General features: G+C 41.5%; 9 protein-coding genes across 13 annotated transcripts in view; 5 read left to right on the forward strand and 4 right to left on the reverse strand.

Moving 5' to 3' along the window:
• Positions 1-33,086: 33,086 nt before the first annotated feature.
• Positions 33,087-61,202, reverse strand: LOC128424680 (NAD(P) transhydrogenase, mitochondrial). 2 transcript variants are annotated; one of them, XM_053411012.1, is made up of 22 exons: positions 61,106-61,202; positions 58,756-58,956; positions 55,641-55,870; positions 55,341-55,558; positions 55,110-55,197; positions 54,906-54,994; positions 54,352-54,539; positions 53,735-53,868; positions 53,415-53,606; positions 52,114-52,267; positions 50,715-50,876; positions 47,982-48,092; positions 45,401-45,546; positions 44,992-45,187; positions 44,141-44,374; positions 43,084-43,244; positions 41,865-42,044; positions 41,348-41,507; positions 38,667-38,748; positions 37,296-37,414; positions 36,603-36,718; positions 33,087-35,633 (listed from the first exon to the last, which is right to left on the reverse strand). In XM_053411012.1, exons 2-22 carry the CDS (start codon positions 58,907-58,909, stop codon positions 35,484-35,486), a joined length of 3,264 nt encoding a protein of 1,087 aa, XP_053266987.1. In that variant the 5' UTR covers positions 58,910-58,956; positions 61,106-61,202; the 3' UTR covers positions 33,087-35,483. The 2 variants fall into 2 exon arrangements, with proteins under 2 accessions (XP_053266987.1, XP_053266986.1); XM_053411011.1 differs by lacking the exon at positions 61,106-61,202 and adding an exon at positions 60,824-60,991.
• A 2,440-nt stretch (positions 61,203-63,642) lies between these two features.
• Positions 63,643-69,197, forward strand: ccdc80l2 (coiled-coil domain containing 80 like 2). The gene is given in 13 exon segments (XM_053411119.1): positions 63,643-63,979; positions 64,064-64,430; positions 64,501-64,589; positions 64,672-64,845; positions 64,936-65,087; positions 65,425-65,751; positions 65,944-66,184; positions 66,285-66,438; positions 67,537-67,673; positions 67,767-67,915; positions 68,127-68,230; positions 68,462-68,542; positions 68,863-69,197. Coding segments are annotated over 12 exon segments (2,223 nt in total). The 5' UTR covers positions 63,643-63,979; positions 64,064-64,150.
• A 1,392-nt stretch (positions 69,198-70,589) lies between these two features.
• On the forward strand, positions 70,590-82,289 carry fybb (FYN binding protein b). Of its 3 annotated transcripts, XM_053411116.1 has the most exons (19): positions 70,591-70,790; positions 72,957-73,932; positions 76,624-76,750; positions 76,847-76,926; positions 77,080-77,102; positions 77,531-77,583; positions 78,046-78,166; positions 78,388-78,547; positions 78,749-78,869; positions 79,177-79,196; positions 79,295-79,367; positions 79,538-79,624; positions 80,019-80,059; positions 80,737-80,803; positions 80,932-81,031; positions 81,227-81,389; positions 81,497-81,530; positions 81,610-81,641; positions 81,726-82,289. In XM_053411116.1, exons 1-19 carry the CDS (start codon positions 70,788-70,790, stop codon positions 81,746-81,748), a joined length of 2,304 nt encoding a protein of 767 aa, XP_053267091.1. In that variant the 5' UTR covers positions 70,591-70,787; the 3' UTR covers positions 81,749-82,289. The 3 variants fall into 3 exon arrangements, 2 of the variants coding, with proteins under 2 accessions (XP_053267091.1, XP_053267093.1); XM_053411118.1 differs by lacking the exon at positions 79,538-79,624 and having other exon boundaries at positions 70,592-70,790; XR_008333051.1 differs by lacking the exons at positions 80,932-81,031; positions 81,227-81,389; positions 81,497-81,530; positions 81,610-81,641; positions 81,726-82,289 and having other exon boundaries at positions 70,590-70,790; positions 79,538-79,641; positions 80,737-80,793.
• Positions 82,290-82,879: 590 nt separating this feature from the next.
• Positions 82,880-84,415, forward strand: LOC128424860 (ATP synthase subunit e, mitochondrial). Its single transcript, XM_053411284.1, has 4 exons — positions 82,880-82,958; positions 83,513-83,567; positions 84,099-84,197; positions 84,321-84,415. The coding sequence occupies exons 1-4, from the start codon at positions 82,923-82,925 to the stop codon at positions 84,344-84,346; spliced, it is 216 nt and encodes a 71-aa protein (XP_053267259.1). The 5' UTR covers positions 82,880-82,922; the 3' UTR covers positions 84,347-84,415.
• A 1,294-nt stretch (positions 84,416-85,709) lies between these two features.
• On the reverse strand, positions 85,710-94,665 carry pde6b (phosphodiesterase 6B, cGMP-specific, rod, beta). Of its 2 annotated transcripts, XM_053411122.1 has the most exons (24): positions 94,565-94,665; positions 94,163-94,464; positions 93,423-93,734; positions 92,110-92,262; positions 91,086-91,175; positions 90,854-90,994; positions 90,679-90,753; positions 90,523-90,587; positions 90,197-90,263; positions 90,034-90,081; positions 89,748-89,897; positions 89,472-89,615; positions 89,239-89,304; positions 88,983-89,132; positions 88,759-88,866; positions 88,477-88,586; positions 88,182-88,269; positions 87,969-88,069; positions 87,766-87,873; positions 87,623-87,686; positions 87,438-87,512; positions 87,242-87,325; positions 86,722-86,866; positions 85,710-86,543 (listed from the first exon to the last, which is right to left on the reverse strand). In XM_053411122.1, exons 2-24 carry the CDS (start codon positions 94,319-94,321, stop codon positions 86,491-86,493), a joined length of 2,556 nt encoding a protein of 851 aa, XP_053267097.1. In that variant the 5' UTR covers positions 94,322-94,464; positions 94,565-94,665; the 3' UTR covers positions 85,710-86,490. The 2 variants fall into 2 exon arrangements, with proteins under 2 accessions (XP_053267097.1, XP_053267096.1); XM_053411121.1 differs by having other exon boundaries at positions 94,163-94,655.
• A 3,660-nt stretch (positions 94,666-98,325) lies between these two features.
• Positions 98,326-100,491, forward strand: rbp4l (retinol binding protein 4, like). The gene is made up of 5 exons (XM_053411383.1): positions 98,326-98,622; positions 98,954-99,071; positions 99,171-99,307; positions 99,662-99,774; positions 99,867-100,491. Exons 2-5 carry the CDS (start codon positions 98,955-98,957, stop codon positions 100,088-100,090), a joined length of 591 nt encoding a protein of 196 aa, XP_053267358.1. The 5' UTR covers positions 98,326-98,622; position 98,954; the 3' UTR covers positions 100,091-100,491.
• Positions 100,492-103,504: 3,013 nt separating this feature from the next.
• Positions 103,505-111,298, reverse strand: si:ch211-243g18.2 (uncharacterized protein LOC559906 homolog). The gene is made up of 10 exons (XM_053411112.1): positions 111,282-111,298; positions 109,512-109,772; positions 109,234-109,359; positions 108,733-108,815; positions 108,295-108,451; positions 106,935-107,099; positions 106,693-106,818; positions 105,393-105,610; positions 105,154-105,179; positions 103,505-104,133 (listed from the first exon to the last, which is right to left on the reverse strand). The coding sequence occupies exons 2-10, from the start codon at positions 109,761-109,763 to the stop codon at positions 104,018-104,020; spliced, it is 1,269 nt and encodes a 422-aa protein (XP_053267087.1). The 5' UTR covers positions 109,764-109,772; positions 111,282-111,298; the 3' UTR covers positions 103,505-104,017.
• Positions 111,299-136,486: 25,188 nt separating this feature from the next.
• On the reverse strand, positions 136,487-141,569 carry ndufa8 (NADH:ubiquinone oxidoreductase subunit A8). Its single transcript, XM_053411843.1, has 4 exons — positions 141,381-141,569; positions 139,682-139,845; positions 137,602-137,767; positions 136,487-136,961 (listed from the first exon to the last, which is right to left on the reverse strand). Exons 1-4 carry the CDS (start codon positions 141,429-141,431, stop codon positions 136,824-136,826), a joined length of 519 nt encoding a protein of 172 aa, XP_053267818.1. The 5' UTR covers positions 141,432-141,569; the 3' UTR covers positions 136,487-136,823.
• Positions 141,569-143,603, forward strand: part of morn5 (MORN repeat containing 5) — a 12,456-nt gene continuing 10,421 nt past the window's right edge. Inside the window, exons 1-3 of the mRNA XM_053411842.1 lie at positions 141,569-141,771; positions 142,800-142,904; positions 143,337-143,484. Coding sequence (XP_053267817.1) covers positions 142,858-142,904; positions 143,337-143,484 — 195 coding nt within the window. The 5' untranslated portion in view covers positions 141,569-141,771; positions 142,800-142,857. The remainder of the gene's footprint in view (positions 141,772-142,799; positions 142,905-143,336; positions 143,485-143,603) is intronic.

Raw genomic sequence — 143,603 nt, forward strand, 5'->3', positions numbered from 1 at the left:
GTGCACCTCATGATTCACACTTTTTTTCCACAGACTGAACTTATCATCACTGAAGGTTGTTTTCAGAAGATGTATTAGTTTGCAGCATTTTTCAAAAAGTTACTAAACAAACTTAAATGATACTTTGTTGAACATCAAGTAATCAGACAATTTTTTTGATGAGGATGGTGCCAGTGTGTGATCATTTAGGTTTTATTCAAAACCCCAGAGCTATAATTGGGCCAGGATGTTTCAACATGTGCATAGTCACTCATATTTAACAATTATCACCTCTCACACTTTTGTGTTCCCCAAAAATACATTTCACCGCATACTTTGATGCAGATAAATAAAATAAAAAAATTGCTCTTAAGTACATGGCTTGTTTGTTTTTTTCCTCACACACATGAAGTACGGAAATTATAACAACCGATGCAATTTATCTGGTCAGTGCATTGGAAATTTAAGGAGTAATAGTTGTGTTACGTGTGGTGAGCGCAAGTTAGGTAGGAAGAGAGTAAATGTGCTCAACATGAGGTGGCAGAAGGAGTGAGTGAGTGGGTTTTCTGTGGTATCCTGGTGAGTCTAAAACACTCTCGCACATAAATTAAGTATGTATTAAAAAGGTTAGAACTATGTTCATTTTAAACACAAACCTGCTTGCAAAAGTTCAGACATTCAGTTTTTCCCCCTTTTCCTGTTGAGTTTTACATTTGTCAGAATCACAAAGAAAAGCTTCTGCTGTATTGGAGACCTCTTAAAATGAAAAAATTACCTTACAATTCCAAAAGTTTACGCTAATAAAGTAAATTTTTATAGATCCATTTCATTTCCGTGGATTATCTGTTAACTCATTAATACTGATCAGCTATGACTGCAGCAGCTGTCAATGCAACAGTAAATAAAGTAGCTGGCTGAAGAAGGCAGAGGTGTTGGCAGAAAGCTCTGCATCTTCATTATCTCTAAGAGTGATGGTACTGTTTCTGTCAACAGGAATAATGACCACATGGAGTAGATTTAACCACAGTGATGTCTCTGGGTCTTGTTGAACGTAATATTTTGATTTCCCTACTTACCAATACTCCTGAGCGGGAGTTATTAAAGTGACTTCTTTCTGACCCAAGCTCACCTCCTACTGACTGTTGCTACAACTGAGCTTATTCTTTGAGACTCTTGGACTCCTTCATGACACACAAGCCAAGACTATCAACAAATCTAAAAATGGAGCATCTCAGGGACCACAAATCAAAAAACTTGTCATATGGTACATGATCATTTACACAGACTGTCGGGCCTGACAGTCGGTATTGAATCAATGTAAAAATAGCCTGGTATGATTTCTTGGTAATAAAAAATGAGTTCTCTTGCGTTGAGAAGGTCTGGGAGTGGTTTTGATGGCATAGTGCAGCCGACAGCTCCGAACCTCAGCTTCAGGACTGGGTTACATCACATAGCTATGAACACCAGAGGAGGGTTTCATGACTCAGGTTTAACACGATTTTACGTCTCATGGCACTGCCAAACAGCAGATGGATATTTAGGCAATTATTCCTCTTCATGAGAGTAGACAGGCAGGCCGCTGGCCTCTTACCCTGATAGTGTTTGGCTGTAAGCGTCTGGGTCTCTTTCCTCTGCAGCTCTCACTCCTTTGTTTGGCGTTTTTAACATGGCTCCTGATTGCCTTCACCTGTGAGGGACAATCAGAGCCACCTGGGAGGGGAGGAGTTCCCTATGATGATCCTGTGGAGTAGTACCGCCCATCCAACACCACACCCCTTGATCTCTCTTGTCTGGCTGTCCTCAGCCATGTGGGGCACTGCTCACCGGCTGGGCCCTCACACTTTGCGTACGATTATTCCACACAGTCAACATCTTGACATTGGTGCTTGACCGGTATAAGACATTTGCAGGAGAAAACACAACCTGTGCAAGCTACGGTCTTAAACTATATGTATCTCAAAATGTACCCTTTCCTAGCCTTATAGTTTGAAGGTAGTTTAATACCGTCAAATAGTAACTTCTTGAGCGGGATTTGTTTCAATTTAAACAGACAAAGAAAGGCCAAAATCGATTGGAATACAATCAGTGTATGAAGATGTCCTCAGGCCTTTGCATTTTCCCTTATAATAAACCCAAGCAGAGGTAATCATGAAGAAGACGCGTCCTGTGAGGGTTTGTTTTTGTCGTCTATCTGAGCGCACACATGCATGACTATGCTTGTGATCCCATCTGCATGGAGCCCACAGAAACACTGATGAGGATTTCAGTGATGCACTTTGGCTTTCAGCATTGCAGAAGAATCCCCCTGATGTCATACTCGGCAAGTGCTTCATGCCAGTGTATCATTACCGGACTGCAGCTTCAACTGATCTGTTATAATAGAGGTTCAAGATGCTTCAAGGAACAGCGCCACTCATGTCCGAAGCAGTAATTCATGAGGAAAGAATGTTTTGGAGATCATGAACTAGATTTATTTGTGTAAACTGAAATAATAGTAAATCCTAATCAAAAGCAGCCAGTTACTAATCAAAACTGTGTAATCCATTTATGTTGTAGCAGTACAGTTAATTTGACTGGCTTTTGTTTTCATCTATTAGTTGTAGTTTTAACAAATGATAACGGCGAGGCAATGTGATGATGATGTCTCAATGGTAAGAGCACCCAAAGTGTAGATATTACAGTGACAAAAATAAATAAGCCCCCCCTCCTGGCAAATGTGAAACACATGTTGACTCCATATGAAAGCAATAAACAGCTTCTGGCCCCATGTCTTCAATTCCAGCCATCAAACAAGGAAAGCATAGATAATAGCAATGATGACTGCCCAAAACACATTTATTGCACACTTATTTAGTATGTGGCACTTTCTAGCCCCTAAGGTAAGAGACAGTTGTTTGCCATTAATCAGACAGTTTGAAATCCTAATCAGTCATGTGCGACACTTCAGTGTAATGAGTCAATCTCAGAAGTTGTTTGTCATACTGTTGAGAAACGGAAATGCAAGATTATAAATTCATTTGACATTTGTAATAGCAAATTACATTGGGTTCCATAATGTAGTTTATATTTTAACAGTGCAAACGTTAAAAAGAGACACTTGTACAAGAGAATATCAATTATTCATCATTTTCTTCCATGTATGTGTCAACTAGTGTTAGCATGCTTGCTGCTACAGTAGCTATATCGTGACCTTAGCTAACACTTGCTAGCTAGTAGCCCCTCGGGTGTCCCCACAGCCTGGCACCCCAGTTCACACATGGACACACAAATCACTGCTACAGCTTTAACAAATAAAACAAGACAAACCGTTCAACAATACATTCTTGCTCATATTTTTCTAGACAACGTGGACAATAGCACCAGACATTAAAACTTCAAAACTAAATAGCACAACGAGAGAAAACAAAAGGAAAAGACCTTCCTGAAAAGATCGGGCTTTATTAGACTGTCAGAAATGATGGCCGGCTAATAGGAACCGCGGGTCGCTGGAGAGTTGTGGCCCGAGTATAATAGAGTTCGCTTCACAATAGTTTTTTTTTTCTTACTGCAGAGGCAACAGTGGTTATGGCAGAACAAGAGTAGGATCGGCAACCACAATGTCACTCAAAGCACTGTGTCCAGACTCTGTTTGGGTGCATGTGTGTGTGCAAAAAGGCATTTTTATTTGTTGTAAAAGCGCCTGAGATTCATGTCCTTCTGCGAGCATCAACAGTGTGTGTGCCTGTGTGTGTTTTGTCTCTAATCCGTCAACTAACCACCCCTCTGTTTGATCACTACAGAATCGGGACTGCGTGAGGACAGCGGTGGTTTAGACTGGTATTCTGCGTCTACCCCCTCAGGTCACCTACAGATCCAGATGTGAGATAGCTTGTAACCTACGGTGACTCTGGTGGCGTCTGGTGGAGACCTCCAGCAGTTCAAAGTGATTTGAGTTTGCAGCTGCCGAATTTGGCGGGAAGTGTTATTTTGCTGGAACTGGTTAACGTCTGTTGTACTTGCGTGTCAAAGTCAGGGTTTTAAACTTGGGAATGCTCGTGTGTGTGTGTGTGTGTCCCATAAAGTATGTCAGACTATTTCATAAAGGGCTCCTAAACGCTGCGCAGCCGGCGGCTGTTTGTTTAGAGAGAAAACAAGCCGAAAGAGACAGAGGAAAGACTTCAATTTCCTTATCTCTGAATATCCCTGGTAAGTGTCCAATATCCTTAGTGTATGTATGTGTGTGTGTGTGTGTGTGGGAGTGCATTTGTCTTCTCTAGCAGAGTCCAGTCTGTGTGACCTGCATTCACTAGCAGCCTCTTTTGCTTTGCTTTCCATAGTAACAACCTCCATATGGAAAGTGTTATGATGTTGTGCTTTATCCTGTATGAAATGGATCAGATAGAGCTGATGACGGCCTGAGCGTTTCCACTCTACACAGCCCTTTACGTCATACACAGAGTTATTGATAGGCTGTATAGTGCTGGTATAGACACTATACTGAGTATATGCACACACACATTTACATGAAAACAGCTTAAGACTCACTAACATTTTTCCGCTGCCGACCAAGACAGCAACAAAAAAAATGTGCACACAAAATACAAAATCAGTCCAACAGCCACAACAAGGAAAACACCCCACAACATACTGGCTAAAATCAGTAAAAAAGAAAAGAAAAGAAACAATGATTAAGATTGTTTGATTTACTCAATATTTAATCCATTAGCCAGTCACAGTAAATCATAAAAAGCACTGTATGCAACTATTGCTCCATAGGTTTTTGTATATTCTTTCCACCTGGACGTATTTTGGTTGGAGAACAGGCAGCTGTAGCTACAGCATGGTATGAACATTTTTTAAACATACTTTCCCGTTTAAACTTCAATCCCTCATCCTGTTCTTTACATCAAGCTCATGTCTGTACCAATCTCCCTGCTTTAGTGTCCTGCTCATCGTGCTCGCCCTTCAGCTGCCCTCACCCTGACATCGCACTGGTCTCTCTCTCTCTCTCTCTCTCTCGTTGTTTTATTAGCAGAGCTCTCCCAGCCAGATGTACTCTACAGTCCAGAGTTTATCTTACCTTGGCTTTAAATACTCAGGTCCTCCACATGATTACAAAGTCAGGGATAGAACAGACTTCAAACAAGGAAGGAGAGAAGAAGAGATTCACTGAAGAGGACACTGCATTTATTTTCATGTGTGTACACCCTGAGGTTATTCCACAAGTGAAGAACCCTAAAGATCAAATGACGATCACCACTTTGGAAACAGTGTAGATGCGTGAGGAGAAAAAAATATAGTGAACTGCTTTGCAGTCCTTCATGTGGTGACACTATCACGTAGGAGGCCCAGATAAACTCTGAGGTTCCCACGACGGGAACAGGACTACATTGCCAAAACTATATGAATTCAAAATAGTATGTGACATGCTAGCCTGCACACATTAGACATGTTTGTTTGATTAAGATAATAAGACAGTTAAGGCATGTTGGCCATCAAAAGTGGTGCAGTCTCACTGCCCACTGCAAAAAAAATCTGCTGTATCATTCTGCTCCACAGTCACTCCACAAACTGGACACAACACTGACCGTTAGTATAGTTTGTACAAGTATTTCCCACCCCCCAGAGGTGGTGGAGTGTTTCAACAAATAACTCTACAAAACTATTTATGGTTCAATGCAGTGATCCATAAATCAATGCACAAAGACATCCAGAGAAAAATTTTAGGATCACGTGATTTACGATGCGGGAGGTACCCTCCAGGGGGTTTCGCTCTTTGGATTGTTACATGTTTGTGGCCAGAAACCTTGAGGTGTCTTTGACCTGTAATTAAACAAAGCTGGCTGAATGAAAGGTCCGAGCGCTGTTGCCACACTGAAACTCCCCACAGGGTTGTGATGTGGTCGTGCTCCCAATTCCTGTTCAAACACAAGCTAAAAGTTGTTCTGGCTGAATGGAGGCAAAGCTGAACATGGGAGTAATAGATGAATCCCACAGTGACTGTTGCAGCTGTGTCTTTGTACTTATGAATGGAATATACACAATGCCGTGAGAAACATGCAGTGTGTAGAAAAAAACAAACCCATAGAAGATACAGCGAATCATTGACAGGCCACAAATACCACGTTAAATCTGTAGATATCCAACATGCAGCTGCAACTACAGTATAAAACTATAGCTTTTACCCCACATGTGAATAATCAGGGCCAGCAGGCTGATTGAGCATCAGAGATGGGATGATTGACCTCATGCATCAGTTTGTGTCCCAAGTAAACATGTTTGCGTTTAAATGACGCAAATTAAACCGTATAAATATTTGAGATGGTAAAAATAATGCAACATTTTGGCAGTGCCATTTTACAAGTTACATAAATACATATTATTACAAAAGAAAACCAATTATAGACAAAGTGTAAACCATTATATCTAATTAGAATTATATCCAGATGCATAATTATATATTGTCTGCTTTCATTCAGTTTGTAACAGACCCAGATTGAAAAAATAAAAGGGGATTTTCTGTGATGTTTGGTTCATACAAAAGCCTGAAACTTTACATTTCAACATAGTACTTTAATTTGTGTGGAATGTGTCAATGCGTCACACTGTATCTGTTCATCCTCAATTATGGAGACGCTGAAAAGGCAGGCGTGTTGGTAATTAAACTTTATCCCCAAAAGCCCAAACTTGATTATGAAGAGTGTGGAAATTCTTTAAACAGAGACCTAATAAAATGGAGCTCTGGAACTGTGGGGCTCTTCAACACAGAACCCGTCTGGAGGCAGCGTTTTATGGGTTACAACGCTCTCCCTCTCAATAACTGTCCATTTGCTTAGAATTAAGGGCAAAGTTATATTAACAATCATGAAAAAAGAAAAAGCAAGTAGAGTGAGAAACCAACATGTTCTCTGTGATGATCCTGGGCTCTGTTTCAGTATCAGTGGGGAACCTACACACAACCAATGACTCCATTGTTGAACAAGCGTGTGCCCATTTGTGGATGTCTGTGTTTCAAGTGCTGGGTACATGCAGGATGTGTAGATGGAAAACTGTATATCAATTAATATGAATGCGTCAAATAATGACTTAGTTAATGTAACTTCTGTTTAATAGGCAAAAGTTCAAGTTTTAAATGCTGCTATATTCAGAGGAAAAATTAAAATTAAAAACCCATAGATTAATAAAACAAATATTGTTGGACTAATCGACACATCGAAAACAGAATCACAGCACTCCATCTCCAACTATAACCTTTTTTACAGGGAGAGTCTATAAATGAGACATAAAAGTAGAGTTGATCGCTCAAAACAAACCTGTGAAATATTAGAGAAACACGAAGACATGACATACAAGCTGCTGTTGCAACCTACACCTGCAAATACATTTCCTCCGAATTCTTCAGTTGAGAAAATGAATAACTAATATTACTAATGATGCATATGTTATTTGTCAATTGTTTGTTTGTTTTTATGTTGCTCATATCGTACAGATCCAACAACCACAAAAATAACTGGCATTTCAACAACTAATGAAATCTCAGTTACAAATGAATCACTGATTTAACAGACCCCTTCATGTATTCTTTAGTGTCGACTGAGAGGCAATAGAGAGGCCAGAGAAGTGATGACAGGTGTCAAATCTCACACAACAACATGGGCATGCCTCCATACAGTTGTGTTCCCTCGAATTGACTGCAGTCAACGTCGTGACACATGCGAGACGGAAGCAATGCGTGGAAAACTACAAACACCAGCGTATCATCCAAGTGTGAAGCATCCTACAGTTCTCCGCCCAGAGCCTTGGACCAACCTGCTCATCAAAGACAGACCGGGAATTACCCTGGCCTGGTGAACACACACACATACACAAAGACACACACACACACACACACAGACAGGTCTAATGAGTCCCAGCTGTAAATGGTTGCGTGATCCAGCAAGACAACAACTAATGTGGAGAGGAGGCAGGACATGTTGACCTACTAAAGAGAGAGAGAGAGAGAGCGAGTCGGAGAGAATGAGAGGGAGATGGAAAGATGGAGGGAAGGTGAGAGGGATGAGAAAGGGTTAGGATGTAGAAAGTGCAAAAGATGAACACAGTTAAAGAGATTTACTACGGAAGTGCTCACAGATCAAATGAAAATACTTCACTCCACAATATTTTCTCAATAATGACAATGAAATATCAATAAATAAAAAAAACACATGCATATAGTCTCATCCCTCAGCAGCGGTTGGAGGGAAGTGCATCCATGTCAGTTTAACTGCTCCTGACAAGCATCGTACTGCGGAGAAAAACCACTTCACATTTCCATGTGAAGATCCTACATGACTCAGTTAATCATTGTGAACAGGAATTTGTCTCTCGCTGAGCTTTAAACCAGAGAAATTAAGACAGAAATAGAGGTTGACTGTTTGCGTTTGAACTTTACATCCTTTATTTCATTGTGGTGTTGGCATCTCTGCACCAGAGAATGTGCCCATATCCCCATAAAACTTCCCGCAGTACTTCCATTGCCTGTAAAGTCAGTTTTTCATTATCTGTCAAAGGAGCAACTGTATAGTTCGTTAGTTAAAGTCTGCAAATCTTGACTCAACTTTAAAAGAATTCAGGTTTGTCGGGAATTGGATTTTAGTGCGTTTAACCTCTGTCTTCCATGTCCTTGCAGATGCAAGTTACTTCCTGCCATCTTCATGAATCATGATCATTTGCCATTGTACCATTAGTGGAAGCCTCTTATTACATCCGACTCTGGGCTTCAAAATCTTTCAAAAGACTTTCTCTGTAGTGTTTGACATGAGTCTTCTCTACCTTCTGTTGTGGGGACCAGTATTAGCATTAGTTTAAAAGTATGGTTTTCTGGTCCGTGTCAGACTTGTCATACCAGACCACAATTTAGAGAAGCAGCCCCTGTTTTATTTATGAGCTCCTTGTTCATCTGTGTGGAAGAACTCCAAGTGTCATCTGGAAAATATCACTGCTAAGAGTGTGATAACACGAAATAGACAATAGAGCTTAATATGGAAGAAGTTGTTCTATAATCCCATGATATACATCGTCGTATTGCACAGCCATAATCTCAACCAGGATTCTTCGCAATTAGTTGTTCATATTACATCTGTGCATGCAAGGAACAGAGAGTTTGAAAAGTAATTCTAGACATCAGACAATGAAATCTGTTTAGAAAGCCTGGGGAAAGCAATATGTAACATTTTGTTACTGTGAACATCAAGTAAGAGGGACAATGGTTGATATGAAGTGTATAAGAACGTAGGTTCAAACTATAAAAGCCTGATAAGTGAATTCCATGCATCTGCAATTCATAATAAATCAAAAACCAGAACGTAATTTTACGATAATGTAGAACGTGTTATCTCAAATATCTCTTGTAATAGTCTTACTTGTTCACGAGGACCCCTATCAACAAGGAATATCATTTCAGGTGAGATCATGATGACCACATGACAATTTAATCCCTCAAAACCCACAGCTCTATTCATCTCTCTCCTTATCGCTGCATGTATCCGCATACAAGTTATATAAGAACAGTTCTTACTCGCAAACTGGCCTGTGAAGAATAAAAGTGAATCCACTTCGACTGCGATAAAACAGAAATGTATCAACGCATACATGTTATTCTCAGCGAGTAGACTGGACGTCGACTTCTCAGCCAGCAGAGCTGATGATGTTTAACTGGCAAACTGCTCAAGAAGGAAACCTGAGAATATGGAGCTCACACTAAAATAATGACTGTTCAGCACTTTATTTGACTTTGGGTGTATACACATTTGAAAGTTATCAGATGATTAATCCTCCATTGACCTAGATGACTCATGTATATCAAACATGTAGGTCACATGTATGAAACTTGTAAGTTGTAAGTTTAAATCTACTTTTCCAAGAGTGAAGGAGTTGTTTGAAAAGACCTGGTGATATTATTATGAGATACTGGTACTAAGTGACTTACATAAACTTACTGATGCTATCTGGCTATACACCATTTAAAAGTCATTCAAATGTTAGTGCACCTGTAAAACCTCTGGTTTTCCTATAAACACCAAAAAAAAAGATATAACTCAGAGTTTCATTATCTTCTGATTATCTTCCGCAAATAAATTCTGAGTTGCATCCATGATATTCCAAACGATGTAAATTCAAACTTAATCAAGTCTTTTGATTGATGCAACACCTATCCTGAGTTACTGAGGCCTACAGGAAAGAAAACCCTCTCTGATGATGCCAATGATATTCACACCGTTGGCCCTTTTGCAGGGTCATGTAAATGAGACTTCATGACATTGCATTGGTGCCGCCAGCTAGGGCATTTAGGTGACACAAAAATATGGCACAGAAACCTGGTAGATATAAGATCTGATGCCACATTGGCAAAGTTTTCTCAGTTTTCTTGCCATATATTCCGACGATTCCATTACCAAACCATTCTTTGTGGTGAAAAAAACTGCAAAAGCACGAGTAATAGTGGTAAATAACTTGCAGACCTGCGTTGCACCTGTCAGCAGGTGAAAACAGCTGGCTGACATAAATACGTGTTTGCACTGTAGACTCTGTAAAACAAGAAACAAATAATGCAACAATCACCTCCCCGCTAACATTTTAAGAGGTGAATTCAACCACACCACAGCAACTGGTCAAAAGCGGTCTAAAACATACACTCGCACACAAACAGGTATGCATATAAATATATAAACTCCCTGTAACAGTTGTGCATGTGCGCACACACGATTAGCAGACAGTCACGCTTTCAGATTTGGCCACCCAACACTCATCTAGCTAATAAAGCGTTTGGGTCGAAGCCCAGACAGGGCCTGGGTTTGAGGGGCTGTTCAGAGTAAACAGAGCTTTAAAAAACAATAACAAGTCACTTGTGAAAGATTCTGAGTTTGCCGCTCTGTGGACTAATAAACTTTGTATTAGCAGGCAACTTTATTGGGACCTTAAGGGAAATGTGTGGAGGAGTTTGCTTGAGGAATGCAGCCAGGATCAGACGGCCTGGTGTCAAACATGTCCACAGACGTGTAATCCCTAACATATAAACCACATTTCTAAAAAGCTAAAGATCAGAGTTAAACAAAATTTCACTTAAAGGTCATGTGCAGAAGTACTGATGTAGCTAAACATTTACCACACAATTTGTAGTCATTGTGTTTGGTTTAGTTTGTAATATCAACAGCTTGACTCTGGTGTTTATCTAGTATTAGTCAGTCTTTTCTAATTCTCTAAAGATCTACATGGAAAGCTGCTGAAAGAAGCGCCAACATAACTCGGTCACTTATTTTCTTTAGTTGTGGTGCCTGTGCGCCACAACTAAAGTCTTCAGATTTGTTGGAATTTGTTTCCACCATTTTAGTTTTCACCCGTGTCTATTTGTCAGGTTGCCTGTTAGTTGCTTTATTTGTTTGCTGGACTATACAAAAATTACAATTCTGAATTAGGGGAGGGTCCAGTTTTTTTTTTAAAATCACTTTTTTTTATATACATTTCAACTTTAAGACCTAAGATATCATGTGTAGAACTGTAAGGCCTTGGCAGAGTACACAGGTATGTTTTCAATGCAGTTTGTTTTTCTGTTAGCAGGATTTTGCAAAAATGTCTTTGAACTAGGAATGACAGAGTTTGGCTCAAGGAAGCATCCCATAAAAAAAGAGATAAAATTTGATTTATTTCAAATGGAAGTTAAAATTCTGAACAACATGCAAGAAGCCCAGTAAACACAGACCCACTTACAAACACAAGCACGCACAGCAATGTTATCTCCTTTGGGTCACCCCTCCTCACCACAGTCTCCACAAACCAGGGAAGAAATTAAATGAAATAATGTTCACACTGACAAAGAATAAACACATTCTCCATCCAAAGAATGAGCTGGCAAAACAGGGAAGAGGTGCAGCTAGTGAGCACAGAGATCTGCACTAAGAGCCAGGCAAGCTGGAGGCTGGAAGATGTAGCCACAAAATCCTGGCCACACAAAAAACAAGCATATGGGTAGAAACAAATCTGCCTCGATTAGTTTCAATGCAAAGCTGTAAAATTAGAATGTCTGCCTAGAAACATCTGCTGTGTTTTTCCTAATCCGAGGCAGCAATGCCAATATTAATGCACCACTTAGAACACAAAGGCAATGTTATTTCAACTGGATATTGAGTATCTGTATGTGTGTTTGCCTGTGTGGTTGAAATTATATCTAGAATTCCAAAACGACCCAGAAAGGCCAAGTTAAAAACCACAAACACACAATGGAATCCGCACTATGTTGGTTTTGTTTTGTTTAATACCAGATCCCCAGTATGATGGCTGACAGGACAGTGAAACAGGAGCTGAACAAGAGCCAGACAGAACCAGGAATGAGACCAAAAAGTTCTCACTCACACCTTCCTAAGGCTCCGCCGAGGTGCACTTCATCTGTCATATTTACAGCGATCTTGAAACCATCTCTCAACAGAGGAGAGGAACTGGGTGTACACTAAAAGGAGGTCGTCTTAGAGTCTACTCGCAGTACCTTGTACCATAGAAGAACATCTACACAGGGGATAACGTTTGAGGATCTATTAATCAGCAAGTAAACGTTACCACAGACACTACTGTATTTGGACTACTGATTAAAACAATGTGTTTCTGTAAAAACTGAAGATCACCACCAGAGCTTGAGCGATTAATCTCTAGTTTAATTATAAACAGGCCGAAAGGAACTTTGTTTCCTGACACGTGAATATGAAGACTTTTATTTTATGGCATAAACGATGATGCCTATATGAGACAATACTGCTAAATATAGACAAAAGAGGGCTTTGCAATATTATGTTCAGTGACTCATTACAGCCCAAGTTTATCACTGAATATGTCTTGTATTTTGATTTCAGTTCTTATAGCTCTGTGTTCGACTAGGTCTCCGTTATGGAAAACTGCCTCATGCAAACAACTTTGATATCATTTCAGGAAGTGACCCTAGGAAATGACCTTCTGTAAAGGGCTATACAAACAATGCTGATTTTGATTTTATGTGAATGGCATGAACCGTAGTCACTGATGGGAGAGCAGAAATTATCTGTGCCTCTCCACATCCAAACAGACAGGCAGGTAATTTTAGATGCCGGGAGAACAAATTGGCCTGTTCACCCACACAAGTCAATCAAGGGGATTGAGGGGGAGGGGAGAAAGAGTCAGTAACTAAGAGAGAAAGAAGACAAAATGAGGGATAGCAAAAATGATTTAGTTAAAAAATGGCTGATCATGGGTGATCATAGACAAACTGAAAAAACAAGAAAGGAAAACATTTGAAATCTGTTTCTCCATCCTCCCACTGGTGGTCCATGTTCCCACTGTCCCCTCTCTTGATTTAATTACCTGGGTAGGAGTGAGATCAGAGCGGCAGTTCAGCACTAAGCTTCTATCAGACCTGAGAAACAATAACAAATAAGAAATTAAAGAGTTGAGAGAGGAAGGAAAAAAACTTGAAGAACAAGAACGAGGAGGAAGACGGAGAGAGAGAGAGAGAGAGAGGAAAAGCAGAAACTAGGAGAGCCGGTGGTCCATTTTCCCTGGTTCCAGATATATTTAATTACCCAAGTAGGAGTAAGTTCAGTAGATCAGCAGTAGGAGTAGCAGGCCTTCATCAAAGCAGCAGTCACTGCTTATTAGAATATTATTACAGAACAGCAGCAGCCAGCCAGTGGGCTGATTACTGACTGGGCCCAATGGGAGGCCTCATTTGACTGGAATGTATGGAGGCTGAAATGGAGAACAGGGATAAACACAGAAATACCATTTATAGACCAGACGTTTTGATATGCTCTTATAAAGCGTCAGGAGGAGTGGGAGTTAAACAGCGGGTGTGCTTTTCAATTACGCAATGACTTCTCAATGGTTTTTTATTGATATCTCAACGGTAGATTCTCTTTAACTGTTTTTGTGCGTAACTTCAAAATTAACCAGATACACAACTTATATTTTGAAGATGATTCAAAAATATTACTGTTTGCAAAAAATGGCTGATTTCATGATGATTTTCACAACTTTATTAAAAGCAGATTTACAATCGCTATAAACACTTGATTGATAAAGTGACTCAGATTCAAAAATACAATTAGCGAACTCTAATCAAATATAAGAATTAGGTAAATGTAACAAGAGAGTGCAGTGTGGTACAGTATCCATCTTTCTGATTCATTTCCTTTCATTTCTGGAGCATGACCTGGGCCAAAATGTAATGCATGGCTTAGATAATTGGATGGAAAACTGTTAACAAGTAGATCCTTGAAAAATGTCCGTTTTTTGCTCAAATCGTACTGCTTTGTTAGTTAAATGGTCAAAGTCATGGACAAAGTAAATATGTTCAACTTCAATTAGACATTGAGCCTAAACTCTGAAAAGGTGAACAACAGAACTGATCTATGAATACCAATTCTAGGATTAAACACAAGTAGAACAGCATGCTTGGTAATTAGCATAACCTTCAGGAATTCAGATTACATCCCCTCCACCAATCAGCACAGAGACTGCAGGTTGATTGGTTGGGTGAAATTAGGCAAAGCGATGCCAGATATTTATCCTCAGATTTGATATGGCTAGTTGATATGGTCCTCCACTGCAACACACACACACACACACACACACACACACACACACACACACACACACACACACACACACACACACACACACACACACACACACACACACACACACACACACACACACACACACACACACACACACACACACACACACACACACACACACACACACGTAAGCATGCAAGCCGACACATAACATCCCTCCAAACTCACGCACATGCAGAAAACATAACACACCTAGTGTGGTCCAACCGACGACCACCGTGACTGAAGGAGACACAAACACACCAACCACAAGCAGTCAGGCTTCCTGACTGGGACAGGGTCAGATAAGAGTTTGATTTGGTAAAACGCAAAAAGTGAGCGATCAAGAAATTAACACATGGAGCAGAACGGCAGTAAATTCACCTTCATTTCTGAAGTCCTATGATTAGACTAAAATAAATAGAACAAGGAAGCACAGATGAAACTTCCAATGAACTGAATCCAATGTCTCCTCACTCCGTTCCTTTATCTCTCCCTTTAATCTGCCCCATGCAAACAGCACCAACATGAGCACATACCAAATATGAGGCACATCATGTGTGTAAAGCCTAGGCATGGAGCGAGTCAAGGTTGGCCTAATTGGAGGTTGTTTGTATGTCTGGGAGAACGTGTAAATGATGGAGGTAAGAAGAAAATGAAGAAAAGGGAGGGAGCAGGTGGCCTCCTTCATCTGGACCACAGCTGTACGCAGCATGACTCACACACTCCTACCTTGACCAAAAGACACACACATACACACACACTTGGATGTACAACACACGGAGGCACATGCACGATCCAACAAATTTGTAGGAACACAACACTAAAGAACCTGGAGACATCTTGAACCAGTCTACAAGGATCTCCATGTCACCCGCTGACGCATGCTTTGATGTGGAAGACAACACATTAAATGAAACATTCAATTACACAAACATATATTCACATGTAGTGTTTTTGCTGCATCACTGCTCATTACTCAACAGGAAATGTCTAACTACCCTAAACATTTTAACCATGTTTACTACTAAAGCTCCAGAGCATTAAGAGGAGGTAGTCGACCTTTAATTTATCCAACATTATCACTTAAACTATAAACCATAGACATCTCCACTCTGCACCATCATGGAGAACTTGTGATGAGGAAATTTAGATCTCAATTTAAATACCTAAAAATTATTCATCTCATCACTGGCTGAGAAAATTGTTTAAAACATATCAAAGTACAGAATGTAAAATAGTCATATATCTGCTCTGTTGTCTTTCTGGGGTTCAACTTTGGGCAACAGGTTATTTTGATGTGTGTGCGTACATGTGGGGGAGAGATGGGAAGGCTCGCCCTCCAGGTTGTAGTTAACGTCCTTTGGAGCTCTAACCTTTTTTCCCCCCTCTCATTTCACTCTGATTCCTGGAACACTTAACGTAGCACACGCATGAGCACGCACATACACACACACACACACACACGTACGCTTACCTAGACCACAGAGCTTACGGACAACAAGTTGGGCAACAGCTCAAAATGCTGTATCCAATTGAACCTGCAAATGACATTGACTCACCCCTGTCTCTCTCGCTCTGAATCACTACAAACCATGTGAATGTGCTTTGATTTTAATCAAATTTGGAGCAGTAGGAAATCAAAAAGGCAAATAGAGCTAATGATAATTCCAATACTGTGTTTGTGAAACTGAAGATGCAACTGTATTTTTTTCCCATTTAAAATGAGCCAATGGAAGATTTTTGTTCTCTCAAGGATCCCTTTATAATAAAATAAATCATAGCACCTCTGATCAAAATGTCAGTGACTGTTAACAGGTAATCGGATTGGAATGTATTAGCTAAGGGCAGTTTCATTTTCTAATTTAATGGTCTGCCTCCTTAAGAATTTAACTTGGTGTATAATTCAAAGTGTGTGTTAATATGGGAGCTGGAGTTGAACCACACACTCGATGGCAAGGGCAGGCAATGTGGGTGCAGGTGTGTCGTCTCTGTCCACCCTGCAAGAGTCTCCACCCTAGAAGTAAGAGTCACACCAGTTAGCCAAAAGGGAATGGAATATAAATATGAGATGTTTCTTCAGGACAAACTGCAGCAGGGTCGTCAGAAGAGAGTCACAGATGGAAGGTCCGGTAAATCTAAGACCAAACCTAAGGCATTTCGACTACTTAAACTTTCATGCCACTGTGAAAGCTTCTCGATGGGTTATACGGTTCACCACAGATACATGAGGGTTCATTCTGGTGTTCTGAAAATCAACTTAAAGTTAATTACTGTCTTTGGCCTGCTGAATTTTAATAACCAAACATTTCTGCATTTTACATATTCACAAAAAAATGCACAGTTGTCTCAGTTTTGTCTCAGGGGGGCCTCAGTGCCAGACGCTGAAACCACTGGGTCAGGGCAGTGGTTGGGGCAAACTTTAGTTTTCCCTGATGAATTAATTTCCTCAGAACTTTGCTAAACCAACATGTGTGTTGAATCTTCAGTGTAAACTGGGGCAAAGTGCCTTTTAGACCTCCACTGAAGATTCCTTTCGTTCTTTTTGTCTATGTTTTTACACTCATTTTTCCACATTCTTCATGGCTTGTTGAGATTCCATGTCTTACATTGTGGTTTTCCCTTTTTCGTGATTGTTAATTGACTGAAACATGGCATTGCTCACATTCTGAATTCTTAACATGCCCCTTTTATGCTTGGATAACGGAAGAGTTGTATTTTCCATTGTAAAAGGAAGCCAATGCATGTTTGTTTTGAACTTAGTTTGGCACTAAATCTAATCAGTTTGAACACATTTTTTTTATTATGGGCATCTCTATGATCTCATTTAAACAATATTGGGGTTGGTGATTGAATTTATTGTAAATTAAGCCGCATTTGTTATTTTATTGATTAATCTACTAGTTGTCCATCTGTCAGGATGTGGCTTTAGTATTTGGAGAACAAATTTCAGCTTCATGTTTGGAATGTGTGTTGCAGAGGGCCCAAGGAAGTGCAGTCAGGTGGAATTTGAACAGGCAATCAGTTCAATATTGTTAACATTTGACTAAATAGCCAACTAGCATTGGCAGGTCACTTTGATAGTTTCAGAAAAAAAGCTGCCAGCAGCTCCACAGGCCAGACAAACAACCCATTCTAAACAGGCATGTTCAAAACAGGCACTGCACTGATATGACACAAAAGTTTAAAAAAAAAAAAGTTTGAGTGCTGCTCTACTGGTCTAACACGGATTAAACTTAAGAAGCTGAATCTTGTAATTGATTGGGTAAAAACATTAGAAAGATGACATGTTTACATGTTGAGCAACACAAACAAGACAATTAAAACGGATACAAAGCAGATTCATTGAAGAGCACACATGTGTGGTGGCAGGAGAAAGCTGCATGGCAACATACTTGAAGAAAGTAGTAACAGTGTTATATTGTCTCCACAGCCAAATACTCTACGCAGGCCTGGATACAGTCAAGTTATAGACAGCGACATTAAGGAACACAAACAGGCCAGAAGAGAAACAGCCCCATAAAGAAGAAAGATGCAGAACAGAGAGCCACCATCCTCCAAATGTCACAGATATTAGTCCAAGATTAAAGAGTATGCTGCTTTGCATAGAATGTTCTCCTCCTTTTAAGGGAAAGAGTTCTACTCTTACTGCTTACTGTGCCCATTTCAAACTACATAATGACGCTAGTTTGCTGTTTTGTCTTGGAGAAGCTTGTGGCCAATAATTGTAGTGCGGGGATGGGTGGATGGAGTCCAACATTGAGTGTGTGGATAACAGCAGAGACAGATAATCAGGCTGGCAGATGTGCTTTTTAAGAATCCCCTCTGAAACCTGACTCCAGTACTAATATCTAAACATTTCTCAGAAGCTGGTTCGAGAACAAATATTGCTGAAACAAAATTTGTGAGTCAAAAAAAACAAACAAAGTGATCTCAAGGCCAAATTCTGCTCAGACCTCTCTTGTTAATAGAAGTGCTTTTAATCACTGAAAAGCAGAAACATTGCTACATCTCTGTAATCAAAACGTATGGGACTCTATTGTTATCCAGGAGAGACTTTCCTACAGGCTTGGTATTAAATTGTTTATTAGATAGCAGCAGTCACCTCCTCCCTGTTGTTCATTTCTCAGAAAAGTAAAGGTAATCTGCCTGTAATCAGTGTTACAGACAGTTTTATCAATATTGATATAATCTTAAACTAAACACCAGTGCTGGAATGGAAAGTTTTCCCCTTGCTGCCTCCTATCCCTTCACTTCTTCCTTTCCGCTCATCAAATGAAACTGCAGCGTACGCTCACAAATCAGGACATGGGAAAATGAGACCGTAACGACTGAACAAGTGACTGAACAAGTAACGACTGAACAATTTTTCAATGAAGGATTTATTTGAATGAGTGAATTTCAGCTCGTGTGATTGCGGCTTTCATTTTGGTTTTGCTCAGTTTTTGGATTAAGAAAAGGCCCCACTGAGAGCTAAACTGTCCTCTTCAGTTCATGAGTTTCCACATGGGTTTCTCCCACCTGCCTTCACCTCTCACCCACCACACAATCTGTCCCCCCCAACTCTCCCCTCTGTTACATCACTCCTCCCTCCTTTACACCTCCCACTCCCCTCTCGATGTCTCTACTCTTCGTCTTTTATCACGTTTCCATCCTCTCCTCCACCACCCTTCCAATAGCCCCCCCATCCTTTTCTTAATCACTCCCACAGTCCCATCGGGGCTTTCTTGAGTCCAGGCTTGCATATCCATTAGTCAGTGTTATCTTCATGTCAACAGTTCCTCTCAAATATTTACAATAGTCCCTGGTGGGGAGACATCTAGCCAGAGGTGGGATGATTCACCCTTTTTGTTAACAGTCACTCCAAAGTAGCTCTGTGCCACTCACAAACATACATACGAGTAATGGGCCCAAAGTGTCCCAAAACATGTTCGGTACACTGGAGCATTTGACCTTTGAGAAATGTTTTATAATGTTATTTAAAGACGGGAAAGAACAAATGACTCATCTACGTTTGAACGGTAGCAGAAAAAAAAATCATGAACCCACAGTCGGACATATTCCTCCTTATCGTAACGAAATCCTATTATGGTAGAAAATGGAGTCTGTACATTTAAAGACCACAACACAAAGTAATATACGGGCCTAGACCAATTAATGCACTGTCGTCAGGAGTCAATTTATTAGGACCACCTAGCTAAAGCTAATGCCCACAGTATCCAATAAATCCTCCTTTATGAAGGTTATAAAGTGCAGTTCCTGGGAAAACACTGATTATTTAACTGCATAAAATGTTATTTATAATTAATCATACACAATTCAACGAAACAACTCTCAAAACTTGAATAGTAATCAGTATAGTGCACTACTTTAAAAAAAAATCCTGGATCTGCCCCCTGATTCGGATAAGCACTCAAGTTTAATGGGTTCTTCCCTGACTCATACTGCATTCTTCCACCGAGATTCATGGTAATCCATCAAGTAGTTTCTGCGTAACCCTGCTTACAAACAAGCAACCAACAAATGGCCTGGGGAGAAAACATAACCTCCTTGGTGTTGGTAATGACTCTTGAATCAACACCTTTTAAACACTTTCAAGAACTTAATTCTAGCCCTTATGAATCTAGGATGTATTTTACCGGACTGATGTATTAATTGGCTGAACCGAGTTAAACACTGGAAAATTTTAGAACCACTGTTATCAACGAAAGCTCAGGTCCCTTTTTTTCCTTCAGTAAATGCATCAGTGTTGTTTTTGTATGATTCTGCAAAATAACAGTCATTATAAATTGATGTCAACATAAAGTCATATAAAAGTCTGAGAAAACCTGACAATCACAAATTCAGGAAGGAATCCTTCATCCAAGTCTTACATCACTGCTCTCTTCAGGCCAAGGGAATACGCACAAAGCATCGGTGACACACTATTTCTAACCACATGTCGGGCAGTAGCAGTAGCTGAAGCAAAAGACAAAACAAAACTAAAACATACAGTTTGAAGTATAGACCGGCAGAAGCAGATAGGCCAACCCATGTTTACCACAGTTTTGTTGCAAATGTACACATGTAACACGTCCATTCTGGGACACCCACTGCAAAACGTACACAGAAGACATGAAAATAACAATATTTAAAATGTATATTAGATCATCAGTTGACTGGTGTTTCTTGTATATGAATTTAAACATAACAAACAAACATATGATCAGATGTTTGGAAATATAAAATTTAGATATGTTTTAATAACTATAATAATCCTTTGTTATTCACATCTAGCAAGGATATATATTGTGAATGTTAGTTTGTCTGCTGGCAGGATTGAGCAAAAACTAGTGAACAGATTTTAATGAAACTTTGTGGATGAATGAGACATCGGTGATAAAAGGACCCATGAAATGTGGACGCAGATCCTGACAAAGGGGCAGATCCAGGGCTTTCTCTACCATGTTTATGTTTAAAAAAAACTTTCCAGAGAATAATTCATGGATCTCGATGAAAAGAAAATTAGGCCTATTTAGGGGACTGATCTGATTGAACTGAAGGGGTCTGTTGTGCCATCATTCCTCAAATGTTCAGAAACAACCCCTTGGTAAGCCGAACATCTGAGGAAAAGAAAAATAAAAGTTAAAACTATTACCAAACTGTTCATTGGAGGCACAACAAAACTGTTTGTCCATCTCCTGGCAAAGCTCCAATCAGACCATAGAGTTTCAAAGCATGTGCTCATGGGGTTGTATAAATAGATGGGTTTGTTTTTTATATAATCACAACCAGAATTTGGAAGAGAATGCAGAAACAGATGAAGACGACGGAAGGTACAAAGTCAGTCTTTTTGTATTACGGTCATTATGAAGCCATCAGCTCAGTTTTGATGATGATGATGATGATGCACCTTCCAGGGTAGTCTTTCAGTAAATGCTGCACTGGTAGTTAACCTTATACCTTCATAGACTAGAGTAATCAAGGAACACCCACATATCAACGTGCACACACACACAGACAGACCCATAATGCACTCGCTCTCCAGGCCTGGTGATGAGCTGGCATGTGGAGCGATCCATGTGCATGCTGGGGTGTGAGGGGTAAAGTTTCAAAACACATGGCCAACTCTGATATGACACACACACACACACACACACACACACCTGCGTGGAAAATATGGGAAAGTTGGAATGAATATCCAGAAGTGATGTGAGCAGATGACGGAATAAATCATCTGGCAGCAAATAAAAGAGCTTAGCTTCGACTATTGCTTATTCAACTTTATTGATAGTCCTAATATTTACCAACAGCTGAACGCATTTTGTATACAAGAGCACTTTTGGAATTAATAAATCTTGCATGTGAGCAAGATTATAGTATGAAGGGGAACCATCTCCTGTTTCACTCTAAATTCCGGTTAAAACTCCTGGCTCAAAGACTTGGAGTTTGTACCTTCTCCATTTTTGGCTCATTCTGCCTTCATACTGTTCATCAATTCTCTGACCACATACGGGGCAATGTCGTATTCCTGTTTATTAACAATTTAAAACCATTCTCTTGAAAATTGTGCCAGCAAAATCATGCCTATATTGTTTCTAGACTGCATCACTAAGACGTGTAGACTGAACTGTCCAACATCATCGCAATACCAGATTCTATTTGGATTTTCCATTTAGAGAGTTACAACATTTAGCTTGAACCATCTCCAATTGATTACACAAATGTGATCAAATATGCTGCAGTAGCAATACTTAAAACTCATATACTCAATACTAATCATCCATATCGTGGTATTACTTTCCATTTGCATTTTGGATGGGTTGCACGCAAACTGTTGAATGCTAGCTTGGCCAATGTGTAAGTGTAACTGTAGCTTTGGTCTCAAGAACCAACATAATGGATTTTGGTCTCTGGGATCAATCTATTACTCGAAAAGACGAGCGTTTCATGATTAGGTGCATATTTTAAAATCAGGCACAGAACCAAACACGTATTATGCTGAACAATACATTACACTCTCTGGAAACATTAATTAAATGAGTTTTCAAGATCCTAAGCTGCAGATTCAGATGCTTGATATACCAGGTTTTGGCAGAAATGGAGCAAAAACAGAAGACAAAGTATTAGACTTCATCCTCTGTGGACAATCAAAGCGTCTGCGAATAAAGTAAAATTAAAGAAACTCTGCACAAACATTGCACATAGCTCTTCTGCTCTATGACCATGATGGTTCGACTGAAAGAACTACGTAAAATGTCATACTGATGCTGGAACACACGTCTGAGAATGGCCACTTAATATTTCCTATTCTGCAGCAGTCTCTTGGCAGACGGAGTTGCAGCAGTGTGTGGCCCCTGCTGCATAGGACACACCAGAAATTCACAAACGCCCTGCAAATTAAAATGTATGACCACTCCATATAGTGAGTCATCAAATAAGGGCTCCCCAACTCTATTCAATTTTTCTCTTGCTGTTTTTGTTTCTGTATTCTAGTGATGGCTTATGTAAATGTTTACATAGCAAATACTAATATAAAGCTAAATACTGGACTGGTATACCAAATTGTACCACTGGGTGTCACACCCAGATGTTCCCTAAAGGGTTGGGTGATAAGCATTTTCTGACACCATTATAGCTTCCCCAAAGGTTGACTATGATATAACCAATGTTACAACAAATTGTAGGGCTTTAAGAGAGTTGCCAATAGCTGCTATACTGTTGCTCAGCAGCAGTGCACTTAACCTGCTGATTTCGTCTAATTTGAATTAACATCAATATGTTTTTGTTCATTTTGTGCAAAGCACTTATGATTGCAATCTCTGTGTTGTGAAACATTTTGAGACACAACTCTGGTCAGCTACTTTGCTACTATATTTCCTCAAATAGTGACCAGAGCATTTATTTACCTTGGCTACAGAAGTTAACAGAACTTTGATTTAATGTTTGTGTTCCCTTGACTCATTTCTGTCCATGCTGCTGTCCATTTCCATGTAGCATTCATCTGCATTCTCCATCTTCATTGTATCCATACAAGATGTCCTACCTCCCTTTGCATTTTCTATAAAAAAAACTTTTCAAGGAGTGATGCTTTAAATAGGCCATTATGCCAAAATAACATCAGAGTCTGTACGAAGCAGAGCTCAGTGACATTTGCCATCAGCACTTTCTATAATATCAGTTATCATAATACATCCAAGATGCTGTTTATAAGTTCTCAGGGGGAAACTCTTTTCTTCATATAATGATGTGTATTTTGTTTGATGTCTTGTGAATCTGTCAGTGATTGGATGGATTGCTGAAATTCCCATATTCACAACAAACAATAGAAACCTTTAACATAAACAAAGTGGACTTAATTAAATTGAAGTACTTAACAATATGCTGATCAATGCTTTGTTAAAAACTATTATGCAATTACCAAATAAACAAATCAGTCCAACATGTGCGTGACAATTAAGCAAGACGTCCTTGTACCATCTCCTCTTGTTCTGTCTTTGCACCCGTCTGCTGGCACGGAATATCTATTGTCCATCCCTCACACAAGGACATGAACAACCCACATCATGATGATGTGGGTATCAAAAGTTTCCACCCACACCATGATCAACCATTCAACCAACTGCATCTTACTGTCATTCCTTTACTGATACATGTGCTGCCCAAATTCAAATCTTTGTATACACGGTGTCTAGTCACTTAATATACATGGTTAAAACTGAAGTGCTGGGCTTGGTCAATCTAAACGTTACAGCCGGTGCATGTATAAACAGTTAAAATGAAAACAGCAAGTATTTTGTCAAACCCAAATTGCTGTATTTAACTTATGCATCTCAGCACATATACAGAGTAATTCAGTAATGATAGATTTATCTTTGTACTATATTCATGTGGTGCAAAGCTGCAGTCATATTATTTGTTGGTACAGTTCGGTAGAAAAAGGAAACGCTTGTTTTAATGCAATAAATTCCATACGGATGCAAATTAGGCAGAGTCGCTGCAATAATTAGATTGTTGGTGGTGTGAATAAAGATTGTGATTAAAAAAAACAATCATGCCTCCCATTAATGTTGTTAAATGATTACTCAATAAGCATTAAGTCCAACTGACTGAGATACTGTCTTCACATTTCAGTGGTTGGCTTATATCCAATGTGAGGAAAAAAAACAAAATATCAGCATCAGTGTCTCCCTGGCAAACAAACAGGTTCCATCAGATACCCATTGAGACGGTGTGATCAAACACTTCATGCACGCCACTGATCACTGAATGGGCCACCATACAGCTGGGGAGCGTTCAAAGACTCTCAGGTAGGTAAGTCAGTGAGGTATGCTGGCTCCTACCGTTTCCCCTCATTCAAACACCCAAACAAACACGCACATTCAGCTGCACACACACGCACACACATTAGTGGCACATTCCTTCTATGACATTAGCGGTGCCGAAATAAGGTGCTCAGGTGTTTTCCCTTTGTAGTTTTACAAACACTAAGAAAGAGACAGAAAGTGAGTGAGGCAGAAAAAGAAAGGGATCTGATGTTTTCCTTTTTCGGCCGTGAAACCTCATCCCCCTTTCATTCCCTTCTTCATTGTGTCAGTCGCTCTTTTGTGTGTGTTTCTATGAGGACCCCCTCGACACAGAAGAGGTCATCCAGTTGATACCTGAATCCCATTGAAGAAACTTTTCACCAAAACACACACACACTATCCTCTGTCTCTCATTTTCTCCCATTCTGCTTTGTTCTATTAGTCACCTCTGTGCCACCCTAACACAGATACACAGGTCACACTACAAAAAGATACCACAGAAAACGTGTCAGAAAACACTTACATCACCATTGAGAGGGCGAGGGAGGAAAGAAGAGTGGGAGTGAGAGAACAGACATCAATCTGCATCTTTTCCCCCCTTGTTCCTGACTCTTGTTTGCATTAGCAGTAATAATAGTACAGCTGTTAGTCATAGTGGCAGTGGTAGAAAATATATTCATTAAGAAGCAGCAGAGCAGTTATAGTTGTTAAGAGCAAAAATAATTGTGGTTATGAAAGAAGTGTTCGTAGTCCCAGTAATCAAGGTTTGTCTGACTTCCCAAATGTTCCAACAGGTTAAGAAAACTTTAAAAACAGATCCTCAAGAACCTTTTTAGTTTAGGGTGCACTGTCCTAGAATGCCCTGCTGCAAATGTAAAAGCAATCTGTTGCCAAGTCTATACACTAAACATGGAGGATTAGACTTAATCCACAGCCAGCTAAAGATGGCCATAAAAAGGCTTGAATGTAAACATTAAGGGCCCCATTTTACACCAGGCGCAAAGCTGTCTTTATAGTTTCAGACACAGTTCATTTTCCCATGCACTGTCCACTTTGTTTAAATAGCAAATGCACTTGCACCCATGGGCAAGTTGGTCTCTTAAAAATTGAGGTGTGGTCAGGCAATTCGTTGATGCATTGCGTTCTTGAGGCAGCAGAAAGTGACGAAACCTGGTCTGAAGTCAGTAGCAGATCATTTATTATATCGTCATCGGTGGGTACACAGCATGTTTACATTGTTCTCGCTACGCAGCGAGTTTTCACTTTGATCTGTTTGCTCTGCAGAGACCCAGACAAATCCATCATTATAAAATTAATTTGCCAAGGTGAAAGAATACCTGACTTTTAAAAGGCAATGGATTCTGGTTTGTTGAAAAATATGCCCTGAACGCACCAATGATTACGAGACTTATGAAAAATGACTCTGGTGCAGAGACCTTTGCTCCACTGTTAAACCAGCAAAAGGGGATTATGGACAGACATGTTTGCTTAAGAACATGTGCTTATATTGTTAAAATAGAGTCCCATGTGTATATCTGAGCTGAAAATAAAGTATCTTACAACACAGAGTACAGCCGATGTTGTTAGAACGAAGGCAGACACTGGACCATCGATGAGAATATGCGAGTCTGTGTAAACCGGTATAAAACCACAAGTACGCGACAGTGCGATACTTTTGCGTCACATCATCGAGGATCAATAAACATTCAAACAGACCAATGAGACGGGGTTTTTTTTAAATAACAAAAAAAAAAGGTACGAGACCATGGCAGCTTTTACTTAACCACCATTTCTACACAAAGTTTAAACACACAAACACACAACCCCCTTGCTGAGACAGAGCTATTCAAACTACCAGCCTATACATGATGCATTTTACAACCTGACAGGCCCAATTACACACAGTAGGGGGGCAAAGTTAGTGAAGGTTTGACCCCAACCTCAGACTAAGCTGTGGCTGTCTGTGTTGCTTTGTGGGTAAATCTAAAACCTTTATGCAATCAATATAAAAATGAAATATGTTTTTTCACGATAAACATTAAACAAAAGGAAACTGACCATTACGACCACATTCAACATGAAACACTGGCAAGTCAAATTGGCCTCGTGACTGTTTTACTTAGTCAGCAGACAGGACACCTTTACCTTAACCTAATATAACGGATGCTAGTTTGCAACGTTAGCCGTTTTCTTTCCCACTATAGGCTATCTTTACGTTGCTCAAGTGAATGACTTCATGTGCAGCACCATGATGGACAGCCACTGTTGAGTGGTGGCGTGACCACATAGGAGCTGTTCATCAGTTGTTGTCTAGGGATAAAAAAAAAAAACACTGAAGTGCAATACATTTAACTTACAAATGTCTCTCATACTGGAGGACATCCGTGTTTGAGCACAACAGCAACAGTTATTGACTTCAAAAGCGTGCTGTGCAATTCCCCCCTTAATTTGCACACATTTTCTTTCCGAACATTTCAGCGTAAATACGTTTTGCATTTCTTTTTTGCCCCAACAACTCTCGCCTGGCCACCAGACCATAACAAACTGATGTGAAGTGGTCTGGGAAGATGTTTCAATGAGCTTTGTGATGCCTCTGCTTAAATGACACATATGCCCACTCACTCACACACATAAAAACCACTCTAAATGATTCCCTTCCTCACTTCAGAGAAATTCTGATCCCCTCACTTCTTACCGATACATTAACCACCCCCTCACCTCTTTTCCACATTTTCTCTCATTCATCCCTCCTAACTTCAACAATTTACATCCAGAGTTTGGGAAGCAGCTGGACAATAAAAGCAGCTTAAAAGGACACACTCCCACCATGTTTATGTTAGCCAGCCCTAAGCAGCAATGAAATGGTAAAGAGACCAGTTGTGTTGCTCGCTGGTCAGGTTAGTGGGTCTACATTTATCTCTGGCTGTCACAGTCAAAACAATTTCAGGACCAGACATTGTGTGTGTGTCCTCAGGACGATGTATCCAAGACGCCTGGATCTGGGGGTTTAAAGGCTTCTCCAAACAAGCTGTTAAGACGATCAGATTAGACATTAAGGAAGGGAACTTACCCGAGATCAAGGATGGAACATTCCTCTTGTTTAGAGGTCCAAAGTTTTTAACCACAGACTGATGGCACACCATCTCTCCACCTGTAGATATAACAAGACCAGTGCTGTAGTGATTGATTAGAATGGTGGATATAACCTACTATTTCATCCTTAGAACCTGTACAAAACAGATAATGGTTGATTAAAGAAAGGGACATATGTTTTTACATATATTCTGTGAGGAATACACAGTATAATATCTCAACGTTGGATTTTCATATTAAACATGGCTTAGTGGCAGGGATACGTTTTAATAAACAAGATATGTTAAAAGTAATTCTTGCAAGACTAAACTCCGGGCGTCTGACTGTTGTGAATACTATCCACTCCATGCACCACCCATTATCCCTACAGGCACTCAATATACTCCAGCATACAAATGAACCATACAAGTTTTACATACAGTCTGATATCGTAAGAAAAATATCCCATTAGCAATAGGTTTTATATATTTCTTGACATTGGATATGTTATGCTTCAGTAAGCATTTGATCAGATTTACAACTCTTCAGGAGGAAAAAAATTACAAAAAAGGCACTTATAGAAGACTCTTACATATAAAATAAATCATTTTTCTCTATAGCCATGCACTAAATCTTTTTTTGCCAAGGTTCTTAAATGGCACAGAGTGAATATTCAAGAATATAGACTCAAAGATTGGAATTATTGGTACCTTAGAAAACAACAACCTGTGTTGTGTCAAACAATGTACCCAGTCCCAAGAAAAACCCTGAAATACTGCTCATTTCAACCTGAGGCTAAACCGAGGGGCTGCAAAGCAGACACCACATAAAAAAGGACTTTATGTGACCCGTAAATCATACAAAGCTTCTCTGGTGGAAACACAGAGCTGGAATGAGCACAATAGGTCAACCTTCATAACAGTAAAGCATATTATAGATGCAAGAGGGCTTTAGTTTCTGGCAAATGCAATACGGTACGTCCAAATTAGGCAGGAGAAGTCTACCGTAAGACGGCATCATGATGACACTAAAACATACAGACAAAGCAAAGATGAAGAGTTACAGTGTACGTGCATTTTTAGACTTCTTGTGCAAGACAAGGCTGAAAAAGAAAAGGAGAAGAACAAACAAGTTTTACAGTGCTAATAGCAAGACGTCACATTTAGCCTATAAATTAACTGCCAACAGGGGACAAACTGTACTAAACTGAAATGATGGGGGTTAATAACCTTGTGTAATATTTATTATAGTGTCACCAATATGGCATCTTTAACTTCATGATATAATGATCTTGGTGTTGTAACATCACAGATGTTTAATTTCTTTAAATCTAGCAACTTTAGCCTGATGCCTTTCAAACTATTATGTGTGCATATTTTTCAGTCGAGCATAAATAAAATGAGCAATGGGCTCTAATGAGCCACTGCTGTGAGGGTACGACAACAGATTTGTCTGATTTGGGACCACGGTTTAAGAGGTCTAATATAAGACCTCCTGTGGTGAGGTCAGGCTGTACATCTCCATGTTGCATGTGAGCAGGGCAGCAGAGATACAGCACATCGTTCATGTTTACCCGGACAACTGGTTGGAAGGCATGTTAAACACATGTTGGTCCTGGTATAAAGATTTGTTGTGGAAGTTTCATCTCGTACTAAAGCCACATTTTCTGGCTTGATGTTGACACACACACACGCACATGCACCCACAACAAATCTACATCATCTGTGATGGGGGAGCGTCTACAAATCTCTCCCATCACACATGGTTTCATCTGTACGGCTTTCAGCGAGGATTACTTCATGTACACAGGGCCATGTGCGTTCCATTTCAAACTAGTGTTTGTCGCAGAGATGGTTTTAAGTGCTGCTGGGAAGCACCCTGCATAATGCTCCAGACCAAGCGTTGACTTAAATAGTCCTGGTTGAACCAACAGTGCTGGGAAAACAGCTTGGTTCTTACTGTGGCCATTGAGGGAAGATGTTGCTGTAGCAAGTCGCGTGTGGTTCCAGGGGGTTTAGCAGCAGGCTTTGTTAAGACAACTCACCAGGAAACATATGTACGTGAATTCAGAAAGTGTAAAGGTTCCTATTTGGTGTGTAGAGAACAACAACAACATGAGCATGGCAGAGATTAGACGGTAGAAGATGTTTCCCGAAATCCACTTGTTATGCAGCACTCAGAGCGCAAAGCTACACAGAATTAAATTAAAAATTATATACAATTAATTCTCCCAAATCCTAGGTTAGAAGATTGGAACACTTAACAGAGGGAACTGGTGTAATTAGGTGGAAACAGTAGTAAACAGCAGAAGAAGAATAATAAGATGTAGTGAGGTAACACTTTGACATATATCTTCAGTGTTCAGCTTAATGTAAAGTGTTCAGCATCATAACACAAGTGTTTAAAGACTAAACACAATATTAACACAACTGACCAGCAGCAGTACTGACAGTGAGCAGAGTGTAAAGACTAAACACAATATTAACACAACTGACCAGCAGCAGTACTGACAGTGAGCAGAGTTTAAAGACTAAACTCAATATTAACACAACTGACCAGCAGCAGTACTGACAGTGAGCAGAGTGTAAAGACTAAACTCAATATTAACACAACTGACCAGCAGCAGTACTGACAGTGAGCAGAGTTTAAAGACTCAAACATGGCAGTGAACACAAGTGATGTGTTTGAGGCCCACACCTGATATCACAACATCCCACTTTAACACAGCAAACACACAAAAACAAATTTTCTCACCTAAAGACGTCACTTGGTGATACAACCCTTCCTGGTGGACGCTGGACTTCCGGATTAGCTTCTTCACTCGATACTGCACAAACAGCTGCGTTAGCATTTTGCTAATTGGCTAATCTAGCTCGAACTTCACCTGCGCACTGAAGGAGTGGGCGGAGCCACAGCTGTGTACATGAATTAACTTTTTATTTGTTCGTGGTTTTTAAATATGATCCAGTTTCTCAAAGGAATCCAGTTACATCAAAAACTTTCTGTTTGTATTATATAAATAAGTTCTGATTCTGATTCTGAAATATAAGAAGTGCTCTTCATGTCAGGAAACATGATCTAATATTTAAAATGCAGGTTCACATATGCACAAACTGTATTGACAATGTTCAATGTATTGACTAGGTAACTGTACAATTCAAATTTCAATTTGTGTTATTTCATATACAATAACCTATTTTGTGGGTTTATTCTAATGAATTTTAGTTTATAGAATGTGGTGTGTTATGTAGACACTTTTTTGTATCTCGACTAACTATATTAAATGGTGCATGTCACTGCTGATAATAAATTTTTATTAATCAATAATATAATATAATTACCAGCTGGGGAAAGAGAGCAACTCAAGTTAAATTCTCTGTTTATTGTTGTGTTCCTTCTTGATGTCAAAAGCCGATACCACTTGTGTACTTGCAGTGAATTTAAGTTTCAAAAGCAGGATTAACTTTTATGTTGTGATTATTCAACTCTTACCTGAAGGAACCTGAATACCAGAACACCAAAACACATTCTCGGTATAAATAATTCAATCACATAAAAAATTGCATGCAAGGCCGGGCAAAACAAATTGTGTTTTTCCAGTAACGACCGACTGTGCTTGTACGGAGGAGGGATGGAGGCGTATTGTGTCTGCAGCCTGCTGGTTATCTGGATAAATACAGGCTGTGTGACAATAGAGCAGCTTGAGCTGAGGAGGCTGTCACCTCAGCCCTTATCAGATCATGGATCTTCATGCTCTCACACACCACAGACACACACACGTGACCTTTGATAGCAATGCAGACACTCTCCGTGTTTATTTATCAGAAATAAGAGGAAAATTAGATTAGAAATTACTCATTTTCATGAAGACAACAATTTCAGATGGACGATGCACACGAAAAATAAGTCGTCATACACACGACGGACACAAAATCCTTGGTGGTAATTCCTCCAGCTGATCTTGTGTTATCACTATCGTTTTATCTCGCCCCTGCTGCGGGAGTGACAGTTTCTCTGATCTGTTCCCGGCCCGAGAGCAGATAACAGCCCGTCTGAGTGCTACTTGTTACAGGATGAAGCCGCCCTCATCGCACACACATGCAATCCTCATCCCCATAAATCTATCCACGGTTCTAATCTGCTCCATCTCGGTGGGCACCACTCCCCTCCTAAGTGCCTCCAGTTCACTCTCCCCTGCGGATGAATAGCAATCAAGTGCCACTTGTGGGTGAAAATGTCACACAAACTCATATTTACATTTCGCTCATTATCCCAACCCTCATGGCGGACTCATGCGATCTTATTCCGTCGCACGGGGACACTTCAGGGTTATGGAGGTGTCTTTCCACAGCATCTTCTCCTCACCATCCCTCATCGAGGCCGAGCTATTGTATCGACACCTTCATTTGTTAAGAGATGCTGGGTTCAGGGAGGCAAAGACTAATTCAGTACATTTTTACGAAATCATCTTTGAGCAAAAGCGTGAGTATCTTGTTAAAAACCATGTTGTACATATAGTTATCTTGAATTGTTCTCCATTTGTTGGTTAGCATCGTTCCACTAAAACTACTGGATGGATTACCACGTGATCCACATTAGGGTGTAGATTCCAAAGTTTTTCCACTTTCTTGAACATCGTGAGATAAGGTGTTTTTGACATTCTCAGGGAGACGGACTGTTTGGCCTTGGCAGAGGTACACGCTCCACCGAGTGACATTTTAGTTAGGATTCAAAATATTTTCCCTTATTTTTTCTGGCCAATGAACCTGCAGTTTTGGCACCGGTTCACCGCTGTCAGTAGAAAACTCACCTATCAAAGTACCGACTTTGTTGAGGCTAAAATTCCCCTTGCACAATATGTGTACGTTACTTGGTTTACTCTCTTTTTTTCAAGCAGCGTTGCTCAGATGAACTGTGTGAGCCAGTGTGGGACTCCTTCCCCTCACGATCCATCATCCAGGTAATTGCAGCAAATATTTGAGTTTTCAGACCCTGCCGTACAAAACTGGGCAGGTAGCATTACCATCAAAGCTGTGGTAGACCTCAGGGGAAAGCCTGCAGATCAACTTGTTTACCGTAAGGAATTTCATTTGCATCTTTAAGAGATTTGTTAGTGAAAAAAATAAATAAGAAAAATTTACTCCTTCAGGCAACATTTTGTGTAAATACAGTTTTATTAGGGATGAAAATGTTCCATGAAAAAGAAAGGAGGGGTGAAAACACATTCACAGGACATTTCATCTTTTTATCTCCTTAACAAGGTGCACGGAAACATCGCACAATTTCAAAAACCCTCTGTTGCTCTGCACAACTACGAGGCCTCTTTACAAAAATACTCTCCTTCAGAGGAAACACAATAAGGGCACATGGGGCGTTTAGGGCAAAAGTATCAAGATTTTCTAACAGTCTCAATTTGATCACTCACTCAAAAATGGCAACAAGCTACAAATATGAAGCCGACTCCTCAGTCGAATAGTCCCTAATGACTGCGGTTGTTTGTGTTACTCGACATGTTCAAGTAATAAACCTACATGAGCACTAATGACATCTGCAGCTCTACACTAGCACAACAAACAGCAAACTGAGGTCTGGTGGTTAAAAATGTGAGCACAAAACAGAAGGCTGTTGGTCCGGTTCAGGACACAAGGTGAGTGGATGGAAGGCGACTGGTCCGGTACACATCCTGTGGGAGTTTTAGGAAAAGCTGATTGGTCGGATCGGAAGGTCCTGTGTAATGCTATTGGTCATTTTACGGAGAGGTAGGATAGTTGTCATGGTCAACGTATCAGGTCCCAAGATAACTAACTTCTTACAGTACAGTACTTCTTACATGGGCTATTCTTCCTCAAATCGTGAACCAGGATTAAATTCTCACCAATTCATTGAATGCATCGTGACCATTAAAACTCAGAAAAGGCAAAGACAACAAAAAAGGATGGCAGCAGTTCAACCTGATCCGGAAATTAAACTCTATGGGTTTTTAGTTCTAGTCGAGCTGTGTCAGTACAGGTGTAGAGTGAGGAGTCTTTCTACTCAAGTGGTTATTCAGCAGCCAAACCTTTTACATTTGTGCCGTAGAATCTCTTCAGATTGAGAGTAAAAGGGGGGAGGATTGGCACAAGTTTGTGTGTGTATATGTGTGTGCAAATTTGGGAAAGAGAATGACAAAATGACAACCTAAGTGTAGAAATACTCATTCATGATTCGCTTTGACATAAGGTTCATTGTTGTCGTTTTAGACTCGTTTTAGATTTCACGCGACAGTCATTTTTTGCATCTGGCCCTGCTTTACAAACCCTTAATTTCCCTCGAGAGCAAAAATATTGGAGTGGTTTAGCCTCATTCACCTTAGAAAGAAAAAAAACCTTCTTCAGCGCAAAGGCCGACAGAGAGCATCACGTGTACTTTGCCATCTGAAATCACACGGGATGAAGGGGACACGTACAATCATGATTCCAAAACGTACAATCCATTCAGCTATCAGAGCTACATCAGTGTGTGTGTAGGAATACGCATTACAGGACAGCTACCGTCTCAGACGTAGATCTATTTGGTTTATTGCGTTTAAAAGCTGGATAGACGAGGTTTGAATGGATTTTGGACGTTTTGGAACCACGTGACTGTTTACAGGCAAGGGCCACAAGACACTCAAGTGAAAAGAAAAAAAAGCAAATAGCACGACTGTATTTCTACAACTGGCTATGGCTCCTAAAACGTGATCGCATAGACATTTTTTCTAGGTTGACGATAACTTTAAGTTCCAATACAAAAATCTCCCAATACAGTATAAAACTGGAACCGAAAGAACTTTACAAAAATGTCGCACTATTCAGATTTTTTCTTCCACTTGACGAGAGAAAGAAGGTGCTGAGAGGAGAACACAACAAATCGATCTATCGGAGAAATAATTAACTACTTTACTTCAACAATAACAAACCTAGGGGGAAAAGGCGAAGACGTTTTACAGTGTGGGGACATGTTAAACGTTAAGTTCTCTCATTCCTCTGTCTGGGGTGGTTCACCTTCACGTCTTTCAATTCATCTCAAATTTCCTTTTAACGATTTCCTACAAAATATCTTAACAGTGAACTGTTACGTATCTAACATCTTAATGCATCTACATTTCTGATTGTGGTTTTAGATCGATGTACGATGACACTCCACCAGGTGTTTGTGAGATTACACATGGACGTAGTTGACGAACCCTTCCTTTGATATACGGAAATAAAAGAAGCGATGAAGACAAAGAGATCTGTATCTAAGTACATTACCACAAGGGGAGCTCTAATCAGAAATCTACAGTAGCTGCATTGCCTGGCTCCTTGTGCACATGTGTTTTCTTTTACAATAAACTGTTGTTTCTTTTATTTACAGATCATAGGAAGGGTTGACCAATCTTACATTTTTCTTAATGATCATCTTTGCCGACCTGATGGAGTCAAGGTCAGACACAGATTAATCTTAATGCTGAATAACTTTGCCTCGTTGTCGTCTTCCTTCCTCGCTCCATGTGTGCGCTCTGTGGAGGTCCCAGTGGGGGGGCGGGGCCACCTCACTGGTCCTTGGTCTCGCGGACCCTGGCTTGCAGGGCGTCGCAAGTCTTCTTGGCGTCGCCGAGCAACATCGCTGTGTTGGTCTTGTAGAAGATGGGGTTGTCGACAGCTGCATATCCAACACCCAGGGAGCGTTTCATCACGATCACCTACAGGAGCAACACAGCCACATACATGCAATCAGCAACCAGATGAAAACACACCAGGTTCGCCGACTGTCTCTGCCTCCTCCCTCGAGACTCGCTCTCATGTTATACGTCTTGTATTAGCATTGACGTGATTTGATTGGCTAGCGTCTGTCCCATTTCTTTAAAAGTGATTTAATATGCTGCTTGAAAAGTTTAGCTTTTTCTCAACTTCGATAAAAGCAAATCTAAGCAACCACAATGCAGTTCGGCGACGCATGATGTCATCCAATTCAAAGTGAACGAGCAGCGTTTCCATTAAAGCCTCCAACACGAAGGGGTGAGTGCTCTGTAACAGCTGCTTTATTTCATATTCAAAGTTAGTTTCAAGTAGTTTGACTTGAAAAGTTTAACTGTTGTGTAAGTACAAGTAGTTTATGTCAGCGAGCGGTCTCACGTGACTCATGCATGCATCACTTGCGAGTGACTGTTTAAATGTATTAGTGTGATTCCTCGTAAACCCAAGTTGAGTGTGTCTGTGTTTCTGTATCTGTGCACCTGAGCGTGCATCTCTGTGGGCGTTTATACGAGTGTGTGGGGTGAGGCCGAATGTCCTCTTTGATTTCCCCAGAAGAGAGTGTGTGGAAACTAGTGGGAGCGTGCTCTATAAATCCCAGATCTCGGAGTGCTGCCAGTGCGATGGTCTGAATGTCGTCATCCCACAGCGACACAGGCACGGCTAATGGGATCAGGATGGGACTGCACCTGGAACTGCAAGACTCTGTGTCTGTGTGTGTGTGCGTGTGTGAGTATGCATTTCTTTAAGTTTGAGTGCATCTTCAAATTGAGGCCCCCCTCCACGGGTGTGGACGGCAACATTCATTTAAAGCAATAAAACACAGTCCAGTTGTTGTAAAACCTTCAAGCCCTCTTTATCTGTTTTGGGCTTCAGGACAACCTCATTATCACACATGCCTGTCCCAGATGTCTCACCTGCTTAGACTTCCAGACCTCCAGCACAGGCATACCAGCGATGATTGAGTTGGGATCTTCCTGTGCAGCTGAGTTGACTGTATCATTTGCACCAATCACCAGGACCAGGTCAGTGTCTGATTGGACAAACAACAAGTTCATTAAAAACAGACCTCATCTTTATCGGTTTACCTTTTTTCACCATTTGACTCTTCTTTCTTCGGAAATGGCGATTTATATATATTTTGTTTTAATCATGTTTGGGAGTCAACAACACTTAAATCAATCGATCTTCAAATCAAATTACTTTTTCACGATTTTGTAAATAAAACAGACATCACAGATCAAAAACCTAAAACAATGTTGCCAAAAAATTCCATGTGATGGTAAAAGTCCAATCTGCTGCATATTGTCAAATTAACTTAGAAGAATCATCTGTAAATATGACTGCAACCACTGAAAAACAGGTGGTGCTAATACTTTAATAATGTAATTTACACTATATAAACAGTGGGTGAGATTTTAAACTTATCTGAGTCTAGTTCCTCTTAACATACAGACTGAAAGCAGGGGGAACTCCACTGCAAACTTACAACTGTAAACTGCAGTCTCGAATCAAAGTTGCAGGAAAAGCCAACACTTTGTTTCAGAGTAATTCTAAATGGCAGATATTGACGGCAGGTACGTAAGCACATGAGAAGAGATCCATCTTACCGGCGAAGTCCTCGTTAATCTCCTCCATTTCCAGAACAATGTCATATGGGACACCAGCTTCAGCCAACAGCACGTTGAGCTGACCAGGCATACGTCCAGCCACCGGGTGAATTCCAAACCTGAGGAGACATCAGGCTCAGTTTTACTCCATGAGCAAAGTCCTACCTCTATCCAGACCTGTTCTTTTTTAAAACACTGTTAACTTTAACCTCTTAAAACAGAGAGAAAGGTGTGAATAAGGGAGAAGAAAGATGTGAAGTGGATAGAGATCTAAGTAAAAAGGTGTCGGGCAGAAGAGGAGACGATAAGATGGAGACTTTTGACAAGTGCAGCTGACAAACACACACAACTCTTCTACCATCTATTATATGCCGAGTGTGTTTGCATGTGTGTGACTGGGTATACATAGCTCTCAAACTCAATTAGCCATGTCATGCAATCAGGGCAGGAAATAAACACCAGCCACTGAATTCTAGTGGCTTGCTCGTTCTTTATCCTTCGAGCCACTCTGCCATGTGACAGACCTTTATTTGGAAATTTACTCTCTATTAGCCTGGTGAGTTCAGGCGGACACAGATCGCAGATGGCCTGCTGCTTCTGGGATGTATTAGCTGCTGGGGCTGCTGATTGAAAAAGTCAATTTCTGCACTGTTTCTCTGTACAGTCAAGTGTATGATGGCAGTGGGAGGAGGCAGGGGGTGTGCTGTGGGTCTTTAGTCCATACAGTTGATATACTGCAGTGTCCAAGGAGGAGGAATCAATTGGCAGGAAGCAGAACAAGATGGAGGAGAAGAAGTGTAGAAGGAGTTCAGAGGCAGGTATGAAGAGAAAACAAAATGAAGATAAATCGTGGAAATGCTTGAGAGTTAGAATCCAGAAGAGAGAAAGAGCAAGAAAAAGATCTGGGTGAAGGAGGTTTTCCTCTTTTTCACTGACCACCCACTTTCCTCTAATCAAGTACAAATGCTCTAAGTAGCAGCAGCTGCTCAGTCGGGATCAAACGACTGAGGACAATTACACGAGCTTCCGCTGTACCTTTCCTCTCCTCTTTGACATTTCCCTTTTTGCTCATGCTTTATTTGCACACAGGTCTCCATCTGCCCTTCCTGTCCCACCGTCTTGTCAACCAGGCCAAAGCTTCACTTCTTCTTTTCTGTCCTTCATGTGATCGTTAACGTCTTCTGTAGAGTACATGCTTCCATGTACGTTTATCTTTACTGCCCATATATATTTGTCAATCCACCTTAAATGTATCTTAATCTTAATCTGTGTGGAGCTTTTACTAAGAATATAATATCAACTACGCTGATTGAGCAGGGTCACCTGTGTCATGCTAGTCTCTTTTGCCTGATTAAATGAATTTAAACCTACCTGACGTTCTTGCCAGCCTCTTGGAGTTGCTTCACCAACTCAGCGATGGGATACTGAGCCTTTGCAGCACAGAGTCCATAACCTGAAGATATTTAAAAGAAAAAACACAACGGTTAAGAATGACCTGACGTCACAACCTAGTGCTGACTACAAAAGTTGTGTCATGATTTGTTTTTACAAGACAAGAGGGCATGTTTCGACACCGATGTCACAACGGCTTCTCCAGGTCGAGTGGATCTGAGAAACTTCCTGACCTCCCTGTGAGCTGTCCGGGAAGCTTTGGACATTTTTCAACATGTTTGATTTTGCTGTAACCAAAAACACAAAATATTTGGAGCGCCACAGGGAAAAGTCTGAGGCAGGAGATGATAATCCAATGACAGCGTAGGAAAAGGGGAGAAGGAAGCAATCGATGCCCCCAGTCGTTTATCATACATTGAAGCTTAATACTGCTTTCATCATTTGCCCAAGCTGCAGGTGATTGACAGATGTGGTGGTGCAGGTAGAAATCCCAATCAAAAGCAAATGGTTCAAGCAGGCAGAATGTGGTTGTTGTGTCATTAATGCTGTGTGTTTGGAGCAAAATGATAATGTGTGTCTGAGTAGGACTGACATTTAAATATTAACACATATCCAAGTGATTTAAATCTTAGAAATAACCGATGAAAGCTAAACGACAGCGGATTTCCCTGATCAGGTCTCAGGGCGAGGAGATTTTCCAGTCTTGGATTTCTTTCACATTCAATAAAACTGGAGTGTGTGGTTCTTGATTTTTATCACCGTCTCACACACAAACACTGTCACACGGTCCAGTGGTGTTTACAAGCCTTGTCACAACAACCAGTCAGAAATCATGTTGTTACAACCACCACCAATCAAAATGACAGTTTCAAACAGAAAAAAAAAAAAAAAACTCTCTACTAGAAACATGGTTGGCCTTTCTGCAGTACAACAACTTAATGGTTTTGTGTTTTTCCCCCTACATCACAATTCTTTCATTCCTTGTGCTTCCAATATTCTCTCTGGAGTTTATCCCATAAGAAAAACAAGTGGACCCAGACCATGGAGAGATGGGCCAGACGAAGCCAGGAAAACACTTATGTTTATCAGGCAGCGTCTTAACCGTTTCCACAGATGTCAATCAGGCAAAGTGACTGTGACGGCTCCAATTAGGGAGACTGGTCAAAATGGAAACAAGGGGACTGAATGAGAGCCTGTGCCGAGGAACAGTACTAGTCTGACTACTGACTACAACAGCAGAGAAAATAATTACGTATTCAGATGGGACCGATTTAGAGAATAATCTTCGTTACACAGAATAATCTTCGTTACACACGCTGGCTGGTGTGATGAATTGACTTTTGTAATGTTTTTTTATATAAATATATTTTTATTCGCAGAGAAACTCTTCTTCAAATTTAGAAGCTTTGTGACACCTTGAAGGAGAATAAGAATAATAGTGACACGTCCGACCCACATAATCTCCCGCTGCAGTATTCTTCACCTGTGAAAAGCGAGCTCCGAAAAATGTCCATATTCAAAAATCTTGACTGTTGAAAATTACCTGTTATGATTTGTTTTTAATTATTCTTATCATCATATTTGCATTGAAATGTTCAGCATTTTGGTATGTCTCATCTTGGTGTGGTAATGTCCGTTTTAAATAAAGGCACAAAAGAAGGAAAAGACAAATCCCCATCATTTCTCATTTCCGCTCCTTCATGTTTACCACACTTTCCAACTCCACAATTCTTACGCCTGTTTTGGGTTTCAGCTGTCTGATGTGTTCCTCGTTTACTTAAAGCCGAGAAAAACAAAAGATGGTTTAATCTACAGTGGATGTTGCTCAGTGAAGCACTTCTGTTCCCGGCTCTCATCCATGTGGCCACTTAAATTTAGCAATTTTTGTAAATTGCAGCACAATCCTCTCAATAGTTGTTTTTTGTATACAGGCACTCAGCGCTGTGACTGGAATCACCAATTAGCAGGCTGGATGCCTTTAGTCTGTGTTTACATGTTCCCACGTGAGTAAAATAACTGTGTGGAACCAAGACTGGTTAACAACAGTTTGGTGAGAAGAGAGAACTGTCACTGGGCCACACAGTGATGGTTTTGGGACAGCAGCTCCGAGGACTGCTGTTGCAGTCCAAGCGGTAGGTTCACAGGTATTTAGACTCAGATATTGGAAACATGTGAAATGAAGAAAACCCATGTAGCTGGAACAAAGGTTGGAGCTTGCACTCCAGCCCCAAAAAAGGAAATAGGACCCAGTTTTGAAAGTAGAACTTGAATTGTCAACAAAAATTAAACATACCCTCATCCCATAGAACTTTCCCTTGACCTTGGATATATACGCGGCACTGTAGAATGTCTATTTACCATGGACTGACGACCACACAGAAACCTGTGTGTGTGTGTGTGTGTGTGTGTGTGTGTGTGTGTGTGTGTGTGTAACCATTCTACCATGACTTGTCAATTAACCTAGCAAAATGGTGACGTAACATGGGTCAAGAAAAGGTTAAATAAACAGAACACACACTTCGCTAATGCTGGAGAAAAAGAAAAAAAAAGTGACTGGCAAAGACAGAGTACCATGTTTTTCCACTCACGTACAAGACCTCTGAAGTGGGGCAGGGGTGTGTGGGTGTGTGTGTGTGTTCTTGTATTTGTGTGCGTATTACCTGGAGTGATGATTATGTTGTGGGCCTCTCTAATCATCTCGACTGTCTGATCCACGTTAACCTCGGTGTGTGTGCCTGTGATCTCCATGGGCTTTCCTGTGCCCGTGGAGGACGTGCCATAGCCCCCAAGGATAACATTAGCCAGGGAACGATTCATGGCCTGAGAGGCAAGAGAAGAGATTTTTGTACTTCCTGGTTTATCATAATCCTTGATCACACTTTCCTGTGTGCTGACAGTGAGTTTTGGCGAGCTGAGAACATTTCAAGGGTTAATTTCCTCGTGAAAACATACACTTGAGACCTGGTATTTTCCTCAAATCCTGGGATTACACCATCTTGCTATTACATTAAACTTAGAGTCCCTCCTGGTGGACAGGAGAGGAACCACATGAAACAGATGTCCCATCTACAGTGATTTATCAAATGGAGTACTTTTAAAAGTTCAGTGGTGCTGAAACTCAAAATGGCAACATTTTATTGCATGATCTTCTTTAATCTGAGACTGTGCTTCACTCACCACACACATGATGTACGACAGGATGGCTCCAGACGACCCGATGAGAGCTCCGACGATGGTCAGCAGGTTGTTGTTGAGCAGGAAGCCCTCAGCACACAGGGCCCAGCCTGAGTAACTGTTCAGCACGGTGATCACCACGGGCATGTCAGCACCTCCGATAGCTGATGTCAAGGTTACACCCTGTTTAATAAAGTGATTAAAACAGGTTTTAGTAAAGGGCAGCTCATAAGAGATGAAGTGATGGTTTAAGGACAGAAGACAAAATATAGATAGGTATGAACACATTTCTCCACAATGATGCACATAGCTTAATAGGATGGTGTTTTTGAAATTTTATAAAAAGGCACCAGTATCTCTTTCACAAGAGAGCAAACAGCTTCAAGCTTTAGAATATATATATATATATATATATATATATATATATATATATATATATATATTTAAAGTAATTTGTCAGCTGTCGTATCATCTGACATTTGATTTTAGGAACATGACGTAAATTACACATTACATTGTACATTGATGTATAACTGTAAAATTATCTAACCCTGGAGTTGCCAAGTAAATGATTTTCCCAGCCACACGTAAATACGCAATAGAGCAGAAATGTTCAAATTGCAACTGTAAATATATATTTGTACATCTACACACGCAGCTACACTTAGCTACTGTAAGAGTAAAATATCATTCTTATTCTGCAAAGCATTTTTTCATGAACATTTTGCCACTCATGCAAGACATCTGTCTTCATTGTTGGCCGTGGACATCTTTGTCACTGAAAAAAATCTGTGGCACATTTTCAAGTTAAGCAAGACTTAACACTGGTGAAGCCCGACATAATGAGATGACAAGCAGGAACGTGGCAGATTTACAAAGTCAAGCCTGTTTGCCACTTGCCAGCCAGACTATTAACAGCTTTCGGCTCGACTCTGAATGAATTTCTGGGCAGCTACCGTTTCCTGTGCCACTGCCTTGACTTTTTTTTTTTCTGTAAATCCCTTCTGTTGTCTCTTTCTCTCACATATTACAGCCAAGTCTGTCTCCAGCATTACATTTTTTCTGACTCTTTTATTCCTTTTCCCTTTCCTGATGTTTATGAAAGTCTTTTAACAACATTCTTACATGTTCGGTCTGTCAGCGTGTAAGAAAATTCCAATCCGATTTTCCTCCTCAACAAGAGCAAAAACAGACCTCAGAAATTCAAAGACACATGGCGTACCATGACAGCTGAGAGAGCAGAGACAGATCCGAGACAGGTGAGGCCTGTGGTGTAGCTGGGATCCATCATGTAGGGAATCATCCCACCGACACAAGCTGCCATAAGACTGGCGTTCAGAGCATGACGACCAGGGAGCATCAGGGGAGAACTGCTCAGCACGCCTGCATGTGAAGAAGAAGAATAACAAGGAAGAGAGAAAATGACCCAAAGTGACTGACAGCAAATAAACTTGTATTTTTCTATTCAGCGCTGAGTATTTCCTCGGCAGCCTCCACCGGGGGCTTGACATAGACTTAAAGTCATGCTCATGCATAGTGTGTCGTTATGAAACCCTTGCAGCAAACATGGGAATTACAGGGTGGCTGCCAGGACTGGTGCCAGCACATGAACCCGATGAACCCAGTTACCCTTTCATTCACAGGTATGAACCATTAGGGTTTTCCTTGTTATATAGGTATAAAATCAAGTTTAGAGTTTTTGATTTACAAGAATTAATAAAACGTTATTATCAAATCAATTCAGGAAACTTAAAAAGAAGTTTAGGCTTTTTCTTGTCTACTTATACAAATATATGCCAAATATACATTATATTACCATAACCTTGATGCAAGTTCCGTCTGTAAATGGTAAGTGTAAATGCTCATTATGCTCCAAATGAGATATGTATATGGAAACAGAGGGAGCCTTTTGTTTATATTCTATATTAATATAAAATTAATATATACTTAAGAGACAAAACAAAGCAATACCACCAAAAATCTAGGGGGAACAGTGTAACCAGTAGGTCCAGTGAGATGAACATAGAACACGAGGACGAAATTTCAACAATGGCAGAAACTACCAGCATCTATATGACTTCAGCTGCTACTGTCGCCATGTTGGTTGTTAAAAGAATGCCTCGCCTCTGTGCTGCCCTCTAGTGGATGTATTGCTTGATAACCATGGAAGTATGCCTGCAGTGATGGTTACATTGTTTGAAGCGGATGAATCTCTTTTCGTACATAAAAAGGCCTTAAATGAGCCTGAATAGTACATTAACCATACGACTGCTTCTCACCTTGCAATTTCCCGTACGCCACCAAAGAGCCACTGAAAGTGATTCCACCGATGTAGGTGCCGAGGTATGCGACTATCTTGGTGAGGTTGGCTGCAGGATCAGTGGCGAAGTGAGGGTATTCGATCATGTACTCGGCCACACAGGTGAGCACAGCAGCCAGTCCCACCAAGCTGTGGAAAGCAGCCACCAGCTGGGGAAGGTCAGTGATCTGGATCTTCTTAGCGATGGCCAGGCCTACACAGAAAAAGAATAAATAAGGTTCATTGGCCCTGACAAAGCCAAAGACAAATGGTATGCAAAACACAATCACATGCATGCAAACACACTCAGAGGACTGCTGGGAAATGGGTCCATCTGAAGGACCAGGTGTTGCTGCTATTGTTGAAGCCTGTTCGGGGAAATTCCTTGTTTGTGAGTGGTTGAGTGTGTGTACTTGTGTATAATGCAGGAAACCTTGCATCGTTTCAGCATTTGGAAAAAGGGCTTTGTTGTCTGTTTGGACAGTTCGGTCTAGTGTTCCTCTTTGTTACTGGAACAATTAGCATTGAAATGATTAAACTGTTGTGAACGAGTGAAAGTGAGTAACACACGGGGATGACCTCTTCGACAAACCTCCTGGGTCTGATGGGAAGTTAGTCACGTTGTGTTTGATGCAAACATCACAGAGTCTCTGCTCAACACACCTGCTGCTTCATCTGGCCAAGTTTAAAATACATACTCGCATAAACATTCAGCAGGCAAAATCCATGTCTTCTAATTTACAGAGTTTCCAGCGTCTGCAATACATTTCTGTAAATTCTTTGCCCGCAAGTCTCCCTCTGCTACTTGATGTAAAAAGCACACAGACTCACCGGCAGTGCCACCTACAGCCATGGCGGCGCTCATTTGTGCCAGGAGTTCGGGACTCGGTTTGAGAAGACCCAGAGTGGCAACGACACCTCCGGCAACTCCCAGCATACCCAGGGTGTTACCGAGACGGGCTGTCTTCTGGTTGGAAAGGCCAGCCAAAGCACCGACGCAGCACAGACCTGAGCCCAAGTACATCATCTGGTGAGGGAGAGACAGAACGGAAATAAGGTTACAGACAAGAGTGGCGGGACCACACTATTGAGAAATGATTCACTTGGAAGGTCCTGCACAACATCTGGGCAAACAGAGAATACATTTGGAGGATGATTAGCTTTTACATGGACATGGGTTGTTTTGCATCAATTCCTCTGACACTATACATGTGGACAAAGCACAAACATCCTCTCACACCTGTTCAATGTTATAACCAGCATTCAGTGCAGCAGCGTAGCCTCCGATGAAGACGCCACCAGGAAGCAGGTAGAGGTATTTGTGCTCGGGAGGATCGGTGGGACGCCTGAACATGTCCAGCATCTTCTTAGTCACCAGGAAACCACCTGGGGTGAGAGACAGAGAGTGAATCCACCTGGACAAAAGCTGGTCTTAAAAAATACAAGTAGAAACATATGCAGATTTAAAAGGAGTAAGTGAGCGCGACGCTGAAATGGCTGAGAGTCAAAGCACCTGCAGTATATGAACATTTCTAATTTTAGACAACAGGTGGTTTAAAGCCAACCGTTAGAAAAATGATGCCAAGCACCATAACCAATGGCAGGAATTTAATGACTCTACTTTATGTCAGTGTCAATATTCCAAGTAGAAAACATCAAAAGTGTCAGATCGGGACCAGACAGTGTCTCACCGCTTTACAGGAGGAGATCACTTTACCTTGTGCATGTCTCCCTTTTCCCCTCTGGCATGACTGCAGCCACGTGCACACGCGCACGGACACGCGCGCACGCACACACACGCACACACGCACACACACGTACGAGGGTGAAAGAGAGGGTAGCACCTGTTTCTTTTCACTTGATGTGATTTCAGTCTTAGTCTGCCCCAGTTAAAACATGTAATAACAATCTGACTATTATTATTGCAGACCAATCTGTGTCAATATATTAATATGGAGGAATGCTCACGTATTGAAAACATGGCAAAGCCAGAATCCACTCATTTCTTTTCATTAGTTTTCCCCCCAGAATGGTTCTGCTGGCACCACATTAAGAACAAGAATAAAAGCAAATCAGTTAACACCATCACGAGGCCTAATAAAATACATCTGGAATCCCAACTAGTCATTTAGTTTTGCAGTCAAAAATAATGTCAACATTATTTTTAAATTTCCAGTTAATATTATTTTACTATCGAAAGGAACCAAAAAGGTCCTATGGGATATTTTACAAAATGCTACTTTTCTGTAGAGATATCTCACCTGCTAAGCATCATTAGCAGCACACATGGTGGAAGTTTGATTGGTCACGGATAAAGAGTTTAAAATTATATTAGCGCTGAGTTGACGTGTACCTCTGCTTAGAGGTCGGATATTCTTAATGATTTATTTCTCATAAAAACTGGATGTGCCCCTTAATCCCTATCTGCTCTAAAATTGAATAGGTTTTTTCAGGACCCACGGCCCATCCCTCTGGTAAATTTGGTAGATATCGGTTAAGTTTTTCATAAATCCTGTTAACTCATAAACCAACAAACACACACAGATGATAACATAACCTCCTTGGAACAGGTAGTACAACGATTTGAGTGGACATAGAATAATGTCAAATTCCCTTTTAACGAATGAACCAAGAGGAGGAGCAATCATGAAACTCAGAAATACAAAATTATAAATATCACCCTTAAGTGTTAGGGCTCATTTCCTCCAAAGACAGCGTAGGCCATGGGATTTCACAGCACTGTATGTTGCAGCTGAAATAACACGTAGAAATACATGTGCTTGAGACAGATGAAAGTCACTATTATTAATTTAAAGAGAGTTACTGAGAAGATTTAGCTCTGTGACTGAAATGAGTGGCCTGGTGCAATAAAGGAAAACATGGAATCTGATAAGGTCTGGTAGCACAGATTGAGATTTGCATTGTGCAAAACTCAAGATGTTTAGCACGGCCAGGTGTTTTCCATGGATTTCCACATCTTACCACCACCACAGAGACACAGAGGGAACAAGAACCTACAGCCAGGGACACGGACACACAAGCCGAAAAAATTCAGGGTCTGTTTTATTGAAGCCAAATTTCACTATTGTGTTTCGGGCCCTTTCCATGGAAGTCTTTTTTTTCTTTCTTTTCCCAGGGGTTCATGGGTAATGTGGTGAACCGCTTAGAAATGTGTGTGGAAACAACCCATGGAAGACATCAAAAATGAAATCTAACAATGGGTAAGCAACTAGGTATGTGTGTGAAGGCTGTGGTGTTTTTCCTTTTGTTAAGGGATCTAAAACTTGGTGATGCCACAGAGCCTGAAGGGCTCGTGACTCGCGGCACGATTCACAGCCTCGTCCTGAACTTCAAACCTTGTGGTGTCCTGCATCTCTCACAATACACTCAAACATGTTTTAGTGCAGCCTTAACAGACACACATACATACATACATGGGGAGAGACGGTTCCATTATGCGAGTTAGTCTCTGCTTGTGTCCCACTGTGTGCCAATAGAAGAGATTAAAACTTCATTCATGGCTGAGCACTGGTGGCACATTCTGTTTCCCAGGACCATTAGAGAGTGATGAGTATGATAATGACTCCGGGAACACTTTTGTCATTATGATGGGAATTATTAAGAGCAATAGCAGAAGTGAATGTGTGTGGTCCGAGCAGGTGGGTAGAAAGGGCAGCTGCAAATCTTGGTCGAGGAGTCATTTTATTGTATAATCAATATAAAGCACTTCAACCGTCAGCCTAGGTTGATATTTTATTGGCTGAAAGTTGCTGTAACTGGCCGGGATCACTGCGAGGTGTCTACGTGCGAAAGAGACTCACCAGCGATGTTGACCGAGGAGATGAAGGCAGCGAGCACGGCCAGTGACTGAGCAGAAGTTGTTGGGGTGTAGCCACCACCCATCAGGGACAGACCACCCACGGCCGTCAGACCTGCGGATATTTTAGTATTCATGAACATCCATATTCACATTACATTACACAGGACTGTGGAAACTTCAGTGAGGATGTTACAAGAACAATATTCATTCAGGCAGTCACTGCAGGATTGCATCTTATTGGGTGATAAGAATTGAATAACCAGCACATCTTTGAAATTGCTTTTTTCGGATTTAAAATGCTCCGTTTTCTACTTAAATTGGAAAGTCAAGACATTTTTTGATGAAAAGAGGAACATAAAAGAAACAGAGTGTATACCGAGTGTGCTTCACCGAAAGAGGTTGAGGAGACCTTGATACCATCACTCCTGTAATTACTTACAGGCAGTGAGACGCAACAGACAGCAATGCCAAAGCCAGCATTCACACAACTTGTTTGTGAACAATTTAAGTTGAATAACAGGTAGTGTGTGTGTGTGTGTGTGTGTGCACGCACGCGTGTGAGTTGGTTTGTGTTTGAAGTCAATCGTGTTAGATTAGACATGAAAAAGGCAAGTTTGACCTTCCCTCACTTGTCTCCTTTTTTCCTCCGACAAAAATCAGCTTTATAATTATGTGTGTATATCGGCTTGTAAACAAAGCAAGTTTCAAACGCTGCCAAACATCATTTCACCACTGCTACGACATAAACACAAACTAGTTTTAAATTTCCTTTGATACGAAAGCGGCGACTACAACAGGAAACATGCTACGTTACTGTGATGAGCAATGGACGGGTCAGGAATTCACGGGAAAACCAATCTGACAGGCGTTTGTGTGTTTGGCTTCTTGAACAAAAATATCAATAAGTGTGTCAGGCTGCGTCAGTTTTCTCCACAGGCTAATGATTAGCATGTTTATGCGGCTGACACAGATGTAAGCCAATGGTCACAAGGTGAACACGTAAGTTAATTTCTACTCTTAGACAGCTGACACGCGACCTCTGCAAGCTTCAAATACGCAAAGTATGTAGCTTTCAGAAGCAGATATACATGCACACACACACATCTTCATTCGATGTGGACGGCCTGCCCAAACCCTTATCCTTAGTGGAACCTCAACCTGGAGATACGAAACACGATGGCGTGCAAAGCTGCTGCTTCTTTTCTCTCTGACCTGGTGGTTTGTGTTTGTCGGAATTAAGAAATGTGTACTGTTTTTCAGAAGTATGATGTGCTGTTTTCTCTTGTTCAAAGATTTATAATGCTATTATAATCAAAAAGAAGATTTTGCTTTATCACAACCAGGCTTTGGTCCCCATTAGGAATACTGGTCCTGACAAGGTTAGTGTGTTTACCACAAAGGGCCCCAGTAAGGTTCCAAAAACACACACACCCACTGGGAAGGCTAATGACCTGTAGGTGTGTCACCAGACTACAGGCAGGGGTGAGTCAGAGCTCTCAAGTAGATTAAAGCTTTTCTACCAAACACCAGGTATTAAGATGTTCTTCAATGAGCCACTGGATATGAAACCAGCATCTGAAGAATTTAAGATGACCCACCAGTCAGAGTCACGACTGGTTGTAACACAATAATCTCCCCATGAAGAATGCAACTGTCCCTCACTCAAACCCTTAAATTCCAACATGATTCCCTAATGTCTGAGTGATTGTTTGAGAGGGAGCGTGTCTTAACGATATCTGGCACAACAACACAACTCTGCCGGTCTCACTGTTTCCAAAGCCAGGGTCAGTCAGTGAGAGAAATAAAGAAAATAATACCATTAAAGACCTTGGGAAATATGAAAGGAAAAATACCTGGACAGGGAAGAAAGGGGGGAGAAAAAAGGAGGGGAAGAAAGGATGGCAGAGGAGAGAAAGAGAGAGAAAAACCTCCCTATGAAGTAAATGCAAATTAGTTTCTCTCATGTGTGCTCTCAGTTTCTACCGATATTCAATGTCCTCGAGGCTTATTGGCTGATCCTATTATAACGTGTCTAAAATGTGAAAAACGAATTACCGCAGAAAACATTGGATGATTGAAACTAAGCAATGTGAAATGGTGAAAAGACACATTTACCGACACAGGGAAACAAGTAGAACGATTCAAAGATGGGAATGTGTCACCAATAAAGTTTTAAAGACACTGAAAACTGTCTCTTAGCTGCTGCGACACCACGACTGAGCTCGGGTGTCTGGCTGTGAGCACGAGTAAATGAGCGCAGGACTCCCCTGAGCCTCAAAGATCACCGCCAGTGTGTTACTTCCTACCCTCAGTGTGGGTCTTCGAGTGATCAAAGCTGTGAGAACACACACATGCTCTCACCTCTCTAACCTCTTAACCCCTCTGTGTTAAGCAACAATAAGGACGCAATCTTTAAAGTTTTTATTTGGACTAAATGACTGAAGCACTGGAAGCAGAGACCTGCTGCACTGATACGTGACTCGTTTGATCTCTGAGGTGGGGTTTTATTCCACATACGAGTTTAAGACGTTTTACCTTTTTGGGGAAGAAACATTTAGATTTCCTATTTAATTCAATTTAGTTTATGTTTACTTGCACTCCAGTCTGTTATTTGTCATTGTTTTTCATCTATATTTTAAATCAATTTTATTAGATTCATTGTTTGGGTGCGATCTCTTGGATTCGTACGTGTATAGAAATCATACCAGAGGATCAGTGCCTTTGTCCAACTAACCTGAGATGGCGTTGGTGACCGACATGAGTGGAGAGTGCAGAGCGGGAGTGACGCCCCAAACCGTGTGGTATCCCACGATGCCGGCTAGGCCAAAGGTTGTGACAATCTGAGTGAAGGCAGCGTTTGGAGCCGACAGACCCAGACCCAGCAGGGTGGCAAAACCTGGAACAGCAAGAGAGAGAGAGAGAGACAAAGTTAAAGGAAGTAAAGGAGAAGTTCTGTTAAAGCTCAGGAACAGAATTGTTTAAATTTGTATTCGACTGAGAAAACAGATTTGTCAAGATGCATGTTCATGTGATTAATTTCATAGTCATACAACAGTAATAAAGGAAAGAAAAAACAAATCATTTAAAACAAACTTTTAACTGAAGAAATTTGAAATATAAAAACATGATAAATACAAATGAAAGATTTTACTTCAACAACTTAAATGCAAAATTTATATTCTGTTCACAGACATTTTTGTTTTTATTCAGATTTGTATTCACATATTTTGACACAGAGATCGGTTTAGGGAATCCAACGTGCATCAAGTTTCCCTCCCAGCAAAGCCAAAGAGTAAATGGCCTGAAGACATGAAACTCACCAGTATTTCACAAATAAAGCAAAGAATAGAGGAATGTGGCATAAAAATTTATTTTGGGAAAGAACATTTTTTAGATTTTTTGTTATTTTTCCCAGCAAGTGTCGACATATCTGTGCTAACAGCAGCACATTGACACCTGTAGAATGTGACAGACATAGAAAAACTCATGTTTCCTTAATTTCCTAGTAGTTTATCTAACATGTATTGATTTGCGTCAAATATTTCTTACATTTAGTCACTGGTGTGAGGGAAAAAACTTTCTTTACCAGAGTGTTAATAATCAAATAGTTTGTCTATGTCAATGACAGTCGATATAAATATATTGAAAGTTCTGCGTTACAGCCCAGGTTAATGAGAAGCAGGTAACCAGCACTAACCATGTTCTCACTCTTTAAAAAAAAGAGAGCTTACAATCAGTAGCTGTATGGTGGTGTTAAATGGAAACTACTCCAGCACCTAAACAATGTGTGAACCACATTAACTGCGTGTGGTGCACTTACACACGGCGCTATGTGGCACCACTGGAGCCACCCACTACACCCCGACTTCAAACAAACACTCCGCACGACACCGTTTTACAATGCACACTTCCTGACACTAACGGGGTGTCTGTGTGTGCGCGCTTGTAATCTTCCTCTGTCACTTCTCGCCTCCCGCACACATTCCTGAAGCTGATTATTAACTTATCCTTCACCTAATGGCAGACCTGAACCTAATGAGCACTTCACTCAGATTTACGTTATCCTGATTTTCTCTACTTTGCCAGAAAATGTAATTTTAATGACACACTCAGATTCAGCGACAACCACTGACCTCCAGTGTACATGCCAGCCGTGGTGAGCGTAGCCCTGAAGGGGGTGATCTGTGTGGCCTTCTCTGCCGCCAGCTCCTTGTTAGACTTGGGTTTAGGAGGAGGTGCAACGGGCACGTTGTTGGGCTGGGGAGCGGGGAACAGGTTCTTTCCATTCTGGAAGTGATAATAAAAAGAGAATGGTTACAGAAAGTCTTGGTGGTTGGGGCAACCATTCTTTAGTTCTATCAACAATATCAAGTGACATTTATTAAGAGGTGATTGGAAGTCGGCTTTTATTTCCTGATCTCGATACCTGGTTGTCTGAAATGACCTAAGCTGCATTTGTAAGTCTGTGAAACATTACACCATTCCTGTCCAGATCAAAGTGAGCCAACTAATGATGAGTGGCTACAGTAACTAATATCTGTGTTTATAAAAGATGTGTGACCACTGCTTTGATCAGTTATGAGTCTATCAGATCAACTGACACTGATTAGAGTAAGCCATTTCCAAAAAGCAGAATTACAAACCATGACTCAAATCTGACAAATCTTTGACTCAGGTACAGGCCGGGTTACAAGACCAGACATATGCTGGACATTTACATCAATAATGAGATTAAGAAATCTGATAACAAATATTACATAGGGATCATATTTTTTTCAGAACTGTGACCAAGAAATACAACTTTGTAACAATGTGTCCTTATTTAAACCAAAAAACAAACAAGTGAACTGGCAGTTACTACTGATGGAATTGTATTATTGTAATTAAGACTTTGAATATTTATATTGTAGAAAAAACAAAATCAATTTGATGAGGTATGAACAGAATAAATCCTAGTGACAGCTTGTTGATAAGCTACAGTTAGACTGGAAAACATGAATTAATTTATTACAGAAATTAAGGTATAATTATGCCAATAACAATGAAATAAAATTAAGTTCTCAAGAGTAGATTCTGACTGATATAACTGTCATATTTATATAAAGTAATTGTATTTACTGCAATTAAAGAACTTAATTTTCCTCAACATTTTAAATAAACAAATTCTGACTAAACAATTTGACTAAAAAGCAGAATTTAGATGTTATTTTCAGTAAAACAACAAAGATAGAAAAACATGTCTGATAAACTCAAGGGCAAAAATGCTCCTGAGAGAATTGTAAGTGAGGGGATAATGATGTGTCCAGGGCGACATCTAGTGACTGCAGCAAAGACCTACAAGGCCTTTCCAATGATTTTCAACATGTCTGTGTTCAACCTCAGCTTCTATCAACATGCACAAGTGTTTGAGTTCTGGCTACATGCAAATTCCTACCTGCATGACAACAGATCCCCTGACAACGTGATCCATGGTCCCATAGTCAAACGCATCCTTGACATCCAGGTTGAAGTTCTCCGTGCCGGGGCTGATGGCTCGCACCAGCTTAGTGATGTTGTTGGAGTACAGCGTGCTGGACTGTGTCGGCAAACGGCTGGGGAGGTCTGTGAAGCCGATATGCGTCACTCCCTAAAAAGAATTAGATACACTAAATTACAAGAGCAGTGACAGATGATACTTGATATCCTCGAAAAGCCAAAAAAAAAAAATCATATTTGGTATGTATGGCTGCACATGTCGACATTACGTGCACTGACCTGGTACACCGACAGCTCTCCAGGTACTGTGGTCTCAATGTTTCCTCCAGCCTCAGCAGCCAAGTCCACCACCACTGACCCGTCCTTCATGCTCTCTACCATTGGTTTGGTGATCAGAACGGGAGCCCGCTTACCTGCAAGGTTAAAATAGACAAAGTGGCACCAATTATTTAATGCATCAATTTCTTTGTCACATTAACCTCAATCAAATGGCTAAAATCAATATAGAAATATAGGGGAAATAAAAAGTTATTATTAGAACAGACTTCCGGGCCACGTCGTTAAACATGTTCAAAACAACTGAGCTTACTGTTGATATGTATAAAATTCACCCCATTGAAACACACAGAGTAATGGAACAAATGTGAAGATGCTGGAAAATATAGTGACACATTCCAGTAAAGTTATTCCATGACATACAACCCACGACTTGTCCCACTTTTCTGCATTTTCTGACTTCCTGCCCACAATACACATCATTTGATAATCCAGGACCAGTGGGAAAAGCTGTTTAGAAGCCCTTGAGTGAGAGCACAGTTCAGTGAAAATGCAGCCTTCACTTTCTACACCTACAATCAGTGTTTCACGAAGTGTGCGTCTTCTTGCTTTGTGCATACCAGGGATAAGAGCTGTGCTGATGAGAATGTCCACGTCCTGACACTGTTTGGCAAACAGCTTCATCTCGGCCTCAATGAACTCCTTAGACATTACTTTGGCGTAGCCTCCCTGGCCCTCTCCTGACTCCTTGAAATCCACCTCCAGCGGCTCAGCACCCAGAGATTTAAACTGCTCCAAAGCTTCAGCTCTGGGAGAAAGACACAGATATTATCTAAAGGTCAGCCGGCGGTGAGATAATAGTTAAGAACGTATTGTAAAACTTTCAGTAAAGCAAACAAGAGGTTGTTTTTCTTTTTGCTATAGAAATCAGATCCACGTGGGAAATTATACCAGTACAGTTGTTTATCTTTAACACTTTCCAGCTTTCAGTTTATGCACTAGACACCGTCACTGCTGCTGTCAATCAACTATCTAACGTAAAGGCAGGGTAGGCAATGCTAGAGAAACCAGGAAAAGTGGATTGATCTTTTTTTTTTTAAGTGGAAATGCAAACCAGTATTCTTTTAATTTGTCATTCACATACATCATATTCACTCTTATATTAGAAACAAACCTGGTATCAAATCCTCTGACGATGGCGCCCATGGCTCTGGCAGTGCCAGCAGCCGACAATCCAGCCACACCACCTCCGATGATCAGCACCTTTCAAAAACATAAACATGAGATGAGCTGAGAATACAGTCACATAACCTGTTCAAACTTAGAACTATCAAAGACACATACACACTCGTGATTATACAACATTCATATTATTCACCTTTGCAGGCGGCACTTTCCCGGCTGCTGTGATTTGTCCAGTGAAAAAGCGGCCGAAGCTGTTAGCTGCGAGCACCACAGACTTGTACCTGAAATGACAGAACACAACAAACACAGGAAACACAATCAGAATACATCCAAGTATGAACTGTTCCTTCATGAATTTAAACATGCACAAATATATTAATAATTTGTCACCATTAAAACTGTCAACACCATGTACTTTACATACCCTGCAATGTTTGCCATGGAGCTCAGGGCATCAAAACCCTGGGCGATGGTGACTCGTGGAACCTGGTCCATAGCCACGACGGTGGCTTTCTTCTGGGAGAGCATTTCCATCAGCTCAGGGTTCTGAGCCGGGTAGATGAAGCTGATCAGCGTAGCTGCTTCCTTCATCATTTCCACCTCATGGATGTCCAAGGCAGGGTTGAAAACAGGAGCACGGACCTGGAAGCAAGAATTGTTGGTCAGAGAACACAAGTTGAAAAGTTGACTGCCACCCCGTCTACCTGCAGCACATTAACGTTACCTTAACCAACACATCAGACGCCAGAACATCTCTAATGTCTTTAATTGTTGCTCCAGCCTGGGTGTACTGTTCGTCACCAAATTTGGAAAAGTCTCCGGCTCCGGACTCCACAACCACATTGAAGCCTTGTTTGATAAGCGCCTGGACGCCAGCCGGAGACAGCGCCACACGGCGCTCATCCAGGAAGATCTCTTTGGGGACTCCAACTGTGAGTTGCTTGTATGGAATACCTGGAGAGGCAAAGAGAAACAAGACAGGAGCATGTGAAATAACAGCTGTTATATTAGCTATATTAATAATGTTAAAGACTTTGCATATTTGAACAAAGATTATATAACAAAAGAAACAGATTGTTATTTTCATGCAGATTCCATTGCAGCTTCAAGGAGTTATCACTCCAGTAAATGACAGTTTATACCATAAATACTATTTGCAGTTTGTAGTGTCCCACAGCAACATTACAGGCTGCAGCCATGCTACGCTCCCTGAAGCTTTATGCACTGGCCCAGTCCAGTGTGTCAGCTTGTCCGATAATCTGTTAAAAAGAGGCTGACGGAAATGTTTCAATCTGTGGAGATGAAACGTCTGAATCAAATATTACAGAATGCATCAACGGACAGTCACAGTCAGCAGTTTTAATCTGGGTGCACAAACAGATTATTGCTGTTCTATGCACAGCTGTTTCAACATGTGTGAAAACCAGATATCAGCTTAATGTGTGACTGACCCTAGTAAAGGAAAGAAACAGGGGGACTACAGCGAATGCATAAACGGACAAAAACATATTAAAGTGGCTTCAGATTCTTTTTTTTGTTCTCTGTCCACGTCTAGTCTGCAAGCAGCAGGTCATATGCTGTGTTGGCTCTTATGGAAAATTCCACTGCTGCTCTCTACCGCTGTCTCCTCGTCTATATATAAACAGCAGAGGTTCTGACAGGCTGCCTTTCCTCTCACCCTGCAGTGGTGACCTGTCCTCTAAATACTGGTATTTCACAAAAAACTCCACAACACGAGGGAACAAAAAAAACTGGCTGCAAGCTGCACATTTGATTTTGGGAGACTTTCGAGCAACACTCCTCACATGGCACCGTTGGTTAACAATCACTTTCTAACATTATGAGATGGCCTTGCATTTTCCTCATCATAAAACAAGCAGTAATCTTTTAATCTCTGCCACTGTGCGACGCAGTTTTTCACCTTATACCCCCTTGGAAGTGCAAGATGACTGAATTAACAACCATTCTAAGTGCTGTACATCACAAGTCATTTATAGAAGCTCATATTGATTATTTACCACTTCGGAAAAAGAGATGGGTTAGGTTTAGGGTTGTACTGTAACCCTAAAACCTTAGATTGTTTCCACTGTACATATTTGAACTTTAAATGCTGCGGATGACCTAACAATCAAGATAGCATGATAACCTTTAAACCTCAACATCTTGACCAAAGATAACAGTGTCTGAACTTCAGTGTCTATAAATAGACCCACTAAAATATAAAAAGCTCAATGGACCACATGTAAAGGTTTCTATGTTGTATTTCATCAAATGTTTTCATTTGAGGGGATTCTGCTTCAGGTATCTTGAGGTGCAACTCAGAAAAGAGTGTATAGGTCCCAATAAAAAAACATTATAAAATGTATATCTTTCTGAGGTGGATTGTGATTCATCGCACCAGCACCTGAAACACCAAACCACCACAGACTCAGTTTTCAGTTTGACTGAAAGGTAAGGGTTAAGATCTTACAACTGTTTCGTAATGTGAAAAAAGAGACGATCATAGATAGCATCTGCAAACCAGGACCAAAAATGATTATGTCCCACAAACAAGTGCATCTAAGTCGGTCGAGCCAAAAGTGTGTTCATAAAACAGAGTGACAGTGTGTGCACATCACAGCTGACCTCACACCAACACACCTCCTCACTCTATAGTGCACTCTACGTCTATAGGTTCCCTAGAGGTGAAAGTATAGTGTGCGTTCCCCTCCTCCACTAGTCTGTGAGATTGTAACATGATACTTGTGTGTCCAGAATAGACGAAGCCAGCTGTTGCTGGAGCCAACTGAGCTGCAGGAATCTCAACCTATAGTCACCGTGAACCAGGTCACCAGCACCTTCAACACTCAACTACAGAGAGGGAAGGGGGGGGGGGGAGACACTGGCACAATCATGAACCCAGCACATAAAAGATATGATGCACCTGCAACCGGCTGGTGCTGGCTTTTACTGCACACACACACACCCACTGTCTGGTGAGCGAGAACAGAGTGAGGGCATTGAAAATGGAGAATAATGCTGCTTTCACCTGAATGTGACCTTGGAGCAAACAAAGTTAGCAACCAAACGTTTATAACAGACTTCTAAAAACAAACATGATTGTATGACTGGTTTAATTTGTCTCTATTTTGTCTAAACAACAGATTAACTTCTTCATTACAATGACTTTGTACAGACCTTCAAACGAAAGAAACGAATGAAGGAATAATCACTCAACTGTGTAATTACGCGACAATGACAATTTTCTTTATTCACCAGCTACCAAGGCCAGCAAAGGACAATAGTATGAATACCCTGCCAAGCTGTCCTCTTTAATTGATAGGAAATATAACCTGTTTTAACACCTGCACCTAATCCACAGGTACATGAGAAAGGTCACAGAATCTACAGGTGGCTCTGCTTCCATGTTGCTATCAGTCGTAACACTATGAGTTGCATGTGTTTTTATTTCTAACAGGAAGAAAATCAGCCTGGTATCATTGAATACAACAAGCCAATTATGACCCGGTTTACTTATAGTATTTTTTACTTAAAGCATTTATAGTATTTTTACTAGAAAGTAACAACCCTTAAAATATGAAAAGCCATCTATTGTGAATTAGCTTATTCATAATCTCACAATGTTAAAGTTCGTTTCCCAGTGCAGGCTTCCTGTCAATAAATCACATGACCAACCCCTTAAAGACACATGTCGTCTACTCAAACAACACTGAGCTCATTTGTAATGAATAGGTGATAATTTGATTTAAAGAAAACCCCTGTATTCCATAGCTTTGCACTGCCTGTAGCAAATGAATCTTTACTACATGTGTCAATGCCCAAACCTGTGTGTACCTTACCTGGACTGGCGCATCGTCCAAGAGCTTGATGGGTCCTGAAAAAGCGGAGGCATGACGATTGGATTGAACGGCCAGCCGGCAGCTTCATGCAAGAAACCCCACTGAGCACGGGGGCAGAGCAGTTGGCCGCCACAATACGAAGGAGGCTCGCCATGGTGCACACACACCGGGAGGAGCTCAACAGGACAGGCAGCACTCCTCCTGTGGAACAGACAGGAGAGAAATAAGGGCACAGACAGACAGCATAGACGGGGGGGGGGGGGGGGGAGGAATAAGGGTGAGAATAGGAGTCTCAATACGTTTAAGCCAGCCTTATCAGCTTAATGCACACACTTGAATTTGAAAGGGTGGAGCAGAAATATCGTCCACTCCGTTAACTTGTAGAAAACCACACACATTATGTTTGACCTTCTGTTTAAACAGGTCACATTCACTGACATTCCTCCCTGTATGCACACATCCAACACATATTCTGTCTGATGGACGAATCCTGTCTATCCAAGGTTATTACTATTACACTAGTTTATATGAGAGAAGAAAATGATAATTTTTATATCCACATATTAACAAATCCAAGGTCAAAAGTCACTTCTTGAAACTGCAGAGAACTGAGGGACTCTGAGGCAGTAAAACAGCATGAGGGACGGCATGTTGACTTAAAAGAGAGATACTAGAACAAGGATAGACTGGAGCAGCTTAGCTGGTGAAGTAGAGAATGAACCAGAATCAACTGGCAATAAAAACAACTCTCTCACTCCATGTGTCCTTGTTTGATAGTTTAAGGTCAAAACACACATTAGTTTGAAAGTCAAATACATTCTTAGAATAATAACGGCTTTATTCAATAGTGCTGATATAGGAATTAAATGGATGAGTTAGTCAACTGTCAGAAAATGTATTCTTAACCTATTTAGTAACTGATTTATCACTTAAAGCATTTATTTTGGGACTCTCATGACCGTGACCCTATTATTCAGACTGAACAATAGACTATTTGTATAAATCATCCAAATATAGCATAAGATAATACTAATTGTAAATTACTGCCTTAGAGATGATTTTCAACTAATTAGCACAAAATAAAAAGGAACTCTGTGTTAAATGCAAATTAGTCATGACATGTATTTGAATTAAAGGATCAATATTAGGGCTGCAAGCAACAATTGTTTCAGAAACCATTAACTAGCCAACAGTTTTCTCAATGAAACAATAAACCATTTTGTATATGAAATGTCTGTTATAATTCCCAAAGTTCAGGGCGACACCATATGTCTTGTTTTGTCCAACCAAGCGTGAATCTCGAAGATAAATCAAAATGTCGAAAACAGTTATTTGAAGATAACATTTCCTGCCAATTCATTTCATGCTGCAGCTCCATTCAATTCATCCAAACCAATAAAGCTGCAAAGCACAAACACTTAAACAATCTACACAAGCTTTGTTGTGGTGTGTGAGCCTTTTGAAACTTTTAGAGGAGGATGTCATTGATAGTGATTATATTTTTTATTAAATTACTAATTGTTTGGACGATAAATGTCCATCAGCATTTACCATGTCATGTCGTAGTGGCTTTTTTGTGCATCTAACAAGACAAAAGCCAAATACAATTTATAATTGATTATAGAAATCAAATCTGTTGATCAACTAACCGAATAATCGTCTTTTAGCTCTACACAGAGCAGACTATGATCTTTTAATCAGAGAGGATTAACTCTGGCTTTATGACCCGTGTGCAAGTGCGTGTGTTTGTGCGTTGTGTTGTGTTTATGACCTGATATAAAAGAAAGGGGGGCAAATGAAAGTAACACGTCACCAAAAAAAATGAATGACATCCAGCTAACGGTTTGCTAACTTGCTGCTAACGTTAGCAGATTGAATAATATGAAATAAATATGAAATAAATAAGAACTAATAACCATCAGTGGTTTAACCCGGGTCATAAACAACCGCCTGTGACCCAGTGTGACGACAATAAAAACAAATGGTTCCAGACAACAACCGAAGCGAAAGCGTGTGTAAAATGGTGGGTTTCGTGTGTTTTTGATGAACCAGAGCGAAGTGTACAAACCAGCACTTGTGTGTTTTGGTTTCCTCTCACTGCGGAGTGAGCAGGAGGAGCAGCAGGAGGTGGAGGAGCAGGAGGAGCAGGAGGGAGCGGGGCTGAAAGCTAAAAACGAGCTAACGAGTTCGGTAGCCGCCGCTGGCTAACACACACACACACACACACACACACTCACACACACATGTCTCCGTTAAGGAAGGATACGTGCGAGAGGAAAAACAAAGTGTCACATGTGCAATGGAGGAGAATCGGCTTGAGGAGCAGATAGCGGAGGAGAAGTCGACTGACCTTTGCAGACGGTCCCGGCTCGCTGCTGCAGCTCAGGAGAACTTTGTGTCCACCCGGAAGATGAACGCTGCGGCACCCGTAGTTCGGTTATTATTGGGTCGTGTGATGATGATGATGATGATGCACCAGAGTACTTTTCATTAAATATTTTTTAAACATGTTTTTGTACTTTATACCACAGAAAGTTCATTCCCGTATGAACCTGGTTGGAAATAAAACTCGACCCTGCTTCTGATTTATCTCTCTGATCACTTTTTAACTTCAAGAACTTTATTAATTTACCCTTTTGTTTACTTTTTTCAATGCAAACACACACAAGCACTTTTGTACTTCTGTCATGTGCAATGATACTTGAAGAAAAACTCATTTGTACCTTTTTAGTTGTCATTGTTTTTTTATCTTTGTTTATTGTGAGATTATATTGTTTTTATTCCATTGTATTTATTTTCTTGTATATATAAACACAAGCACATTGAGTTTTAGTTATATGTTGGATCAAATCAGAAATGACGTCCCAAAACACAGCACATTTGCCCTACTTCCACTGAGAGGCGCTATTTTACTATTCTTATCCACCAAGGCCTCAGATCTTTTGGATTCACACCTTTTTATATAGAGTATGATTCATACCCGGGGCTTCCTCTATTAGAGGTCACACTGATCCGCCTCAACATAAACCAGGCCAATGTAGAAACACACAAGTCTCGTATATCCACACTTCAAATTATATCATGAATTAATTGGATCACATTTTGTTTTTAGCTTCATTGCCCCTGAAATTAAGGAACTGATCATATGATCTGTTGAAGGGGAGAAGCTGCTAAAAGCTGAGTCATCACTGAGGTTTGAGGGGTGTTTCTGGATGCTGCAATTCTTCTCCAGATAATAATGACATGCGGTCACAGACGTGAAGTCCCGTCTTTTCCTCTCACAGCACGTACATGTTGCCTCGTTACTCCAGTCCTGACATACTGGAAGTTTAGTTTGTGCTTTTGTGGGTCAACATGTGTTTCTGTGCTAATACAGACACATGGGAGGTGATTATGGTTTTAACTTTGTTAATAAAACTTCTTTGTCTGTATTATTCAGTAAATCTGTTCAATCTGTTCAATCTACTTTGTTCACTTTTATATACTGTATGAAGCAGATCTCTCTCTCTGTCTCTCTCACAAACACACACACACACACACACACACACACACACACACACACACACACACACAGGTCACACGTCAAACAGCCCATTACAGGTGGGCCACAAAGCGAGGAGCAGCCAAAATGTCCTGACTGGGTTCTAGATTCAAAATGGACCTCACAAAGATATATGTACAATTACACACACACACCCCCACACACACATACACACACAGGGATCATCTGTTTCTCTTTATCTGGCTCAGATTGTGGAATGCATTGTTACTACGTCTGCTTCTCATTGTGGCCCTTCACCAAAAAGACAGCTCTTCTAATTGCATTCGCTTTGCGTTGCACTTCTTTGATTTTCTTCGCTTTAAGTCTCTGTCCCTTTTCGTCTTCCTCCTCTTTGACATTTGAACTGTAAAGCTAACCAACACACGTGCCATTGTGATTCCATGAAGCAGGTGGAAGAACATTTCTATGTTTAAATGGAGTTTAAAGAAAATCACTCTGTGGTCGACCTTACTGTATTCAAGGCTTCACTCTATTCTAGAATCAGTTGTAAACACACTGACACTGTAAAAAAAAGAAAGTATGGATTCATCATGGATTCACTGCCCACTCAAAAACATCTTTCCCTTGGATCAGAGTCTTGTTCCGACATTTTATGGCTTGAAAGCAGATCTTTGTAGAATTTATGGTGACAGGTCCAGCGAATACACAGCAAAGAGTAAACAAAAGGATGATGAGAACTGGTCTCGCCTCCATATTCCTGATGTTTCGTGTCATGTTACTTTGAGTTTAGTTAAAAAAACAAATTCACATCTGTTTTAATTTTCTACTCCACTAACTTCTACTGATTTCGAATGGGAATCAAGACATTTGTAACCTGTCAGCTTTATTTATGGTCGCTGCCATTTCTCTTCATTTAAAAGCTCTAGTTTCAGTTGAAAACCAAAGGCTTCGGTTCACTTTCACTTGTATCCTGCCCCCGTTCAGGCTGCAGTGTATCTCCTTTCATTTCACTTTACAAACCCACCTCTGACGGAGAGTGACACATGTTAAACTCAAAACAATCTACCATCAGTCTTCACCGTGTGTAACAGTACAAGTCATTCTGTAGTTTACTGATCCTTGCAGTGATGTTGCCTGTTCACTTCCCTGACACGTGTGAGGTCAAAGGTCAGGGATCAGCCTTAGCACCCTTGAAGCAGGTTGGGATTCGGCCTCTTGATCTATGACAGAGAAACAGATAACAATGAAATGAGAACGATTTTGGATTGGCTATGTGAATGTGTACTTGCATCCACTTGCATTATTTGCAGAGAGAGAGAGAGAGAGAGAGAGAGGGGGGGGGGGGAAGAGACAGAGTGTGTGTGTGTGTGTGTGTGTGTGTGCATGTGTGAGTAAGAGAAACGGAGAGAGGGAGAGAGAAAGAGATTTTTGAGCAAGAAAATGCTTTGAACTCACAGAGAATTCCAGGAGTTTCCTGTTAACAAGCCTCGGGTGTAATGTGAACCAGGAGTGTGTGTGTGTGTGTTTGTGTCTGTGTGTCTTTGTGCGAGCTGTGAACACTCTGCCCAGTCAGTCTCTGGCTGCCGGTGCGAGCTGTTATCATCACTGCATTCTTTTCTATCCTCTTATTCCTTTGAGAGTCTTTCCAGATTGGGTCCACCTGTTTTTTTTAAGGATACATAATGATTCAGTCGTCATTGAGGTTTTGAATTTGGAGTCAAAGTATGTACGTGTCTTTTGGTTCCTATTCTTTTGAACTCTTAATTCACGTTTATACAACTTGTGCGTCCATCTCGTGTGTTTCAGAAGCAACGCTGCTGCCCGTGAGGATTCCTGAGACGCTGACCTGTTCCAGCTGATAGACGAATAAACCAACCAACCGTGTCTGTAAGGATGTGTAATTACTACCCCTCACATTTGCATCTGCTGTTGTTTGCGGTTTTGTTGAGCCTCAGCTTCCCGAGCCCGCTCTCCGCCTGGCCTGGCACCGGTCGCAGCAAGCCGAAGGATCAGCTGGACCCTAATGTTCGGGACTGGGGGGACTATTCGGACCTCCCTCCGGGGGTCGAGCAGGGACAGGTGGATGAAGAAGTAGAACATGCAGACAACAGAGGTGCAGGAGTGTTAACATCCAGCCTGGCTCCCGAGCTGGATTTCCTGGCTGAATTTGCAGGTAAGGGAACAGATCAGCTGATGTGTGCCTTTGTGCGTCTACCTTCTCACAACCTCCTTCAACCCTCCAGGTAAAAAGCGTCTGTGGGTGATAACAGCCCCATCGCACAATGACCACTACCTGCATATGATGGAGAAACAGCTGGAAGAGATGGAGCAGGTACTCTACTGATTTATTCCCTCGTCAGATCAATAACCCTACCTGGGAATTTCACTCTGAACTGTTTTCCTCTCTGATGCAGAAAGTGCTGAACTGTCGTCTAGCAGAAAGAGACACCTTCATCATCACCATCATCCAGAACGCCATGATGGAAGGTCGAATACAGAAAACAATTTTCCCGGGAGAAGCCAAAGTGGAGAGTCTCGACCCGGACACAGTTACCAGGCTGCTGCACTACCTGGACCTCAACAACCAGGTAAACAGGCTGCCATGAAAACAAACCGATTTTCCTCTGTGGTTCACTCGCTCTTGACTTCTTCTTTTCACTCAACACCCATCGGTTCAGGAACAAGGCTTCACCATGCTGGTTCTGAAGAAGAATCTGTACGTCAGTGAGCGGTTCCCCTATCCGGTCCGAGTTGAGGCGATCCTGGAGCTCATCGATCAGTTCCCCATGAGGAAGCTGGAGAAGATGACCAGAAAAGGAGCCAACATAAGGTCACCATTATACCACTGTGGTCTTCACTGTACTAACAGAAAACTAACGAGTGCTTTTATAAGGTCGTTCTGCACAGTTTACTATTTAATAGTGTATTTTTGTAGGATGAATAGAAATATAAAATAAATTTGCAAAACTGCATTTTCCGGTCATATTAACGTAATGCACACATTTTCCAAATGTCCAGCAATATGAATGATCATGATGTAAACATATGTTTTCTAAGTGACTCTGCTGTACAATGCAAGTTAAGGGGTTTTCATATGATACTTTAAAGAAGTTATTTAGAAGAAAAAAGAAACACAAAATGCTGATGTTTTTTTATATATATTTCAGGTGTAGCCCTGTAAAAAAGAAGATTGTGGTGAAAAGGAAAAAGATAAAGAGGAAGATGGTGCTGAGCTCTCAGAGGCAGGGAAATGGGACTTCAGTGGCGGCTCTACCAAGAAAACCTCTGGACAAAAAAGCCGCTCTGAGGAGTAAGATCCAGGAAATACTGAGTGGACGGTCGAGGTTTGTTATCCGCAAGGTGCCTGCTGCGGGGTCCACGAGGGGAAGGGACTCGAACAGCGGTGGCCGAGCCGCTGCCAACGGACTGGAAAAAGAGACAGAGCACAGTTCTCCCTCTGTGTCAAAGAGCAACGAAGAAGAAAAGAAGCCCAGGTGCAGTCTCTTCATATTCCTTGACAGCTTTTCAAACATAAAGGGAGGAGTATGAATATTGTGATTTCTCTGAAACCGTGCTTTGGTTTTGTGAACCCATCTGGTTTGTCACGCCTCCCGTTTACACCAGATACAGATTATTTTCTTGGCACTGGATGAACTTCAAAGTAAAGCTTTTGTGTTGTATTGCAGGCCCGAGTCCACCGTGGAAGAAGATAAGAAGACACATGGAGGGAGAAACAGGGAGGACAAAAGAGAGCAAAACGTAAAGGACGACACACAGGAGAAACCCGGCTCAAAGAAGAAGGGAAAAGGAAAGAAAGGAAAGAAAGGCAAAGGAAGAGGGAAGAAGTCCAACAGAGAAGCCAGTGATGAGGATAAAGCGGCCTTGAAGGACTTTTTGGAAAGTTTAAAGGGAAACAGAAGGTTGATGGTGAGAACTTCCTCTTTGAGCAGCCTGTCACGGCCATATCTTTATTACAAATGCATGTGAAAACCTTGGACAGATTTGACAAATGTTCATGTTTCTCTAGCTGATCTCAACGCCCAGCAGAGATGCAACGCTTTACATCCAGCAGAAAGAGGAGAATGAGAGGAGTCACTGTGGCCTCGCCAGCAGGAAGATCACCGTTGGGACCATCGTGGAAGGCAGTGACGCCACACTCACGCTGCAGCACCACCAGCTCGGTAGGCAGTGTTTATATATGTGTGTGTGAGAAAGTGAATATTGGCATCCAAAACATCTCCGTTACACGTTGAACTAAATGGCTTCCATGGTTCTACAGTACAACAGTCTGGATCTGTAACACGGACCATGCTCTTTTGACTTGGCTGCCGACATTTGTTGTTGTTGTTTACATGCTGTGGGAACGTCTGACTTCCAAGACATCAGTCAGCAGCGGAGCAGCAGCTGTTAGTGGAAAACAAAGCGTCGACAGCTGTGCTAGTGGTTCTGTGAGGTTGTAATCAGGCTTTTAAACTACAAAGGTTTCAGCTAAATGGTAACACAGCTTTGCTTAACTTGTGAGCATACTGACATTTGCTAATTTGCAGTCAACAAAACTGTGGCAGAATGTTATTTGTCTTTGCAGGAGGAAAAGTCAGGGACCACCAAAGTCATTAAAGTTTCTTATGGGGGAATGTATGAATGTGGGAACCTAATTTCATAAGAATCAATTCAATGGACTTGGTTGTTTTGCTCTCAACCACAACAATCGCTTGGTTACACAAGATCACATTGGGAGTCATTTCTCAGGAGGCTTCTTGATCAATTCAATTGTTGTTGAGATATGTCAGTTTGGCTACTTTGGATTTCCTAGAAGCAAGAAAGGGACCCAGACGTTGCCTCGAGGGTAGTTGATGATATTGATCAATGAGTGACGGTAATTTACCTGAGCAGGGAGTTCTCCGCTCCAGGCTCTTTGTCTTTGGTGCAGACTGTGGGGCTCTTCTTCTCTTTTTCTTTCTCTGAGCGCCTTGAGGGGAAGTTGTCGATGTACTCGAACAGAGCAGGGCTCGATGGCGGAGTCTCAAACACTCTCTGGGGGAAGATACATTGAAAGGACAGGCTGACAGCTGACAAATAAAACTATTTAGTTAGACCGCCTCACATACAACAACACTGTGCAACCACAGCAGTTAGATATTGACACAACATTTTGTGGATCTAAAGGTAAACCACAATCTGCAGTAACCTTTCAGTTACTTTTTTGTGGGGCTCATCACACTGCTCCTGTTGTTTTATTTGAACACATTCGTTAATATATTCATATGTGTGTGTTTCAGAATCAGAGCCTCCACTCAGTGACGTGTCAGAGCAGCTCTTTGGTTCAGGCCTGATCTCCCTGTTGAGAGCTGAGCTCGGCCTGTCATCCGCCGACCTCTTCTCCATGACCGTCACAGACTACGACATGAGGCCTGATGTAAGAACTGCTTTGTGTCTGCTTCTCTCTTCTTTCATAATCTAACATGGACAGAGGAAATATGTGATGAACTTTCAATGTATCTTCCCCCAGAGAGTGTTTGAGGCTCCGCCATCGAGCCCTGCTCTGTTCGAGTACATCGACAACTTCCCCTCAAGGCGCTCAGAGAAAGAAAAAGAGAAGAAGAGCCCCACAGTCTGCACCAAAGACAAAGAGCCTGGAGCGGAGAACTCCCTCCTCAGGTAAATTACCGTCACTCATTGATCAATATCATCAACTACCCTCGAGGCAACGTCTGGGTCCCTTTCTTGCTTCTAGGAAATCCAAAGTAGCCTTGTCAACTGAAAGTAAAGTAATGATTAGCATTTATTTCATGTCAGAGTATGACAATGTTGAACGATTGTGCATGAGACATGAGACGATAAAGCTTGACTCTTCGCTCTGAACGTTTAGGTTCATGTCTAAGAGAAGACTGCTGCTCGTCTCTGCTCCCTCTGAGGACGACTACTCCTTCCAACAGCAGCTCACTGCTCTCAACGGACAGAAGTGTCACCTGGGTGAGGCCACATTACATTTCACAATCCATGTATAAATGAAAATGTCCTAGATGTGATTAATGTGATGAAAATAAAGGTATTCAACCTCAACTTGACATGTATTTTGTTGGAGGAAGCTTTCATTCTAAATTTATCGCCCACCCGTAATATTCAAGTGTGTGTTTCTCTAGTAATGTTTGTTTATTTGAACGCGTGGGCTGCTGAAAGACATGTTCTTGGGTCTCTCCTCAGGTATTCGCCACTTTGCCATGTTAAAGTTGACTGGGACTGGAAACAAAGCGTCAGGAAGTGTTGAGTTATTTCCACTAAATGGTGAGTCACAGTGATGTGGGGCAGTGAGGTGGATCTGTTTATTCAAATCTGCTCCAAATGGGTCCAATGGAACCTTTCTTGGGTCATGCCCTCCACAAAGTTTCATGGATATACTTTGACCTAGTTTGAGTAGTAGTTTCATGTTGACAGCGAAGAAAACATCAACAAACACTTTGGTGGAAGTAAAAATATTATGTGAACATACATAGAGAATATTTTATTTTAGGTCGATGTGCTATAGTGAGACTATTTCCCGGGATTCAAAGCTGCACCATTTTTTGCTATGGTTTGTAAATGTTCCTCTGTCTTCCTTCCTCCAGGACACAGTCAGAGTGAGGTTGAGCCGTTGTCCCGCGACATGGTCAACAACATGAGAGAGCAGCTGAAGATCAGCAAGGACTACTTCAGCATGCTGATCGTGGGGAAGGACGGCGACGTCAAGGCGTGGTTCCCGTCCCCCATGTGGTCCCTGGACAACGTTTACGACCTGGTGGACTCCATGGATCTTCGCCTCCAGGAGGAAAAGCTGCAGAAGCGACTTGGGATCCACTGCCCCGAGGACAGAGGGACAGGAGGCAGTGAGGAGGGACACTATCACGGCTATGGTGAAGACAGGGCGGAGGAGAGGTACTCATAGCACCGGTCGGAGGAATAATGGGAAAAAAAGGAGGAGGCAGTGGCTTGAGGATCTAAACTCTTGAGATGAGACGGAGAGTATGAACACAAGGATTTTATACATGAGCAAAGTTATACAAAAATGGCCTCAAAAACTTGGGAATTTGATGTATTATATGTTTTTTATGTAATAAAATTGTGAAGTGGAGAAAACTGAAAATAGTTATAATATAGCTTAAATACAAGCAAGTCTTGATTAAATGAAGCATGTGTGCACTCTTCAGATGTTCTTTGAAAAACATGTTTTGTTGACTGCAGCAGCAGAGGAAGAGGAGGGATTTCCATACAAGGCCGAGCAGTCTGCTCATTGGCAACACATCTGTCCAATCTTTTCCAAATACGTCCACTATGTAACATGAGAACACAAATGGAAAGTTAACCTATTTTATTGGAACAAATGGCTTTTTTAAACATCTGTTTTTAAAGACCTCGGGTCAGTAAAACAATGAGTTACTGATGCTGGACTCAATATGTTTTTGCACATTTTCCATGACACCTTCAATCCAAGTCTTCTATGTGTTCTACCGTTGCAACACGCATTAAGACATCTTATCAAATTTAATTCACTTGCTGCACCAGCAGCCATATTAGCTTGTTCTGAGTAATAATGTGCAAGTATCCAGACAGTTTGGATATTATTCTTTGACATTAATCTGACCGGGCATTTAAGCAGTGTGAAGATTGGGCATCGTGCACTGATAACAGTGAAACTGCTGAATGGAATGTGAAATATGGAAGTAGAACTTTATGAGAAAAACAAAAATAACACGTGTCCTCTGAATAGCTTTTCAATGCATGACTCTGCACAAATGTCAACTCAACAGTAAGTGGTCGTAAACTTTTTTTTTAAACCCACAGAGCCTGTGGGTTGTCTGTAACAACTTGTTGTCTTGTTTTCTGCATCATGTTTTTGCATTTCGTCAATTCTAGCATTTTGAACCTTATACTATTTACCAAATGTTAGCGTGTTAACATGTTAAAGTGGTAAGCATGGTAAACGTTACGCCTGAGCACGTTGGCATTGTCACAAGCATGTTAGCATGATAATGTTAGCATACAGCTCACAGCACCAGTGTTGTAGAGTGCATTCTGAGCTGCGGAGACGTAATGCAGAACCCACGGCCACATCCTTTACTGCTGTTTCTTGCCATGTCACGTCATTGTCACATTCTATAAAAAGTGCTGTAAAATATATATATATATATATATTTTATTAGATATATATTTATGTATAAATTTAATTGACATGTTGAGCTGCTTGAGGGTGAACGAGCATCGGTTGTTGAGCACCGAGGGAAATTGCAGGGAGAGGCACAGGCAAATCAATGAGATCAAAACTCACTGATAGCACAGGCTGTGACGCTCACACACACAGAACACATACCACTGAGAGAGGAAGTAGATGTAGACAGAAAATCCCTCCAGCACAAACACACACTCTCTCATTCAGGGTCAACCAGTATCGCTCTCGCTCGCTGCCCGACAGCAACAGAAACCCACACTGACCAACTGATCTAACACTCTCCACCACTTTCTCCCGCAACCATCCCCTGGGATTGCTGTCCTCAATATGGTGAGTAAAACCTAATAATCAACTTAAACTATACAAAATGTTCACCTGATAGATGTTAGAATTTCATATTCACAGACTTCTTATGAATGGGTATTTCTTCATCCTTGCGCACGAGATTTTGCGAACATCGAGATCGGAGATGAAAGGCCGTAATCTTTTACGTGACCTTAGAATCAAACTTGTCTGAATGGCTTGATCTAATCTTAAATCTGCCTCGGATATCGAAGACTTTGACATTTGACTTGGTTTTGACTCATTTCTTCACAGATGTTGTGTGAAAACAGGCGTGGTCACAGGTTGCGTTGGTACTTTTTGGTTTGGGGTCGACTAGATTAAGCAAGGCGACTTTTTGCCTCCACTTTTACATCACAGTGGAAAGAGAGATAGTGGTTCCTCTTTGCTTTGAGCAGAAGAGCTCTGTCTTCGCCCTGTTCTGTCTCTGCAGCCCATAAGACTTCACATGTGCAGATTACCACAAAGTTCACAGCATCTAATGCACTAAAAGAATAATATTTTATAATATTTTTTCTTTGTATGGACTTCCAAATGCTGCCAATGCAAATAATAAAATGGCTGTGTCTGAAGAGAGTTGTTGATTGATATTTGCAATCGTGTTGGAATCTAATCGTTGGTAGGGTTTTTACAACATTGCAGCATCTCACGTTTAGAGAAGCAGTAACTGCAACTACAAGACGTGTTGGGTAATTTCTAGTTGAGCGCAGATGATAAACGAGAAGCACAAGAAGGGAACTTTCCTCTGTTTCTTTTCCTCTGATAAATTATTCACAATATTCAGTGTTATCGCACTTTGTCAAGTTGCTGCTGAAAGGTGTCGCTGACAACTCTGCCGCCACAAGCCAAATTCTAGCAAGTGCTGCTTAAGATGCAGTTGTAAATAATACTACTTGACGGCTTTCTTCTCGATGAGGATGGCAACTGTGGGAATCTCAAACTGAGGCCAGATCAGATACCCAGCACAGACAAGCACCTCCGGCGTTTAAGACCAACTCATCTAAAATGTGGTTACTGTGGTTAGTGTGTTAACACCTGCCCAAACAAGTGTCACCAAGCAGAGTCGGATTTAGCAGCAGGTTCACAGCTCTGTGTCCCACTGCTCTTATCTCCACTTCCTGGTCAGGTGCTTCTGAGTGATAGTCAGACCGGCCTTATTAAAATAGGTGTGGCTTTATAAAACAGAAGAAGTGCTGATATCAAAATGGATGAAATTTACTTTTTAGGTGTCCGCTTAGGATGCAGCCTGTTGCTGATCATGCATCGCCCCACATGTTTGCTCATTCTGCACTCTTCTCAGAGGAACCAGATAATGAGATGGCATATTAATTTGTGTCACAGCAGAAGCAACACTATAACCATTATGTTTCAGTATAATTAACTATTTAATATACACCATAAACCAATCTGCTGCCATGCCATGTCCAGCCTAATGCAACTATTCACTCCTACGTAAAGACAAACAACAATCAAACGCACAATCACACCAACTAACCTAACACAATCTGTCTGTAGACTGTGGGAGGAAGCCGGAGGGCAATAACTACTAACAGACAAATTTACCTTTTGTTTACTACGAGAGATTTGCACATGATAGATGATCACCTAATGCGTTCATATGAAGAGACAAACAAGGAAGTCTATAAATGTGTGATTAGACAATTAATAAAACATGTTATAAATCTATTGTGAACTGTTATAGTCAATAAACGCTCAGTATAGGAGATGCTTTCACTTCTAGTTTAACAGTATTTTCTGCGGCGTTCTCATGCTTTGTTACAGGTAAGATTAATTGATGACTCTAAATTAGAGAATTGTGATTAATGGACGACCTGTAGCTCTAGTCACAGCCGTGTGAGAATTAGTGTTTGTGTAAATGAGAAACAAACAGATCAGTTAGTTCAGTAACTAAAGTGAAAGCTGGAATATCTCTGATTGGGTAAAACGTTTGTAAATAAGAGAAGGAAATGTCTTGACGGGAAATTTATTTTTAAAGTGTTGCAACTGTGTTTCTGTGTGAATCTAGTTGTCAATGTAATTAAGAGTGTTTCTTTTATTCCTCTTTTGCTTTGACCCACAGTTTCTCTTTAGCAGCTTCAGCTTCTTCTTTATTGCTCATTAACTCTTTCTCTAATCCGCTTCCATTCATTCCAGGCTAACAAGTCTGATATAAAGGCCATGATGGCTCGCTTCGAAGTGAGTGAGTCGAGCAATGGCGACACTTCACCGGTTGGACGTACTAAACAACCGCTGGGCCCTACTCTCTCCTCCGGGCCGACCACACCCATAAAGAAACCTCTCGGGCGAGAGAGCTTCTCGGGAAGCGCCAGTATAATTGCTTCTAAACCAGCTTTCGTTAAAAATGCTGTGTCCACAAAAAATGACCCAGTGGTCCATGAGCCAAACAAAACTAAAGCCCTGACTAGCAGGTTTCCCAACACACAGGAGGACACCAACGCCAGAATCAAACCATTTGTAGGTAATAAACAGCAAATACCCGTGAAGCCACACCCTGCAAAGCCTCCTGAAGCTAAAGGCCCTGTATACAAGCCTCCTCTCGCCAAGCCCCCCCTCAGCGCCACCCTGTCCGACTCCAAACCTAAACCACCTCAAGCACTCACCTCCAAGCCCAGCTGGGTAAAACACAACACTGGGGTCGTGCCCTCCAGAGCCAGCTCCCCACCCAAAATACCACCTTTACAAACAAAACCGAGCAGCAGCCTAATAAAACTATGGCAGCAAAGTGAAGAAAAGGGAGGAGCCACCACGGACACCGCGGACAAACCTTCACCTCAAATAAAGCCCCTGTCCAACTTTAGGGCTTCTCAGGATGTGTCCAACAAGGAGAAGGACAACAGCAAGCAGCAAGAAAATGGTGGAACCAGCAAAGCGCCACGCGCTGTCACTAGCTCCATACCTCCTGCCGGACCTCCGGCATCTAAAAAGCCTAGCTTTAAGCGGCCAATCAAGGACTCCCCTCAGCGCGGCACTGATGACGGCGATGCCATTGGCCCCAAGCATAACCCTCTACCCAACAGTTTGGCTTTGGGTCCTGCTCCTGCTAAACCCAACCGACCCCCCAAAGTCAACCTGGAGAACTTTAAAAGAGGTGCTGTGGCCTCTGAGGATGGTGAGTTACAGCTTGGTTTACCTAATAATGACTTAGTGAACAAAGATGCTGATTGTGAGAAGCTGGAGCTCCAATCTGTGCACTAATATCAATATTTAAACAATTGAATCAATCAGCACTATGGGGTAATACATCATTATCCTATATACGAGGGACCTATTCACTTTTGTAGTAGTAATAATTACACCTTAACATGCAGTATCTCAAAGATGTGTGATAACTAAACTTAACTTAAGCAGGTACTCTTTGTTTTAACTCATCAGAAAGTTCACACTTATACCCAGCATGTTCAGAGCCCTGTTAAACATCTCTCATCACTTATTCACTCACCTAATTTCAATGAGATTCTGAATAGTTCCAAAAGTATAAAATTATATTCAAAACAATTACCTGATAAATTGTTTCCAACTTTTTAGCAATCTGGAGAGACAGCATTTAGAACCAAATGCAGGGAGATGAATGCATAAAATAAAGACCAAAAAAAGAGGAAATGTTATAATTCATTCCTATAAAAGGTTTTGGAGTTGCTCTGCATCAGGAGTGTCAGTATTTCTAAATAAAAAGTGTTCAGGTCATTGGCCTTTCGAATGAGATCGTGTGGAGATGTAAAGTGTTTCTGTGTCTCTCTTAAAAAGATCTTGACCTCAATTAGACAGTTTTTTTTAAACAGAGACTAACTAAGTTCGACCAATAATCTGCAGAACAGAGAGTATAAATAGAGGTATAAAAGTATAAATCGTCATCACGCTTGACTTTTACCATTAAGAATTGGAGGAAGTTAAACAACGTGTTGAAAAAAACACTGAAAAGCAAAGGGTGTGACGGAGGAGGAGAGTTTCAGGCGACAGAGAAACACACGTGGCACCAAAGGCAGAAGTGCGTCACCTATGTCTGGCTGCATTTCCATCATTTATTTGGAAATGGAAAGTCTCCCCGTCTGTGACAAACACGGCGAATCAAACTCTGCAAAAGGTGTCGGCCTAGGTTCTTCTAAAATACATTTCATCCAGTCACCAGGCTCTGAGGGCGGGGCCATGCAGGGGGTTACTGTGATGAAGGGCACAAAACGGTCGGAAGGTCTTGTGACCAAAAAGGGAAAAAGCAGAAGAGAAGGGATTTGTATTGTTTGGCAGTCTGAAGTGCATTTCCTCTCCATCTCTAGCAGGACAGACTTTGTAGAGACATGTCCAAAGTGTGAAGAGGGGCGTTCCTCAAGCCTCTTTGTGGGTTCAGTGTCATTGGTAATGTGCAAGCTGCAGCAGTTGAGGCTACTTTGAGATATTTGACCCAACAACAAGGGAAACAACCTCCTCGTCCGCAGAACTGCACCAAAGCTATGTTACTATTTCCATTTCCAGTGTGTTCTTTACATAACTAATTTTGCATTTTTTATATTCCGTGCAAAGTGTGTTCAAGTTGGACAGAAGTAGCTCGACAAATGCTCAGAGTGTGAGATAACAGACCAAAGTGACAGTAACACTCTTAGTTCTGCTATTTCCCCCGCGTCAAGTTCCTCGTCCAGTTTCTCCTTCTCCTCCCCCCCTCACCGTCCACCCCGACAGCTGACTTTCACCACATGAGGAAGTAAGGGATCGTTTTGAGAGAGCGGCTGTTTTTAGACTCACACCTGATCAGCATTTATTTCCAGTCGGAGGTGAAGGACGAATTCTGATATTCATTAAAGCAACTGAAATAATACTGGAGGACAGAAGATCGCGGCACCACAGGCACGTCCTCAAACGTTTTAGGTTTTGTTCCTCATCATGATGTCCTCTGCTGTGTTGACATCACTCTGAAGATTAGTGACCATGAGCACGAGTCAGGTTTAAAGATCTTATTTATGCAAACTGCACGGATTTGTTTTTTCCTCGGGCTTGATGGTTAGATTTGCTCCAAGGTGGTGGTGGAATATACCTATGTTCAATTTTGAGCTGCTTACACTTGAGTATTTCCAATTTGTGCAGTTTTATATTTCTACAAAAAACAATTTAGAGGCAAATATTGATACAAAACCTAGGATGAGCTTCAATTTGATAAAATATGAAGCAGTGATATGGATAAACTCTTATAATAATAATAAAACAACTTACAGGAGCCATTCTGCTCCATATAGGCTACTTTCACTTTTAATACTTTTAGGCACATTTCTGTTTGATTTTGAATGAAAGACCTTTACTAGTAGTTGAGTATTTTTACATGGTCTTATTGGTTCTTGGAGTTTTCTTTCGTATTTGTTTGTTTTTCATGAGCTGATTGAGTTTGACAAGAACACTTCTGCTGCTGGCTAAAGACCGTCACTGACTCGAGCTCTCAGTATCATGTGCATCAGCAAACATCTAAAAAATGTCGATACTTGTCCGCTTGACTATTCCTAAATGAAATGTAATGTAATGTAATATTCCAAGCCTTTGTAAATGGGACACTGCCATTTCCACAGAAATCACAGAAATGATAAATGCTGCGGATGATGGTCCATCTGTCTTCCTGAGCCGCAGGAGGACAGTGGACTACAACATGAATGCAAACAGGCAACACCAGAGCCGCAATGGGACACAGAGTTCAACTATTAGTGTCTATTTTTTAGCTTTAGTTGGTGAAACACTGCTTGTCTTGATTCTCCTCATGTCACAGCACTGCTCTGCACAAAGAACAGATGTGAGACAGGTTTCACTTCTCTATTTTAACACACAGGTCCCGCCACCTTTAAGAAACCCGTTATCCCAGCTCCTAATCCAAGTAACCTCCGCAGCCATGTGATCCCTCCTCCAGCAGCTCAGCCTGACCTCCCCAGTCTGCCCCCACGACACCCTGGATCCTTGTGAGTCACACATTTCTGCACACGCACACAAACACACTTAGTAAATGTTGTGAATAAAGCTACAAACTAAGGATTAACCCCAACTGTGCTTTTCAGGATCCAAGATGACGAAATCTACGATGATCTTGAAGATTTAAACAGCGCTCCTCCACCTCCACCTCTACCACTGCCCTCAGGTTCAGATCTTAATTATTGAATAATTGATCGAATGAAATGCATTATTATATCCTATATAATGCCTGTCTTACTTCTTACTTGACGAGTTTTGTCTCCTTTGTACGAAATCATGCAATTCCCAACATTTATAATTTACTCTTCCTCCTCGGCAGGTCACCCCAGTCAGAGGGCAAAGGTGAGCCACAGTGTATTTCCTTCATTTACATACATACAGATTTGCATGCAGGTATCAGAGGTGGACACAAGCACTAGGATGTGAACTAACAACAGATATGTGACTGATAAACTCTGTGGAAATATTGACACTGCAGCCGCATGAGATGAAAAGATAAAGTGTCACAAGTAAATAAGAATAGATAAATAGGGTCAATAAGGATAAATCAAAGTGTATGTATAAAGTAAAAAGGTGATTCCAAGTCCGATAACACCAGAACACAGACAATCAGAGGAAACATTTCAGAAAAGAATGATGTGAAATATCAACAGTATGATGGGAATTAATGGAAAATATGTGTTTACATGGTTTAGAGAAGTATCTCATACAGTATGTGATCAGAATTCTAGGTTTTAGTCGCTGATTGTACTTCATTCTTCTCCATCCAGGAGGAACTTAATGATGATGACGGAGACACGTATGATGATCTCGAAGACCGGTGGTGAGAGAATGTTTAGCTCTTTATTTTTGCCACCTTGTCAAATTTAACTTTAATTTTGTGTATATGTTGGATAAGATTATGTTTATTTTTTTACTGACACTATTTGGGGACTTCAAGTGTTTCAGTTGAGCCTGAAACACGATGTGATCTTGACTGGCTTTTGTGTATTTTTACATCCGCATCACTTCAATTTGATTTCAGTCCCAGTTCAGCTGTGTCGCACTTTACTAACACTGCTCTCTGGTGGTTGTTTTGCAACACCACAACATAGTATAATAGCAGAATTAATTATATTAGTTGCCTTTATTTCCTTTCTGTATGTATGTGCATGTGGTATGATTTTCTTATTCTAATACTCCATAATAAGTCGTTTTTAATTTTTTAATCTCAAAAGCTTCACATCATAAAAGTACATTTGTTTTTCCATCAAACTTAGCACTCCCTCTCTTTTTCCCTCTGAAGGGAGGAACAAGAAAAGCAGAAAGAGAAAGAGGCAAAGGAGGCGAAAAAACGACAGGAGGCTGAGAAGAAGGAGCAGAAGGAGCGGGAGAAGAAGGAACAAGATGCCAGAAAGAAATTCAAGGTGAGGAGAACAAGACTGACACGTGTTACATCCACGTTGTTGCATTCACAGTGTGTGCACATGCAAACACTTGCAGGCCTGAATATTACTTTTCTTAAAACATGACACAATCTACTGTATTTTTTTCAGTGTACCTTTACAATATATGTTTGTGTGTGTGTGTGTGTGTGTGTGTGTGTGTGTGTGTGTGTGTGTGTGTGTGTGTGTGTGTGTGTGTGTAGTTGGTTGGGCCCCTGGAGGTCATCCAGCAGGGCAAAGCTTGTGTGGACTGCAAAGGCAGTAAATCCGACCTTTGTCTGAAGCTGGGAGACAGTGTGGACATCTTACGTGTCCAAGGAAACCCCGAGGGGAAGTGGCTGGGCCGGACTCAGGATGGATCCAGTACGTTCACATGTTTCAAACTCATCTGACTCATTTTCTTCCAGTACAATGTTGTGTGACATCCCTTCAGTCCCACCTGGAACATGGCACTTATATGTGCACTGTTATACGGCACGCGCTCTATTAAATCTGTCCATTTATGCAAAGAATCCTAATTAAGAGCAATAATTCAAATTCCATTTTGTTTTTTGTTCCTTACAGTTGGTTACGTAAAAACCGTCTCAGTGGAAATTGACTTCAACTCGCTGAAGAATCGTTCATCTCAGCAGGAGGACGACCCTGAGGTCTACGATGACATTGGTGTGGTTCCTGCTGATAACAGGTACCGGGAATATGAAATGAAATGTTTTACTCCACATTCCACTATTCTATCTTAGTCTTAGTCAATCAGAAAAAATTGAAATGCAAAGTATATTTTCTAAATGGAAATTAATGATAAGAAAACCTGAGTGTCAACACAGAAGCAAAGACATTAGATGTTAAGATTTTTCCTGTCAAGCTAAAGGACTAATTGAATTTAAAGGCACCATTACCAGCTACCAAACCCTTTTGAATCAGTTTTTAATAAATTATGAGAAATGAAAGTTCACTAAATGAAATTGATATAATCTCTTCTTCTCTCTCTACAGTAGCATTAAGGGACCAGGAGGTAGGACTTTAACCTGACAGTGTTACTACTTGTTTCGTTACATTAATGTCACCGATTAAAACATGTCACTGATTAAAATGTGTGTGTTTATCTTGTAGTTGTCCTTCCGCCGCTGCCGGGAGAGGAAGGAGAAATATACGACGACGTTGTTGATCTAAACCTGGAAAGCAGGTAGGAACTGATCCGTCCATTTAGAGGAATTGGGTGGATGGATAAAAAAAAGTGTTGCAGCAGTTTAATCTCTCTTTAAACTTTCCTGAAGAAGAAACGCAGGCTGATAATGTTAAATGGTTAAAAAGGAGGGATTGAAAATTACACATAAATGCTTTATAACTTTCTAGTCCCGTGGACACCAGGGCTTCCGTCGTGAAGTCGCTCAGCTTCCTGCGGATGTTTGAGGGGAAAAATCGTCCTGGCAGCACTAAAGCGTAAAATACACTCAGTAGTAAGACTGATCACAGATCTGCTGTCCACTGCTGGAGATCTCTCATCTTTCGTCTCCTCTCAAGTCTCCTCTGAGGGTTGACTTTCCTCACAGCTCTACAACAGATCAACAACCCAATTACGCCAAAGGACTCAAATTTCCAAACCTACTAAATGCATGAACCGAATCGCTGCGTCTGATTATCTGTGATTTTTTACTAATAATTACCCCGCTGTTTCTTTTTGCATGTGTTGTGCAGAAAATCAATCTGCTCACACATGTGTTAACAAGTATACTCTTTTAACATTGTGCTGTGATGCATTAATATTACTCATTTGAGCTGCCTCAAATCGTGTACATCTACTTCAATGTTATATCTTGTGGTTGTGTTTTGCCAGAGTGCCTCCACCCAGCCAGTTCGCTGCAAAGGGAAATTCAGGTAATGCTTACTCTGATCATACTATCATGTTGTGTATGGATACCTAATGAGGAAAATACACTTGTTCCTCATTATGTTCTTTCCTCGGCTTTAACAAAATAAATCTTTGGCCTCTCAGTTGGAAACAAAGTCGAGATGTTCTGGTTTGAATCTCCAAACTACTTCATGTAGAGTATGTGAAAGTGCCCTTGAGCAAGGTTATAAATCAGACCTCCAGACATACACAGAGGGGTTTTACAGCAACGGTTTTATTCGGTTTGGTACGTGTGCTGACACTTGCTCATGTGAGCACAGTTAAATAGAAACTATAAGTTACTCCCTTTGCTGACTTCATGACACTTCATTCATTTTAGCCTTTACCATTTAACTGTCGTAACTTGTGGCCACAGTGACTGTTATTCAGCAAACATCTCACTAACACTCCTTTCACAGCTTGTATTTTATCACAAGGAAATATTAGAATTGATCTATATGTTTTTACTTCAACTTAAAGTCTCACAAGCCAAATTGTAAATCAACACCCCACCTGATTGTTAGACCCTTTACAACTGACAATGTGTTTGTGTCATGTGTAGTGTGATTAAAGCATGCTCCCTCTGAACGCATGATGATCTCAGGGGACAGGTGAGCATAATTTGTCTTTTTCCCTCACCGACTGTTTCCTCACATCCCCACAGATCCGGCAGAGGACGATGAAATATACGACGATGTTGACTCTCAAACTCTGCCTCCTCCTCTGCCCAGGTACAATTACATGTATCTCAAAAAACATCGAAGACAACAGTGTCCATCCAGTTTATGGCGGTGAATATATTTCACTAAACTTTTTACTGTTTTGGTTTTGTCCTCTCGTTTGTTGTATTTGTCTCCAGCTTTCCAGCTCTAAAAAGCAAAAGCAGGAATGAAGAGATGGACCCGAAGAAGCAGAAGAAGTTTGAGAAAGAGGAGAAGGACTTCAGGAAAAAGTTTAAAGTACGTTTCTCTTTTTAGCTAAATTATAAATCCAGTCCTAATATTAAATAATAATAAAGATAAACTTAATTCATTAAAATTACTTTTTCTATCCAGACATTCAGATCAAACCTTTTCCCTAGGATAAAGTAAATTTAAAAATGTTTTGTCAGTCACATTCTTAAGACTATTATATCATATGTCAATGTCTTTCAGTATGATGGCGAGATCCAGGTGCTGCACCAGGTGACCATCGTCCACACACTGACCAATAAGAAGTGGAGTGGGAAAGAGCTGCCAGTCAAAGCAGGCGAGCAACTTGACGTCATTGTTGAAGCTGTGGACAACAAACTTATCTGTCGGAATGAGGATGGCAAATGTGAGTGTTTGCTGTTTTCATATATGTTTGTTGGCATCTGATGATACCATAAAAAACTAACTTTTGGTTTTACAATCTTTGCTCTAAATCTCTGTCTTGTTAAACAGTTGGTCACGTTTCAACGAGCCACATTGTTTCAGAGTAAGTATCAGAAACTATTACACATTCACACACAGGAATAGAAAGACATCTGTGCTGATCACTCGCTTTTCTTTCGCAGCGATGCTGATATCTACGATGACATCAGAGACGGTACAGTTTAAATTAATGGTTTTTTTCTCATGAATACTTTTCGGCACAGTGTTATAATTCTAATTTTCTTATTCTATTTCCCAGGCTGTATTTATGACAACGACTGAGAAACATCCTGCACTGGGTTGAATGTTTTACACTGAAGTTCTTCATGTTATTTATTATGTTTTATTGATGATACACTCTAAAAGTCCATCTGATAATCAGACTGTTGTCATTTCATTTTCATGCCATTACTTATTATTAGATATTTGGCATATTGGACATGTGGGCGGAATCTGAAGATTTGAAATCCGGCTTGCAGTAAAGGTCTTTTGAACAATTCGATCCTTTTCATTTTTATTTCTAAAAACCCCAAAAAGCTTGATGTTGATATGTTTCTTGCAATTTTTTGGGAAACCTTTGTTGAATCAACAGTATTTCCATATTTCTGTTTTTATATTGTACCTGTTTCCCCCCGCTCATGGATGTGTCCACTGTGTTATTCAATAATATCATAAGAATAGCTGCATGTTTATATGAAAGTTGTAAATATTACTTCCTACTTTGTCTTAAATTGCTGTACATGTTCAATTCTGATAACAACTCTGGTTTCTTTGTGTCGGGTTTTAAAATGTAAAATAAAATAAAAAAATGTGTTTGTGATCACGCAGCTTCTATTTTCTCGTACTCATTGTATTACTCATACAACCACACTGTGAGTGTTGCCCTACTTTTCCCTTTGTGGTGATTTAAGATGTATTCTCCTAGCTCTTCTATCCAAATCTGATTCACAATAACATAATTTGAGTAAAAGTATCTAAATGAAATGTTTCTGCAATGTTCAAGCAGATAAAACTAACATAAACTTTGTGCTAAGTTACCACGGATTCAGAAAAAGGCAATGTGGATAAACTAAATCAATTTAACTACCACAAAAATGTAGATCACATTGTTAGATTAAATAACAAGATAACTATGTGGTTTTATTTTTGAAAAGTCAGATCTTAATAATCTGAACAATAACTGACTGGATATCTAATCACTGAGAGTTGTTTGTATCTGATGATTCACAAACCTTCATCCAATCTGAAATTGTATTTTCAGTTTCCCTGGAATGAAGGAAAAAATAAATACAAATTAAACAACGCAAACATAAGTCAAATAAAGTTGGAAGAGGACAAGTCGACACAACGTTTAAAGTTTGGAAGGAACAGAATTAACTTAGCTTCTGGCTCCACTGTCACAGGAATGAATAAAAATCACTTCCGCTTTAACCGGAAGTCTCTTCCTCGCGTCACGATGGTTCCTCCAGTCGCAGTTTCTCCGCTCATCAAGGTAAAAACACACATCCCATGATATCTAAATATGATTCTTATGTTTCTTTTAGTTTAGAGGATAGACCTCACAGTAGAGCTGTGGTCTCAGGACGTGTATCTCTTTGCTAACTAGCCTCGGGTGTCGGTTGTTGTGTTAGCATGCTAGCTAGTGTGTGCTAGCAGTGACATTGACAGGTGAACCTCACTCACGACAAACAGCTGCAGAAACACTGGATCCTACACATCTGAATGAGACCAGACTCCTGGTTGTTGTTACTGGTTGTAGTGTGTTAATAAACCCAGTGTGTCATGTCAGGCAGGTTACAGAGAAACAGCGTTAAATCCGTTTAGCAGGAAGGTCAGAGACTGAACTTCGCCCCACACACTCACTGCAGAGCCTGGTGTTCACTGATCTGGAGTCAGTTTGGAGAGATATCAGCCATATTAGCTCTATGCTGTTTAAAAGAGTCCAGTCACAGAAACATGATAATAAATTCCAGCTCACTGACATATCCCAGCTGGTTAGTTATAGTTGTTTTACTGGTTAACACTTGTGAATCATGTGTATTTCAGACGGCCAGGTGGTCTGCCCTCCTGCTCGGCGTCTTCTATGGCAAACAGAGGTTTGGTGAGTTGTTGCTGTTCATGTCTGAGCATAGATTCAATACTTTATTATCACATATCTCAGTTGTGTGGAGTTGGCAAATCTCAGGTTGGTCACGACGATGACAATCACACCACAACACATAACGAGAAGAAACCAAACACATAAAAACATAACATACATCTGTTGACGTTAAATACAGAGTAAAATTAAATGCATTAAAAGCTAGTGCCACTAGAGTAAGATGTCCGGTGCTTCAAAATACACGAAAGTACAAAAACAATGCAAGTCAGAGGTAGTTATTGCTTTGCTACCTTACAAATTAAGATTCACATCTACATGGATTGAGTGGCTAACATAGGCCTTCTCTAGTCCACAGTATATCACATCTATTGATCTTAGTGTTTTGGAAATTGTCTTACTGATATCTGTAGGATGTGCACATGACACTGGAGTCCCCAGTTGTCAGTAGAATATTTTGCACACTGCATCCAGCTAATTTAAAGATCTACCTTGAATCCATCATTAAGTATCTGTGTCGTTCTCCTTTATCAGACTACCTGAAGCCCATTGCTGAGGAGGAGAAGAAGGTTGAGGAGGCAGAGAAAATCGCCAGAGTGGAGCAGGAACGCATCGCCAAACAGCTGTCAGAAGGTATCAAAGACACACACTTCATTTTTGTCTCTCCACAAAGATTGTCCATAGTGTGCATTATGATAATGAGACATCAGAAAATGCTTTGTTTACATTTCCTCCTCTTGTCTCTTTTCTCCTCAGCAAATTCTGAAACCATCCTCAAGTGATGTATCTGTGGACCTGTGTCCGTGTGTTTCAAACCCAATAAAACTTTATTTTTCATGTAATCAACAAAAGTGTTCTTCTGTTACTTGTGTTTTTGTATGTGGGTTTAAGTTCATACTAAAATAACAATAACATTAATCCAGTTAATATCATAAAAAAAAAGAATCAAGTTATTATTCAGGTTTAGTTTGTTAGTTACAGTTCAGCAAACGTGTGGATGTGTGTACACACCCCTGTCCTTCAGAAGATGAGCCTGGGGCTGGAGCACGGTTGTAATCCTGGCCTAGTTTAGCAGCAATCCAAGGATTGGGGTCAGGGACCAGTTGTAGAAAGTGCAGTGTGGACAGAAGCGTCCCCTCAATACTCTTGTGTATTGTGTAATATCTTATCCTTCATTATGAACTCTGCATTGCATTATCGCATTAAATAGTTCCTGCTAGTACTTTATGATAACAGTGATGGCTAGGAAACTAAGAGCCGTTTCTGTTTTTAATGATTCTTAGAGCAGTAGATAATGTTTTGTTCAATATACAATCATTTTAACTTCTAAGTAAGTTGCACTTTTAATGTCGCAGACAATTAATTCACTCAGATACCTGATAAAAATACATTTGCTTTATTTGGATCTTCATTGTACACATGGATCACATAAAGAGACAAGCTTGAATATACTGACCAAAGGGTAAATAGACTATTTAAAAATCTTAAGGGTATGTCCAAAACATATTCATAATTACTGGCTGTATTTCCTAATACAAGGGGGTCATATCTGATACACACATTTTCATAAGTGATATTAAGGAGACAAAGTTACATTTACCAGGGCCTGTAAATATCACTAACATCCTGATTAAGAAAAATAAGCATCTATATATCAACTAAAAAAATAATCTTTATATATTTACAGGGAGGGAAAGATTATGTACAAGTTTTTACAAGAAGTTCAGTTGATCCCTTGTGCTGTTTCAAACAGCCGCGTTCCCCTGGAGCCTCTTCAGAGACCGATACAAGATGGGCCGGTTGTTCAGAACCAATGACTCAAACTTTTGATGTTCAGAGTTTGCATTTTATCCATATTTGTGTTTCCTTCCCTATCTCATGGGAAACAAGTAATTGTTGCATCTTATGAAAACAGTGGCTTCAGATCTGGAGTGAGTCCTCAGCTTGTTAACTGTAACTGACTCCTGCTCCTTTTCAAGAAAGGTTAGTTTCACACTATTTTCTACTTTCTGTAGCAGCTGGAGAAAGATTGTTGCTCTTGCTGCTGCTCCAAAAAATTAGACTCATTATGTCGTCTTTAATAAAATGAATCTTATCTGACCCCAGCAACGAGTCTGGGTTTCAAAATGCTGCAAGACATTCGTATCTATATCCATAAAATAACTGCTATCCTTTCAGATGTATGTACAGTAAGAAGGCATCATGAGAAAGCAGCTACAGGCTTGTTTGCTGACGGTAAAGTTAAACTAAACTATGACATTTTTATGAAGCATTGGAGAGCTGAGCAGCCCTGAGCTCCCCCTCTACCTTTGGCTCTCTGCGATCAAGGTAAACAAACTCTCATTTTGTAAATGATAGGTGACTGGAAGGAGGGAACGTGACCTCATCATTTTGCAATATATGTACAGTAGTTTAATAAAAGTTCTATCTAGCCAGGATCTGGACTAAGATTCAGAAAAATCTGAACTCAATGAACATTACATTACTGGACAGTGTGCTCGAAACCAACAAGATAAACAGTCTACAGTGAATTGGCCTGGAAGGTTCACGCTTACATAACTTCTACTTTATCCTAAAACATCAGGAAACGTTATGAGAGGGAACTCAAGATTCAAAATCCACCTCAACTCTTGATTCACATTTCAATTTGAAGTGAACTTTTTTTATTTTTTTTATTTTTGTGGCTCATTTGCTTACTTTTCCTTCAAAATAAAACACTGCTCATCCCGGGGAGGATTCTCTCCTTGTTCAGCTTTGTCATTTCCGATCAGAAGTCTAATTCTGAATAAATATTATTGGGCTTTTACACTCACTCAAGTCTTGCTGACTCTCTGCATTGGGTTTCCTAGAGCTGAAACTGATAGAAGGTGAAGCTGAAGTCAGTCTGTAATGAGCTGCACAGTTTCTTCCATTTTTGTTTGACCTTCTAGCACACGGAGCAGGTCTTGGAGCCTCCACCACCGGGGTTGTTTGCAGTAGCTAATTGAACAAAGAAAACATCAGAGAAAAAAGTCAATATATTTGTGAATCAGGCTAAAAAACTGATTAACACATAACTTTTTAACTCTACAATTTCAAGCTTCAAAGTCATTTCGTAGGCTTCTACTCCACCAGATGATATACCAGACATTTGCATTACTCCACAGAATCACTGCACCTTTACTGGGTGCAGCCGCAGCCTTCTCTTCCTCCATAGCTTTGAGTTTGGCTTCATACTCCTCTTTCCTAGCGTTCCACTCCTTTCTGTTGTTGAGGATGCCGTCCAGCATGGGCTGGATTTGTGGGTGGAAGCGAGAGAACTCCTGAACAGAAAAAATGTTCAGTGTCAATACATAAAGTCAAAGTTTAGCCAAGGAGGGTTTTTTTTCTTCATGCTTTTTGATGCTACATTCCCCCATTCAAAGAAACTCTGCTTCTATAGAGCTTCACTTCTCTATCACACATCATTCATGCAACAGCAGTCCAGGTTGGGCTCTGGAGATCTAACCATTCTGATACATGGACGTCCCGCTCTACCACCTGGGCGGTTGGGGCTAAGGAGGTACAACATGATCTGCTGGCCTTTATTTGTTCAGGCCCGTCTTGTACACAATTTCACCATAAAAAATAAAATGGACCGGGAGCCCGCCCCCCCCAAAAAAACCTACACCGAAAAGAGCACAATTGTGAATCATTACCTTGTAGACAAACGTGCAGACAAAGTCAATGAAACCACATTGTAGTTTCGGAAGATCGGCTGACTTGTTCCTGTCCATCATGGGCTGTTGGGAGGGACAGAGACAAAATAATTCAATTAAAAACAACCAATATAGTTGTATGAGTGCCGCACTCACTGTTCAGATAGATGTTCATTGTTAGAATTTGTAAACTCACAATGGGTTGCTGTTCTAGTACCGTCCTCTCCAGGTCACCCTGCTCCCAAAACTCTGCAGCTACAGACAAGGCAACCTGAGACACACACATAAACACACACACACACACACGCACACACAGTCAAGATTGGAGAAGCAGCAAACACTCAGAGAGTCTCTCTTTTATTGAATGTTTGAGCTTCTCACCTTGCTCTGCACCTCCCAAGGCTTCGTGATGGCGGACAAGTCACATGCGGTCATCATCATGGCCCTGAAACGAAGTGTGTGAATCAGAGAAATGTCATGTAACAAAAGATATTTGTGTGCGTCTGTGTGTTTGTTCGACTCACATGAGGATCTCTTTCCTGGTGGTTTCTAGAGACATGAAGTCGACCCACTTCTTCTCGTCCTCATACGTGTGGGAAAGGTCCACGATCTTCTGGAACATGGTTCTTTTCCTGAGAATACAAGGACAGGAAGTATTTCACTGGTATATTCTTTGCCATATAGACATAAGGGTAGTAGAGAGCAGTCAGTAAGAGTCTGTTCTGACTTGAAATAAAGAGCCAGGTCCGTGGCGATGATGGCGATGTCCATGAGATGAATGACATGGTCCACCTGTCGCCTGTGGAGGTTCTGGTAGATGTTCAGTGACTGCAGGTGAGAGGAAGGGAGGGAGGTGGACACCAGTCATAGTTAGCCGCCGTAGGAGATGACGAGGTTTCAGTAATGTACAAGTGTTCGTTAGTTCACGTCTTTTTCTCACGTCATCATTCAAAAGGAACTTTCCAAACTCTAGATGGTGCCGTTCCAGGATGGAGGAGCCATGGAGCTTGGCCATAGGGTTCCCAGATCTGTTGGAGTCAGAAATCAATGGGATTAAACATGAGACAAAAAACAATCACAATCAACTTCAAGTGTAAAGGCTTCAGTATTGACAATGGCAGCATGAGTGTAGGGCGTCTAATCATCTCTTTATATTCCAGGCTGCTGGTTATAGTCCCAACAGAATAAGTTGTTCTTTTTATTTCTACAGTGAAGAAGTTCCCTTCAGCACTTACTTGACTTGGTACAAGTTGTTTGTCCCTCTGTGATCGATATCATGCAGGAAGCCTGCGGTTATCATGGCCATCACCTCCAGGTCAGTGTAGTACCGCTTCAGCTTTCCCGTCTGAACACACACACACACACACACACACACACACACACATGCGCACACACACGCACACACGCACGCACAGACACAACATGGTTGAATGCAGTAAAGACTTTCAGATATCAAAGTTGAACATTTATATGCAGGAAGCTAAAAAGCTCCTACTGTTAATAGAGTATAATAATACCGTTAACAGTGTAAACATGGTCTGTCCAACGTTGAAGCCGTGACGCCAGTTGTGGTAGGTGATTCGTCTGTAGCCTTTACTGACAGAGTACAGGAACCGAACCAGCACCTAAAGTGAAGTGTGCAACCAACACTGGTGAAGCTGGAGCTGGTGAAATCAAGACATAACAAACCTGTCGCACATAATCTGGAGAGGAAGTATTAGTACAGGTTGGTCTAGATCACCTCTTGAGGGACCTGGAACTTCTTGACCACCCCGACCTCATAGTACATCTGGATCGCGCACTTCACCAGCTCCATCTCTGTGCAGTTAAAATCCGAGAAGTGGAACTGGTAGACCTCGAACTTGTTGATCATCGGAGGTAGTTCTTTTTTCTAAGAGTGGAATGAACAGGAAGCAGAGTGGGATAAAAGCAGGGGCAGACAACAAAAACAAAAGAGATTTCACACTCCCACAAACTTAAACAAGTTTTCGTTTTACCAGAATGGCAAGGAGCTCATCCTCTTCACACGCTGCAGGTTCACAGCTGTAGAGCTCTCGGGTGTTCTGGGAGAAACGAGAGGTTGTCATGTGCATTGGTTGAAAAGCCTCACACAAAGTGAAACAGTCGTAGTGAACAGAGAGTGTCATTTTGTTCATGAAACACTGTTGACAAGCTCACTATTCCTTTGACAAAGGTATATAAACATATAAATCTAATATAGAGAACTGACCAGGACGTTCTGAATCTCATCATCCCGACATTTGACATGGTACAGCACCATGTCCTGAGCGATTTCTTTCCGGTTCTCCAGCTTGTTCATTTTGTCGTAAGTGTCCGTGTTCAACACCGACCAGCCCAGGAACTGGGTCAAAGCCTGAGAGACAAGGAAGAGACTCAGCTCATTGAGTACTTTACATTGTATGTATTTATCCACAGACAAATACAAATAAACAGAAAAAAACAGATTTCCATCGTATCACAACATTAAAGGTGTCATTCGTTTTACCTCCATGAGCTGCTCATCCTGATCATCAAAAGGCTTTCCATCTTTTCTGTTGTAAAACGTGGCCACACCCACTATCTCTTCTTTTTTGTTGACAATTGGCAGTGAGAGAACGTTTTTTATGGTCCAGCCACTGCTGTCAAGAGGCTCAGTCTGCAAATAATAATAACAACAATAATAATAATAGTAATTATATGAATTTAAATCTAATAAATAATTGTAATAATCTTGTATAACATCCAAGGAGTGTTCTTCTTCAGTGGTGTTTGATCTTTCTTAGGTTTCTCACCTGAAACTTAAACGTCTCATCAGCGGCTGTGTTCATAATGTTACAAATCTACGGAGAAGGAAAAGAAAAAGATTGATCACAGGGTTAAATATGCAAAGTAGTTAAATTAGGTGTTAACTGATTCAACATGTTTCTGTAAAGTGTAAAAACATAAACATCTCACAAATCCGCTCTCAGCAACATAGGTTGGCAGCCCGCTACTCAAGGCCCAGTGATCTGCTGGTGGGCTCCTGTGTGACAGACCAGTGAGTAGACAAGTTAAAGGTAAAGGATGGTTGACTGACAATCTGCTCCGATCAATTCATAGTCATTGTTTTTTGTCTGTTTTTACAATCACTTAATAAAATGATCATAAAATGCAATTTTTTCCAATTAGTCCTTGAAATTCAATAACTTCAAAAGGGGTATTGGTAAATAAATACTTCAATCCATCATCACATGTGGAATAAATATTCAGCCTGAGGCAAAGGTGACAGCATATTTACTTACGGTATTACTTTGATGTCTTCTTTTCCGTGTAATATATAATCAATCACTTTGTAGAAAATTACTTCCTGGAGAAAGAACCAAATGCAGAGGTCAGAGAAAGGTCATCTTTTAGAGCGCTGATAACAATGTAAGATAAATGAGATGAAACAAAAGTACCCTGCCATCTGGAGTTATAGGACCAGAGTACGGTGGCTGCTCGCCCATCAACACAGGCCAGATGTCAAAGAACTCCTGGAAAGAGACACACACAGACAAGTGCAGAGGAAAGAAGTGACTTCATGGTTTTAAATTCATATATGCACAAAACGTTGCGATACTACAGGTCAGCTACCTTCTCCTTTGTCATGTCCAGTAAGCCCACGGAGTAGCGGTCACAGTTGAGGTAGGCTCGGACTGTGTACAAGGCTTTGTGAAACTGTCGCTCAATGTCTGTGAGCTCCTCAAACACCTTGTTGGCCGACCAGAGCAGCAGCTAGGGAAACACAAAACACACAGAGTACTTACGGTCATGTGCAGCGTTTAAATTCAAGCAGTGCTATTGCAGCAGTGTATAAAGCGAGTACCTGTCCTTTACGTGTCTCACAGCTGTGCAGGTAACTCAGATGGTAGATCTTCAAGTTCAAAGAGGCAACTTTCAGATACTTTAAGAAAAGCTAAATGGACAAACGAGAGGAAAGAGTTGTTTATAGGCAACGTAGGACACAACAAACATTATGACTTATTAATATAAGATGCAGTTATGTTTGATGATATCAAATATGAAAGGCTGCACAAAGACAAGGTGTGATTTAAACAAAACACTGCACCATAAATGTGGGTTTGGATCAGTCCGTGACTTTGCTTGTTCCAGAAACAGGATGTGGTCAGAGGAGAGTAAGATGACTGTGTATTTTTTATTGAGTTTATTAAATATCATCACAAAACTGAAGCAAATAGCAAGTTTTATTATTATCAATCCGTCTTTGAGAACAAACCATCCTCCTTTATCATTTGGAATTTCTCTGTTCTCATTCTACTTGTTTCTTTCATTATCTGTTGATATCTGACTGTTTCAGTGTATAGGCCTAAACAGTTAAAGAACATTATAATGTGTTAATTTAATGATGATATTAAGAAAAGATAGCCCTGGTAGCTACAATGTACAGTTTATAGTTTATTTATATTCACTTTCATGTCTAATTGAGCATTTAGCAGCTATTTGGAACAGTTTGATTCATGTCTGTCTATTAATTATTCCATAATCTGCTGTCCACGTCTCTTTCTGACCTGTCTTAACCTCCGGCTTATTTCTATTTTAGTTTATTCCTGATAGGGATCACCCTCCATGATGGATTAATGACTCAACCTATGTTAAACACACGCCTCATCGGCTCAAAGGGAATTCCCCTCCAGCTGTGGCGACACCATTCATCAAAATGTGATAAACTATCGATGCTCAATTTCCTCTGATTGAAGCCAAAAGCAGAATCAATAGTTTGTGTTGAAGTAGAATATCCCAACGCCATTGTGAGTGTTCTGTGTGTGTTCTGTGTGTGTGTTCTATGAGTGTGCTCTGTTTGTGTGTTGTGACGTGCAGTCCAGACTCACGTCTTCGTCCTCGGCAGTGAAATGTGGTCCAGTGGTTTTGTTCAGAGCCATGATCACAGCCACCATGTCCTTACCGTTGAGGATGGGTGTGGCCAGAATGTTCCTGGTCTCGTATTCTGTGAGGTCGTCGACAAACGAGCTGAAGTGCTCGTTCTAAAAGAGAGAACATATTATCAAACACTCTGTTGTGCACACACACACAATTTATTAATAGTTTCATGAATGTATTTTGTTGTACATTGGTCATTCTGGGCCTCTTAGCTATGTACATAAATCAAGATTGACAAATTACTTATGATAATGTGAAGAGGTAATCATTAGATTTATTTCCTGCATGATTTACAAAAGCAAAAGGTCCAACAGTCATTATCAGCTTTCTGCTTCACAAAGCTTATAAATAATTCATTTAATTCTAGTACGATACATTATTAGTGTCTTCTGATAGAAAGGTGCAGAATAACATGGACACACGGTGCAAAGTGAACCAGTTTTGATCTGTTTTAGATTCTTGCTGACCAAATGCCAGGGCCGACTAATCCACAGCTAGAGCAGAGGCTGATGGGATCTGGAAATAAATGGATTATGTCTGAAGGGGGATTTACACCCTCACTTGGTCACAAGTATAGCTACGTGTTACTGATGCTTCAGTCAGTTGTCTACAACCAGCAGACCTCTGCTATGAATGTGTTGAGATTATCATACTTCATGACAACAACTAGACAATGGCTGCTCCCTGTCTGTTTCTTGTAATTGTGTCATTACCTTTTAATACATCCCATAAAAAACTAAAGAGTCATCCTGAGTTTTGTCAGTTGAACGTCATCAAGTTGACACAAGATATGGTAAAGTCTTATCATCACCTAGAAGGGAATTGACTCTCAGATTTAGATTTAACGAAAAGAGTAAGATTTTTACCACTTGGCCATAGCGCTGTGATTCTGCTTTGTGCTGCAGCCTCTGCTGTGTATATGCTGATATACACTAACGTTGTGTATTTGCTGATGAATACAAACAAACTGCTCCGAGTGCAATTTTAACTTTAGGAGAACAACTACCGGCAAACTCATTGAAACATGTTTAATCAATGAATTTAGTGAAAAACATTACAATTCTTTTCTGCTTGAAGAGTAGTTTTATATAAATGTTAAGAATGTAAACAAATAGTGTTGTGGTTAAGTCACTATGTGTAGGATGTGGGAATTGAAAGCTGTGGCACCACCTGGTGTAAATATGATGAATTACACTGTGATAGCATTAAGGCATCATCAGTCCAGGTTTAAGTTTAGCTTTCATTGATGGATTTCTCCTCTTACCTCTTTGACATTTTTCACGTTAACATTCTTCTTGGTCTGGGCCACGTGGCCGACTACTCCCATGTCCAGCGGATAGACGATCTCGGAGTCCGGCGGCACCACACAGTCCTCCAGCTCGGCCGTGGCGTGGACGTTGAAGAGCCGGGTGGCCAGCTCCCCGATGCCGTTCCGCTGCCGGTACATGAACAAACTGCACCGGTCGGCGTGGATGAGCATGCTGATTCTCTTCAGGATCTTGAAGACCACCTTTTCCACGTTGATGTTCTCCTGCATGTCTTTGATCAGTTCGTACATTATTTGGCTTTCCTCGACCTTGGAGAAGAGGAGAACAAAATAGAGACAGTTTTAGAGTTTGGTCTTAGGGCAGAAGACTTAGGCCGACATTTTAGAAACAGACACATATGGGCGGCTGTGGCTGAGGGGTAGAGTGGTCATCCTCCAACCTGAAGGTTGGCAGTTCGATCCCCAGTCTGACCCATCTGCATGCCGAAGTGTCCTTGGGCAAGATGCTGAACCCTGAATGGCCCCCCCATAGAATATCAAAAGTACTGTGAATTGATGCACTGTATGAATGTGTGTGTGAATGGGTGAATGTAAAACTGTAATGTAAAGCGCTTTGAGTGGTCATCAAGACTAGAAAAGCGCTATATAAATACAAAACCATTTACATATGCCAGAGGTCATGTATTGACAGGTTCCATTTTTTCTTCAGAAACAAGTAGAGGAACAATTGAATTTACCTGACTGAGCTCCTGGAGCTGGCCGAAGTCGATCTGTTTCTCTGCGAGTCCCGACGCCTTTGAAATGGAGGCTGGGCTCATCTTCTTGGCAAAGTACTGCTTCGCAAATGCAGGATTTCCATTGAGGAACTTTTCCACGTCCTCCTTTTGCACACTCATGGCTCCCTCTCCCTCCTCTTTTCCCAAATGTCCCTGTTGTCTCCCTCCTCTTCAGCCCAACGCTGCTTCACATGAGCTGCATCCAACGGCTTTGAGATGAAAAACCAAGCACAACGACGCACCCTGTTTGTCCAGTTTATCCCCTAAAGAGGAGAAGAACAGATTTTAACCATGTGTCACAGAGAAAGTGGGGAAGCAGAGGTGGGCTCATTCAAACTGAAGGTTAAAAAAAGATAAAATCACCCGTGTTGGTGGAATGAGCGCAGCGAGAGAGGCAGAGCCCTGAGGAGAAGGCGGAGGGCTGAATCCAAACAATCCCTGTGTCATCAGCAGATAGTGCTGAAGGTTAGCGGGGATCTGCCGATGCTAAACTTGTCAGCTGATCATCTAGTAACGGATATGTGGCCTGATGATCCAGCCCCTCTGTGTGCCTCAGGATATCCTCTGTACCTTTTAAACATTACAAATCAAAGTCTGACACCTCCAAAATACATAGTTTTCACTCAAACACATGTTGGGCTGCACTGATAATGAAATAGAGGCCGTAATGTTCTGTATGTAGAAATTATGGCAGCACAGCATCATGAAACTACAGCAACACTCAACTTTCCTTTCTTTTTTGCACACAAGATAAATTATAGACTTAAAAAGATGACATAGATATTAGATGTTTGTATCTGAAGGCAGCTCTCTCTAAGTTTCTCAAAACAACAAACGTAATAAACTTTAATTCCAATGTGCTCACATTATTTTCAGCAAAACCTGTCATTAACCCCTGCTTCAATATAAACAATATAGGAAAACTCTAAGATACACTAAAAACACATCCATGCATGTTTTTGTTCTCTCCTTATTTTTCATTTTTCTATCTACCATCTACATTATACTGTGTGACGGATGTTGGCCCATACTGCACAAGCTCTTTAAGTCCTTATTAAACAAGGCCTCTCCTGGCTTAAGCCCTATTTAGTTAGGCCACCGGCTGATTATCTCAGGCCCCAAACTCTCCCACTTTCTCCACATGCAAAGTCTCCACAGAGATGACCCTGATAGTGAATCAGGAGACGAGGGAGTGAGCGCCACAGAGAAATGGAAGTCAGTGAGAGGCTGGAAACCGATGTGACAATAATGAGATTGTACTGTTAGTCATAGTCGGACTGGCCTACTGGGACCTGTCTGTAATCAGGTTTCATAAACAACTTAAACAAGGGGTCAGATAGATAATCTGCTTCCACCATAGTAGATTAGGTCCAGTGTGTGTGTGTTTGTGTGTGTGTGTGTGTGTGTGTGTGTGTGTGTGTGTGTGTGTGTGTGTGTGTGTGTGTGTGTACGGCGGCCGAGGTGGTTTAAACAAGCACTCTAACAGGAAAAGCAAATATTTCCAAATCATTCAGTTTAGATCAAAGACATTTTATTTTAAATGGAGAAAATTCTGCAATCAAATAATAATAATTATTCAGTTTTATAACTGAGAATATTTTCTCCTGTGCTTACTGTGAGTGATGACAGCACGTCGTGGGCACTGCATATGGCACCATACTTGTAATGCTAATATGTACCACAGGATGGCAGCAGACTCACATCTTATCCCCTGCACCCATGAAAGTCCTCATGCACTCCTGGTTCATGTTTTTACCACATTTGCTTGATTAAATATGTTTTGAGGAGTTTGTGGCAAACACAGAATAGGATTTATTACTGTCAACCACTTCGTAGTTTATTTTGGGGGAATTTTATGTGAATGAATCAAAGATCCTGAGCCAGACCCTAACTGGGGGTAATAAGGATCCATTGTCCTACCTTACAACCATGGGCCACCGGGTTGACCCACTAAAGACTCAATTTGACATAATACGCAAACAGCTACTGGAAATGTTTTCCATGACTCAATACAGAAGGAAGCACAAGAATTCGGCTAATTGAAAATACACAGTAAAACTCATGAAGTTAAAAAAAAGCTCATGATTTCACATACCAGGAAATATCTCCACGTTTTGTGAGTGAGCACTTTGCAGTAAAAGCTTACGGTTTCAGGCAGCTGCGGTTGGTCCAGGGAACAAAGATATAAACATAGTAAACATGAAGTTCAGCAGAGGAGAGCAGAACATCCTTTCAGCCTGAGTCCAGTAATCAGCCAAGTCCTGACCTGAGGCTCGGAGGAGGCTCTGGTGATGGAGCCGTGTTTGGGCTCAGGTCAAAGGGTCAAAGGTTAATTTATTTAAATGGTCTTAGAGGATCTATAGAGTAACTTACCACCAATAATTACTTTACTTTAAATGGCCTCATCAAGGGTCAAAACATGTGTCTGGGAATCAAGTCTTTGGATGATTGTACTAATTAATTTTTACTTTTTTTAAATGCATCGAAAAATAGAAGAGTGGCATTTTGATGTGCTTCCTTGTAAACTCTGTCCTGGCAATTCTGCAAACCCACTCCGACAATGAGGAGCGAGACACACATCTCTCACAGTGTTGTCACAGTTTAAGGCTCAGAGCACGGTGCACAAAACAATGCTTGGTTTGTAATCTGCACAGCGACGGGAAGCTGTTCTTCCTCTTTATACATGTGGCTCCTTCCTCCCCCTCTGGTTGAGGGTTAGGGTTTCTAAGCCAAAGGTCAGGATCTTCTGATGACATCAAGGCAACAAGGCCACAGTTTAGGCAATCAGGCCAAGATTCATTCAGTTGTTCAGGATACAGCATGATCAAGGTTACATTGTATAAGATTCAATCATGATCAATCAAAACGGGAAATGAACATGACTACATTGTGGATGATCAAAATGTTACATTTCTCTTTCAACTCCACAGGACTCATCTCACTAGTCTGTAGTATTATTTTTATTGTTATTATGAAAATTGTGTAATAGTATTATAAAGCTACACTTGGAGAGGACTTTACATGTCATCACGTGACACAGTATGCTGGTGGTAGTTAATCCAGGAAACAAGAGTTCACAAGTTCACAGCAGAGAGTAGGTGTTTGTCTGTGTGTAGCTGCATTAACACACACACACACACACACACACACACACACACACACACACACACACACACACACACAGGGCATGTCTTAGTGAAAGTGTTTACCACCTCTCCATTTGTAATTACATGTAAAGAGCCCATTTCACACACAGAGGTAGATTCAAGCTGCTCTACCTGGACATTTAAAAACACAGAAACCAAATTAAAAGAAAATAAAGTGTGCAGCTCCAGCTCAACAGGAGCCACAGAACAGAACGAGATCAGAAGATTGTATTTAGTCAAACATTATATACTCATCCCTGTGCCCTGTGGTTCACAGGCTCAAGTGTGGATTGCCTGAATGTGTAAATAGGGTTTTACTGACTGAAAAGCTGTTTGACAACAATCGCTGTGTCAGGAAAACAAATACGTTAACACCAACTTTCATTTCGCAGCGATTAATCGTATTCTCCCGTTGATCCCACACAGGATCAGTGTTTTCTAAAGCCCAGTTTCCCAGACGGATCAGTGCCATTGTGTGCAGCCATCGCTGAGCCAACTGACACTGTAAGCCCTGTGGCTCAGGTACAGCGGGTTGTCCGCTAACCAACGGGTCGGTGGTTTGATTCCACATGCTGGAGTGTCCTTCGGCAAGATACTGAGCCCAACATTCATACATTGCACACAGATGCACAAAGACATATGAATGAATGTGTGTGTGTGTGGGTGAATAGCAAAAACTGTACCGTAAAGCATTAAGAGTGCTCATCAAGACTGGAAAAGCACTGTAGAAATAATATTTAACTAACAAAACATCAAACTTATAATCTTCTTATCAAATGAGTTATCATTGGTATTGTGGCATCTAATATTTTTTTAATGATCTCTTCATCCTTATAATATTTGTGATGCTCTCTTTTTACCTGAGAACACAAACTGAGGCTACGTGGTCAAAATGATTGAATAGGAAAATCCAGCTCTTTAATCAAATCAACCACAACCTGTAAATTCAACACATGCAAACTCGTTTGTCAGCTCTGGCGTACGTGTGTTTGTTTTCTTTGTGCTTCCAGTCAGTTACATAAAGGTCTTAGTGTTTTTAATAGGTCTTGGGCAAGTTTGAACATAGAAGCCAGATTACGGTTAAGGATTTGAACCCAACAGGATTACCTCCGGGTTTAAGCACCTTATTTAGCGCCCAAGCAATGAAACTCAGCCATAAGCTAGTCTGTGGTGTGTGTATAAAAAGGCAGCGTGCATCACACAGGCCTCAAACTGGTGGATCACCACGTACAGAGCTCCAGATTTAACCGCTGTTCATACTTTGATCCAAAACAGGTAAGAAACTGACATTTTTACTTTGTTTTTGTGCCACTCTCTAGTTTGGTGATTTTTTTCTAAGATGTGAGATCACTTTATTTCTGATCAGTCAACAATCATGATGCTTTGTGAAATGGCTGCTTGAATAAAGTTACATTTCTAAAGTAGAAGCGTAACTTGAGATCTAATGTTTGTTTCATGTTTAGTGGTTTAATATATTGAATTGTGGATTTATAATATTTGCAGTTGGTGGACTGAGTTTGGTTGTAAAGAATTCAACTTTTCTTTAAATCCAACAATTCCATGATTCCTCTGTTCATCATAGAGCATTACACTCTGTTTATCACAGCATGGGATCCTCTAAGCTGGCCCTGCTCCTGGTCCTGGTGTCCTGTGTCGAGCGCTGCCTGTCGGCCTCCTGTGTCGTTGACAGCTTCTCCACCAAAGAGGACTTTGACCCCAAGAGGGTGAGTTGATCAAAAACACACATCCAGCATGTACAGGGTGTTTTGAGGAAGTTTTAACACAAGTTCTGACTCTGTTTCTCCGTCTCCTTTCCGTTTCAGTATGCAGGGAAGTGGTACGCGCTGCAGAAGAAAGATCCTGAGGGCCTGTTCCTGCAGGACAACATCTCAGCCGAGTACACCATCGACGATGACGGCTCCATGACCGCCTCCTCCAAGGGACGCGTCACTCTGTTCGGGTAAAACGTTATCTGCAGATAAAGGCATGACAAAAGTCTCCTATACTAAACCCCCTCATGTGGGGGTAAAGGGTCGGTTTAGACACAAAGACCCACTTGGTTCTTCAAGATCTGGGGAGGGCACCGACTCAAATATTCAGTTTCCAGGGCCAGAAGTTAAGAAGGTGCTCAGGCTCCACATTTCCCTGGATTATGAAGGATTAGGTAGAAAATGCAAAGTGGAGGAGTGGGATTATACACAGGAATGTGGGCTCGAAAGTACTTTCAACAGAAAACAAGGACCTCTGCTGATTTAAGTGAAGTAGAAAAACAATCTTCAGTTATTAACTTTGTTTTTTCATCTTTGTGTTGCAGTTTCTGGGTCGTGTGCGCCGACATGGCCGCCCAGTACTCTGTCCCTGACCCTGCCAGCCCCGGCAAGATGTTCATGAACTACCAAGGCCTGGCCAGCTACCTGTCCAGTGGAGGTCAGCTACATGCACACATGCGCCCCCTCACATCCTCCTCTCACATCCCCCCTCTCCTCCTCACTCTGACTTCTCCTTCTCCTCCTAACAAGGTGACAATTACTGGGTGATTGACACCGACTACGACAACTACGCCATCACCTACGCCTGCCGCACCGTGAAGGACGATGGCAGCTGTGAGGACGGCTATGCCATCATCTTCTCCAGGAACCCCCGCGGCCTGCCCCCCGCCATCCAGCGCACTGTGCGTCAGAAGCAGGAGGACATCTGCATGGTCGGACAGTTTCAACCTGTCCTGCAGTCCGGAGCCTGCTAGAGAGAGAGGAGACACAACTCAGAGAGAGAGGAGAGGAGGAGGCTGGGCCGGCTGGCTGCAGTCTAGGTGGCATGAAAGCAAGAACAGGGAGAATGAGAGAGAGTGCACATCAGGGGAGACATGTTGTGCATGTGAGAGTAGCCGTGTGGAGGGAATGGCCTTCTCTCATTCTTTTGCTAAAGTCAAATCATTCAGAGGAAGGAAAGTGAAGTGAAGATAGTCAAGAAACCTGCACGTGATCAACCACAGCTTGGATTTCCATGATATTCATCTGTTTTGTTTTTTTATCCATTTCCTCTTCTATTTCTCATCTTCATTAGTTGATTGTCGGAAAGAAATGTCACCGTGGCCGTGGTGTTGTGAGTGAATGTGAAAATAAAAATATTTTTTCTAAACATTCATTGGAGTTCTGTTGTTATTGAAGCTGCACACACACGCTGATCTTTAAGACGTGTTTGTACACAGTAAAGCTGTGGTCAGGAGTTCAGGCTTGTAAACATGTTGCACTTTGGTCATGTAATCGACTGTGATCCCTCCTGAGCTCAGGGAAATGCAGCCAAACACAACATGATGTGCACTGAGCAGGAATGGGCTTATACTGAGGTTTAGAAACTTTAGTCCTTTTATGCAGACTGGAGTGTGGGGCCCCTCAGCGTGCTCCGAGGGTCAAAGTTCACGCTAGGGGCCTTCAGTCTGAACAGATCCCAACAGGCAACATCATAACTGTCTTTTGATACATTATTCCATCATAAAAAGTTTTTATACGTGCTTGAAATGTTGTGTTGTTATTCCGAAAGAAAGCAGCTATAAAGATAAATGTTATTATAATTTTATTGAGAGGCCACATAGTGCTGGATTACATAGATGACTGACTCTATGATCACAGGTTAATGCATGAAACCGGCAGTGATTCGATTTTTTCTGACTGATCTGTTTACTTTCTATACAGCATCATAATATGACTGAGAACTTGTATTTTGCTATAACAGAATTTGTCCACTAGAGTGCAGTCAAATCATGTCGAACGTTCAACAGTAGGCTTGACGACAAGTGAGTTCACAGACAGGCATAAGCGTTGTTGTTAAGATTATTTCTGTAAAAGTGTAGATACTCTTAACTGTTGGTAAATATTCCCATTTAAAAGGTTTTTATTGTAGAATTGTTTATATATAATTCAACCTCATAATAAAACCCTACTGCTGCAGCCAGTAGGGGGCAGATGTCACGTTTGTTATGTTCATGTAACCAATGATACTTATCTGCAGATTCGCTTGTTTTGATAACACCAGCAGAACTTAATATGATACTTGATATTGTCATTCCTTCAAGGATTTGTAAAAGTAAATGATTTGATCCAAGTGCAGTTTCTTTTTTCAGTAAAGAGACTCTCTATCTTCTGTAATATAAATGATATTAATGCACTAATATCAAGAAAATGACACCTGAGTGTTCCTGAAACGAGCTGATGTGAGAATGATGGAGACTGAATCTTTTTTGCAGGGTCAAACTACAGAGGTGCAAGAGTCAACATGAAAAGGTGCAACTCTCAATGGTTGGATATTCATTATTCAAATTCTTTTCACGTGTTCTGAGTTCAAAGGGCATTTTCATTTTCTCTAGTAGACACCTTCACATTCTATGAGATGTCAGCCTGAGCTACACGATAAAGTGTTTAAACAGTACTTATTATGATCAGAGGGGCCAGTGTGAGTTCACCTTCTAACTGTATTTGTTTATCCTCCTACCTGACTCGTCGCCATCTCTGTTTTCTGACCCTTTGAGTCGTCAGACTGGGAATCTGTCTGCTGTGTAAACTGACGGTGTCTTTAAAGTGGGGGAGGGTCAACAAGGTGCTGATTAGAATAACCTAGAGGCACATTTAGTGCATCCATCCAAACTAAGGCTCCAGTGATTACGCAGGAAATGTTCTAGATGTTATTAACTTACACATTCTGAGTCTCATTTTGTACTGTGGTATTTTAAATCCATGGCTTGTGTATTGAGGTGTTCATTTAAATTGTGATCTCAGATATTCTGTTTTTATCGTTCTATTGTGTACTTTGCTGATCCTCTCTGTTTGTAATGTTTGCTCTGTAAATAAAAAAAACTGTTTGGAAACGCCGAATACCTCCTTTGAAGAAGTTGTTTGCACAGTGAGAGAACTTCTATTATTTTGAGTCAAGAATAATGATAGATTTTTAGAATCATCCTGACAATTTGGGGAAATTCCATATTAAAGGTTTTCTTTTCTCAAGACTCTTCTTTGTTCATCAGCTCATTATCGTTTCATCTCTTCTTTTGACTCTTTTGGATTCTTGGAGCACGGTGACACCAATCCAAAAGGTCATGACCTTAAACTACAGGGCTGAGGGAGAACTTCATGACAGACAAAGTTTTTGTTCAGGTGGGACGAAATCATTAAGGGATTATCAGAGCAGAGAAAAAAAAAAATCCTCAAATTACTCAAAATTACTTCAAACTATATCCGTCTGCAGATCAATTAACGATCACTCATGTTTGTGCTGCATTGTCATCACCAGACTGTCTCAGAGTAATTTCACTGTGAAATCACTGAGTCATAAATCATTATGACTCATTATTAGATGTCTCAGACTGATAACTGACAGAAATATAACTTTACATCCAACCTCAGTGATAATGGTTGTGTTGACATATTAACACCAGCAGGACTAATGATGAGGGAAATATTTCTCCCCTTTTCATCTCTGTTTTCAACAGGAAAGCTGCTTTTACCTTTTAAAAACCTCACAGCGCTGTTTTTGAACTTTACATCATGAACTAAAGGTTGTCTGATAATTAAACAATAATGTATGACATAAAAGTACAAATTGAGTGTGATGGTAGGACATTTCAGAGGGGGCCAGAGAAAACAGCGAGAGCCCACTTAAATTATATGACTGGCTCTGTACAGGAGACGGCAACAAATAACTTTCTGCCATAAACTTTGTTCAGATGTTTTGTTAAAGACCAGGACGTCTAAATTTGTCTATGACATGGTGATGTCACTGTGTTACTTTATTTGTATGCAAAGTACGCATGCTGTTTATAATTTGGATACTAAAAGAATCTTTTTAAAAGATTAGAATGATATGGTTGGTAATGTGTTTTTTAAGGGGTGACCCTTTTACCGAGGGCCCCCAAATGCCTTGAAACACTCCTGCCTTTTAATAAATTGAAGACTGCTGTTTGTTGAATACTGTGGTGTTATACAACGTTTGCTTGAACTTATGTCAAAACCGTTTTTACGCAACCAAGTCAACAGAGCGTGAACGTTAGGGAGCAGCATCACCACAACACTCACAGATTCACTGTTTGTTGCCAATTGTTGAATTCAGTCCCAAAGTCATTAAACAATTATTCCGAGTGACTCAATAACAAATAAGTAAACATGTGATGGATTAATGAAACTTTTATTCAGACATGGTACAAACACAGAAACAGCAAAGACGATTAAATGATCATTTTTGTAAAGTAATGTATTAAATTCACTATAGTAAACTTCACCACACTAAGAAATAAATATTTTCGTTTAGGTAGACGACATGTTATAAGAGTAACAGTATGAAGATGTAGCACTGGCTCTCTCTCAGGCACATTTAAAGTCAAAAATCACTTGAGGCATACAAAGCTATGCAGTAGTTAGAGTAATACAGGGCAGCTATATTTGTAGTTGCACATTTCTCCAGAAATAACTTTGGTTGTCACTGTCAACCTCTTTGTCTCTGAAAACAGAAAACATTCATAGAAGAATAATCCATCCCATAAAAGTATTTATTCAAAACGATAATTCTCCTCTTAAACAATGCTGATGCCTCATCTGCAAACCTCTTAATCTTCTTTTCCCCTCTTCCCTCCCTTCGTTTTCTTTTCCAAATCAAATTCCTCTGCTTCTTTCTGTGGTTTATTCTATTTCTTGGTCTCCTCGATCTGCTCCACCTCGCTGGACTCGTCCACCACTTTGCCGTTGATCATCGTCTGAGTCACCACCTTCACGATCTTCCTGGTGCGAACATCAGGCTCCTCTGCACAGAGAGAGGAGATGAGACGACAATAATATGTTGGAATGGGTTGATATAGCATATGATAATATATAGTGTATATTAGATACATGATATCAGCCAAGACTGATTCGAGTGAGATTATATGAGATGTACACACATGATTGTGGAAACTAAGATTGAGAGAGAATAGGTGATCTAAAATGAGATTAAGAAGTTAATTTGAGAGGAGAAGACAAAAGAAAAAAATATACAAAATGAGAGGATATGAGTCAGAATAAAACATATTGATTGATACAGGTGGAGAAAAATGAGAAAGATTAAATGTGAGGTGGAAGAAGAGAGAATGAAAAGAAATTTGAGAAGAAAATGAGAAGAGTTTAGACATTAGAAGAGTTGAGATGAGAAATAAAATGTCATAAATATTTTAAATCATTTTAATTTCACCTTCCCTGCGGTTCTCATTAAAAACACTTGATTTGTAAAAACACTGTATTCAACTATTCAACTTTTGTTTCCATGAAGACGTCACCATCTTTAAGTCTGTGGCGTCTGTGGTTTTTCTAATGGTGTCAGTCAAAGACGAACATTTTCAAAACACAGCGCGGTTTGTCAATCCAGCAGATTGAGTCAGTCGGACTGGGACCCAGTTACAACACTGCGGTAATGGCTTTCCCTCCCACGCTTGTGGCTACTGGAGCTGAGCTGTTGGTGGTGATTTCATTGTGTGAGAACCTATGTGTCAGTCCCACGATGACGTCGCCTCAAACTCACACCTGAGTCCATATAAGGTGTGAATCTGTACGCAACAGCTATTAGATAAAGATTTATGAATGACTTGTTCATCATTTCAGCTTTAGTCACACTGCACCTCCCTGTTGTCCTTCAGGTTGTGATAAGATGTATTCAAGATTAATAAATGACCTCTGCGGCCATGTTGCTGTATTGTACTATTGTATAATACTACATTATATAAAACTGTGATTGGGTGTCTTTATGTTTCAGTGATTCACTTCTTTTATAAATGAAAAGGCGAGGACTCACTTTTCGGTGGAGGAATCTCTTTGATTCTGAAGGGAAGAAAGAAAACAGAATAAATACAAGAGTTTCACGTTTATATATGTGGCTCAACATGGTGAAATATGTTTATTCCCTTTCCTGCAGTGTTTGATAAAAATATAAAATAACAAGATGAATGATTCTGAAATCAAGAAATCTGAAAATGTCGTTCTCATTTGTTTAATTTGTAGTTTGAAATCCAACCATTAATTAAAGCTTCTCACGTTTCCTCTCCCTCCAGCAGGCGCCTGTAGGTGGCGATCTCCATCTCCAGGTTCTGCTTGATGCGGAGCAGCTGCTCGTAGTCGGTCTTGGTGCGCTGCATCTCCAGCCGGAGCTGAGAGAGGTCGTCCTCCAGCTGGCTCAGGGTGGCCTGCAGCCGCTCCATCTCTCCGGAGTATTTGTGAGAGGTCTCAGCCAGGTTGCCCTCCAGCGCTGCAATCTGAGGAGCGGAGGGGAACACAATGAAGGAGCTGGATATTCTTTGTAAATAGTCATTATACCGGTTTGTCTGTTTCCGGACTGGCAACCTGGCGCCAAAGTGACCATTTATACTTGTGTGCGATAGTTTGCCCTGCATTTACATCGTTAAACACTAGATGGCGATAGCATTTCTTTTTCCGTGTGGATCATATTGGAGATGGTTGAACGGATTGAGACAGAAGGAGAGTTCTTTGTTCTGGTCTGGCCACTGAGAGACATAGACGAGGCCAAGCGGTCAGAGTAGAGGTTTGTCCCTGGGAGGTGTAGCTACATTTCTTGGTGGTTGCACGTCAGGCTTCAGAGGTAGAAATTGGCCTTAATGTGCGAATGTGATGCCTCAGGTTGGCTCGGTACAAAAGAAAAAGAAAAAGTAGTTCTGGCTTTTCAACTTCCTCCCGTGTTTACCAGAGGAAACCAAACCTCCCATGTCCTGATTTTGAAATGACTTCCCAAACCATTATCAACAAATACCTGCGACCTGACGAGGCTCCGGCTTCGACAGACACAAACACGTAATTACCAAACCCACCCTCATACAATTTAGCAACTGAATCCAATGTGCCCTTGCATGACTTAGCGGAGTGGGAGAAGGTGTTGACTGTCAACACAGGATAATAAAAACAAAACAATGTTTCCCAGACGGTCACACGACAAATTAAAAGACAGGTCTGACTGAGACTGGATCTGAGCGTCTGAAAGGATTTGTTGTCAAATCCCTCATAACACCGGCCTTTCTCCGACACAATACCAAAACTCATTAGGGCTCTATGCAGAGGTAATACTCGTGACAATATTTTTATTTTTACAGCTTCCAAAATAACTTTACTGCACAATTACCTTCGAGGGATAACACATGAGACGTCTGCCTCTACAGCCCCTCCTGGCACCAAAAACATATTGGCGTCTAAATTGTTTTGTTAACAGATTTTCCCCAGATCTCCTCATCCATCATTTCTTATGCAACCAAAAGTTATGAAAGCAGACATGGAATGTGGACATGGGAACACCTTTTATCTTTAGAGCCAGCGTGTAGCAGCTCACCTGTTTGTGCAGGCCCTCCAGCTCCACCTCCAGGGTCTGCAGGAAGCGCTGCCTCTCGGTCAGCTCGCTCTGGGCGTCTCTCAGGGCCTCGTTGCTCTCCTTCACCTCGTTCTGCACATTCTCCAGCTGGAGAACACACGTACACAAAAAACACAACCATTTTGAAACATCTGTCCACTTTCGATCAGGCCATTTGGCAAAAACTGAAATATTACAGAGTAGACTTGTAGATCTTCCTTCACCTTCTTGTGGTACCACTGCTCCGCGTGCTCCTTGTTCTTCTTCACGATGCCCTCGTACTGGGAACGCAGGTCAGACAGAATGGTGCCCAGCTCCGGCCCGGTGGCAGAGTCCACCTCCACGGTCACCTCGTCTCTGGCGAGACGAGACTTCATGTCCTCCAGATCCTGCAGGAGGGGAAGTGTTTTGTGTATTTTCTTGTTGCTTTGCCACAGAGTGTGTATGGTTGTTATCATCTTAAATTTATCATGTGCATGAACGACATATGGACGCAGGAAGAGTTTTGTGAATCCTACACCACAGGATGGCAGAGAGGATGTGAGGGCCTCTTTATTATTTAGACTTTCTCCATCAATAGTTGATTGGGCAGGGCTCACCTTACCCCCCCCGACCTCACACATGCTCAGGGGCTCACTCTCTCTTCTCTGTGACACTTTGTCAGAGGCAGTTTGTTTTAATTGGATCTGGTTTGATGTTCACGCACAATTTTTCAGCCTGTGTTTGACGATTAAGTTTAAATATATATCTGTGCACCTAATTGCTCTCGGGAGGCATGAGGGAAAACAGTGTGATGTAGTTTCTACGTTCATGTTTCAGTTGGAATAAAAGTCTTTATTTAATTCTTAAAGGCCGGAAGTAGATTTCAGAGGAGAGAGCGTTTTCAGGAAGAGACACTGACTCTGCCTGAGAGACCAAAACACCATCTCATCTCTTTCTTCACAATCTAAACCTCTTTATAAAGTCAAACAAGACAAATCCCCAAAATACGTAAATATAGGTTACAGGGTAAATGTGCTTGTTCTATCGAGGATTAAAAAAAGTCTTATTTGGTTAGTTTCCTTCTCAATATCTGCACCACATCAAAGTTTGGATTGTAAAATAGAAATTTAAAACCATCCGACATCAGATCGAACAAACACTGACACGGTGCCACTTTGTTTGAATGTCGTGTACCAACCCTCTTAAATGACTTGGCTCAGTTCACGTTCATTTCAGAAAGAGGGAGATCAGTCCCTCGTCTGGTGAGAGAGAGGAGGGGGTAAGTTTATCTAAGTGTCCCCCCCCCCCCTCCCCCTGGACAGACACAGCAGGTTAGAGGAAACCAGATCCACCTGCTGCCTTTGTGTGTAGTAACCAGAGGAACACCACTCTCCTTCTCTCCTCCATGCCTCCCTACACGTCTTTTTCTGTCCTCTCTTAAAAAGACCTCATGAGAACGTCGAACTGGGTCAGTGCGATATCAAGCGGCTTGTTGTTTTTGGGAGGTTGGAGGGCCAAATGGAAAACGAGACCAAATGTCAAAATGACACAATGGTAATGTAACTACGGAAGGTCATAAAACAACGAGACAAACAGATGTACCTCCTCGTGGTTTTTCTTGAGGAAGTAAAGCTCTTCCTTCAGACTGTCCAGGTCTCCTCTCAGGGAGGCGATGATCTGCTCGTGGTCGGTCTTGGCCTTTTTCAGAGCGACGCAGTCTCTCTCCACGGACTGACACATGACCAGCTCCGTCTCCCACCTCGTCGGGGCCGGGGGAGAGAACACAGGACAGTGAGCGGGGGGGCGATAGCTTGAAGTTTCAACTTAAACTCAAGGTTTATTTACTATTGCAAAAAGAAAGTTCTGTGTACATATACATTATAAAGCTAAGACATGTCTGCCTGTGGAGAGTAAACATTAACACTGTGTCTAAGAGAGAAAAGAACCTTTTGTGTTGTTGAAGCTTTTGTCCCTGACATTCTTTGCAAAATATCTATCGAAGTAAAACACAAAAGACAAATAACCCAAATAATCACTCACTTGATCCTGAAGTCGTCAGCAGCCAGCTTCGCGTTATCGATCTCCAACATGAGACGAGCGTTCTCCAAAGTCTTCTTCCTCACCTGACAAACACAGGGTCACTGTTAACTAGTGTATTTCCTCGATGGCTTTGTGTGTGGAACTCAAACAATGTTTGCTCAACTGGCAGAAACAGAATATTTATTTTGTGAGATTACTGATAAAACACTTCTAATCCTTCTTCAATGAAATCACACATTTCAACGTCATGTTTAACTATTTCCTTTTGGTGAAACTAGTTTAAACAATTATTAACTTGGCCTTGGAACTGTTTGGTACAATATTAACTGGGTTGAATTTGGCCTATGAGGAATGATCCAGCACCTGTCTAACGACTCAGTGAATTTACATGGAAGTTTTGTCTATGTAAACTTAACCAAAGTCACCTTTGGGCTTTGTTGCATTCACAAAACTCCCAAACTTGTAACCTGGCTGTCAAGCACAGCTACAACACTTGCCTACCTCTTGCTCTACAGCATGAGCCTGAGCCATCATGGAATCAAGGTCGTGACCTTTGGGAATGCGGTCGAGCATGGTCTGCTTGATCCTCATCTCCAAGTCCGCGTTGGAGTGCTCCAGTGACCGCACCTGCAGGAAGACGAGAAGGAAGATGGGGCTGAATGATCAAAGTGTGTCTGTTTGCTAAGATCATCATTTCCTGGTGTGTAGAGATAAACCCATCATGCACTTTGGCTGCTGGCCAACCGCCCAACAGTGCAGGGCTGTTTAATGTGTCCCACCTTGTCCAGGTAGTTGGCCAGGCGGGAGTTGAGGCTCTGCATGGCTTCCTTCTCGTTGGCGCTGTTGCCGTGCAGGCCATTGAGCTTGATGCCGGTCGGCCCGTTGAGATCCTGGCCGATGGAGGCGGAGCGGGTCAGCGGGCTGGCCGCCGCGAAGGACACCGAAGCGCGGGAGCGAGAGCGGCCGGTGTCCATCAGGGAACGACTGGAGAAGGAGGGCTGGCGGCTCATGGAGAAACTCCTCACGGACATGATGGGTGGCTGTGAAGACGCAGAGTCAAAGTGGACATTAGGCAACGCTGAGGGTTGTGTTGGCGAGACGTGAAGAGAGCAACACAACGAGAGCACAATCACAGATGTTGAGTTTGTTGCATCTCTTGTGGGAACGTTTTCTCCGAGGAGAGAGTGGATGGATGGTTAAATTACGCAACTTCAAAAGCCAGACTCTTTTACCTGGTGCAGTCGTTTACGTCTCGTGTTTCATGAGACCCGGCTGCGGAGAAGCTCTTCTGTGGCCCTCAAGCAAACCTGTTTTATTCTATAGCATTTGGCCAGACGTTAATGGAAACACAAGTAGGGCCTAATATTCGAGACCACTGAACGCCCACTGAACACGAGGAGAGGAGCCTCTAAACGAGTACATGGCTCACTGGAGGCTGCTAAGACTAACCGTCTGCGTGGAAGAGACGACTTTACGGCCGGGGCCACTTCAGACTGTGGTCCTCAGCTGTGCTCACACACAACTTCAACTCAAGTCAATGTAAAATCTAAATGTAAATGAGCGCAGTTCAAACCCCCGGGTTGGAGAAGAGCCTCTCAGGGGGACTGAGATCGCTCTCATGTCATCCATTACTATGATAATAGGATCCATTGTATATTTAGGAGGAGACATAAAAAACAGACACAAACACAAAAGATGAAACTCTGCTCGGAAAAACGTTTAGATTAAATATATCTGGTTGAATGGTCAACAAGAAATATCTAAAAGATGAAAAGTTCAAAAGTTAAAGTTGTGCAAGCTCAAATTTGGTATTTTATTGAATACAAAGAACATTTTCCCATGGTTCTACATTAAATAAATATTCCTATTTTCTTTCCTTCTCTTGCTTTTAACCTCATTTGATAATAAGTTTAACATGTGTTTACATTACTTCCTGTACTTCTCGCAGGGCTCGTTGGTGTTTGGATGTCAAACATTGATATCTTTGTCTGTGTGTATGTGTGTAGGCCAATGGGTGTGTGTGTGTGTGTGTGTGTGTGTGTGTGTTTCTCAGCAGGGTTTCAGTGGCAGCTTAGCGGTCAAGGGAGACTCATTCTCTCTGTCACCTGATCCCTGCAGCACCGTTCCCACAACACTACAAAGGAGCCAGCGGGAGAAAGACGCTCGTTGTTCAGATGACAGATAGAGCTTTAGGAAAATTATAGGGAAAAATATTCGGAGAGAATTCCAGTTTCACAAGGAGGCACTTTGTTCTGCAGGGAATGGACTTTCATATCAGGTGGTTTTTTTTGTTGTTTTATCATCTCACTGATAGTAGACAGGTAAGTGTGCATTCAGTGTGTCTGACAACTTTAAATGAAAGAAAACATTTGCTTGAGGAATTACTATGAATTAGTTTCAATTTGTACTTAATTCAGTTGTTTCATAATCCCAACAAATTTAAACTTAACTTTATCAAAAAGCTGAATTATTGAAAATTGATTCAAGTTGTCTTTAGATGGGAAATTGTTATATAAAAATGAACATTTAAGATGAAGCATCCATCTTACCTGGAGGTTGTTCGGACGGAGTCAGGATGGGATCCAGAGGAATGCAGGTGCTGGTGCTGAAGGTGAGTTTATATGCAGGTGCGCAGGACGGAGGAGGAGCTAAGTCTGGTCAGGAGGGTGTGGTTACTCCACCTTGAGGAAGATAGGTGCAGATGAGTGTTAGGGTATGTCTGTATGAAATCCACATTCATTTTTTTACTTTGGGGGAATTTAAAACCTCGGAGGGAACACGACTTGCTACAGAAGGATGAAAAGAAGAATTTGAACAGATCAATGACATATCTCTGTATAAAGCTGCTACTGTATGGTGCATATGTTAAGAAACAATTACCGGTTACACATTCACTCACCAAGCAACCATCTCTGGTCTCTTGATGACTCTAAAACCAATTTTTTGCTCAGTTTTGGTCTCTACCAACGTCTGAGGGAAATATCTGGATCTCTGATTTCTCAACAATCCACTGTCCTCCTCGCTTGTTTCTCAAAGTGTCTCCGTGCTGTTAGTTTCACTGAGATCAGCTGACTATTGATAATTGAGGCTGAGCCAAAAGTCGTGGTCCGTTAATCCACAACAAGGAGCAGGGAAACACTTCACAACTTGTTTAACTTGGGTTTGTTTTTGTCTGTGTTGTGTTATTTAGAAGGATTACACATTACTACAAAAAAGTTGACGGCAATCCTTATATAAAAAGAGATCCTTTTGGACAAGGTACCAACACACGCTCCTCTCTGACAGTCTGTGTGTGAAGTGGACATGCATCAGCATCTCTGGTCCCAATACAACACACCCAGGCCTCTCATGTATCTCTAGTAAAGAGCTCATTATGATCCGCATCTCTTCCTTGTGTGTGTGTGGTGCGAGTGGAGCCCTGCCTGCAGTGCTCTGTTAGTCAATGTCCTGTAACCTGACGCTCCATCTACCTGCCAGAGATAAAATATTCAACAAGTCACTGCGAGACAGAGAAAACCGGCTCTCCTGAGAGAGGAGCGTCGGGTCATGTTGACCAGGACATCTCTGGATGAACGGCTGGAGACAGTTTACACGCCGTCACAAAATGTGTTTTAAGTGAACAAGGTTACTGTTGAAAACCTTAAACTGATCAAATGTTTACTTGTTTGAACTCTGTAGAACATCAGTGTTTACCTCCATTGATTGACAACACCGCTGCCGCACACACACACACACACACACACACACACACACACACACACACACACACACACACACACACACACACACACACACACACACACACAGACAGAATCTGTTTAGATGCAGAGATATGTGTTTTATTAATTTTGTTTATTAATACCTGGGAAATAGGTATTGTAATATTCAAACTCAAGTGTCTCAGCATTGAAATGTCTCTATTTGCATCAAACAAACACACACAGACACACAGACACACACACTCACACACACTCACACACACACACACACACACACACACAAACACACACTATGATGAAGGCCTCTTTCCTTAAACATATCAGTCTGAGTGAAAACACCAGGTCCATTATATAAAGAGATATTTTATGCGTTTAGATTGCAGCTCTCCTACAATCGTATATTGGAAATCCAGTGTTTCAATATTCTTTCTATACATCAAACCCAACTGAAATAGATTTAGGACTAAAAATCAACAAGGCAGAAAACAGTAAGAATTTAGTTTGAAAAAAGTAATTATTTCAGATGGAAGATGATGATCTTATGTTTTAAGATCTTACAGGAGGATGGCATTATTCCAACTGGATATGTTTCATTAGCCTTTTAATGTAGATCAAGTTATAACCGGTAAATAACATAGCTGTAGCTGTGGTGTGTATTCAAAGCAGACCATATCAGAGATCATTCAGCTGTGATCTATCCCCACTGTGTGGTGCAGGCTGGTAAACACAGGTAAAGTGTTCAGTAAACTGGTTCCAGTAGTTTCCAGAGGAGGGCAGCAACGAGCTGTTCTACGACACAGTTATTCCACCTGAAAGTCTCGATTTACTCATGGTAAGAGGAAAATGGCTTTTTGAATGGGTCTGAGTACAAATTCAAATGTAGTATTTTAACTCTGTGTGGCTTTTTCATCCGACAGATTTGAGGGAAATATTAATATTGAAATGTATTTATTTTTATTTTTATTTTCTTCTACAGGGCCACTTTTTCAGTTCCTGACATACTAGGATTAGCATCAGGTTATATTGACGGATCACTTGACAAAGAGGAGACACGTAAATGTTATAGAAATGAAAGTGTGTTGAGCACATTGTCATGAGACAGAACTAAATATGGGACACACATCAATCATAGTCAAACTGAACCTTCATCAACCTTTTCCTCCCGACTTTCCCTCTCTCACCTCCTCTCACTCTCGCTCCCTCGCTCGGTCTGGATCAGAGTTTGCTTGTTAAATAAATAAACAGGTGATTAGACAGGCAGGATGTCAGGATACTACTCATGACCCCACTTGACCCCCACTGACCCCTGTCACAAGTGATCATGTGACCACACCGGCAAAGTGCAACGCGCCCGACGCAGAGAGGAGCGAGTTCACGTTGTGGATCTGACGACATCCAGGGTCTTCTCTCCCAAAAGCCACGAAGAAAAACAATAAAGACCTTGGGCACTGACATATGAAGGTGAATATGACATTTACACTGAAATCAGCTTTGACAGCTCAGGACACGAGCCCAGCGTCAAAACACAGAATCCTTCAGTCAGTTTGCAGGGAAGCAGCAACAAAGTCTTTCTGCACGAACACATGCACGTGACAGTCGGCCGTGGAATATAAAAACATGCAAAATACAGAATCTGCTGTGGAGACGTTCTGTGCAAGTGTTACGAGCTGATTGGTGAGTTGTATTAGGTGAAGTCCTGGAGGGGAAAAAAAGGAGGTCGATGGAGAAACAAACTTCACCTCTCGATGGTCATTTTGCTCCTGAAGTGATTGTTTCCTGTTACAAATCTGCTGCTGGCAGAGTGCGCTGACACTCAGACAGACGGACACAGATCAGCAGGGAGCCAAATCAGAATCAGGTCAACACACACTAAGACATTATTGAATTTCTCAAGTTGATCTACAAAGAATTTAGAGTCCCTTCTAAAGAAAATCCTATAAAAAGTTAACTTTAATTCAAGTTGGACTATAAAGCTCAGTGGATGATTTAGGGGCTGATGCAGGTGATGCTACAAACACAGACACAACTTCTCTGCCGTGTAGAAACGTGTCCTCCTCACCAGCAGAGAATCACAGGCCTGCTTTCAGCTGCAGTGTGGATTGTGGATTTTTTTGGCAATCAGCTGGAGTTTCAAATGTTTTATTTTGCTTTAGTGTGAGAATTTTTCCTCGACTCAGAGAAACTTAATCCTCATGTTTTTCCTACATATTTCTACATCATCAAATTTTGAGATTTTTCGTTTTTACTGGACAGTGATGATAAAGATTGGAATAATTGGATGAAGCACATGTTCCCTTGACTTTCTGATCGTTCCCCTAACAACAATTATCTTTCAACTGATCTCCGCACGATCAAAAATAAAATCTATACATGTCACACTACTGTCAAACTATTATAAATAATGTACATACTGAAGTTAGAAAAAACATCCTGGTCATTTTTGTCATCCCACCCCAGCAGGATCTGAGATAAAATGGATGTGCATTACTACTGTTCTAAATAATACTGCTGTGTGGTAGAACCAGTGACTCATTAAGGGTCAATGAATGTTGCCTAGTTCTCTTCAGCAGCCAGGAATCATAATAACATCAATCCAACAGGTCGGATGAGCCCTGCAGGACCAATAGGACATTTTCACATGGATAAATAATAGAATGACTGATGGCTGAATTCCATTTATTAGGCTGTGTGTTTTCATTCTGTGTCACACTTGAATAATACAGAGCCATTGTTGTTACCCTGCAGTGTGCGTTGTATTCTCTGTTTTCTCATTCGTTAGCTGTAACTCTAATATACTCATGTCCTGCATGCAAGTGTCTACACTGAACTGAGAACAGGCATCACTGCAGATCACAGAAGTATGATTTCATATCCCAAACTTATCAGCTGTCCACCACACCACAGAGACTCTGCTCAGTTTCTCACAGTTTCCCCGTCGAAAGTTTAAATCTGAGATAACGAATGGTGGTAGATTCATCATTGTGCCAATTGGAGGCACTCGAAGCGCCGCTCCACTCCAGAGCCTGATTGATGCAATTGGGCCCTTAAGTCTGTGTTTGATGGGCGGACTTCAGTCCACCAGCCGCTCTCTGATAAGGAGATAAGAATCTGTGGCCGAGAAATTACGCTCGGATAACGACATATGTGCGCAGCTCTGGAGGTCGGCACCTGCATCAGCTCTTTCTTTTCTTCCACTTTGAATAACAGTTTCTTTTTCCTCTCTTCCCCCCCCTCCCTCGGCCTGAGTACAGGTTGTTTTGTGTTTCAGAAACACGTCAGACCACTCAGTGTGTGTGAGTGTGTGTGTGTAGATTGTTATCAGAGGGGTTGGTAAGATTTAAGATATGGATCTATATGTATAGCTGGTGAGTGTATGAACAGTTGAAAGGGAGATAAAAGAGAGTGTGTGTGTGTGTGTGTATGTGTGTGTGTGTGTGTGTGTACGAGTGTGTGTGTGTGTGTGTGTGTGTGTGTGTGTGTGTGTGTGTTAGGAGGGAAACTTGGCTATGAACCCACTCTTGTACAGCACCTGAGGGAGCTGCAACTGAAGGTCTGTTCACAGCTGTGCTACTGCAGCAGATACAGTTCAGTGCCTTGCTCAGTGGTACTGCGGCTTTTTAATGGGCATCACTCGCAGTGATAAGACTCAGACTCACCAGGCTCAGTTTTACCCCCTGTGTGTTCTGAAGATGCACAATAATAAACAAATACTAAATCTAAATGTATTTATTTTACAAAAGCATTTAGTAAACTTTCTCTTCATGATTAAGATTACACAAACATACTTTCCATTATTTGGTGCATATGACAATAACAACAAAAGAAATTAATATAATAATGAAATAATCCCAGCTGACAATGGGCGAGAGGCAGAGCACAACCTGGAAAGGTCTTCTAAGTAAATTGTAAAAGTACACAAACCCATGATACAGTTATGTACAAATATACAACAATGCATCATTTCAAATAAACAAAGTAGTAGCCTCTGTTTCATGGTTAAAAAGTAAAAAGCATTTCACTATTTTATTTAGATATGTTTATGTCTAAATAAATGTTACTTTGTATAAATAGAGTAAATAAATAAGAAGTAAATAGTGAGTAAATATATATTGTTTCTTGTGTGTTTTATTTATTGTCTTTTTATGTTTTTATGTTTCTATGTTCATTGTATGCACCAATAACCAGAGCAAATTCCTTATAGGTGTAAACCTAATTGGCAATAAATACTTTCTGATTCTGATTCTGATTCTAAATCGGCTTGAGTTAAGCTGCTCTGTGTGATATCATCCCACATGTGTCTCTCCCTTTAATCTGAAGTTAGGTCGACATCCATCAATCAATGCTTCCATGTGACATTTGGTCAAATGAGGCAACTTTTCGGATTTCGTCAAAACCAGTCAGTGACTGATGGCTCCTCCCACCGTGATGCTATAGTCAGATGCTCTCAGTGGGCCTCTTGTGGAGGGTCCCCCACTATATACAACCTCGTATTATACTCAACATTATTATTATAATTTTCAATCTGCAGAACCAGTTGATCTCTGGGTTAACCGCCATGTGTACTGCACTGTGTATGCTGCACCTGATGACAGGGTAAATACACAATATAGGACAGGGATCAGTCTGCAGGCCCAGCAGCAGATCCTTGCCCCCCCATCCCCCCACCCCTCACATTAGTCCTGTACTTCACCTGCAAGTCGCTCACTGCAGCTAAAGTTACTGCTGCATGTGCTGAAAACAAATCCATGCACTCCCACTCATATGTGCGTGTACTAGAGGTATTGTGACATTTTGAATCACAAATCGGGACGAAAATCTAAATCAATAAAAAAAAAATCTGACACAAGAAAGGACGGTTTCGTGATTTCTGTTTTCAGAAGTGAAAACGACGGAGGCCGAGACTCCACACCAGACAAGACACCCAAGACAATAATGACAAAGCTCTGTGATCCGCCGCTAATGTGATCATTGGATGTTTGTTTTGAGGGAGAGGGCTCGAAATCCGATGTTGCTCAGCTTTCCTTCATTCGGTCCCATTAACCGCTGGCAGCGCTCTTGTTTTTCCGTTTGTTGTTGAAAGAAGCCCTTTCATATTCATATTCCGAGACTGCAGCCTGTGTGTGCGTCTGTGTGCGTTTGTGTGTGTGCATGTGTGTGTGCATGTGTCCTCAGGAATGATTCCATATAAAGTGCGCTCTACAAAACATCACTAAAGAGCACAAAATGTAAACTAGAGCAAGAAAACACATTTCTCAATAAACAGCTGGTGTTATAAGGACTTTCAAAGAGCACTAATGCAGAATTAAACTCACCTTTAATAAGGCGAGTCTGTGAAAAAACATTTACATTTAATTCTCTTCCTGATTTTGTCCAAATCAATTAGCATCAATGGAAAATGAGTCTACTAAAAGTGAAATATTAATCTCGACGAGGCGAAACTTAAAGCTGTGTCATTACTGAGGGCAGTAAACTTTAAGTGCAGTTAATTAAGTAAAGTACAAGCAGAAATTCATATTTGAATTAAAACAATTTCCCACTGAATGGCATGTGTTGTCACTTCCTGAATGTCACTCATTAGCAATTAGCCCGTACCTGCGCCTGATTAAAATAAACGCTCCTTGCATGGTTAAAGGGTTTGTCCTGCTGGATATTACCTTGTCAATTTTGACAACGGCTAAAAAGAAACTCTTTTATTTTATATAGCACTGACTGAGCGACATGATACATTTCAGTGCTTCTTGCTTGAAGTAAGTTGTTGATCAATATGCCCAGCGGGTGCGATGAATATGCACGAGGCGTCCGCCGCGGCGGCCCGGTAATTGCCGGTCGTCAGGGGTGGCAGGCACGGTAATTTGCATCTTGGGGATCCTGCAATCAGCGTTCTATTCATTAGCGTGCCAGCCGCTTCATCTGCTGGCCACTCAGGGCTGCCAATCTCGCCTCGGCAGCCAAAGCATTTGAAGAAAAGAAAAAAAAAAAGAGAATGGAAAAGTTTCAATTACAAGCCGTGGCTGCGGCTAGTGGTGTAACAAGTCTTAAACCCTATATTTAGGCTGTTTCATGCAGGTGATTGACTGTTTCTGCATTGTGGGAGAGAATTGGAGGAAAAGCTCAATGAAACGACCCTAATCTCGTGTATTTCATATCACCTTTATCTCCGGGCGACTGTCTGCATTCACGGGGGGGGGGAGAGGGCGGCGGCTACGGCGTCGTTGCCCATCTGAAGTGGGCCTTCAGTGCTCCCAGCGAGACAGTGGGGGGAAGGGTCACATGAAAAGAAAGATCATTATACCTCTATGAGAGAATGCTGGTATTCAATGTGATTGTCTCATGAAGATTACACACAGTCCGCAGCCTATAGACTAACACACACACTGGTAATCTATCATCGTCCTTGCAACAATAAAGTCGTGATTTGCAGTATGAAAGGATATTTAGCTGATATGAGGGCAACGGACACCTGACACTTTCCTCACCAGCAGTGATCTCATAAAGAAACCTGACAGCTCGTACGTGGACACACGAGACTTCTCACTTTTATTTCCTGTATCCACAGTTTGCTGCCGTCTCCTATTTGCTTTTCCTTTTTTCTTTTTAACCTTTACTTTTAAAGAGGATGTACGACGGCTGGAGATCACCCACAGGGATGTGTCACTGTGTGAGTGTGTGTGTTTCTGCCAGCACTGCAGCAGGAAGGGAGTTCCTTATGGTCCACTCAGAGGGTCTCAGGAGAAGCCAGCGTGTGTGTTTGCTGTGAATCTTCTATTGTTTTGCAGTGACATAGTCTCTGTTTCCTGCATCATAAATCTACATGCTCTCTCTCTCTCTCTCTCTCTCTCTCTCTCTCTCTCTCTCTCAGACAGACACAAACACACACACACACACACAAATGCAAATTAAAGAAATAAAAAAAAAGGATGTATGCAAGATATCCGCAGCTATGCACAAATTAAAAACAGGGAAATGATGCACAGATGGAACAAATAGCTCATCATACACTGACATACATTTGCAAATAAACAGATGACACACACACACACACACAAACACACACACACACACAAACACACCTCTGTGCACACACAGCTCCTTTGCCCTGCCATTGTCTTACAGAGGAAGCCGGCGAGTGGAGGAGGAGGAGGTCGGATCTTGTCCTCAGCTGGAGGAAAGAGCGGGACGGAGGAGGCTGATGGAGAGAAAACACCGGGATGGAAAGAGGTGAAGGAGGAAGAGGAAGAGGAAAAAGAAGAGGAAAGAGGAGGCAGCGAGATGTTATTGCCATAAATTCAGATCTTTACTGACGGGGAGAATGTAAGGTGTTGGGAGTGAGAGACCACAAGTCTCTGGTGTGTTTGAATTTCACAGCTTTTATATCTTGTATCCTGAGGTTGTGGGACAAAAAAGCGAATAAATGGATCCTGTGTTAAAAGAAACACACACACGCACGCACACACACACACACACACACGCACACACACACTGATGGCTTTATAATAGGGTCTACTAACTAGATAGAAGCACGTTTCATTGGCACAGAGCTATTTAACTGATTAAAGCCACCACATCAACTATCATATAATATATCATGTGAGCGTGTGTGTGTGTGTGATTGATAGGTTATAGAGCTGATAGCTACCATGCTTGAGATGTGCAGCCTGAAACAAGGCAAACCGTACTTTAATATAACAACACAGCTTTTATTCAGGGTTTCTGGAGGAGAAAACAGCCTGAGTTAAAAACAGAAGTTACCTTTTTACCAGGTTTCAATTTTATGACATTAGCACAATATACTAAAACACAAGCTACACAATCCCGTGATTGATATATTTTATATCCAAGGAATAAGGTTCTTGTGAAGGAGAAGATTGAAGTGGAAACAGCTCAGTCGTCACAGACACAGGGTCATGACCATATTTTATTTCATTCTTGGACGACCTCATTTGAATGCACACTGCAGTTGAGGTTTTTATCCACACTAGTTGTGAGTCTCTTGAAATGAAAGGTTGGTCAGATTTTACTCCAAACTGAAATACACAGACTTTTATTCTGGTGCCAACTTGATGTTGAAAGCTTTCAGACGCACAACCATGAAATTTGTATGTATGTGTATGTCCACCTCAGGATGGATTTTAATAACTGACTTTTTATTAAACCCTTAACAGTACTTTGTCTAAATCTAGCCAGGACACTTGTAATGATGGACAGGTACATCATTTAGTCATCACTGTATAATCCTTTATTTCATGAACGTGGCAGGCTGGGATTGTAAAATCACTCAGGATGGATTATATTTATATAAATCAAATATATAGATATTTGATTCTTGGTCTCAACCCAAATCTCGAAACCCAGACCTCAGACACAGACATTTGAAATCACCTTCAAATATAAATGATATGTAGATAAGGAGACAGGAGGTGCCGCTCAATTCATAACAACAGCTTCTCCTGTATTATCTTTGCACCGCACCCGTATACTGTATCAATGAAACTCAAGACTTCTGTAATGACTGAATCAACACCATTGATTTGTCTCTCTCACACACACACACACACACACACACACACACACACACACACACACACACACACACACGGGGTAACTCCCTCTCTCCAGTGACTGAAATAACACTATAACTCTTGCCATCATCGTGTCAAAACCCTTTTCAGTGTCAGTCTGTCTCAGCTGCCGCGGAGGACCAGACCTGCAGCTGTCAAAATCCCCCCCCCCCCCCCAAAAAAAAAGAGAAATAATAAAGTTGTCTGTGAAAAGAATCCTCCAGACACAAGCAGAGGAAGAGAGGAAGAGTTTAAAAAGAAAAGTGAATTCCACAGAGGTAGAATGCTGGGAATTTGTGACGCTCCTCGTCCGCTCTACAACAACACGCTCTCGAGAGGTGTGAGCGGCACGCCTGCACCGTCACGGCCTCCTGGGCATGAAAAGAGAGAAAGGCCTGGGGAGCCCGGTGAAACCACGGCAGCCTCGTGGCCCTGCCCGTGGAGGCACCTTGACACGCACCTGTCAGAAACGTCAATATGGCTTTTTGTGCACGTGCACTTGAGAGAGAGAGAGATTGAGAGGTTGGGGGGGGGGGGGGGGGGGCAGACAGTGAGTGAGCGGCGTGTGCAGTGCGGCTCTGTGGGTGGCAAAGGAGAAGGATCGCTGGATCTGACAGGAGCTATTTGACTAATCCAAAACAACAGCTGTAAGGTAGGGATGAGGGGATGGAGGGAAGAGGAGGAGGAGGAGGGGAGGAGGGGAGGAGGGGGAGCAAGGCCTGTCAGTCGAGGAGGATTTTTTTTTGGAGGGGGAAAGGGAATCACGTAGAGGGAATATGAAAATTAATTCCGCATGTAAACCCTGAGGAGGAAAAAGAGCCCGAAACACCACAAATAGAAACGGTTGGAAAAAGGGAAAGTGGAGGTTTGAGGTGATGTAAGATCTGCAGACATGTGACTGAGGGAAGGAAACAACCGGGGGGGGGGGGGGGGGGGGGGGGGGGGGGTGAGGGGGACTAGCAGAAACCTGGCAGGGTCTCCCTGAGGTGAATCCATTTGCCTCCACACAGGAGGTTGTATTAGCACCCACTGCAACACAGGTGAGAATGATTATACACACACACACACAACCACACGTATGGTCCACGCACTGGCGTTCATTACACATCTGGTTGAGTTTTGTCGGGGGGAGCTGCGTTGGGGTGGTCCGCGCTCCTCTAACACGTCGGCCCTGTTAACACGGCGGGCCACGCTGAGTCTGACACCCCGCGGGGCAGCATCTTAACATCTTAACATCTCTTCCTCTCAACATCTACCCTCCCTGTGCGGCGGCAGCCACCGCTCGGTGCACCAGGAAATCAAGAGGTCAAAACAGAAGGTTCGCTGAGGGTAACAAAATCCAAATGAAAGAAAGGAAGCAAAGAAAAAGCTTTTCTCTGAATATCACTTAGTGGACCTGTTTCACAGTGAAAGAAAGGCAATAAGACATGAACAGTACTTTAAAGATATAATATGTTACAATTCTTCAATAAAAAATTATGTTATATACTTACTTATATGCTCACTTACATATTCAAACATTTTCAACAATGTTCAAACCTAGAGGAATCCTGGTTTAATTTTGGTCTCTGTAATATCCTGCTTTACTGGTGGCTTTGCTTGTCTCTGCTATATTGACTGGGGCAAACTATGATGAAGAAAAAACATACCGCTAACCAGTTTGCCAGTAATGGATCCAGTTACCATTTGCTGGGTCATCCATGAACGTGATTTACACCTGAGTCATGTCAGGTAGGTTGAGACAACAACTCCCATGATCCATCGCTGCTTCTCCACGACATCGAGCTAGGTGTTTTATTATCGTTATGATTGAGAGACCCCTAGTGGTCGAAGTTGCGTATTGTACTTCCTTTACCGACACTATGAGAAAATCTGACCATCAATTATAAGACAACATGAGGTTTTCTTCATCCACAGGTGATAAATGGAGCATTGGATTTTCTGTTGCGCTCAAATAATCAAGAAAAATCAATCAAATGAAATATGTGCGTTTTAATCTTCAACTCTCTTCATGGCATGAATGTGCAAAAACAAACATGAGGTTTCACTGGAATCCAGAACCCTCTGCATACTGAGACAGAGGTCTGCGGTTCTGGGTTCTATTTAACGGACTGAGGTTATGTTGGTTCTGCTCAGGGACTTGGCTGTGAAGCACAGTTCCTGTGGCTTTAGACCAAAACCAGGAACAGAAAACCTTCACAGATCTTTTCTTCATGTCTGGCTTCTCTCATCTCGATGTTCGATGCGTCTGCTCGATTCCCGCCTGAGAAGAACCGTGAGAGCAGGAGCGGGTTGTAGGTCCTCTCTGCTCCCATCGCTGTGGTATATATCGCTTGAGTATCTGAGGGTTTCACCGAGGTATTCCGAGGCATCACTTTGATGGGATCAGGCCATGTTTGGTCATGAATGTGGTTTTGGGCGAAGAGACGTGAGTGAGAGGGAACGAAACCTGACAGAGTTAAATGCTTGAGGGTGAAGGGCTGATGCTGTGGACGGCTCTGGCCAGACGAGAGCCGCCAACGTAAGGATCCAGGTGAACTGTTTGCTTTGGCCGAGGCTCTGAGAAATGAACAACCATCTGCATGTCAGAAAACTGACACATGAAGAAAGAACGCACACAGGCCGCACGTGCACACAGGCTGAGAGGAAGTGAAGCATGAAGCAGGAAATTGAAGCTTTTGTTTGAGAAAAGCATTGCGACTTTTTAACAATCATATTGCAATATTTGATTGTGAGAGAAACAAAGCTGTTATTTCAACACTTTGAAGCCGAAATTTGCTTATTACTCTAATTGAGAGCCATGAAAATGATTCTTCACCTCTTCACCTTCACATTAAATCTGGAAGTCTAGACCTGGTCTCCTCTTTAAAGTCACTTTGGGAACTTCAAAACACGTCTTCATGTCTGATTGGGCCTCAGTTCTCCAGTAATTTATACAAAGCAGCTCCTGCACCATGCATGTGCATGCATGTGTATGTGAATGCATGTGTGTGGATACATGCACGTGCATGTGCAAGGGCTCATGACTGCATCTTGGGCCTAAGTAGCAACAGATGCTGTGCTGACCTCAGAGGCTTCCTGGAAACTCAAATTTGTCAAAGTGAAGCAGGAAAAGGAGAGAGCAGCAGTTTAGGTAAATGTAACATATAGGGGACATAAGCAGACACACACACACACACACAGACACACACTGAAGGTCTCCCCCTCTAACCACAAACACACAGTAACACACACACACAGTAACACACAGTAACACACAGTGCTCTGTGCTGATGCCTCTTAGCTGAATTCACATTGATATGATCAGTTTTTAGTCTCCATGAATTGGAATTCACCACCAATCTTAAAGGTTGAGCTGAATCAAAATAGAAGTATTTGACCCGCACATCTGTCCAAGGACAGAAACGTTTCAACTTGAAGACAAAAAAACAGGAAAAAAAAAGTTCTCTTCACCTGAACCTATATCTAAATGTATACATTTATAGGTGAAACCCTTCATCTGATCAAGATCTGTTTTGTAGGTTGAAAAAAATCATTAATCTGTTTAGTTTTGGATAAAAGGACAATTTCCTGCCAACGTCATGACGGAGCATTCGAAACACAGCTTGTGAACTCTGGCTTCTTTCCGGGGGGCTTTTTTTTTTCATGTGCGATAACGGCAGAATAATCTGATGTGTGATTTAATGCCACGGTGCCTCACTGAAAACCACCATCATCCATCTCTCCTCTTTCTTCCCCTCTTTTCCGTCTTCAGCAGCGGAAGCAATCACGCTATCTCGGTGACGAACAAGCGGCCCGACCGCATGATATCACCTCTTTAGGAAAACAAGAGGAAACGCGTGCCAGTTGCTCTCACATGCGATCAATTATTTTACGGTGGAGTCGAGCAGGGGGAACATTTTCAGCCATTAGCCCTTTAGTGCAGGGATCATACTGAGGGTAATAGTGACTAAACACTGAATAAACACATTTGGCTAATAGGTCATTCCATCCTGAAGCAGAGAAGGTGGGCCTGTTGATTTGCCATAAGGTTGTCATGGATTCAGGGTTTAACGTGCACATGTATGACCGGTTGTATGTGCATCCACGAACATGCACCAAACAACACAATCTCAAAATGTTAGCTTTTTGTCGAGACTGTCACAGGCAATTATCGCCACTACTGTAAATCACCAGTTAAAGCTCCGCCGGTGAGTCATGCAGCTGCACTTACAATTAGCAGAGTGTGTGTGTCAGTTTTAATTGAGCTTTAAGGGCAACACAACAATTTCAGACAGATCCAATCTTTGCAATTACAATCTGATTTCTTGGTCAAACGTTTGGAGGGATGGATGTTGAGAGGAGGGAAAATCTCCAAAACGGGGTAAACTGTCAGGAAATCTGCTGTGAAAACTATAATAACAATCTATTTCCTATACGCAGGATCTAAACTTGTATTCTGTGGCAAAACTGCATAAACATTGTGTGTATATCAAAACTAAAACTTAACATATTGAACAATGGCCCTGTCAGAGATATTGATTGTATTATATGTCATTTTGCAAAAAATTGCAAAAACATATAGTAAAATGACTCAATAAAGCATCAAGTGAGTGTAATAAGCCTTAATTGAGTTTTATTACCATTTTATTGGATCTAACTACTGATGCATCACCATGCAAAAATGTCATAATTTGCACATTTTGCATCTAAACTCTTAATCTGGAAAGTAATTAAACACAAATGAATTAAATAAACGTGTTGGAATAAAAAACAAAATATATCGCTGTGAAATCTTACGGGTAAAAGTACGAAGTGGGACAAAGGGTAAATACATGAGTAGAGTACAAGCTCTTCAAAAACAGAAGTAACACACTTTGTTCAATGCCGCCACACACACACACACTAACACATAGCAATACAATAAAGTCTTATGTGATATTAACCAATCAATAAAAACTCAAAAACACTTATTTATCACAGAGTTGGATCAACACTTCTTGATATAATGAGCTAAAACGTTACAAAAGCTGTTTAACTTTATTATAAGTTAGCTCTAGTAGTTTATCCAGCCACGGCATGTATACACACATACACGCACACGCACGCACGCACACACACACACACACACACACACACACACACACACACACACACCGCTCCAGGCGCTGCGTGGTCAGGGTGAAAGTTAACTGCTCAGCTAATTAACACAGGCTGAAGGTTCCCTCTCTAACTCCAGCACCTTTGACCTCAACACAAGAGATGCAGCTACTCTACCAGAAACTCTCCACCCTGCAAAACTCTGCATTCAATACAGTACAACATCTTTCATTCTATTGGTAGTATATATATAATATATATATATGTTTTTTTTTTCCATTCATTGACCAATTTGTGAAGTTCAGCGTCTTATCTTCAAACCCGATTCAGTCTGTTTACACTGGATTCATCCTCAGAATCATGAGATGTCGAGGAGTGGCTGCAGCACAGTGGGTGATTATACGTTTCAAAACGTATTTATTTTTACTGTAAAGACTGAGGAACACACTGGCCATGCTCTCTCTCTCTCTCTCTCTCTCTCTCTCTTTCTCTCTCTCTCTCTTCCCATCAACCTCTCTGTCTGTCCCCGCCTTTCCTCTCTCTCTCTCTCTCTCTCTCTCTCTCTCTCTCTCTCTCTTCCCCCTGCCTCTGTTTATTCTTCTGGCGGTGCAGCAGGCCCCAGAGCCCAGAGGCAAGTCATGTTCTCAGGGAAACGGCAACTCTCCACAGAGCTGATATCAAAATAGTTTAAAATGTGAATTGTCTGATAGTTCCCAGTGAGCGCAGAGCCGAGCCAAACACTTCCAGATCCCGCTGCCAGCAGAATGTAAACAGAGCCTGCGCTGGGAGAGAGAGAGAGAGGCAGAGAGGGAGAGGGAGAGGGAGTGAATCTGCTGTGTTCTTGTCACACCACAGCGCTTGGAGCGGTCTGCTTGGCTGGGACCAAGGTTTCCAAAACGTCCTTTTGCCAAGTTAAGAGTAGTATGTTGTTGAAAGTGGACGGTGTGCAGGTGGGGATGGGGAAATATTTTGTCATAGCTGGAAAACTGAGATGAACCAGACAGCAGTATTATTTCTGCATGTGAGAAAAAGATGTATTTTTCTGTGGAAGAGATGATAAAAACATTTTTAAATGTCTTCGTCACGGGTATTTATTGACCTCAGGGTTTATGATACTGACCATTCAATCCCAGGGTTCCCATACTCATTCTCTTTCTGCGCTCTACAGCATGTTTATCTATCTCATTAACAAAAAATACCACCTAAAACTATATAAAACCTAAGTTATATTCTTAACCGCGTAACAAGAGGAAGAAATGTGCCCAGAAAGAGTAGGAGACTTTACTTTTCCAGTAATAAGCAGAATCATTTGTATGTGATACCTGAGCTTGGGGACGCAGATATCATTTTTTTGTTTAAATAACAAGATGCAATATTTGCTGTGTGTTATTTTTTTCAGCCGACATTTAAGGATTTTTAAAGTTGTCGTTTATGTGATATATTTAATGAGTTCTGCATAAATCTCTAAAAACAACGACTCTTTCTTTCCCTCGTTTTTTGAATTTTTTCAATTCTCACAGTGGAGAACAACAGCTGGTGTCACAGATTAACTTCTCATCTTTGTTATCCAGTGTCCAAAGATTTCCACTTAAATCCACATGTTCCAGCCGCTCCTTAAAGACGCATTTGACAAATTGACAAAACAGTTTGCTGGACCTCTGGACTGTTGACAGGGGAAACACTGGGCTTTCTTAAAGAATTTAAAAAAAGAAAAAAAATTACAGAATCGAATAAAAAAAGAAAAATGTACTCACTTTGCTATTGTCAGTGCACATTGTTTCTTTCTTGTTATTTACTTCTACTTTTGAAAAGATGATGCACAACTGTTCAAGATTTATTATGATTTATCCTTTCTGAGCCCAATGTGTGTGTTTGTTTGTGTGTGTGTGTGTGTGTGTGTGTGTGTGTGTGTGTGTGTTGATGACAGCCGTGAACTGACCTCAAACTACTGAAGCTCCTGCATGAGTGAACTGAAAACTCTGCAGAACATGGAAAATGAATTAATCTTCACTAGTTCACTGAAAAGTGTCTTGAAACATAATTGTGTCTGTGAATATTCCATTGAGCACATTTGCGAAGTGTTCGTTTTATTGATGTTGAATATTTCTGTGTATTTGCAAAAGCACGCCTGCGTTCTGAAAGAAAACAAATCCTGTTTAACGTTTCATCTGCACCTTCATTTCTTCACCTGTGTGTTTATTTGCACTGACATTCAGTTTATCAGGTAGTTCTGGTCGTTACACAATATAATGTGTGAGATAAATCATAATATCATCATTATTATGTCTGGGAAAGTGAGTCATGGGGAGGGAGGAGGACACTTCTCAGCTTTGCCTGATCGTGTTTTGACCTGTTCATTTGGGCACTCAGTAATTCTCTTTTTGTATCTAGATTATTATTTATACGTTAAATGTATTTCTTATTTGCACCCCTTGCTGTAACGCTTTAAAATAACATTTTATAATTAAAACATATCAATATCATTCATCCCTTTCTTCCAGTGTCATATGATCATATTGGGTTTTATTGTCTAATACTCAAGATGCTCACTCTTGCTTGTCTGGATGCTGTTGATGTGAATATTGAGATTTAGTTTTATTCCGCTAAACTGCTGAAACACTTTTTTACTTGGATGCAACATCTGCAAGGTTTACTTCTTGTCACGACTAAATGAAGATTACACTGAAAATAAATGAAACTGCAAAATTTTTAATCAAAATGTTCACGAGCACACCGACTTGTTGAGGGGGCTGCGGGCTTTGCCTGAATAAGCAGTGGAACTTTCCAGCATTTCTTTCCCTTCTTATTTATTTTTGTCTGTGTTGTTTTCTCAGTATTGCAATGCATCACTTGACATTACCCAAGCAAGTTTGAGCTGCAGCGCATCAGCTGAAAGCAATTTGGTCCAGAGCGCAGCTGCCAGGCGGATAAGACTTTCCTTCTTTCGTTTACTTTGAAATGTTCCTCTTTTTTTTTCAACATCCAAAATACACAAGGCGGCCAAATTGCTGACATGTGTGAGAGGGGCAGCGAGACTCCTGCATTCTTTCATGCCCCACTATGCAAAACTCCACATTGTTTATTTAAAGAACACTGAACACTTTAGCACTATTAAGAAACATGTCATATAGTAAACTAAAGGTTTCCTCTCAGGAAAAATCCCTGTCAGTTTATTTTTCTTGCACAAAAAGTTGTTTTAGTTTTGACTCACAAACTGCCTGCATTCACAACCGAGCGGCGGCGTGTAACGCGGCCTGCGTCGCGCGGGACGCTAACGGGCAAGGTAAACCTGGAAGTGGTGTGATTATTTATGTGTTGAGGTGTGGACGAGTGAGACTGGAGGACTGGACTGTCTCATCCTCGCCACCTCGCAGACGACTGGGGGGGGGACGAGGTGACGTTTCCTTTATTTGTTCTTAAATGTTAAATCCGACTAATCTGATAATGAAATCTATTCAAAACAGATTGCCACCGAACACATATGTTTGGGCTGCGGCCTTGGTGAGCGTGATGCTTCCAGGAAAAAACAAACCGTGATTCAATATTACCCTCACACCTACGGAAATGTAATTTAGCTCTCCCTGTGGCTCATCGGAGCCTGCAGGCAATTACGGCGCAGCCATAGTGAGCTTTAACGCAGGACGAGGAAAATCAAGGAGGACAAGTTGGGACCGTCCACAGACACACTAGGATCTGAGGGGATGTGAGGTCTGAGAGACACAGGCGAGGCAAAGGGCAAAAAACCTGACACACAAACCAGGCTCGACAGCCAGGAAAGCGGCCTGTGCGTCAGTGGTAGGTGGGAGGAGGGCGTGGAGGGAGGGAAGGGGGGGAGGCTTCCAGAGAGAGGGAGACGGGAGGGCCCGATGTGAGTGATAGCCCACCATGGCCTCGGAGCGGCCCAACACTGGGAATAGCTAACCTGCCTTGACATGCGTAGGAAACCCAAAACTCTCCGAGCCCTCTGTCAGATAGGAGCCACCCAGAGGAGCCCTGCCACAACTGTGTAGCCTGAGCCGCTGTGTGTCCTTTTTAACTAGCAGTGTTTAGATGAGCGCACGGCCGAGGAATGCTCCAGTATACCTCCAAGAAACCACAAGCACAACAGGATCGGGCGACATCGGCTTCCCAGCGCATGGGAATAAGTCAACTCTGGCTACTATAGAGGGACTGTTACTGCTGCCGGGGCCTCAGTGTGGGTGGGTGGGTGTGTGTGTGTCTGTGTGTGTGTGAGTACATCCAGTATATCCTTTAAGTTGATAAGGGTAAAGTGACTCTGAGGGTGGTTTGGGGTCATGTTAGTGAAAAAAGAAAGTACATGACATGACACTGTTGACCTTTAGGGACAAAGAGCATTGATCTGACTTTCATCCTGTTTTTCTTTTACTTTAAGTTTGAAATTTAAAACCAGACAGAGACGTCCCTGATGTGAGTCACAGCGCAGGACTCCACACTGCCCAGGGAACCTCAGCGCTCGGACTTGGACTCCACTCGAGACTCTGCTGCAAGAAGAGATTTCAAATATCAACCTCCGACCGAGTTAAGAAGACAACGTCCGACGGGCGCTCCACAGAAACGACTCGCTGTGTATGAGATACTATCAAATGTCATGTAAACTCAACAGACATGGTTTTTGATTTACAAATCGAGTGTAAAGAATTGAGTGGGACTGGCCAGGGAGGTTAAAACTGTCTACTCTACTTTTCAAAAGTCTACATGCAGAAGAAAAGTACAACCTTCGACAAGCGCACTTTAAAATAAATTCATTTCATAATAGTGACATAAAAAAGACCAAATGATACCACTCAGCCAACAGGCCTTTTTCAATAGAAGCCATTAGCTGTGTCACAGTAGGAAAAGCACTTGAGTAAATACAGAAATTCATTGAAGGATAGTGTTAGACGTTAGAACAGAGCGGTTAGGAACATCTACTTTTCCCACTCTGAGTCAAACTGTCCCATTATCCCCTCTGATTTGATTTAATGGAAACTAAAAGAGTTTCAATCGTTCAATTATGAAATCTGTAATTTCGTGAAGCAACTGAATTTTCTTGCATTTGAGAATCCAGGGGTGTTCTGATTGAAAAGCTTTTTTCGCTCCTCTAATGATACCTGAAGCCACCACAATGGACAGTGATTGACAGATGGTTCATCCAATCAGAGCACCAGCCAGTTTCCATTTACACAAATCGTGGATTATTATTAGTCCTCACGAAGGAGTAATAACAACGTTCTTTCTAAACCCTTTCTTATTAAGTGTAGATTCCTTTTCTCTGAAAGCTCCACCAGCTCATTCTCGTCTTCATCCAATCACATTCTGACAAACACACTTTTAGCCAATTGGGTGTAAGCTGTCCAACTTTATAACTGATGTCCTCCACTCCTTCACCACCTATGGATGTCTGGTCATATCCATTCCTCCTATCCACCTCCAGTGTTTACGCTCTGGGGGAATTGTGCTGTTCATTCGAAACACCCAATTCACAGGACTTCAAGTCCTTTCCTCCTTTTTTTTATAATCGAATTTTGATTTCCAATTTTCCCATTGTTTTCCTCATTGAAATATGTTTTCTCGACGAGGAGCAGAGGAAACAAACAATCCTACAAAAAGAATGAGTAACGAGCGGGGGTTCATTTACACTTCAGCTCGACTAGTGTCAGTGTGTTTGGCTGAGGACTAGAAGAATGAGATTTTTTGAGGGAGAGAACCCGTCTGAGATAAAGGAAATGATGTATTGAGAAGAGGAGAGGAGAGAGAGAGAAAAAAAAGGGAAGAATTGGATGTTGGCACGCAGGGAAAGGCAGTCTGCGGTAGACTTGTAAATAGCCGGAGGGACAGAGGGATGGAGGAATGGAGCTATCAGCGGAGAAGTGATGAAGGTCTGGGATCAGGCCAAGATAAACACAGGCCAGCCCAGAAGGAGCACGCACACACACACACACCAACACACACACACACACACACACATGAACTTTACCCCTACATACGTGTACAAATGCAAAAACAAAACACAAATCTGTAAGTACTTTATATCTATCATACTGCCACAAATACACAAACACATTCATGCGCACACACGCACACACACGCACTCACACACACACACACACACACACACACACACACACACACACACACACACACACACACACACACACCTGCAGACAAATAAACAGTGTGCAGTGAGCGGGGCTCCCACACCGCAGCTCCTTGAGTGTTCGGCTGTGTGACAACAGGCGGAGTTGTCATTTCGACGTCTCATTTCATCACATCCTCCACATTAGAGCGTTCACTCAGATACCACAGAGTAAACACGTAGTAAAAAGAAACTGCTGGAGATTCATCTGTAAACGTGGAATAAACAGACTGAGCAATTCAGAAAATATAAACCCTCCCTTTGTCTTTGGAGCCTTTTGAAAAACGACTCCATCCCTATACGATAAAAGAAGAGAATCCATTCTGCTTTGTAATTGTAAATCCTGAAAAAAAGTCCTGGAGATTTGATCATAGCTCCTTCAGGGTGGGAACCTTTTTTTCCCCCTCTATGAATTTGTTCATCTTGTGTTTGTCTGCGTTCACACGTGTCAGTGTGTTTCACTGTGGGCTGTGGAGCGAGGGGCTCTCCTGCTCCGTCTTGTCCTTCACAGACTGACACCTCGAGTGAGACCATCAAATTTGCTGAATGTTGTCTTAGGCAGAGCATTCAGAGGCGTTCGGCAGAGCTGCAGCATGAAAGAGCGGCTGCGAAGCGTGGCTGACTGGAATGTAAAAACACGAGTGATGGTCATAACTCTGTCACCACAAGGATTTAGGCTCTCTCTCTGTGTGTGTGTGTGTGTGTGTGTGTGTGTGTGTGTGTGTGTGGGATCTTTAACAGAATTTGGATAAATTCCCTTTAAGCATGGCACTTAGTCCCATTTGTTATATGAACATGTTGTTTGTGTGAGGAGGGGTTAAGGGGATTGAACACCAAGCAAATACCACTAAAAGAAGAGCTATTTAAAAGTGGCTACGATCTGTATTTATATCGAAACAGTGGGGGCGGTATGTGAAAGTGACTCAACACAAGAGTCTGACCTGACTCTACAGTTTCTCCATGGTTTGTGGAGCTTTAAAGCATCTGTCAGCTCTTTTGTTTTGGCTCCACATGGGTGTGAATGTCCTGAGCAGCCGAGTCCCCGGGTGAACTCCTGGATGGTTGGACAATTTGCTGCATGTTATTTATGCTATATATAGAAATTGTCTTTTACCACATTTGGTTAAAGATATTTATCCATTTCTTTCATTATCCAAACAGTTCTGACTTTGGCAAATAGTGGGTTTGCTCCGTTCCCAGGCTCATCCTCACAAATTAAGTCTTGTGAGTCTCCCACTAAATAAAGATTCAACAGTAATTTAAAACAACTATATCTGTACCATCCATTCGTGTCAGTTAATATAACAGCTTTCTTCATTTCAGTTTTTAGAGCCTCGAAATAGCCACAATTGTTGAACTTTAACATTAACAAGCTCACCAAAGCTGAATCAAGTTGCCAATTTACTTGACATCAGGAAGCAGGTCTACTGACTGTGGCTCCTTCATTCATATCCACTTTAATGAAATCATTTTGGACTTTCTGAAATGCTGCTGTGAGCAGGTCAAAGACTTGAGGGTGGAAGCAAACAAAACCTTTCACCACTGAGATGCTCCGTCTCGTGTGGCAGTGCCGGCATCACTCCTCTCAGAAAAACAGAGATTTAAAAACAACAGCATCTGCAGCGTAAGTGAACACGTGCCTCTGTGTGTGTGCTCCCCTCTTTTGAAGCTCTCAGATTATCAGGCTCCGTGAATGCTGGTCGCGGATGCGGTGGCGGTACTTGTGGCCCGGTGGCCGAGCGTTAAACCCATGCAGCGACCTGCATGTCGGTTCAAAGCCTCCCCGTGCAGTTTGAGGAGATGAGACATGAAAGCAGCACTCAGCAACATGAGCAGGCTGAGAGATCACAGAGGGAAGTGGCCGGAGAGGATCAGCAACACAAACAAATCAAACAACTGCATTTTTTTTTCATTTTAAAAATCAAGTGCACCCACATGTTCATGGGACTTAATGGTGGGGATGCAGCCAGGGTCTCATAGAAGAGATAGTAAGATAAGTAATGCATTGATAATGTAATCCAGAACATGGAGATCTAATGTTAATGTCAGACAGCTTTGGAAGTTATGTTTTCATCCGTTTGTTTGTTTGTCAGCAGGATTACACAAAAACTACACAACAGATTTCCACAAAACTTGGTGGAAGGATGGGACCTGAGCCAAGACAGAACTCATTAAATTTTGGTGCAGATCTGGAAAAAGGGGCAATATTTTTCTATCTCTTTCTATAAATGTACGATGTGTAACTTTGGCCTTTAGAAGGCCAAGTTTGAACATCGTTGAAAACATTTTGGATAATGTAAGAACACAAGTCAAAATACATAACATAGTTTTGGTCATTTTTAGATGAAGAATTGTTCCATATTATCTTATTAGCTACATTGCACGATAGGGTTTTTTCTTTTTAATTTTTCACGTATTTCCCGAGGAATAATTGATGGTAAGTGATGATAATTTTATGTCTCCTGAACTTCCTCCTCAGTTTCAAACACTAATGACCCGATGAATAACAAAAAACACGTCTTCCACCCACGACTGTTATTGTCCGTCACCACTTCAAACATTCATTTTATTATGTCGAACATGACACTGAACAATGGGGATCTTGACAGTCGTGTGTGTATGAACGAGCGCGGGTGTTTGAGTATTCTAGCGCGGCGGCGCTCCCAGGCGGGCTGTAGCTTTGTGAAAGCCCTGTATTGTATTTCTTTCCTGTGCCAGAGCCCGTTTCCTGTGGCGGTGCCGTGTCAAACAACGATGACCCTCTGCTTCCTGCAAGTCGCATGGAGACAGGTCTGCCACGAGCCCCAGGGCCTCACCGCCAGCCACCGAGCGACCTCCGAGCCCCCCACTCCGTCTGGGCTTTCAAGTCCTTCTCCCACCTTGCCCTCTCTGGGTCTCACTTCTACCTCCATTTCCCCTAACTCCCCAGTAACTGCTACTTCTTCTCCTCTTTCACCCATCTCCCCTCTTCTACCTCCTGCACTGTTTTCTTATTTGCCACCTCCTTTCACTCCCTTTCCTCCTCTATGTGTCCCTCGGTCCACACCTCCTTCTTCTCTCTTCACATCCCTTCCTCCCTCCTCCCTTTGTCCCGGTGTCCAGGTCAGGAGAGGTCCAGACCACACCTTGAGAGGGGATTTCTGCAACTACTGTCAGTGACGCACTGTAGAAACCCAGAGACAGGCACACTCCTGTCTTTCTATAAACACGCAGCTACTGTACATAATGAAAATATATGGTTGTTTTTGGCAACGGGCTGTGACTGGGCACTGCTGAACTCTGATGTTAAAAAAGAAACTTGTGGGAAAGAGCTGAAAACATGTCGTCATGAAGCACAGTCGGCAAGCACGATATCAGAAACTCCATCTAAAACAAGCAAAAACCAGAAAGGGTTCAAGTGTATTTTTACATCTTCTGAGTGAAATCACAGTGACCGTCAGCTGAGAGCTGTTGACCTCCATTTAAAGGTCAAGTCCCTGTGTTTTCATGCACTGAAATGAGACACTTGCATCGTATGCAAACACCCGAGGGCCACATCTCAGCTTTTGAGTATGAGAAAGCTGTCAAATCTTATTGGTCCCCATAGGAATCATCACATGGCGGGGGTTAAGGACTCGAACTCCCTGACGTCTGTGGTAGAGCGATGCAAATCACCAATGAGCACAATGTTGATATGATGCCGAAACAAAGCTTTTATGTGAACTTGTTTGCAGCAGAATTTCCTACAGGACATTATAGTTCATCTCTGATTGTGGAGATGAAACAATGTCCCTGTGCGTGTGTGTGTGTGTGTGTGTGTGTGTGTGAGTATTGGCACGGTCTCATATACAAGCGAGTGTGTCTGTGAATTGGCTTCTCGTCTCCTTCCATTCAAGGTCACGAGCAGACGTGCGCATGCACACGTGCGCTGGCAGCAATAACGTATTTTCAGTGTGCATCTCCGAAATGACTCCCGTAGCCTTCTTCCAGCCCAGGTCAGAGGCAGGAAGCGAGCTGGGAGAAAAGGAGGAAGCAGAAGCAGCTCTCTCTGGCTGCAGGTAGTGACCCCAAGCCTCGACCTTCAACCTCACCCTCCATCAGTCTGACAACACACACTACTGACAAAACACAGATGTGCAAACAAGGTGGTGCTGCCTGCAATTTGCCAATAGCAGAGGTGTGTCTGGTACCATTAAGCTGTAATGAAATGTTTAAAGCTTTTAACCCTGTCTTAATGGCAACATCTTACAAAATAAATAAATAAGAGGCATAAAATCCAGTAATATAATTTATCTCTTTTATTAGTTGACAACAATAACAGCATGTTGCATTTGTTCACTCATTACATTTACATTTGTGGTCAGGAAGGCTGAATGGATTCATGGAGTTTTCTCACACAATCATCCATCCATCCTTCCTTCATTGAACTGTGAGGATGCTGGAGGTTCAGTAGCGCTGCTGGAGACACTGTTAGGACATGGGCTCTGTCCAAAATCCACTTTCAGACCTTACCAACATAAAAATGCCATTAACACGGATGTATCAGTGGTTACATGTAGTCAAGTGGAGTTTGGACAGAGCCTATGGCTTTGGAAGGTGACTGATGTTTCTGGTGCTGCCTCACCAGCTCCAGAAGAATAACCTGCTGCCATGTTTGGAAGGTTCCAGTTTGCCCTCGATGACCGGGTTGGGCTCGGGACGTGGTCTAGAGTGGTAAGGGTTCTCAGGGACGGCCCGCGGGGTCGACACTTTGGTCACCTACGAAGAAAGTTCACACAGGACGTTAGTGTGAACATCCTCAGGTTTAGTGATGCAACATTGTAAAACACAACACAACTAGTGCAGTGTGTCAAGCTCGAGTGGGACCTTTGATGATGTCATCAGTGAAAGGATCTTAACTCTGTTAACTTCCACTTTATTACGTCACTATTTTCTGGTGTCTTAAACATTGTCACAGAGCAGATAAGCCTGAGAAACTCAAGCCAGTGGGTTTTGACGGCCGACCTGAACATTATTCACAGAAAGTTGGATTTCTGTTGTTTCCTTGCTCACGTGATTTGATTCCACGAACAATGACTCTGCATGGAAAGTGCAAAAATGGCCAGAAGGTTGATTAGAGCTATTCAGATTCATGAATAGAAAGTTCAAAAAAAGTTAAATGCCAAAAAACTACCATAAGGATCAGTTCTGCCTGCAAGTCATGTACAAAGCCCTAAAAATGGCTATTGAATGAATAGGAAAAAACAAAGAAAGGAAAGGCAGTAATAGATGATTTCCCGGCTCCAAACTGAATCCGAGTGAGACCACCAAGCAGATGCAATCAGAGGCTCTTGCATAGCCCACGACTGGCAAGAACAGAACCCCTCGAATCAGCCGTGCAGTCCTTCACAATCCTCACCTTAGACAGGTCTCCCAGATCAGGTCTCTCCCAGCCCAGCTTGTCGAGGACGCAGCTGTCGAAGCTCTGCTGCTGCTTGCGGCAGTGACGCAGCTCCGCCAAGTTCGAATAATCCAGACAGGTCCAGTATTCCGTAAAGGACTCAGCACAGCTACCCTTGATTTGCCTACGAGAAAACATTATAAACAGATTTAAGTCAAAATTGAATATGAGCAGAAACTCTTACTCAAAAATATCAATATATCTTTTAAAAATATGATAATTTGAGGGATTGACATGCAAAAGAAGATAAAGTAAAGGATATAAAAGTCAAAAAGCTTAATGACAAAACTAAAACCTTTAGAAATTCAAGATTGTGACTTCAAACCAAATCGCTAACTTTTATTTGAGTGTGGTTTATGAATGTGTCCACTAGTAAAAATAAATTAGGATTGCATCGTGAAGGTTTGCATAACAACAACAGTGGTACCTGGTTGTGTGAATGAAGTGCACCTCGAGGTGTCTGGCAGTCACCAGAAGCACCAAAGAATCAAACCAGGTCCCAGGTGCAATTACAGCGTTTTCCCTCTCAAACCTTTCCTCATTATAACAATTAAAGCTTCAGGTTCTTTCACAACAACTCTGACTGTATGTCTGGAGTTAGAACGTCTCTCTTTTGTTTCTTCTTAGGGCTTTTGAAGTCATGCGTTTTATTGTATTTAGTTTTTTCTGGGACTAAAACAAAACAAATTGTTTGAGACATAAAAACACCTTAGTTACCATGAGGAGAATCGGTATAAACCGAGCTTTGTTTAAAACTTTCAGTAAACACAGACGTAGTAGTTAAGAGTGAAAAAACCCAGACCACTTCCTCAAATAGCCCCAAGTGGCTCCTTTAAAGACACGACAGGCTCTGTGCTTAACTTATACAGGCTATGAAATTAGCATTCATTTTAATCTACTGGTTATTTTATAAAGAAATCAGCTCAGAAATTGCAAATGAAAAACTTGCCTCAAAATACTTTTATTAAGAGTTGGAGGTTGAGGCTTACTCATCTAATATCCATACAAATTGCTAGAAAAAAACCCAGTTAATTCTGTTAAATTACTGTTAAATCTGAATCAAAGCTAAATAAAATGAACTATGATAATAACAATAAAAAGACCTTTGCTGGAATAACCACTGAGTCGATAAAATAATCCAGATGACCCAAAAACACAACCAGCTGTGGAATTAGATCCGTAACAAAGTACACTTACATAATCAAAAACAACTTCTCAGACATTTGGCAACAGCTAAGGAAAGTTTGACCAAAAACCTGCTGCGTGTATTTTTACTTTCTGTAAGATAAAGTTCTGCAGAGAGCAGTACCTCACTGTGCGGGGGGGTTATTCTGACGTTCATGGGAGAGGCATGTCTTTACCTTATTTTACTTTGCTCTTCACTCTGAGTGCATTCGAGTTCTCTTCCTGCATTCACATTAAAAAAATATTTTGATTCATCTGCAAATTAATCAATCATCTTTCCTTCCTTTGAAAGACACTTTGGAATATCAAGAACTTATGCCCAATTTTACCTTAAATTCCTAAATATGAGACATATAGACAGATAGTTGGTCGACATCTTGTACAGCTAACCACTCAAGACTCAGAGTTCTCAGTAGAAGCAGATGATATTGAAAGCTTATTCGCAGGATAAGTTGCAGAACAGGAACAACAGAAATCCAACACCAATATTCCGGACCTCAAAGTACATATTCTGCCCAAGTGTCCATCATGTGAAAAATGCAAAAACTCTAGACCACAAATCTCCTGACAACAGTTTAACATGGACTCTCTAGCTGGCAGCAGAGTTCAGCCACATCTTAAAATCGCTCTCTGACCACAAGCACAATGCTGAGTTTCGCAGATGAAATCAGTGTGGCTGCCTTCGAGAAATATTCTGCATGATACATTTCTCACTGCTGCTTACTTACACAGTTCTCGTCTCTTCACAGTTCCACACACATCTGATTCAGCTATTTTTGACTCAATAGGAAAAATTAACAATGTGTAAACCTGCTTAGAAGAGTGTTATTGTGTCCGTCTGGGTGTGTGTTACCTGAAGAAGTTGAGTGCACACTCGTTGACTTTCCTGCCTTCTTCGAGACACTTCTTGGGATCCTTCTCCTCCCAGCGACAGAGCATGAACTCCTTGTTGGGTTTGTCACACTGGGAGCCATAATGGTGAGCTGCAGCCTTCAGCACTGCAGATGACACATTGATCTGATTGACAACAAAAAAATAAAAACATTAGAAACACTGAAAGTGGATGTATATCAATAAGGTAATAGTAAATTTGCTGGGACATGTAGCTAAATAAGCGTACATCGCTCTGGCCGAATTCTGTGGAATATTCACCATCTTTTGAAAAATGTGATTGATCCTGCAGAAAACTTGTGAATTTTAGATTGTTAATAGTAAATGGACTCTGCCGTCCTTTAATTTGTCACCCTACAGTTTCCATATATACAGCAAAACGATCTTTTTACTGTCCAAATAGTGTACATGTACCCTTTATTCTGAGTGTCAGCACAGATGTTGCTTCTGATTATGCTTTACCTGCAGTACTTCACTAACATACAAATTCATACAGTGATGGTGCATCTTTCAGTGTTTTGCTAAAGGACACTGAAACATGTGGACTGGAGGAACCAGGGATCAGTCCCCCAACACACGTCTGTCTCAGAGCTACAAGTTGTTTTCCTGTACATGTTTTCAAACATGTTAGATTGTCAATAGAGTCAATGAGAACTCACAAGAAGCGTAACAACTGAATTTCAGGCGTCTCTGTTAAAAGTGTGCTTGTCTCAAGGAACAAAATCAGAACGATCTTTAACAAAGAAGGGAAACAAAGGTGTTATTTTGCCATCAACAGAGAAAAGCCATCATTTTCACAACCGCTAACACTTTGTTTTGAGAGGGGTGAACAGGTCCTGTAACAAAAATACATCATCTCAAATGTAAAGAATGGAGGTTGGTGTCTGATATTCTGGGGGTTTGAGCTTCCCGGGTACAGGGAATGTAGTAAACATTGATGGCAAGGTGAATACAATGTGTTATCACAATATATAGATGTAAGCTTTCATATAATAATGAAGTGAACTTTCTAATGTCACAGACTCTAAAGCACATTTCCTAATAATCCTTGTCTACAGGGGGTAAGACCTTGGGCAACAGGACAACAGAGAATACAACAACAGTGAGGAGAAGTAACTGCCAACACAATATCTCAATGTCTTTAGTTTATATCTCTTATTTTAAAGGCAAAGACCCCCAGCACAGACTTCGTTTGACGGATCATTGGTTGAAATCAGAAGGATTTGACCTGCCTTCCAAGGACAAGTTCAATGTGTCAAACAACACTGCTGCTGCGGACACAACCCACCACAGGTTTGATCTGGGTCCCTGTTAAGTTACCATGAACTCAGGGGTGAAATAAAGAGGTCATGTGAACTGTAAAACCCTGCAGAGACAAAGTTCATGATGCACTAACACCGCATTGAAAACACATTTATATTTCCTTTGCATTGTTAAACTCGCCGTGATGACTTTCACAGAGATGCCAGAATATTGTCCAGCTCCAGGTGCATTGACAAATACTCTTTAAATCAGTATAAATCATCTGATTACTTCAAAGTGTGCAGCCACTTAGGGTCTCTTCAACACAAGTGGCAGCTAGCGTTAGCAGCTAGTTAGCTAGCATGCCTTTAGCTGTCTACACTAGTTTCCATTCAGGCTCAACAACAACGGCCGCTCACCTCGTCCACACTCAGCTCCTGCGCTGTGGGGACCTCCGGCGTCGGTGGCATGGCTGCAGAGTATAAAATCACAGACGAATCAAACCGATGAGGAACAGTCAAGGTCCTCGTCTGGCGACGAGGCCGCGCAGAGGAAGGTCAGTCCGGTTTACCAGAGCTGCTGCTGCTGGGAGCCAGGAGGCGCGCTGTGATGACATCACAGAGGGCGCGACGACAGCCGCCCGCCTCCGACACTGTGACGGAGCAGCATTTATTTGAGTTTGATTTGTTGTGTTTATTTGTTGTGTTTTGTTTTCCTTATTGCTTTTTGTTTGATTATTTGGGACATTTTACACGTTGTGCATTTTAACAAACTCCTCCCAGAGCTTTCATCAGAGCAACTTCAAATCAGGTGAGTGTCTCCATGGAGATCCACAACAAACTTGTTGAATCACCACTGTTGTTGTATCTCGGACATACATGTTCCAATCGACACCAAACTGGACATGTATGACAAGAGTCCTGACCTAATGACACCTACACTGAAAGCATGACTTAAAATCACAGCGCCCCCTGGTGGCAACGGGAAATGTTCTTGTTTTTTGTGCGTCTTACACTTTGATGTGCTCCTCCTCGTCCATTGACCGCAACCATGTTAAACTTTGTCAGAAGAGTCATTAAAGTCTTATAGAAACTGTGAATTAGTGACATGTGTCATTTCATTGCCAACCAAAAACCCTCTTGGATCGACATGCTAGACCAAACAGGAAGTCAGCCATTTTTAATTAAGTGGCCATTTTTGACTATTCACACATGTATTTTGACAAACTTCTTCTAGAGCTTTCATTAGATCAACTTTATATTCAGTGAGTGTCATCGCAACTCCATGGAAATTAAAAGTTGTCTGAGTTCTGATTCCCGCGCACTTGAAAATGTATCTGCTGTTGGTCATTCATCTCTGTGCCATTATGGTCTTTTCCTTGATTTGCTGCACTGTTGAGTTTAATTGTTCAGGTGATTACTCTGAATATGTTCAGCTGAAACAAGAATACTTGTTTTGTGAATTACTATTTAACTCCACCCAGGCTTTATATAGAAGTCCACTTCATAGTATTCATTAAGCAAAGAATTCCTTGTTATCAGTTTGCTTTAATATCACAGTGTCAGTGGTCAAAGCTTTCTTTGATGTCTTGAACTGTTGCAAAGGTGAACGATTTATACGATATGAAGAAAAACAAGACAGTGTTTTTGACCTGAACAGATCTACTGGTCTGTGTGTAGTGATAGTGATATCACCTCCTTCTGCCAAAAGGAGGTGAGCCTCGTTTTACAATTTGTATTCGATTTGCGTAACATTTTTACCGTGTGTTATAGACTTGATGGTGTGGACCGTAATGCGCGAATCCGTAATTGCTGCTTTGTTTTCTTTATGTGTAACAGTTTCACGAGGAGCTTCCAGGATTTTCACAAGCTGTTATCGAGAGGCGCTGGATTAATAATGGAGGTCACAGGAAGCAGCTACAAAGGACCCATAAAAAATGGCAGGTAAATACACACAACTGTTTATTAAACCTAATAACACAAACTAATGAACCATCCATCAATCAATCAATCAATCAATCAATCAATCACTCAATCACTCAATCAATCAATCAATCAATCATTCATACTTTGTATAGGCCATATTCACAAATCACAATTTGTCTGACAGGGCTTAGCAAGGTGGAACATCCTCTGTTATTAACCCTCAGCAAAAGTAAAACTACCCAAAAAATATATATTAACAGAGGAAACAAATGCATGAATTGAGGAGTTATGGTCAGTAATGGTAGAATATCTGAGTAGGCATATCGTAAGCATTCTTCTTGTAATCATAATCCACGATCAGCTGCCACCACAATCAGATGCCACCACACACTGGTTTGTAGCTAGGTAAAACTTGACCGCCCACTGGTGACCTGTTCTTCTGTCCATCAGGATGGAAGGAGAAGGAGAATACCTCTTCCCCACAGGGACCAGGTATGAGGGAAGGACGAATGATGGAGTGTTCCAGGGTGAAGGAGTGCTGTACTTTCCAAATGGAAGCAAATATGAGGCCACTTGGGAGAACGGCAAAGCTATACAGGTGTGTATGTATGTGTGTGTGTGTGTGTGTGTCAGATAATCTGCATCCACAAGCACGACTGTGTGTTTCACATTGGTTATAGTCGACATCACATCTGGTCCCTTTTAGCAATCACTCAG

Source organism: Pleuronectes platessa, chromosome 19 (assembly GCF_947347685.1).
Source record: "Pleuronectes platessa chromosome 19, fPlePla1.1, whole genome shotgun sequence".
Taxonomy (NCBI): Eukaryota; Metazoa; Chordata; class Actinopteri; order Pleuronectiformes; family Pleuronectidae; genus Pleuronectes; species Pleuronectes platessa.

Bases quoted from the DNA above. Each gene is read 5' to 3' on its own strand.
- rbp4l (XM_053411383.1), top strand. From the start codon at position 98,955: ATGGGATCCTCTAAGCTGGCCCTGCTCCTGGTCCTGGTGTCCTGTGTC. The intron at 99,072-99,170 runs GTGAGTTGATCA...TTTCCGTTTCAG, and splicing joins AGGACTTTGACCCCAAGAGG to TATGCAGGGAAGTGGTACGC. The intron at 99,775-99,866 runs GTCAGCTACATG...CCTCCTAACAAG, and splicing joins CAGCTACCTGTCCAGTGGAG to GTGACAATTACTGGGTGATT.
- LOC128424680 (XM_053411012.1), bottom strand. From the start codon at position 58,909: ATGGCGAGCCTCCTTCGTATTGTGGCGGCCAACTGCTCTGCCCCCGTG. The intron at 42,045-43,083 runs GTACGCCATGTG...TTTATTAAACAG, and splicing joins CTGCTCTCTCAGCTGTCATG to GGTGTAACCTTGACATCAGC. The intron at 36,719-37,295 runs GTAAGATGGATC...TTGTCCAATCAG, and splicing joins GATTAACGAGGACTTCGCCG to ACACTGACCTGGTCCTGGTG.
- fybb (XM_053411116.1), top strand. The intron at 76,751-76,846 runs GTGAGTCACACA...TGTGCTTTTCAG, and splicing joins CCACGACACCCTGGATCCTT to GATCCAAGATGACGAAATCT. The intron at 80,804-80,931 runs GTACAATTACAT...ATTTGTCTCCAG, and splicing joins CTGCCTCCTCCTCTGCCCAG to CTTTCCAGCTCTAAAAAGCA.
- ndufa8 (XM_053411843.1), bottom strand. From the start codon at position 141,431: ATGCCACCGACGCCGGAGGTCCCCACAGCGCAGGAGCTGAGTGTGGAC. The intron at 139,846-141,380 runs GTGAGCGGCCGT...GTTGTCAATCAG, and splicing joins AGGAGCTGAGTGTGGACGAG to ATCAATGTGTCATCTGCAGT. The intron at 137,768-139,681 runs GTAACACACACC...GTTTTCTCGTAG, and splicing joins TGTGCACTCAACTTCTTCAG to GCAAATCAAGGGTAGCTGTG.
- pde6b (XM_053411122.1), bottom strand. From the start codon at position 94,321: ATGAGTGTGCAAAAGGAGGACGTGGAAAAGTTCCTCAATGGAAATCCT. The intron at 91,176-92,109 runs GTGAGTCTGGAC...TTGTCCATTTAG, and splicing joins TCACTGCCGAGGACGAAGAC to CTTTTCTTAAAGTATCTGAA. The intron at 88,270-88,476 runs GTAAGTGCTGAA...TGACTCCAACAG, and splicing joins AACAACTTGTACCAAGTCAA to ATCTGGGAACCCTATGGCCA.
- si:ch211-243g18.2 (XM_053411112.1), bottom strand. From the start codon at position 109,763: ATGTCCGTGAGGAGTTTCTCCATGAGCCGCCAGCCCTCCTTCTCCAGT. The intron at 108,452-108,732 runs GTGAGTGATTAT...GGCCCCGACGAG, and splicing joins GCTGACGACTTCAGGATCAA to GTGGGAGACGGAGCTGGTCA. The intron at 106,819-106,934 runs GTGAAGGAAGAT...TGTGTTCTCCAG, and splicing joins AGCAGTGGTACCACAAGAAG to CTGGAGAATGTGCAGAACGA.
- LOC128424860 (XM_053411284.1), top strand. From the start codon at position 82,923: ATGGTTCCTCCAGTCGCAGTTTCTCCGCTCATCAAG. The intron at 83,568-84,098 runs GTGAGTTGTTGC...CTCCTTTATCAG, and splicing joins CTATGGCAAACAGAGGTTTG to ACTACCTGAAGCCCATTGCT. The intron at 84,198-84,320 runs GTATCAAAGACA...TTTTCTCCTCAG, and splicing joins CGCCAAACAGCTGTCAGAAG to CAAATTCTGAAACCATCCTC.